Source organism: Dermochelys coriacea, chromosome 1 (genome assembly GCF_009764565.3).
Source record: "Dermochelys coriacea isolate rDerCor1 chromosome 1, rDerCor1.pri.v4, whole genome shotgun sequence".
In the NCBI taxonomy this organism is placed as follows: domain Eukaryota; kingdom Metazoa; phylum Chordata; order Testudines; family Dermochelyidae; genus Dermochelys; species Dermochelys coriacea.
In genome coordinates, this window is record NC_050068.2 from 300,531,825 (window position 1) to 300,676,003 (window position 144,179).

Sequence of the window (144,179 nt, forward strand, 5' to 3'; positions counted from 1 at the left end):
AATGAAAAGTGGTGCATTCTGCCCCCTGGGCAAGAGTAGCATGAGTCCCTCTTCTGCCATGCAAGAACAAGTGCTTTATTTTTCAATGGATTCTGTCAGAAGTACAATGTGGAGCTGAAATGTCTTTGTTGTGTCAGTGTTCTCTAGACTCTGTCTGGGTAAGGTAAGGTGTATGTCATGGCTGCATGCCACAACAGCAGGGATAATTGTGCTAATACATTCTAGCTGTGTGAATATCAGGAATAAATTCTCCTAACAGCCCAAATTCATCATGAAATCCAGAGGCTGAATTTGATGCAGTTGGTTTTTGGCATAAACATTTAAATTGTGGTTGTGTAACTCAATTTAGGAGAATGTGGGTCTTTGTCCCTTTCTAGTGGCTGGTCCACATTAGAGCTTAATGAGTTTGCTATAGCTGCCAAGTAGGGTAAGGTAACCAGCTAGTGGGAAGCACATGCAATGTTATGTCAGCCCAAATGGGGTTAGTTTAACTTACAAATTTTGTCACTTGTGTACAAATAAATGAAACAATTATTCATGCAAATACAGCAGATTTCAGCAATTGGGCATGTCTAATGTGTGCACAACCTTCATTCTGATTTCTTTACCCCTTCTGAAAAAAGAAACTAGATTAAATGCCTTTGCAGGCAACAGGATGTCTGCTAATAAATGTTAGAAACTGACTTTGTCTCCCATGTTCCCCATTCTATTTTCTCTTTCCCTCTCCATGTTTTGTGCTCTACTTTGTCTCCATTATCCCTTTCCCCTTGAATCAACAATGATTGCATTTAGAATGTTTCTACTTGTCTAGGTGCATGTATCAATGCTGTAAGTGTTTCCCCCATTGCACAAACAGGAAATATCTTGCAAACCAATGAAATCTTTCAAAATGGTAGAAACATTTTCAGTGCAATCATGGTACTTCCTTTCCTCCTTCCACTCTCTGGACCCAATCTTAGCCCCACTTGCATTCACAGCTATAAGATAAGAGTGGTGTCTAGGGACAAAACACCCCTTTGAGGCTGCCACATAACATTTTGTATGCACTTTTGCAAGGACTTTTCACATCTGTTGAAGTTTAGATTAATTATTTTATTCTCCTAGCACTCCTGTGAAGAAGGTAAGTAGTGTTCCTGTTTGGGAAAACTAAGCCCATGGTTATACAAACAATCTGAGGCACAGCCCAGGTCTCTAAGCTCTGTGCTGTGTCCTATTCACAGTATCATTCTTGCTTTCTTCATTGCACTCAAGTTCCCACATAAACCCAAGCCAGTTGCCTGTTACATGGTATGTCTGATGGATTTTTGCATTGGTACAAGATGTGTGTACATGGTATGAAACCTTTTAAAATATAATGCAGAGAACATCAAGGCTCCCAAAATATTCCACTATGGCCATAGGAGGAAAGACAGGCATGGTGTCTGAATTTCATTGCATTGAAGATAATGCAAACTTTTTCTCTCAGACACAAATCTCTACTGAAGAAGAAACTGATAGTGATTTTCACATCTCTGGATTGTTAGTGAGCCAGTCACATCATCTGAGAGAGGGAGGGGCACTGCAGAAAGAATGTGGAAAAACAGGCAATCATCATAAATTTGTCCTGAAACCTCACATTGCCCAAATCACATAGGTATTGAGATACCAAAGAGAGTAAAGCTGAAAGACATGGCTATCTTAATGTGTTTATGGAATGCAGGAATCATGCAGATACACATCATTTATGCCTATAATTGTTTCCAGTAGGTGGCTGCCTGTCACCTCACAGGATTTAAGTACTGTAAAATAAGAGCTGTCATGCCTCATAAGAACAACAGAGGCTATTCAAATGCATCCGATGAAGTGAGCTGTAGCTCACGAAAGCTTATGCTCTAATAAATTTGGTAGTCTCTAAGGTGCCACAAGTACTCCTTTTCTTTTTGCGAATACAGACTAACACGGCTGCTATTCTGAAACCTGTAAATCTGATTACCTGTGATCTGGATGGGGAAAATTCAGAGGTCCACAGAAATACTATTCTACCTAGCAGTAATTTTATTCTTGGGTACACAAAGCAAAACAAAACATCCCCTAGTGACTACATTTATTTAAAAAACAAAGTATTGTATTCCCAAGGTAAATAAACAAAGAAATTAGTCTTTGAAAAACCTATTAGTCATCTAGTTCATCCTTCTGCAAATGCAGGTTTGTTCATAAGAATGGCTATACTCTGTCAGACCAAAGGTCCATCCAGCCCAGTATCGTGTCTACCGCCAGTGCCCAATGCCAGCTGCCCCAGTGGGAGTGAACCTAACAGGTAATGATCAAGTGATTTCTCTCCTGCCATCCATATCCACGCTATGACAGAGGCTAAGGACACCATTTCTTACCCATCCTGGCTAATAGCCATTAATGGACTTAAGCTCCATGAATTTATTCAGTTCTCTTTTAAACCCTGTTATAGTCCTAGCCTTCACAACCTCCTCAAGCAAGGAGTTCCACAGGTTGACTATGCACTGAGTGAAGAACTTCCTTTTATTTGTTTTAAACCTGCTACCCATTAATTTCATTTGGTGGCTCCTAGTTCTTACATTATGGGAATAAGTAAATAACTTTTTTCCTTATTCACTTTCTCCACACCACTCATGATTTTATATACCTCTATCATATCTCCCCTTCAGTCTCCTCTTTTCCAAGCTGAAAAGTCCTAGTCTCTTTAATCTCTCCTCATATGGGACCTGTTCCAAACCCCTAATCATTTTAGTTGCTCTTTTCTGAACCTTTTCTAATGCCAGTATATCTTTTCTGAGATAAGGGGACCACACCTGTACGCAGTATTCAAGAGATGGGTGTACCATGGATTTATATAAGGGTCATAAGCTATTTTCTGTCTTATTCTCTATCCCTTTTTTTTTTTTTTTTTAAATGATTCCTAACATCCTGTTTTGCTTTTTTGACTGCCACTGCACACTGTGTGGATGTCTTCAGAGAGCTTGGAGTCATTGTGGATAGTTCTTTCTCCCGATTAGTTGTAGCTAAATTAGCCCCCATCATATTGTATGTATAGTTGGGGTTATTTTTTCCAATGTGCATTACTTTACAGTACATTTCATTTGCCATTTTGTGAGAACTTTTTGAAGTTCTTCACAGTCTGCTTTGGTCTTAACTATCTTGAGCAGTTTAGTATCGTCTGCAAACTTTGCCACCTTACTGTTTTACCCCTTTCTCCTGATCATTTATGAATAAGTTGAATAGGATTGGTCCTAGGACTGACTCTTGGGGAACGCCACTAGTTACCCCTTTCCATTCTGAAAATTTACCATTCATTCCTACTCTTTGTTCCATGTCTTTTAACCAGTTCTCAGTCCATGAAAGAATCTTCCCTCTTATCCCATGACAACTTAATTTACGTAAGAGCCTTTGGTGAGGGACCTTGTCAAAGGCTTTCTGGAAATTTAAGTACACTATGTCCAATGGATCCCCCTTGTCCACATGTTTGTTGACCCCCCTCAAAGAACTCTAATTGATTAGTAAGACATGATCTCCCTTTAGATCTTCCTTATAGAATAGGTTTGAAGATTTGTTCTGATTCAAATTATAGTAAACATGTGTAACCCTTCTGCCAGGTGGAGCCGGCAGCAACCTGGGGGGTTGCAACCTAGGGGGTCCTCTTCAACAATACAACAGAGAACCTGCTTAAGTCCCCACCCAGTAACCTGAGGAAATTACACACCCTCTCTGGGTGCCTCTGAGAAGCAATACTTCCCTACTTGCAAGCACAGTGTAGAAAAGAAACTTTTAATGGAAAGAGGGAAGTCACCTGACATTAGGGAAAATGTCACCAGCAGGATTCATAAATATAAAACTGAGCAGGATGCCCACCCCTGAGTGTGTAGGGCAGTGTCTTCTGCCTCATGTTCTTGAGTTCTACAACCAAGAGTTCCTTTTCTGGGCCCCTTCTCTGCTCCCTCACCATACCTCACTCAGTGGTTGTCCTTGGTCAGTGGGGACCCAGGGTTCAGAGCTGCATCTATGTGAGTTCATGTCCCACCAGGGGAAGAAGGCACGTTGCTTGCTCTGCCATTTGAACACCTGCTCTGGTGGGGTGGCCAGCCAGTCGCTGTTACTCTCTGCTAAATGCCCTGCTTGCTGCTCCTGCCAGCTGTCTGTTGTTCTCCTTCTGCTGCCACCCACATCTCTGCTGTGACCTCTGCAGGTCAGTCTCTTGAGGTTCCACACAACTCTTAGTGATTGTCAGTCCTTAGTGATTTTCAGCTCTTAGCAGGCTGGGGAGAAATGCTGTCCCAACAGGACAAGTGATTTCAGCTCTTCCTGAGCACTTACAATAACAATACTCCTAATATACCCTATTTAGCTCTATCTTTGAACAGTGGGGATGAACAGGTTAAACCCTTAGGAAGAGTCTATACCTTCTGGCAGGGACACCTGTCCCTACCCCCCTTACTTTCAGAGGTGTCTGGCATTTGAGCCCCTGGCTTAGCAAGTCCCTTTCAACTGAGGGTGATCCCTCAATCGGGATAGGCTCAGCACAGTTCTGCTCCCCTTTACTCATACAATAAAGATAACAACATTACTAACAACAGTCCACTACCCTTGCATTCAGTACTAAAGTGATTTGTAACCCAACACCAGCCAAAGTTGATCACTTGGAGCTACACAGCTCCTGTCTGCTGGATACCTATGCAGAGTGTGTTTGCTCTTGAAGTCTCACCCCTCCCCAACTAGCTGTCGGGGAGAATTCATTCAGATCCTGCTTACACATGCAAACAATGACACTTCCACCACTTTTCTTGGTAGACTGTTCTTCTTTTGGAAGGTGCTTTCATTGAGAAATCCATTGAAATTAGGCTTTTCCTGATAGTCACTGTCAAGGTTCCTTCCCCACTCTGAACTCTAGGGTACAGATGTGGGGACCTGCATGAAAGACCCCCTAAGCTTATTCTTACCTGCTTAGGTTAAAAAATTTCCCCGAAGGTACAAACTTTGCCTTGTTCTTGAACCGTATGCTGCCACCACCAAGCGTTTTAAACAAAGAATAGGGAAAGAGCCCAGTTGGAGACATCTTCCCCAAAAATATCCCCCAAGTCCTACACCCCCTTTTCTGGGGAAGGCTTGATAAGAATCCTCACCAATTTGTACAGGTGAACACAAACACAAACCCTTGGATCTAAAGAACAATGAAAAATCAATCAGGTTCTTAAAAGAATAACTTTAATTAAAGAAAAGGTAAAAGAATCACCTCTGTAAGATCAGGATGGTAAATACCTTACAGGGTAATCAGATTCAAAACATAGAGGAACCTTAAATTATAAAAAGACACGCAAACAGGAATATATATTGCATCCAGCACAGCTTATTTTACCAGCCATTAAACAAAAGAAAATCTAACACATTTTCTAGCTAGATTACTTACTTACTAACTTTACAGGGGTTATAAGACTGCATTCTTGATCTGTTCCCAGCAAAAGCATCACATAGACAGACCAAACCCTTTGTTCCCCCCCTCCAGATTTGAAAGAATCTTGTCCCCTCATTGGCCATTTTGGGTCAGGTGCCAGCAGGGTTACCTTAGCTTCTTAACTCTTTACAGGGAAAGGGTTTTGCCTCTGGCCAGGAGGGATTTTATAGCACTGGATACAGAAAGGTGGTTACTCTTCCCTTTATATTTATGACAGTTACTGAGAATTTTCTTTTGCTTGACTTACTTAATGAACCATTACCCTCCACTTACCTTCCCCCCCCCCCCAAAAAAAAAAAGCTTAAGGAAAAATGTCTTCAAAGTACAGTTTGTTTGAATTAATAACTAAAAGAATCATAAGATTGTGTGCAGTATAGTTGTAGTCATGTCAGTCCCAGGATATTAGAGAGACAAGGTGGGTGAGGTAATATCTTTTACTGGACCAATTTCAGTTGGTAAAGAAGAGGTCTGTGTAGGTTTGAAAGCTTGTCTCTCTCACCAAAAGAAGTTGGTCCAGTAAAAGAGATTACCGCACCCACATTGTCTCATTATAAGATTGTCCTTTGTAGACTTATTTCCATACATGAAACAACTAGCAAACCTTTTAATGAATACAACATACTAGGAAAATGTTTAGCTTCTTGTAAATATTGCTGTGTCTCAGGGAGCAAAGCCTCCCTGTTTTCCACAAATGATTTGTAAAGTTTCATGAAGCAAAACTGGAGCATAAACCAGCCACTAGAAATCTGATTGTGTCAAAGGGCAGAGCCTGAAATTTTTGAGGAACATACAGATGTAGCATCAAATAGATAGGAATCAGGTACTTATACCATATAGGATTCTCGCATGTCCATTTTATAACAAATGTCAATCTTACTAGATCAGAGGTTTTCAGACTGTGGTGTGAGCACCCATAGGGGGGCAGGAGGAACATTCAGAGGTATGTGGGGGGGAGGGGGTGTGACTGGCGACACCAGGCAGCTTGTGCCAGCCCCCAGGGAGGGAGGGCCACCACTACCCCCGACTCACTTCAGCAGGCCACCCAGCCTGTGGGTCAGTGTCAACATCCACCCTTGCTGCTCTGATTTTTGCTCCCGGCAGCCCTGCACCCAGAGCTGGCTCTGCCCCCAGAGACCATTACACATGCCTTCCCTCACTCTGAAATCCCCAGAGGGGATGGGCAGAGGATAGATATTGGCCCTGCCCTAGCCGTGCAGCCTGGCTGCAAGGTAGAAGCAGCTCACTGCTGAGGAAGCCTTGCTTGTGCCATTGGTAAGTAACTGTGTATTTGAAATTTACAAGTGTAGGTAAGGTAATTAAAGTTGTGTTAAGGTCTCTGTTTAGGTTTATGAGTAGACTATCCAGCTTACTTTTGCATGTGTCTATTTTATGTCCAGGTTAGAGGAATGCAACCAAACATTGTAACTCAAAGTTGGCAAACTGTCTCACTAGATTAGTAATGCATCAGGGCCCTGCAGTTCATTTTGCCTTGTAGTTATACCCTTGTGTATCATGCTAAGTAATTTTGCTCCTTTGTTGTTTACTTCCTTCAAGAATTTGCAGAATATTGCACTCCTTTAGACATGTTTAGGTCTTTTAATATTTCTTCCACCTGCAAATAGTTTCTGTTGCTCTTCTCTGATCTCCTTCCAACTTGTTAATATCTTTCTGTCACTGGGGTGTCCCAAAATGAGTGCATTATTCCATTCTGAACAGAGCTGGATTATTTCCTCTTTGCTTTGAGACACAATGCTCTACGGATGCAAGCCAAAATTCCATTGGTCTTTTTTTTGCAGCCTTTTTCACATAAGCTCGTGTCTGATTTGCTGTCTGCTATCATCACTAGGTTTCTTTCAGCACTGCAGCTTTCCAGAGTAAATTCTCTCTTTGCATAGGTGAGTTTTAGCTTACTTCTCACTAGAGTGATTAACTTGCTTTCCTTTTATTTTCATTTTTTTATTCTATGTGCATATTTGTGAGCTCTCTAGAATCTAGATTTCCAGTCCTATTGACTTCACATGTAATCTATAAAATCTGTGGTAAATTAGGAAGCAATAAAACCAGACTATTAAAGAGATAATTTAAGAAAACTTCAAAATATTTCTTCTCTGGCCTTAGATACTCATATCAATTCCTATTCTTTTTACAGTTTATTTGCTGAGTAGAGGACATGCATAGAGTTATTCAAAGTCAGAAAAAATTAGTGCATCACAAAGAAAAAATACTGTTTTTTAATCACAGTATATTCTTCCGACCCCCTAATCCTCTTGAGTATGAGTGATTTTGGTCAATGAACTTTTAGTTGTCTAGAGTTACTTCAGTTAATTGGCAGAGGTTAGTGGTTAAGATGCCCTACAAGCTTCTTTAGTTAATCAGTGTATTAGTCATTAAGGTGCTTTCATATGTCTCCAGCAATTATAATTATATGCATACAGTACTGTTCCCTTCTGGCAGTATAATTACACTAGTTTTGAAAAGGCAATTTTGTGGATCAAAAAGTCTATATATATGGAAGTGTGTGTGTGTGTGTGTGTGTGTGTGTGTGTGTGTGTGTGTACACACACAGAGGATTCCCTTTTGTCATTGACCTTCCATTCTAGATGGTGACAACTAGTTGGCCTGACAGTCTTTTCAGGATTAAACTCTACCCTGTATGAGCAGGATGTCAGAAGGGAATGAATGCATTCAAACAGGGCTGGTTCCTGGGGTGGGCTGTAAATAACATATACTGAACCCAGGTGTGTTTTGTGGAGGAGTTAGGGCAACGGTGAATGGAGATTTCCCATTGCACAGGAGGAGGAAGGAATCTGTATATGACCCATCCAGGCTGGGTGAAGATAAAGTGGTAGACAAATCACAATTCCCCAGTGTAATAATGGTCTGACAAACAGGATTGCTGGCAAGAAACTGATGTTTATTTCCCGGTCCCAGTTCACAGATGTGGGCCAGGAATGTAAAATTGGGCTGTCAAGCGATTAAAAAAAGTAATTGTGATTGATTGCACAATTAATGGTGCTGTTAAACAATAATAGAATACCATTTATTTAAATATTTGTGGATGTTTTCTACATTTTCAAATATATTGATTTCAATTACAACACAGAATACAAAGTGTACAGTGCTCACTGTATTTATTTTTGATTACAAATATTTGCATTGTAAAAAACAAAAGAAATAGCATCTTTCAATTCACTTAATAAAAGTACTGTAGTTCAATCTCTTTATCATGAAAGTTGAACTTCCAAATATAGAATTATGTACACTTTTTTTTTTTTTGAATGCAGGTTTTTTTTGTAATACTTTGGAGCCTACAAGTCCACTCAATCCAACTTCTTGTTCAGCCAATCACTCAGACAAACAAGTTAGTTTACATTTGCAGGAGATAATGCTGCCCTCTTCTTATTTACAATGTCACCTGAAAGTGAGAACAGATATTTACATGCCAGATGCGCTAAAGATTCTTGTGTCCTTTCATGCTTCGACCACCATTCCGGAGGATGTGTTCATACAGATGATGGGGTCTGCTCGATAACAATCAAAAGCAGTGCAGACCGATACATGTTCATTTTCATCGTCCGAGTTAGATTCCACCAGCAGAAGATTGATGTTCTTTTTAGGTGGTTCGGATTCTGTAGTTTCTGCATCTGAGTGCTGCTCTTTTAAGACTTCTGAAAGCATACTCCACATCTTGTCCCTCTCAGATTTTGGAAGGCCCTTCAGATTCTTAAACCTTGGGTCGAGTGCTGTAGCTCTCTTTTGAAATCTCACATTGGTACCTTCTTTGCGTTTTGTCTAATCTGCAGTGAAACGAACATGTGCTGGGTCATCATCCATGACTGCTATAACATGAAATATATGGCAGAATGTGGGTAAAACAGAGCAGGAGACATACAATTCAGTATATGAGTTCAGTCATAAATTTAATGAAGGCAATTTTTTTAACAATTTTTTTTTTAACATCAGCATGGAAGCATGTCCTCTGGAATGGTGGCCCAAGTATGAAGGGGCATATGAATATTTAGCATGGGGTAGGCAAACTATGGCCTGCGCGGGCTTGATCCGGCCTGCAAGCTGTTTTAAGCCAGCCCTTGAGCTCCTGCTGCAGAGCTGGGTCTGGGGCTTTCCCCGCTCTGGCACTGCAGCCGGGGAGCAGGGTTGGGGGCCGCTCCATGCGGCTCCTGGAAGCAGCAGCATAGCCCCCCTCTGGCTCCTACACACTCCAATGGGCCCCTCCAGTGGGAGCTGCAGGGGTGGTGCCTGCGGACGGGACAGTGTGCAGAGCTGCCTGGACGTTCTTCCACATAGGAACTGGAGAAGGGACATGCCACTGCTTCCAGGAGCCACTTGAGGTAAGTGCCAATTGGAGCCTGCACCCCTGAGCCTCTCCCTATGCCCCAAATCCCCTGCCCCAGCCCTGATCCCCCTCCGTCCTCCAAACCCCTTGATCCCAGCCCAGAGCACCCTCCTACACCCCAAACTCCTCATCTCCAGTCCCACCCCACTTCTCCACCCCAGCCCAGAGCCCCTGAACGCCTCATTTCTGGCCCCACCCTGAAGTCTGCACCCTCAAGCAGGGCCCTCACTCACCACCCTGCACCCAACCCCAATTTTGTGAGCATTCATGGCCTGCCATACAATTTCCATTTCCAGATGTGGCCCTCGGGCCAAAAAGTTTGCCCACCCCTGATTTAGCACATCTGGCACATAAATAAATAACTTGCAATGCTGGCTACAAAGGTACCATGCGAATGCCTGTTCTCAATTTCAGGTGTCATTGTAAATAAGAAGCAGGCAGTATTATCTCCTGTAAATGTAAACAAACTTGTTTGTATCAGCGACTGGGTGAACAAGAAGTAGGACCAAGTGGACTTGTAGGCTCTAAAGTTTTTTACATTATTTTGTTTTTTAGTGCTGTTGTATAACAAAATTCAACATTTGTAAGTTGCACTTTCATGATAAAGAGATTGCACTAAAGTACTTGTATGAGGTGAATTGAAAAATGCTATTTCTTTTGTCATTTTACTGTGCAAATATTTATAATGAATAATATAAAGTGAGTGTACACTTTGTATTCTGTGTTGTAATATATTTGAAAATGTAGAAAAACATCCAAAATATTTAATACATTTCTGTTGGTATTCTATTGTTTAACAGTGTGATTAAAACTGCGATCAATCACAATCATTTTTTAAAATTGGGATTAATTTTTTTGAGTTAGTCACATGAGTTAACTACAATTAATCAACAGTCCTCATATAAAAGGTTAATACCCCTATCACCTGAGAGGGGTCAATATCCACTGACTTCAGTAATGTTACACCCAAGGAGGCTCAAGGTATTATCGCCCTAGAGGACTTAGTCAGCACTCAGCAGCTCACACACAACAGCATGTGGCCCTGCTGCACAACCAGCAAACATTAGCTTTGTATTTTATTTTCCATCTGCTTGTGGGCTGGGGCCCTGTGGAAGTTCTGTTGGGAGTGCTGCTGCCCACCCTGTACTGCCCCTATAAGAGAGTAATTCAGTGTCTCTCTTGGGGTTGTGTCCCAGCAAAAAGAAACTATTCAGTTTAATGCAGCCCAAATTTAAATAGTAGTAGAGTCTCAGGGCTGGTTTGCTTCCATGAAGCTCTCACTGGATCTGTTTACTACCTGGGATCTCCTCCTGTGTGCTGGAGATACTTCCAAACTGCCCAAAGGCCCATCTGGCTGCTCAGAGATTGCACATTTCCCTCAGCCAGTGCTCCCCTTGCTAAAGGACAGCAGCTGTACCCAATTCCAGCTGAGATGCTTCTGGCTTCCCAGTTCCTGCACTGACTTTTTTCTTACTTTCCAGGAACATAGATATCTGTAACTTGGGAGCCCTGTGCTGCTACAGTATTGTGTCAAGCCATTGGGAGTTTGGGGACCTTTTAATGAGGAGTACAGCACCTTCTAGGATTGAACCCTGTCCTAGGGTGTGCTTCCTCCCCCCCCCCCCCCCCGCCACGCATATTGAGTTTAATTAGGCCAGGTGGCTCAATCAGCCAATTAAGATGCAAGGGTAAGATTTAGGCTGGAGGGCAATAATTAGAAGGAAGCTCATCTGTGAGGGAACAGGCAAGGCTTCCAAAAAGCTAGGAGACAGGCAACAGGCGATAGAATGCAATTTTTCTCCCTGCTGTCTCCCTGGGGGGTTCAGGAACACATGAGGAAGGGTTTACCTAGTAGGCCAGAGAGAGAGAGAGAGAGAGATTAGGAAGGTTAGTGAAGGAGAAGCAGGTAAGAGAGCAATAAAGTTGGTGAGGACCCAGACTGTGCTTGCTACAAGGTCCTGGACTGGACCCCAGGGTAGAGGATAAGTCTGGGTTCCCATACCATCCACTGCAGAGTGCTGTTGCTTAGTACAGTGAATGGGAAGATTGCCTGAAACATTGTGGAAGTGATATAGTCATGGCAGCAGGTGCGAGGACTGCCTGACATTGTGCAGGCAGACTTTGAAAGACCTCCCTTCCTGGAAGGGGTAATCACAGTGTGACCTGGATAGAGGGCTGAGTCATGAAGTGGCCATGTGGCTCTACTTCTGCTCATTGAGTTGCAGTAACAGTGGAAGAGAAGAAAGTAAGTGCTGAACTAGGTGTAGCTAATCCCCAGAATTGCTAAAAAGGGGTGCCTTCCAGTGTTGAGTAAAGTGCCTTCTTACAAACCCTTAAGGTAAAACTTGCTATCTGCCCAAATTCCATTTCCCCCTCAATATGCCTGAAAAGAAACGATTTCCAAAATAGCTCTGTCTTATTGCTTTATCAAGCAACAGTTGAGAGCTGAAATGCTCCTCCTCTGGCCTGTTAAATCTTGCTCCCTAACCAAAGAAGCATATAGCCACGCTGGAGATGCGATTGATGATGTGTATGTTAACTTGTTCCAGCAATCAGTCCACGTGTTAAAAAGGGGAAAAAAGCCCCTTCTTAATATCCACTAAACATCAAACATTTTCATTTTTATGACTCAAGTTGTTTTTAACCTGCTTTAAAACATAACTCGTTGTAGAGGCAGTGAAGACTGATTGTCAGGTGATGGGAATATTGATTTTTGTCATCTGTAGCCAGATCAGGTGATTGAATGAGGAAATAAAGTTGAATGTTTACACCAGTTCCTTAGTATTGCAGCATATCCTGGCTATATTTGGTTTTGTGCAATTTAGCAATGGCAGTATTTTATCTGTAATGAAGGTGCTGAGTGCTTTACAATTTTTCATAAAAAAATTCTACTGTCATTATGATTGAGGGGATTGAGAAATAGGCAGACACTATGTAGGAGCTATAAGAGCTGAAACATACACATGCATATAACACCCTGGCATTTGCACTTACATTTAAAAAGTCAACTGCTCCTTAGTTGCTGTTCCTTTCTGGAGCTCTGGAAAACTTTATGAAACAAAAATATTTTGATGTGACATTACCAACATCATTTTCACATACAATCTTTTTTAGTCTGTACTCTCAGTTTCATTGCAAGTTTCAGCAACTGCCTGGGGATAAGGGAATCAGAGAAAAATACTTTCTGTGTTTTCACAGCCAGCAAGGTGGAAGATCACATGGTTGGGATTAATGGTTCAGTAGTGTAGGAATGGATAAACTGGAATAGCATGCCCTGAAGCTAAAACCACACACATTTTGGACAGTTATGAGAGACATGCAAAAGGTTCAGATTATTTGGATTGAATGATCACCCAAAAATTTGAAATCAGATCTCCTGAGTCTGCAGAATGGGTCAGAAAATCTCATATAAGCAGGCTCGCTCACCAGATGTTTTATATGTCCTGCATTTACTCCTGCACACTTTTTTTTTTTTTATATATAAAGTAACGGACATCTCCACACTTCGAAAAATGTTTGTTTTGAGGTTATGATTAGGTTTTGGGTCAGCTGCTATTTTTTGCAAACTGGTTCACCAATCGCTAGGGTTATTAGTGACTCAGTTGTGATATTCTATGCCTGGGGAGCACCCTGTTACCCTCATATTCCTCATTTACATGTAATTGTGATATTGAATATAAAGCATGCCATGTGAGGTATCATGGGAAAGGTTATGATCTGCTGAAAGCCATTGTTCCATCTAAATAGGTGTATCATTTAATGCATGTAAAAATTATAAGAACTGTGTTGTACGATTTTCACTAAAATATGCTGTGGGTTTGGGAAGCGCCCAGATACTAGCTGCCCAGAGACAATGACAAGGGAAGAGGCACCCAATGTCCTTGGGTGGATGCTGAACAGACATCACCAGTCATAGTCCAGCAGAGGAGTTACAATTCAATGGTTCACTCACAGGAGACACTCTTGCTTCACCTTGTGACTCAGCGATGCCCACCAGAAATGCCTGGACTTGTGTTCTCCAGACACATGGACTAAGGGTATAATACAGAACACAGTGGCCTCATGATTGGCCTCTTCTCCTCTTCCCCCCCGCCCCCACCTATGCTGCAAGCAATAAGGACACTCAGAAGACTCCAACAGAGAAGACTGGCCCAAGTTTCAAGGGTGAAACCTGTGTACTATGAACTGCGATATCCAGTGAGGTGAGAAACTGCTTAATCTAGATGTTGCCCAGTCTAATAGGGTTGAGAGTTTAGACTGAGTGCTTGTATTTTCTTTTCTTTTGGTAGACCACAAAGTCAGAGTGGCTATCACTTATAATCACTTAAAATCTATCTTTTTGTAATCAATAAAATTGTTTTATGATTTATATTTACCACTGAGTTTGCTTGAAGTGTTTGGTAAATCTGCTCAGGTTTACATATCCTGGTGCATATTCACTTTCTATCGATGAAGTGATGAACCAGTTAATAAACTTGCACTGCTCATCTTGAACAGTGCAACATGGAATACTCCTGAGCTATAAGGCTGGGAGCTGCGGATATTTGGCTAGTGCCTTTCTCTGTGTAATTCATGAGTGGCTCAGGGAGCGTTCGTGCAATGTAGCTGAGTGTGGGGCTCCAAATGCGGCTGTGCTTGAGTGATAACCGGAGCTGGAGGGCTTTTCTGCTTATCACTAGCAAAGCATTGGTTTCAGAAGAGCAGCCGTGTTAGTCTGTATCCACAAAAAGAAAAGGAATACTTGTGGCACCTTAGAGACTAACACATTTATTTGAGCATAAGCTTTCATGAGCTACAGCTCACTTCATCGGATGCATTCAGTGGAAAATACAGTGGAGAGATTTATATACATAGAGAACATGAAACAATGGGTGTTACCATACGCACTGTAACCAGAGTGATCACTTAAGGCAAGCTATTACCAGCAGGAGAGTGGGGAGGGGGACCCTTTTGTAGTGATAATCAAGTGGGCCATTTCCAGCAGTTGACAAGAATGTCTGAGGAACGGTGGGGGTGGGGGATAAACATGGGGAAATAGTTTTACTTTGTATAATGACCCATCCACTCCCAATCTCTATTCAAGCCTAAGTTAATTGTATCCAGTTTGCAAATTAATTCCAATTCAGCAGTCTCTCATTGGAGTCTGTTTTTGAAGCTTTTTTGTTGAAGAATTGCCACTTTTAGGTCTGTAATTGAGTGACCAAAGAGATTGAAGTGTTCTCCGACTGGTTTTTGAATGTTATAATTCTTGACGTCTGATTTGTCTCCATTTATTCTTTTACGTAGAGACTGTTCAGTTTGACCAATTACATGGTAGAAGGGCATTGCTGGCATATGATGGCATATATCACATTGGAAGATGTGCAGGTGAATGAGCCTCTGATAGTATGGCTGATGTGATTAGGCCCTATGATGGTGTCCCCTGAATAGATATGTGGACAGAGTTGGCAACGGGCTTTGTTGCAAGGATAGGTTTCTGGGTGAGTGGTTCTGTTGTGTGTTGTGTGGTTGCTGGTGAGTATTTGCTTCAGGTTGGGGGGCTGTCTGTAAGCAAGGACTGGCCTGTCTCCCAAGACCTGTGAGAGTGATGGGTCGTCCTTCAGGAGAAGTTGTAGATGCTTGATGATGCGTTGGGGAGAGTTAAGGGTGCACAATGGTCCCAGTCCCAGGCTGCACCCCGGGGATCCCATCACAATAGTATCCCTGTTTTCAGATGGGGTGATGTAGTGTTCAGTAACTGGGTAGTATTCTTTTAAATAGTCTGATCCCTGTAGTAGCTCTGTGTTCAGAAACTTACCAGAGCAGCGGTGTGCATATGTAGCTAGGCCTTGCATGTTATGTATATAATTATGGAACATGATTATTTGTACACCACTATTAATCAGGTGGCTTCTTCCTATTATGTTATGGCAAGAACAAAACAAAAGACACAACGGATGACCATCCTCTTGATCTCCTTACAGAGGAGACTAATTATAGATGCCTTGGGCCACTAGAAACATGTGCTATGGGAATTCCCAATGTACAGTCTACAGTGGGATTAGTTTTAATTTAAAAATAAAGCTATTTCTAGTCCTTCTGCTTGATCAGTTCACATCCTAAAAGCTTGACAAGATAGACGGATTGAGACATGACCATGAGGAAGGTATGAACTGTGAACTTCCCTGTTCATCTCAGTGAGGTGTTAATGATATTTTAAATTCCAGCACTGTGGACTATCTTACCAATTATGTTGAAAGCAGAAACAGCTAGCTAATGAACTTTATCCAGTGGGGTTAGATGCATGTGAAAGAACATTCCATGGGAATAAAATTGCAAGTTCGAGATTGAAATGCTTTATTGAGTATTTGAGGCCCAAACTTTCAGAGCTGCATTGTATAATTTATATGTGCAATTACTGCAGCTATAACTGCACATCATGCCAATTATGACCATGGAATTTTGAAAATGTAGGATTCTTAAAAATTCTTAACATAGGATTCTAGAAGAGGAAGAGAATTAATTAAATGATGAAGTTGGCTAGGCAGAGGTCTGAGAGAGCAAATCATCAGGTATTAGATGAGCTCTTGGGCAAACCTGAAAAGGTAGTTGATAGTTCAAAGACATCAGGGAGCAGTTTTTTAAAAGAAAAGTCTGTGTGCAATAAACCAGTGGTTCTCACCCAGGGGTATGCATACCTGGGGAGAGGGGGGTATGCAGAGGTCTTCCTGTGGATACATCAACTCATTTAGATATTTGCCTAGTTTTACAACAGGGTGGGTCCTTGCCAGAGTCACCACTCACTTTACAAGATGTGCATGGAAGGAGAGGAGCTCCTGCAGAGTCCTGACACCTTCATTGTCTGGATTTACTACATTTTTGACTATGCAGCTAAATTAGCCTCAGTTGTATTTGCAATGCAGGCTACTTTTGCTCCAAAAATTATTAAAAACTATGTGGTGGTGGTGATGGGGAGAAATTCAGAGGCTCCTCACACAATTATTCCATGGGCAGGGAATTTGCCATTTTTTGTGCTTGCTAAGGTTTGCACACATTTGTAGGTGCTACCAAAAATAAAAAGTAATAAATCAAAAAACATTTTTACCAGAGCACACATGGGTAATTCTTATTAAGGGCTACTTCAGCTTTCAATCACCACCAATTTGGGTGCTAATGTGGTTTTTTTAATAAGGTCAGGAAGTATTTTTTTATAATGAAAGAAATCGTTTTTTTAAACTCTCCCAATACTCCATAACAGGTGAACCCTTTTTTTTTTTTTGTGCAATTTGTAAGGAGGGGAAATTCTTTTGGGACAGAGACTAAGGAGGCAGGAAAATGTCAGGTTGAATAATGAAAGTTATAATGGCTGAAAATGGGGATGTTGAAAGGCTAGAATTGAAATGCTTATGCAATAGTAATTATTGTTGCTACCACTCCGCTATACTGCAAAATAATACCAATTATAATATATGGAATTTGTATGTTTAGGTACCAGTAACAGCCAGTGATTTAATTTACAATAGCTGAATTTTAGGATCAGTACAAGATATCCACAGAGAAATATTTCACATATACAACTGTCTGCTGAAAAATTGAAACCACAGAACAGAAGGCATTTTATAACTTCACCACTGGATGGAGACAGCACGTTAAATTTGTGAAAAAGAGCTTATTACCAAAGGAACTGTTACGAAATCTTTTAGCATAAGGGATTTCTTGGAGAGAATAGAACATACTGCAGCAACAAGCAGTGAAATGCCTACTAGACTTTTATGTGAAAAATTCATTCATGGTGACTTTTTATATCATGTGTTCAAGTTATTTATATACTGAGAAGAGATGGGATTAGTAAAAACCTTCCCTCTCTGTACAAACACAGAAATCTATGGTTACACAAAGCAAAAAAAGCAATGAAAGACAAGGGGAAAGGTGGTAGAGCCCTTCCTTATTCTTCCATGGTGTAAAAATGGGGTCTGATGTATTTGCCTTTTGTGATCATGGAAGAAGTCCCCAGACCTGAAAAAGAGCTGTTTGAAAGCCTGTCTCTGTCTCCAACAGAAGTTGGTCCAATAAAAGATATGACCTCACCAACCTTGTCTCTCTAATATCCTGGGACTAATGTGGCTACAACAACACTGCAGCCAAGAACTTCCCAGTCAGCTGAGGATTTCAGGCTGAGCTGGAACTGACACTGCAGTTCTGGCTTCTGTGGCCAGCTGGTGCTCATGGCAGCCTGAGATGCAGAGGCTGGACTGCAGGTCAGGCTGCCACCAACAGTGGCTGCTGCAGCATTTGCTTTCTGCTGGGCTGCTTTACTGCTTGTACTGTCGGTGTGGAGTGGGGACCTGCAGCCCATGAAGGCAGTTTCTACCTTCTCCCTTTGTTCTTTATATAGTGCTGCACTGGAAAGGAGCAATGGTGAGCATCCAGCTGCAGTCTTGCCCTCCTCTACGGATGCTGAGATCCTGAGGACAGTCAGCCGGCAGCTGTGGGAAGAGGTGGCTAGACTGAGGCAGGGACAGTCTCCAGAGAAAGCAACTGGGGTCACTGCCTGGGATGCAGCAGGGAGAGAGCTGGGCCTGTGGAGGTAGCTGGGAAAGAGTCTCTGCCATCAGTCAAAAGTGAAAGGGAGAAAATTCCCACCACCTGTGTCTGTATTTCTGGTACATTTCAGGGTGTGTGTTAAGGTCTGTGGTGTCTTCAGTGGTACTTTAAAAAAAAAAAAAAAAAAAAAAGCAACTGACCTGATTGTCATTTCTCCCGTCTCTAAGTCACAGAAAATGCCTGTTGCAGCTGTTACTATGTGTTATATGCAGTAAATACATTTTTAGACCATTTTAAAATGTCATATTGGTATGCACAGTGAAAAGTCCTTTGGGGGAAAAAGTTCAATGGCGCATGCATGACAATTGTTTGCCAATCACACACCTCTTGATTATTTTGTTCCCCAGATCCATTATGGACTAATTGCTTTAAAATGTCTTCATTTGTCTTAAAGCGAGGTCTTGGAAATCTTTCCACTGATTTCAGCAGGTATGTGATAAGCTCTCTACTGCACAAATTGTTCCTTAAAACAAGGCCAAATTCTGATTGCCTTACTGCTCCATGACTATTCTCATTGACTTCAGAGGGACCACTTCCATGAGTGCATTTGGCAAATGGCATTTGGCCTTAAGGATAATATCTGCTTTGCTATCATAACGCCTGTGGTAGAGGTATATATTTTAAGTCTAAATGGCTTATAATGATCAAACTGATTGTTCAATATGTAAAAACTATAAAAGCAAAATTGTGCTTCAGAGTGCAGCGCTAGAGCTAAACAAATCTCAGCTAGATCAATTTATGGAGATCAAGTGCAAGCTTTTAATATCAGTTTAAAACTATTGAGTTTCCATCAAGCTTGAGTGATGGATTTTGAACACCTCAAAGATCAGTGATGTTCAGATCTAGAATTTTGGTTTGCCCCATTATATTGTTAGGGCTATCGGTGGATTTTGGTTCGAGGTTGGCATTTGGAACACTCCCAAAGTTCAGCAGTATTCATACATGGAATTTTGGCTTAGAATCCTCACTACCCAAAACTTTATGCAAACTCGTGTTCTCTTGAACCTTTGCGTAGGTTCCCTCAAACGTTCCCAAATTTATTTTTACCTGGTTTGGAAGCTTAGTAGGAAAACTTCAGACTGCTGTATTCAGATTCTCTATGGAAAATGTCATCCTAAAGAAGATTATGAAATCTTGAAAACCTGAGTTGAAAATATAAACAGACATGAATTTCCGGGTGAGAAGCAGGTGGCAGTATTGAAGGACTACAATCCAAAGCTGTTTTTTGGGTCACTGAAAGTGCACATACTTCCTTTAAAATAAAAGGGTTAAAATTAACAGAAGTCTTAAGCTGTATGTAGGGCTAATTATATAGTATGATAAATTACTTCTATATGGCTAATAACGAAACACCTCCACCCAAATTTCTGCATAGCTTTGCATCTCCCCATGTGGCTAGCTGGTGCTTGTGTGTTTCAGTTATTATATAAGGCTCTGTTTACATTAAGGAAATGTTCACTAGTGTAAATATGTTGTAGTTAAACTTGTGCAAACCACAAATGCTGACGTGCTGTTCTGGTACATGTACTGTCCTGAGTATGCAGGCAAGGTGCCTTTGTGGCATGCTTATACCTGTGCCCTAATTAATTACTTACACATTGCATCTTACAGTGGTAACAAATTCTTTCTCCCACCTCCAGCTGACCAGAAAAATGCTTCTCCATCTCAAATGTGGACCTAGCTACTTGTGATCCTCACTTTTGTTACGTCCAGGATAGATAGCTGCAACTGTACCGAAGGTGAATCCATGTGGAAACAACTGTACAACATGAAGAAGCTTGGCTTCTAAGCAATAAAGATAGATGAGTGGCCATGACACAGTTTCAGCATTATTTGCCCCATTTGATGCAAGATCTAGGTTTGAATTTTTAAGACCCCTGTTGGGGGGTAAGGCCTAAGTTTAGTGCTCGATTGTGCCTTCTAGGTACAGGCTGTGGTAAGGGTCAGTGAGGAGATGTGCCACTTCAGAGACACAGCATTTTCCCTAAGGGAGCATATTGTTACAAGCCCCAACAGCGTACTAACATGCTGCAAAATAAAATCAAACATCCCCAGACTGGAGTTTCAGTCCCTGCTCTGTAAAACAAACAGTAACAATAAACTCCTGCAGTATCTTCAGTTACAAATAAAAAGAAACAGAAAAGAGCTTAATTTAACACAAGAACTGCCATACTGGGGCAGACCAATGGTCTATCTAGCACAGAATCCAATCTTCTGACAGTAGCTGGTGCCAGATGCTTCTGTTCATTCCCTCTAAACAGGGAAATATATTGTGTGATACATTTCCCCCATTGTCCAATCTCAGCTTCTAGCAATCAGAGGTTTAGGGACATCTAGAGCAGGGGGTTGCATCCCTGACCATCTTGGGTTAAAGCTATTGATGGACCTATTGTCTATGAACTTCAGTCTTTTTTGAACCCAGTTATACTTTTTGGCCATCACAACATTCCCCGGCAACTAGTTCCACAGGTTAACTGTGCGTTGTGTGAAGAAGTTTGTTTTTAAACCTGCTGCTTATCGGTTTCATTGGGTGACCTCTGGGTCTTATGTTATGTGAAGGGGAAATAATGCTTCCTTGTTCACTTTCTCTACACCATTTATGATTTTATAGACCTCTATCATATCTCCTCTTAGTTGTCTCTCTTGGTAAGCTGAACAGTTCTAGTCTTTTAAATCTCTTCTAATATGGAAGCTGTTCCATACCCCAAATCATATTTGTTGCCCTTCTCTGTACTTTTTTCTAATTCTAATGACTTTTCTGAGATGGGAGATCAGAACCACATGCAGTATTCAAGCTGTGGGTGTACCATGGATTTAGATAGTGGCAGTCTGATATTTTTACTTATCCTGTTCCTAATACTTTGTTAGCTTTTTTGACTGTCCCTGCACATTGAGCAGATATTTTGAGAGAGCTATTCACAATGACTGAAAAATATTTATTGAGTAGTAATAGATAATTTAGACCTCATCATTTTTGTATGTCTAGTTGGGTTTATGCCTTCCAATGTGTATTAAGTTGCATTTATCAACACTGAATTTCATCTGCCATTTTAGAGACTAACAAATTTATTTGAGCATAAGCTTTCATGAGCTACAGCTCACTTCATCGGATACATTCAGTGGAAAATACAGTGGGGAGATTTATATACATAGAGAACATGAAACAATGGGTGTTACCATACACACTGTAATGAGAGTGATCACTTAAGGTGAGCTATTACAAGCAGGAGAGCGGGGTTGGGGATTGGGGGGACCTTTTGCAGTGATAATCAAGGTGAGCCATTTCCAACAGTTGACAAGAACGTCTGAAGAACAGTGGGGGGTGGGGAATAAACATGGGGAAATAGTTTTACTTTGTGTAATGACCCATCCACTCCCAGTCTCTATTCAAGCCTAAGTTAATTGTATCCAGTTTGCAAATTAATTCCAATTCAGCAGTCTCTCGTTGGAGTCTGTTTTTGAAGTTTTTTTGTTGAAGAATTGCCACTTTTAGGTCTGTAATTGAGTGACCAAAGAGATTGAAGTGTTCTCCGACTGTTTTTTGAATGTTATAATTCTTGATGTCTGATTTGTGTCCATTTGTTCTTTTACATAGAGACTGTTCAGTTTGACCAATTACATGGTAGAAGGGCATTGCTGGCATATGATGGCATATAGCACATTGGTAGACGTGCAGGTGCATAAGCCTCTGGATACAATTAACTTAGGCTTGAATAAAGACTGGGAGTGGATGGGTCATTACACAAAGTAAAACTATTTCCCCATGTTTATTTCCTCCCTCCACTGTTCCTCAGACGTTCTTGTCAACTGCTGGAAATAGCCCACCTTGATTATCGCTACAAAAGGTTCTTTCCCCCCCGCTCTCCTGCTGGTAATAGCTCACCTTAAGTGATCACTCTCGTTACAGTATGTATGGTAACACCCATTGTTTCATGTTCTCTATGTATATAAATCTCCCCACTGTGTTTTCCACTGAATGCATCCGATGAAGTGAGCTGTAGCTCACGAAAGCTTATGCTCAAATAAATTTGTTAGTCTCTAAGATGCCACAAGTACTCCTTTTCTTCTTGCGAATACAGACTAACACAGCTACTACTCTGAAATCTGCCATTTTGTTGCCCTGACATCCAGTTTTGTGAGATACCTTTGTACCTTCTCAGTGAGCTTTGAATTTAACTATCTTGAGTAATTTTGTATCATCTGTAAATTTTGCCATCTCATTGTTCACCCTTTTTTCAAATGAGTTATGAGTATGTTGAACTGAACTGGCCCCAGTACAGATCCTTGGGAGGGCCCCGCTAGTGACCTCTGTCAGAAACTGTGATGGGTATAGTCAGGCCTAGTGGTTGGAGCAGTGCCAGTTGGGGCTAGATATCAGAGCAGTAGCATTTGGGCCTAATGGTTGGAGCCAGGGGTCAGACCTGGAAGCAGGAGACTGGAGTGAGAGCAGGGCTGCAGGAGGACCAGGAACAGGGCAGGTACAAGAGCAGGGCTGGAATATGTTAAGGCTTGAGGAATCTGTTGCCATTATCAGACGGGAGAGAGTTCCAAGCCCTGAAGTGATGTTGAGAAGACTTAGCTGCTGTTTCACTTGTGAGGCTTATATACCTGCCCTGAGAGTCACCAGACCGGTTCCTGATTTTGTGGATTGGCTGGAACCTAGCACAGGAGTGACTCATCACCTTAAAACCTCTTTTTTCCACTGTGAAAACTGACCATTTATTCCTATCCTTTGTTTCCCATCCCTTAACCAGTTACTGATCCATGAGAGGACCTTCTCTCTTTTCCCATGACAGCTTACTTTTCTTCTGAGCCTTTTGATGAGGGACCTTGTCAAAAGTTTTCTGAATGTCCAAGTACATTATATCTACTGGATCACTCTTGTCCACATTTTTGTTTGACCCCCTTAAAGAATTCTAATAGATTGGTGAGGGATGATTTCCCTTTACAAAAGCAGTGTTGACTCTTCAACAATGTGTCCTGTTCATCTATGTATTTGAAATTCTGTTTTTTACTAGAGTTTCAAACCATTTGCTTGGTACTGAAGTTGAGCTTACTAGCCTGCAAGTGCCAGGGTTGCTTCTGGAGCCTTTAAAGTAAACCAGCATTACATTAGCTATCTGTCAGTCACCAGGAACAGACGGTGATTTAGGCAATAGGTTATATACTACAGTTCTGCAGTTTCATATTTGAGTTCCTTCAGAACTCTTGAGCCAATACCATCTGTTCCTGATGCTTTATTACCGCTTAATTTATCAATTTGTCCCAAAATAAACCTGATTATAAAAAAAGTTAAAGGCAGAATAAATCTTGGAGCTCCTGGGCATGCAGCCTTCCATTCATGAAGTGCAGCTTACTGTCCCCTGTGTGGACAGCTTGCTCTATTGTCTGGTGTATAGGAGGTAAGCCCTGGGCCTGCCTTTTCCTTGTATCCCTGGAGAAGCTGGAAGGAAGCAGGGTGGCTCATGCAAGGGTGGAATATATCTTGCATCTTCCCACCCATTAGGCAGCCACGGAGCATCTGGCCTTTTGACAGTGTCTATCCAAACATTTCTGCTAAATGGGATAGTGTGGTCAACAGGACTAGGGGGGAAGTAATGGGAGCAGGATGTTTTCAGCAGAGGGCCCTCAACTCTGGAACCCCACAAGAGATGAGAGCAGACTAAGTGGGCACCTGAAAGTCTTCAAGACCAACTTCTTTGTGTAGACCTTCCTCAAATAACCAGTAATGACAGCTGTTCCAAGGAGTAGGACAACTGTCTCTTATGGACAAGTTATATGATTCTTAATTATGTGTGTGGCTTCTAGATACTATAGTGCTCAGTGTGCCTGAAATGTTTAGACAGATACATACATACATTCATTCATTCATAGAAGTATTCTTATTTGTTTCTGGTATCACTGAAATGTGCTAGGTGCTGCACAAAATCAGAAGGAGAGCTTACTTTTTTTTAAAAAAAAAACCTTTTGTTTCTGTTATGGGGAGGACAATTATCAGTCCTCATGTCCTAAATCAAGTGTTCCTATCTGCTAAGTTTAAAATTAATCCAAACCAGATAACTGGAGATGACTGAACAAATACAAAGAAATGTGATTAAAGAAAAGATTTCCCAAAATACCCTATTAAAAATTTGAGTATGCAGATGTAATGCCTTTGTGAAATGTATTTCCATTCATCTCAAACTCCTTTTTATTGTATTGGGCTTCTCGTATGTCCTCCTGCAAAATGGATTCTTAAATGAGCACACTAACTCAACTCCCATTTCGCTAATCTTTCTGTTTAGAGAAGGGACTGGAGGTGTTGGCTCTGATTTCGAGGAAGTTAGCACCCTGTTGAGGCTTGCAATATAAATGGCATCAATAAACTCCTGCAGAGTCTCTAGTTCCAATTAAAATAGTAAATAGTTTAAATCTAATGATAGTTTGTTTTAGTATGGCTGATATTGCGATTCTATCATGCAGTATGTACTATGACTCTCTCTCTCTCTCTCTCTCTCTCTAAATAAAACCACTTTCCTCTCAAGGGCTGTTACATCTTAATAGGTCACAGATGTGCAAAAAAAAAAATCTAATAAGAGATGGAAAAAACAATTAGATTGAGTTCATTCCCCCAGCAAGGAGAGGGTATAGTCCCCGAGAGAGAATGTATCTGATATTAAATTGATACTGTAAAACATACAGGAGATGAATTCCTGTGTGAAGATCTAGAATGCAGGATTATTTGCCCTTGTTATTTCTATACAGAATCTAATACCACTGGATTCAGGAGCTAGTTGGACAGTGGGTCCAAGTTTGGGAAAATTCCCTGCTGTTTTTTACACTAATAGTGTTTATTTCACTATTACCCCTTTTGTTTGTTTAATTTGCCTGTTGTCTCTCATCACATGCTAAGAGCCTAAGCAGCATCTGCCTTTTTCAATTGTGCGAACAGTGCCTAGCACAATGGAGCCCTGATCCCTTACTGAGGCCTGTAGGCACTACTGTGATATTGTGATGCCTGGTGGCTGAGGTGGGCTAGGGGCAGTCCCAAGCAGTAATCAAGTGTGAGCAGGTGGTCGGATAGCTGGCAGTCCATCTGAGAGGAAGACCAGGGCAATGGTGGGACTCACATCTTTCATAGGTCAATAGCCAGAAGATCCAATCCAAGGGGCCAGGACAGTGGGTTGAGGAGGTGAAGTGGGTGAGGCTGCAAGGTACTGTCAGGTGAGGAAGCAGGGAAATAAGGTACTGTCAGGTGAGGAAGCAAGGCACTCTAGGCAATGGTCTGTTCCTCAAACAGCTTCCTCTTCCTGTTGCAGATTTATAATCCAAACACCTAGTAAGAAAGTAGTCTGTCCATCCAATCAGGGACCTGGGGTGTGGCTTCTGTAGGCCTTTAGCAGTATGGCTGTTAATCAGAGTTGATGGTGTGGTGCAGCAGCTAAGGATGTGGCATGAGAGTCTAGTAGGTTTGGGTTCAATATGGGGATCCTGAGAGAGAGAGAGAGAACAATAATTTCTATTTTATGAATTTTGAAAATCATTTGGAAAGTTTATGGGCTGTTGTAATGTAGACTTCAGTAGTCCCTTTCCAGGGTCTTGTGTGTCACTCCCTCTGGCTTCTTCTGCAAAGCCAGTGGTGACGCAACTTTCGAAAGCCATTAGTATCCATGCTCCATTTATGGTATTGCTTTTTCCAGTGTTAAAGCTCTACTCCAAAAATCTTTCTAGAAAGAAGAGTAATATAAGTTGAGTGTGAAGAAGTCTAAGGCCAAAGTTTTAGACAGTTTCAGTATTTGCGAACACAAATTTTGTGCACGTGTTTACCAAATCACCACATACAAACAGATGGTTTGTGTGTCTGCAAAGTGGATAGTCAGGTGCCTACCTACCTTGTTTTGTGCCTGCATGTATCCATTTGCACATGCAAATATGGTAATTGCACATGCAAGCTACTTGTGTACATTTGAGGTTAAAGGTCATTTTTGAAAATGGGCAAAAAATTTCAGTAAGGAACGATTCTATTCGGAAGGGTTAAGGTTTCATTTTCTACAAACCAAGGCCAGAACACAAAGGTACAAGACAAAAGCTACATAGAGCCAAAATCAGCCTTTGAGTAAGCTGCCATAACCACTGAAGTCATTGGGCTGACAAGTCTGAATTTGGAATCCGTTAGGAACATAGGGATTGATGTTGTATGCTGCAAGGCAGTATACTTTTTCCGCCTTTCTTTAAAAGGTGGTGGTATTGTAGGGCACTTTCATTTCTGCGTAACTACTGTATTGCCTGCCAATGGAACTGTAACTTTGTGCAGTACACATTGGTACAGTTTAAATGCATTGTTTGCTGATGCATTTGAAAACCATTTACAATAACAGAGTGAGTCCCACCTGTCTTATTCTAGAACCGTATGAAACTACAAGTGTTATATAAACAATGTAGTTGTAGCAAATAAAGCTTTAGATTTTTATATGCTGTGCTTTTGTTTATTTTTCTAAAGCTGTGGAATGGTGCTTTCAGATGCATTAGCCTAATAGTAAAATTACTTTGTGAGACAAAAGTTTTTGATAGATACTAACTGCAAAACACAAAAATGTAAATTGCATCCAGTGTCAAAGACCTGAGCAGCTCATGACAGTCAACAAAGTGAATTCCATCCTGACTGAACTTCAATTGCATGTCTGATGTTACCAAGACAATTTTATTCTCTTGGGTTCCAAGAAACAGAAGCTGCCAAATTAGGTGTCACTTTCTATTGAGGTCAGGAAGTGAACCTCTACCTTTGAATGGACAGTGTAAGAAGAACTCATTTTCCCAGCCTTCCAGGTGACAAGTTTCTTGTTCATTAGTTTTCCATTGGCTGATGCAATGTCCCAACATAACAAAAACAATGTAAAATTGCCACTGATGACTGTGACTTGAAGTTTGAAATCTTTGTGGTTTTTCTTCAGGCTGCTTCTTTCATTCTGACAAACAACATTTGAGATGCTGTGTCAGAAACATCAAAACCCACCTTCATCTATCTGTTAAACTCCTTCAATTTGACATTGTAATAACCCCTATTTGATTCATATCCCAAGTTGTAAATCTTTTTTTAGTGCACTGATTTTTAATATTTCGTTGTCAATTGAACAGAAAGCATTAACACTCAGTTTTTTTTCCTAATGAAAACAAGCCTGAGTTAGAGCAATGCAGATAATTGCAAAATCAGCCTACTGTATTCTCCAAATAGAGGTACAAATTGAATGAAGTATGTTCTGTCTGAAATTAATTTTTATATATGAATTTGCCTTCTCTTTGCCACTAATTCTTGTCAATTTTGTAGGGAATTAATAAGGGACTTTGAAAGGGTATACATACCCATTTCTCCCTTGAAATATTTATCAAATCAGTGTTGTTAAAATGACAGTCAAGAAAAAAAATACTGAAAGTCTGTTCTTGCCAAAAGCAGATTTAAAAATAAACAAGAAAATCAAACCATCTCTTTGGCAGTACTATGATTTACCAAATGTACTTTCCCTCCCAGTGCTAGAATTTGTTGAGGTAAATCCCATTGTACATAACTGTGCAGATTAGAGAACTTTCTAAAAGGGACTGATCTGCATAAGTAACATAATATGAATAGTTTTTGCACAGGCTGAAATTGAAAATTTAAATAACAGATACTTCTTAAAAAGAATTTTTCCTTGATCAGCATTGCTTTTGGTGCCTCTAACAGTCTCTCTTGTTTTTTTAATTGGAAAAGAGGTGGAGAAATGGTAAAAGTTCACTTTAGAGACTAGTGGAGAGGACTAAATAAGGACTTCCCTTGGTAGTGTATATAACAACTATGGAGATTGTATTGCTGCCTCTATCAAAAATTTGGGCTATGATAAATTACACATAATATACTTAGACAAAGTACTAGAAGAAAAAGACTGGGTTATTAGTTTAAATTACAAAGGACCTATAATACAATTTAGTAGCCACCTACATATAAAAAACCATAAGTAACTATAATATAATGTATAGTTACATAGGATAAATATTATTGGTGCTGTGTACATAATACACTATACATTAGCTCACATACTGCTCTCATTCATACCCATGCAATCCAATTGATTTCAATAACACTTGAGATGCTGAGGAGTACTTGTGGCACCTTAGAGATTAACAAATTTATTTGAGCATAAGCTTTCATGAGCTACAGCTCACTTCATCGGATGCATTCAGTGGAAAATACAGTGGGGAGATTTATATACATAGAGAACATAGGTGTTACCATACACACTGTAATGAGAGTGATCACTTAAGGTGAGCTATTACCAGCAGGAGAGCGGGGGAGACGGGAAAATCTTTTGTAGCGATAATCCAGGTGTGCCATTTCCAGCAGTTGACAAGAACGTCTGAGGAACAGTGGGGGGTTGGGGGAATAAACATGGGGAAATAGTTTTATTTTGTACAATGACCCATCCACTACCTGTCTTTATTCAAGCCTAAGTTAATTGTATCCAGTTTGCAAATTAATTCCAATTCAGCAGTCTCTCATTGGAGTCTGTTTTTGAAGCTTTTTTGTTGAAGAATTGCCACTTTTAGGTCTGTAATTGAGTGACCAAAGAGATTGAAGTGTTCTCCGACTGGTTTTTGAATGTTATAATTCTTGATGTCTGATTTGTGTCCATTCATTCTTTTACGTAGAGACTGTCCAGTTTGACCAATGTACATGGCAGAGGGGCATTGCTGGCACATGATGACATACATCACATCGGTAGATGTGCAGGTGAATGAGCCTCTGATAGTTTTCAGAGTAGCAGCCGTGTTAGTCTGGATTCGCAAAAAGAAAAGGAGTACTTGTGGCACCTTTAGATAGTGTGGCTGATGTGATTAGGCCCTATGATGGTGTCCCCTGAATAGATATGTGGACAGAGTTGGCAACGGGCTTTGTTGCAAGGATAGGTTCCTGGGTTAGTGGTTCTGTTGTGTGTTGTGTGATTGCTGGTGAGTATTTGCTTCAGGTTGGGGGGCTGTCTGTAAGCAACGACTGGCCTGTCTCCCAAGATCTGAGAGAGTGATGGGTCATCCTTCAGGGTAGGTTGTAGATCCTTGATGATGAGTTGGAGAGGTTTTAGTTGGGGGCTGAAGGTGATGGCTAGTGGCGTTTTGTTGTTTTCTTTGTTGGGCCTGTCCTGTAGTAGATGACTTCTGGGTACTCTTCTGGCTCTGTCAATCTGTTTTTTCACTTCAGCAGGTGGGTACTGTAGTTGTAAGAATGCTTGATAGAGATCTTGTAGGTGTTTGTATCTGTCTGAGGGGTTGGAGCAAATGCATTTGTATCGTACAGCTTGGCTGTAGACAATGGATCATGTGGTGTGGTCTGGATGAACACTGGAGGCATGTAGGTAGGAATAGCAGTCAGTAGGATTCCGGTATAGGGTGGTGGTTATGTGACCATCGCTTATTAGCACTGTAGTGTCCAGGAAGTGGATCTCTTGTGTAGATTGGTCCAGGCTGAGGTTGATGGTGGGATGGAAATTGTTGAAATCATGGTAGAATTCCTCAAGGGCTTCTTTTCCATGGATCCAGATGATGAAGATATCATCAATGTAGCGCAAGTAGAGTAGGGGCATTAGGGGACGAGAGCTGAGGAAGCGTTGTTCTAAGTCAGCCATAAAAATGTTGGCATACTGTGGGGCCATGTGGGTACCCATCGCAGTGCCGCTGATTTGAAGGTATACATTGTCCCCAAATGTGAAATAGTTATGGGTGAGGACAAAGTTCAGCCACCAGGTTTGCTGTGACGTTATTGGGGATACTGTTCCTGATGGCTTGTAGTCCATCTTTGTGTGGAATGTTGGTGTAGAAGGCTTCTACATCCATAGTGGCCAGGATGGTGTTTTCAGGAAGATCACCGATGGATTGTAGTTTCCTCAGGAAGTCAGTGGTGTCTCGAAGATAGCTGGGAGTGCTGGTAGCGTAGGGCCTGAGGAGGGAGTCTACATAGCCAGACAATCCTGCTGTCAGGGTGCCAATGCCTGAGATGATGGGGCGTCCAGGATTTCCAGGTTTATGGATCTTGGGTAGCAGATAGAATACCTCAGGTCGGGGTTCCAGGGCTGTGTCTGTGTGGATTTGTTCTTGTGCTTTTTCAGGGAGTTTCTTGAGCAAATGCTGTAGTTTCTTTTGGTATCAGTGGGATCAGAGGGTAATGGCTTGTAGAAAGTGGTGTTGGAGAGCTGTCTAGCAGCCTCTTGTTCATATTCCGACCTGTTCATGATGACGACAGCACCTCCTTTGTTAGCCTTTTTGATTATGATGTCAGAGTTGTTTCTGAGGCTGTGGATGGCATTGTGTTCTGCATGGCTGAGGTTATGGGGCAAGTGATGCTGCTTTTCCACAATTTCAGCCCATGCACGTCAGCAGAAGCGCTCTATGTAGAAGTCCAGTCCGTTGTTTTGACCTTCAGGAGGCGTCCACCCAGAATCCTTCTTTTTGTAGTCTTGGTAGGAAGGTCTCTGTGGGTTAGTATGTTCTTCAGAGGTGTGTTGGAAATATTCTTTGAGTTGGAGACGTCAAAAATAGGATTCTAGGTCACCACAGAACTGTATCATGTTTGTGGGGCTGGAGGGGCAGAAGGAGAGGCCCTGAGATAGGACAGATTCTTCTGCTGGGCTAAGAGTATAGTTGGATAGATTAACAATATTGCTGGGTGGGTTAAGTTGACATTGTCAAACTGGACAGTCTCTACGTAAAAGAATAATTGGACACAAATCAGGCGCCAAGAATTATAACATTCAAAAACCAGTCGGAGAACACTTCAATCTCTTTGGTCACTCGATTACAGACCTAAAAGTGGCAATTCTTCAACAAAAAAACTTCAAAAACAGACTCCAATGAGAGACCGCTGAATTGGAATTAATTTGCAAACTGGATACAATTAACTTAGGCTTGAATAAAGACAAGTAGTGGATGGGTCATTGTACAAAATAAAACTATTTCCCCATGTTTATTCCCCCCAACCCCCCACTGTTCCTCAGACGTTCTTGTCAACTGCTGGAAATGGCACACCTGGATTATCGCTACAAAAGATTTTCCCGCCTCCCCCGCTCTCCTGCTGGTAATAGCTCACCTTAAGTGATCACTCTCATTACAGTGTGTATGGTAACACCCATTGTTTCATGTTCTCCATGTATATAAATCTCCCCACTGTATTTTCCACTGAATGCATCCGATGAAGTGAGCTGTAGCTCACGAAAGCTTATGCTCAAATAAATGTGTTAGTCTCTAAGGTGCCACAAGTACTCCTTTTCTTTTTGCGAATACAGACTAACACGGCTGTTACTCTGAAACTTGAGATGCTGTTTCAGAAACATCAAAACTCTCCTTCATCTTTCTGTTCAGCTTCTTCAATTTGACATTACAATAACCCTTCTTGGATTCATGTCCCAAGGTTGTACATCTTTTGTAGTGCACTGATTTGACTTCAGTGGGGGAACTGACAGAATTTGGTGCAGTGTATTCTGTACCGTAAACTGCCTTTAATATTTGGCCTGTTACTATAATTACTAATGATGTCCTTTTACCTGATGTAATACCAGTTCACTCCTTAGTGCAAAATATCTTAGACTCAAAAGACAAAATATGCCAAAAAGCTGTCTCTTATAGGGTTGTTGAGGAAGATTTTGCAAAAATTACACAAAATGAAGTAAAACAGAATTATAAGTAGGGTCCCATCCTGCCGTACACTCTTGATTCAGTCAAAACTGCCAGAGAAGTGAGAATTCCCCATGAGAATTTTCCCTGAGCAATAATGTGCATTTGGGACATGTTACAAATTCAGGGGCAACTCCTCATGAAGTGTAAATTGCTCTAGCTCTGTTGAAGTCAGTGACAATGTACATCAGTTGAGGATCTGACACCCCTTTCAACAGCAAGACTTTTTTTTGTCCAGATCAGGAAGTAATTTGAATGTAACGTGCAGCAACTGCAGTATTCAATGGACTAAAGGTGGAGACAGAACTGGAATTAAAAAGGGAATGTGAAATGAACAGCTGCAGTCTTGATATTCCATAAGAATCACGTACAGTTATGCACAACCAGTAAAAAACACTATTGTGGTAATATACCTTTCAAAATGATATAATTAGCATACATTTTTAAATTTAATAGCAAAACAGGATTAGGATTTACTTATTCAGGAATCATAGAGAAAAGAGACAACAGCATGTGTACTATGCGGAAATATGGTACCCAGGCAAGGGTGATACAAAAAAGTACTAAATGTAGAGGAGCTAAACTACTGGAGTATTAAATGGAGGATTTTATTGGTACAAATGCATAATACTGTATGTGTAGGCCAGATATGATAGTGTGGTTTTATTGGCATGAGGTTGGGATGGTGGCATTACTTATGCAGCTCAACTCAGATGAAGCCAATAAAATCTTTACACCACACCGTGCTACCACATATTCTTCATATTTTGAATACTGAATGCAAAAGAAACCTAGAAGTGTTTAACCAATCGTATGGCACTTTTTTTTGTATCCTCTCTCCTGTCAAGCCAGGTGCCTCTGTTACTATTATGGGTATGTCTGCACAGCATTTTGGTTTGAGCAGGAGTACACCTCCCCGCCTGGGTTGACAGACTCAATCTAGTGGGGCTCATGATAGCACTCTAAAAATAGCTGTGCAGTCAGTGCTTTTGAAGGCGTGGGTTGGGCTGGAGCTTGAGGTTGGAAGGCCAATGTTGGGATTTCCTCTGAGACCTCTTCCATTTGGCTTATCTAGAACACTGTGTCTAGTTCTGGGAGAACACTTCATTCAGTTCTCTGGGATCCAAAATACTCAGTTCGACTCCAGGTTTTGTCACTCAGGTTCCTTTATTTGGAGCACTGCAAAGCTAGTCTGAGTTGATCAAACTCAACCATAGGTGGTGCGTATAGAGTGTACCACACATCCAAAGTTACATAGACAACCTCTTCCTTTAAATACATTTACACAATCCATTGCATTTTCTATGCATTACACCACACATTTTTTGGATTGGGTAATTTGCAGGAACCAATCCCTGTACAGCATGCTCTGTACATGTACTGTTTCTGTGGAATCAGATCTTTACATTCCAGGTTTATTTTGTCGATAGTGTGTCGCATCAAGGTTTTGCTGCTTAATTTAGCTAGCACAGATATCCTGACTCCAGCATACTGTTTGTGAAGCCCCTATTTACAATTTAACTTTCCATTCATCTTTCCAATTATGCCCACTAAAAAATGAGGCAAGTTGCGTATGTCAAGCCAGGCCTACACCCATGAGCTGGGAATGAAGTGAGCTGTAGCTCACGAAAGCTTATGCTCTAATAAATTTGTTAGTCTCTCTAAGGTGCCACAAGTACTCCTTTTCTTCTTGTGAATACAGACTAACACGCCTGCTACTCTGAAACCTTGCTCTTCTTAGGCTCTCCAGCCTATCTTGCCACCCAGACAAACTGGATTTAGTGATACTGGTCACTATACAAATACCACATCACATTAGGTTACTCCCAACCCCAAAGGGTCAGTCACTTACCCCAGGTCAATGGATACTCTCGATCTCACACCAAAGACAGCACAGGCAGCCAGTTTCTCTAGTAAACTAACTAAAGATTTATTAGCGAAGAAAAATAAATGAGGGTTATTGAGAAATTAAAGCGGGTAAAATACATTAGCAGGTGAGTCTAAGTTTGTAAATCCAAAGTGATAATAGAGATGTAGTTTTCCAAAAGTCTTTTCAGGGTTACCCAAAATAACTCTGGGATTCTCAGTCTTGCATCTAGAAGTGTCCAAATAGTTCAGAGACACAGAATCGATTCCTGGATCCATTCTTACAGCATCCTTCCATGGAAGGCAATTTAGCAAGTATTTTTATTTACAGCATGGGCTCTTCCATTGTCAAACACAACAACCCATGCTTTGCAGTTAGCAATCTTTTACATTTCCAAGGCTCCAATCTTGGTGTGATGGGTAAACACAATGTGATAGCCAGAAACAATCCTTCATTATTTGAGCATAAGCTTTCGTGAGCTACAGCTCACTTCATCAGATGTATTCAATGCATTTCCACTGAATGCATCTGATGAAGTGAGCTGTAGCTCACGAAAGCTTATGCCCAAATAAATTTGTTAGTCTCTAAGGTGCCACGAGTACTCCTTTTCTTTTTGCGAATACAGACTAACAAGGCTGTTACTTTGAAACCAATCCTTCATTAGTTTTTCTTGAAGTTTACACACCCAGTACATTCACATCTTCACACTAATAAACACTTTAATCTAGTGTTATCTAATTAGCAGGTATACATAATGTAATGTGATAGTAAACAGCAGGTTATGGGTAAGTGAAGACAACATTAACATTTCTTTGATATTCACCCGCAAGTGATCTGAGCTGGCCTGTCAGCATCACAGAAACCACTTTAAAGTATCTTGGAAATTTCCAGATAAGCAAATTTTTTGTCATATTGGGAAGCTGGGAATCTTCCATTCAAATAGAATAAAGCTCCTGTTTCTAAGTCTGGAGGATTAAAAGATACTGAGCCTTAAATGACTTGGTGTGTACATTTTCGCAACTTGGATCTCAGGCAACAATTTTTCAGTTGGAAATTCCACATTTAAAGGGAAGAAGGAAATATTTCTCTGGTGGGTTGATTTGAAAAAAGAGGCAGCAGTTTGAATCTGCTCCAGGGGTTGAAATATTAGGGAAAGTCCTGGGTTGGGAGATAGATTACTTGGCAGAAGGCAGGTGAGGTAGACCAAAATGCATGATAAATGAATATAGACCACTTACGTGGAAGTGATGTACATACTGCAAAGCTATGTGAGAGAGGAATTTCTCATTATCTTTTGACCCCTCATCAGTAAGAAACGAAGAAGATGATAAAAGACTGTGAGGGATGTGTCCTCCCCATCATCAGAATGGATGCACCTGTGGAAGTTAAAGAAACTATTGTCAAAACAACACAATAGGAAAGAGTTCTAACTCATAAGAGCAGTGGCTGCACTACCATCATTGCAGATATTTAAGAATAAGTTTAGGTAACAAGACATCAGTGAGACTGATGTAGGGAGAAATTCAGTAAAATGCATGGGTTGTACTAGATGACCCAAACTGTCTCTTCTGACCTTTCTTTTATGGTAACATACTGAATAACAGTAACATATAATCAACTAGTAAAACTTTATGATTACTATCTGTGGACAGAATTCTTCTTTGAGGCCTGCATGGGAGATTTTGACATAATACTCCATTCTGCCTCATACGATGAACTCCCAACAGTGTTTAGTTCTACCATACAGCTCCAATAGAAGAATTATGCCCCAAATGATCTGAGAAGTGATTTCTGGTTTGCCATAAGTCAATAATTTTGGCTTGGTTCAGACCTTGGTCTAAGATATTAAAATATATATTTTCAGAGACTATAGAAATGCACCAAGTTTATTTCCTGTTGAACTCTCATTTACATATCATTTCAAAAAATATAGCTATGTGTATTATATATATGTCATGCTCAATTAAGGCCAATAGGCATGTTGAGATTTTTTTTTCAGCAGCTACATTGAAATCTTATGAATTTGTTTGATCCCAGTGCTGACCCATGTTTTATATGTAATATTTCTGCAAAAAAATTGGTACTAAACCATTTGTTTTGTGACCTTTTAACAATAATCTGGTCCCCAAAGTTCTTAACAGCTGGGCCTGCTGGTGCATATCAGAATGAAAGAATAGTTTTAGAAATAATGTCCGTCGCTTTTCCTGGCTGATAGCTATTTCTAAGTAGGAGTTGGGATAATGATCCCAATTTTGTAATCATCTCCTGCTGACACAGTGTGAACAATTTGATTCATCTGATCTTTGGATTTTTGATCATTAAGTTACTCAGAAATGTACTAACAACTGAACTGTCATTGCTAATTATGGACATTTGTGTTTGGCTATGCTGTCAATTATATGTAATTTTCTCTTTTTTGCATGACCCTCTTACATTAATGCATGTAACCATCTACTGCAGGTGATGTAGTAAGATTTAATTTAAATTATATTTCATTTTCTATCATGTAGGACTTTTGTCCCAGTCATAAATTCTTTCACAAACAAGGTTTAGTGAATCTAGGAATGGATTGATCATTTTCAGTCCTTTCTAACCACACACACTCTGACTGCATTGTGAATAATTTCATTTTGGTTTTGAAGACCTAAGTTTGAATCGCCTAGAGGCACAAAATAGGGGCATGAAAAAAGACATGGTTTGCTAGTTCACTCCCGTATACAAGAAAATATTTTGGGCTAGATTGTGTCCTGCTTCTGTACTCCCCATCACACAATTCAAACACAGTTGATGTCCTTGCACTCACCTGAACACAAGAACAGCGTAAGGCTAATGTGCGGCTATAATAGCCACCTTTAGGAGGGAAGAGCGGTGGAAGCATCCAGGAGCTCTCCTGGAGGTGGTGCAACTCTACATCATCTTCACTTGACTTGTACTCACTTGAAAATTAATGTTGTGTTAGAACCCAATGTTGAATAGTTGTTTTAACTAATATAATGTTAAATATGACTAAGGGCTTGTCTTCACTAGACTTTTGTATCTCATAGTAGTTGATTACCAGTTATCTTGAGGTAGTTAATGCATTTGTGAAGTCTAGTGTGGACACTCCCCATATGTTTCATCCAGGCTACATTTGTTTCTTCTTTATGCTGGGATAAGCATAGGATAAAGAACAAATAGTTTATAATCTGGATAAAATGGAGAAACGTCTAGTGAAAATAAGCTCTTAACCGTCAGTGTAGACAAAAACCATAGTGTTTTAACATCATGTCAGCTGGTCGTGAACCATAGGTTTGTCCCTGTCCACACTGACTGTAAGGTCATGTTTAACATTGTGTTAATTAACATGGCTCCTGGAGGTTGTGTTCTAACACCACTACCACCTATAAGGCACTGTCCAGCATTTTGTATTGACTGGAATTCATGCTATTCTGTTCCATACTCATCTTTATAGGTTCTTATACTGTGCTCTTCACCTTAGTATCTGAACGCCTACCATGTCAACTGCTTGGAAGGGAGTTACACTTGCACTGATTTATAGAGATGTCTTCAGAACTTTACAATTACATTGGTGCAAATCTTGTCCAGTATTCCTTTACCACATGCTAAAAGTCTATTAAAAACTACCAAAAACAGAATTGGAAGTGGTTGGAAAATGTCTCCCCCACTACAAAAAAGTCAATTTTCATCAAAAAAACAAAAAACAATGCTTTTGTTTTTGACTGGAAAATTTTTGAAAGCAAAGTTTTTTCAGTTTTGGGGTTTTCATTTAGAAGTTAAAATTGTCAATAGAAAGCAGGCAGTTTTTTGTTTAGTCAAAGCCCCAATTTTCTGTTTTTATTTTTAAAAAAGAAATAAAGAGAAGTTCCAATGCAAATTTTTCAGTCGGCTCTACAGTGAAGCAAAAGAATTGTCATTGAATCAATCAGCAGATTGCTTATGATTGCAATAGTCTGTTATCAAGTCAATACTTGATAAGTGAAATAATTGCACAGGCCCAATCTGGCAAAGAGTTTGATGCCTTGATTACTAGCCTGCAGATGCTCTGCTGGGCTCTGTGGCCTCAAAGTATGTGGGGTTGTAAAGTCCCCCTCTCTTGCTCCCTCTCAAAGGAGCTGTCTTTAGACCTGATTTTGATCTCACGTTGGTTTATAATGTTATAATGATAATATAGGCCTTATTCTCTTTATACACTGTATGAACACTTGTGCCTGTGCATAGAGAGGGTAAAACATCACTACCAGTATTAGTGAAGGATTCTAGTTTGTAGCATTTTACATCTGCTTTTCACAGAGTGTAAATCTTTGAAGATTCAGGTTCACCGGCTCAGCTCCTCCAGTCCAGTTCAGTGGAAGAGAGGAGGAGGGCAAGGGTAACTCAGGCCTGATGTATGCTCCCTGGATTCTTGTGCCAACTACGGGTCCATCCAGTGTCGGGCATAAGTTTGTACAACCTAAGAGATGCTCTAACTTAAACCAATTGTCAAGGGCTCTTTTGGTAGCCAAAGAATTACAGGGCCTAGGGACAACTTGTCCATTTTTCCTGCCCACATTTCCAGCCCCAGGAAAAGTGGGACAGGCATGACCTGTTGTGTTGTGTCTCTGCCATCTGTGGGTTCCCTTACATAGAGGAAATACCTACATGGCCCTTTAAGATGGGTTTTAGTGCTTTGTGTTGCAGAATGGTGCATAGCCACTGTAGCAGGGCCAAAGATTGGACCCAGTGACTTTAGAGGAATTACTCCTGATTTACACAAGTATATCTGAGATCAGAATCAGGGCTTCTAAGTCTGTCAAATTATCCTTGCCGGCATGAGGTGTGGGACTATGTTCTGAGCATGTAGCTGGTTCTTTTCCAGCAAACTTAATGTCAATCAATTGCAAAATAGGAAAGAAGCCTAAATGGCCATGGACCTTTGCTACTGAGCTGTTTCCTAGCTGACCATTTTGTTCCAAAGGACGGCCTTGGAAAGCTGTAAGGGGGGGTCACACAATATAGAAAAAATATGACAACTGGGAGTAGTAGCAGTATGGCCTGCCCATAACTCCAAGGTATTTTTATACATAATGGAGATTTATTCATCAGAAGGTGGGAGAATATAACCGATAGCTGTGGTTCTGCTGTTAGTCATTGTATTAATTATTCCAAGCTGACATGTTTATGAATGTGTATTATGCTAGGTGACTTTTTATTTAATTGTGTTTTCTCTAAATCTATTTACTATAAATTAGTCACCACAACATGTGAAGCACTAGAAACAAAGTTGATTACTTGAGCTTCAACATAATATAACCAAATATTTCTGAGGGGCTGTTCACACTTCAAGCATACAACAGAATTGCTCCTTGTCTGCATTAGTTCTCACATGCTGTGGAGCACCCTACTTAGGATTGTGTGGGACCTTCAAACTTTGTAGTCTTGCACTTCTACAGGTGCTTCTCCATTAGAACTAAAATAAATTGGAAATACAAACAAAGACCTTGGATAAAAAAGTTCTGTCTGAGACTACTGAATTTCACTGAAATCATAGAAGGATTTATGGGGAATAGATTGCTCGTTTCTTTACCACACTTTTATTTAATTAGCCCAGCAATAAGTTTAATAAGTGTACTTTATACATAAAAGTAACATTTCCCTGGTCATTTCCGCAAACTGACCACAACATAAACTTTCTGGCAACTTTAATATACAGCACTTAGATTTCTTGAGTGCTTTGTCTAATTAGCATGCAGAGGACTGACAAACTGACATGACTTCCATTAATCAGTTCTGATATTCTACACTGAACTTTCTTTTACCTTGTGTATTAATTCAGCACTAAGGTACTGTCAGGAAATTGTGGAGAATTCCTTTGGGATTGCACATTTGCTGGAAACTGAAATGTAGGAAGATAATCATGTGAATTTCTGGCACTCTTCCCCTTCATGATGGGACTTCTGGAACAATTAAAGCTTGACAGTTCAGCTGCACTGTTTCACTCACTTTTGCTTAAAAATAAAATACAGGGAATTGAACCTATCACACAGAATCTTGTTTTCTGAACTTTAAGTTGCATTTGTAAACAGCTCATTCTTTTGTTCCCTTGATTGGCTCCTATGGTCATGACAGATTTATCTAAATCCATTAATTGTTTGTTTCTTTAGAAGAGTATACAGTAGAATTAGTAACCTGTAGGAAGAGCGGGGAATATTACCAGTCATGTTTATTGAGAATGCACTTGTCTTTTCATTTTCATGCTGCAAGGTGTGAATGCTCAGATTAAAACATATTTGCTTAAGGCTGGAATTTTCAAAAGAGTTTAAGGAACTAAGCACCCAAATTCAACAGGAGTTGCATGACTAAAGTCTTTTGAAAATCCCAACCTGTACTCAAACTGCAGTAAGTGCTGGTATGTGAAAAAATCCATGTTGTTTTTACTTGTAGATGACCAGTGTCATGGAGGGGCAATTTCAATGCACTCTCTTTGCAGCCATCAGGGTGTGTTTATGTCTTACCTCAAATATGAGGACACACGTGCGTGGGCGTGTGTGCACACACACACCACCTCCTGATTAAGAGAAACGTAAGCATTTGCTATTGAAAACACTATCCTACTTTTGTAGATCAATAGACTGTTCTTATATTTCCAAACTTAACCTTCTGTCCTCTCTTCAGACAGAAATCCTTTCCACACAGTAATTTAGTTATACAATTAAATTATAGTAGCACATCAATGTATAAATTGCTTGCACAGAACACTGGAATTTGGACAAACCTTGTGTAACCCTTCTGCCAGGTAACCTTGGAACAACAAGGTCTGGGTTCAATATTTAGGGGTTCCTCTTAACAATATAAAACAGAACCGGCTTGAGACCCCACCCAGTAATCTGGGAAAACAAAACTCCCCCCCAGGTGTCTCTAAGAGGCAATACTTCCTCACTTGCAAGAACTGAGTCTGTGTATAACAAAAGATGACTTGTATTAAAAGGGAAAGGGAGCCAAGCATTAATTTGGGAAAACCCCACAACCACATGGAAAAACATGGGATTATAAGCAAACCCAACCCCACAGCATGTTGGACAGTGTTATTTTCCTCAGTTTCCCACCTTGCTGTGGGAAAGTCTGACAAATGAATGTCTAACACATCACTCCCCTCTCTCTCCACCGCACCCCATTCACAATTGGCTGTCTTTGATTAGTGAAGACCCAGCATTCAGCTGTGTGGTTGCAGGGGTACACCTCCCACCCCATAAAGTGTGTGTGGGGGCATTGGGCAATGCCACTGTGTTCCTCTGCAACTGGCTGGTCGCCACTGCCTCCACTGCTCTGGGATGCTCACTGCCACTTCTGCGATCCCATATTCTGAGGTTCTACTGCCTAACCCAAGTCTTGAATGATTTCACTCTTAGTGATTTCACTGGGTAGCAGGGGACCTCACTGCCAGTACAGCCTCTGCATTGCCTTTCATTTCACCACTGTCCCTGCACTAGGTCTAAAACCTAGTGCCTAGACATGCTTATCAGTAATTCAGGTCTGCTAATCACTGAATAGAAACAATGATTCTCCATTAAGCCTAATCAGCTCTGTCTTTAAACACTGGAAAGAGGAGATCAAATGGGGTCTAGAACTCTTTAGGCAGGGCCCATACCCCTCATTTCCTCCAGAAGGGGTTTGGCATCCCTACCCCCTGCTTAGCAAGTGAGGTTCAATTTAGGGTGACTCCCTCAATCAGACCAGGCAAAGTACAGTTCTGCTGCCCTTTACTCATACAATAAGGATAAAACATTTCATTATCCCTGTACTAAAGTAATTTGTAACCCAACAACAGCCAAAGGTGATCATTTTGGCAAAGCAGTGGCATAATGCTGCATATCTAGGCAGAGTAGGTGTGTCTGTGCAAATACCATCTGTTTCTGAAGTCTTTTCTCCTAGCTCATCACTTGATGTCAGGGAGAGCTCATTCAGACCCTGCTTACAACTGATTGCAAATGATAAACACTACGTTGCTGTACTGAACACTTCAGAAATAGAATATGGAAGACTGAAACAAGGAAAACCAACAGAAAAGAAATAAGTGTACAGGGCTTCATAATATAGGTGCATGTGTAGGTCTGTAATCCTTAAAATGAGGATTATAATATTAAAATTCTAGGTTTAAACTTAAAATCCCTTAAAGAACTACTAACCATTTTTCTGCCAAAGAAATTTGATCTCAAGTGTGCAAACCACTCCTTGTTTATGCTGTAAAATGACAAGAAGGCCTGTATCTTTAAAACAAGAATTTTTTTTATTGTAAACACTCCCAGGAAAATTTTCAGGTTGTTTGAACCCATGTATGAATCTTGGTGGTTTGCAGGATAAGCTCCCAGAATTACAATACTGTTAGATATTATCACTTTATAGGTGAATTGAATTTATTTGTTCCTTAAAATTTCCCTGTTTACATATATGCTACTATAGTTAAGTTGTCAAGAAGAAAAAGAAACCTAGGATGAACTATTTAGCAATTCAGAATCCAGATGTTTCCAAATTTTTTAAGACTCTTTGTGGTTTTCATAACCTAAATTATTAAAGCCTTTCAGATTAAATTAATGGCAAACTAAGATAAGAAAGCAGTTGTATGCCCAGTGATGAAAAACCTTTAACAATAAGAAAAGGAGTATTTGTGGCACCTTAGAGACTAACAAATATATTTGAGCATAAGTTTTCGTGAGCTATAGTTCACTTCATCGGATGCGCTCACAAAAGCTTATGCTCAAATCAATTTGTTAGTCTCTAAGGTGCCACAAGTACTCCTTTTCTTTTTGCGAATACAGACTAACATGGTTGCGACTCTGAAAACTTTTTAACAATGTTTGTTAATGTTTAACAATAAATTTGGGGGATTATTAGCTAAGGCGTGTGCAATGCAAGTTTAATCACAAACATAAAGTTAATTGGCTGCAATAGTTCAATCATTTTCACATTTTAGAAACTTTGCATAAAATGATAGTTGTAAATATAACAGGTTCATAAGTTACATTTTTTAGGGAAAATTGCAGGCAGTTTGGACTCATACCAGAATTTTGTTCTTTTGTAAATTGTCATGAATATCTTCATTTGCATGCTGGAGGATTAGGATTAGGACTGTGTAGAGGGAATATTATGAATATCTTTAACACACTCCCCTTTTTCTGTACCACAGCCTACTTCTCTGGTTAAGCACACATCAGGGCACAGCCTTTTCAAGACTTTAAAAAAATTGTTACAGCGTTAAACTTTCAAGAAATTGCCTGGCAGTTTAAGGAATGACATTTAATATGTACAAACATCCACAACCAGCATTTGGAATTCTTGGAATAATGTTCTTAAACAACTATTATGCAGTAACTCCATGGGTGTTTTCCACACAGGTTTTCCCCACTTTCTTGCTATTATGTAATTTTCCGTGCAAAGTATACCTTATCATACAATACACATACATATACCCAACTCTCTGATCTTCTCAAAGAGATGACTTCTTAGTCTGCAGTGTGGTATCAGAAATGCATGTTTGTCATCTCGACTCCTCAAAGCCGAGAATGGCAGCCCCATAGTTGTCTTCCAAACTCCTCAGAATCTCCTCAGCAAAAGTAATCTGAAGATCCATGCAACTACTAGCAATTCCAATCTTGGAGTCAAAAGCTATCTGTCTCCTTAGCATTCAGTGAGGTAGGGAGCCTTGTAACCTGGATCCAATGTGGCACAGGCTCTGAGACACAGGAGAGACATCTTAGGGCAGGCCAACACTTAAAACGCTGCATCACTGCAGCTGCGCCGCTATAGCACTTAAGTGAAGATGCTCCTATGCTGAGGGGAGAGCTTGCTCATCAGTGTAGTTAGTCCATCTCCCCAAGAGGCGGTAACCATGTCAATAGGAAAAACCCTCCCATCAATATAGCATTGTCTACATGGGGGATTAGGTCTCTGTTAATTACGTCACTCAGGTGTGGATTTTTCACACCCCTGAGTGATGTAGTTATACTGATATAGGTCTCTAGTGTAGGCCTGGCCCTAGTCCTGCATTACGCAGCTGCTCAAACTCCTCCCATTTATAACTTTTTTATCACTAAGCTCTGATTGGCTCAGCTCTCAGATGATCGGTGTGCTAAACCAGTCATTCTCAACCAGGGGTATGCGTATCCCTGGTGGTATGCAGAAGTCTTCCAGGGATGTACATCAGCTCATCTAGATATTTGCCTAGTTTTACAACAGGCTACATCAAAAGCACTAGCAAAGTCAATACAAACAAAAATGTCATACAGACAATGACTTGTTTATATTGCTCTATATACTAACACTGAAATGTAAGTACAATATTTATATTCCAACTGATTTATTTTATAATTATATGGTAAAAATGAGAAAGTAAGCCATTTTTCAGTAATAGTGTGTTGTGACACCTTTGTATTTTTGTCTGATTTTGTAAGCAAGTAGTTTTTAAGTGAGGTGAAACTTGGGGGCATGCAAGACAAATCAGACTCTTGAAAGGGGTACAGTAGTCTAGAGAGTTTGAGAGCCACTGCGCTAGACTGCTTGCCCTAATGGAAACCTTCTGTTCAGCTTCAGAGACAGTTACTGAGCATGTCCAGTAACTACCACCCCTTCCCCTCCATTCTAGATGCCTTTGGGCCCTTCTAACCCAAGACCCAAATCTTGAAAGGTACTTGGGTGTGTTGCACCACTCAGCATTACAATACCTAACTCCTAGGCTGTATACCACTTAGTGGAATACTCAGCCCTGAGCTAGGTGACCAGGCTCCCAATGTAATGCATGGGGAAAGTAAGGCACCTGAGAAAGGGATTTTCACAAGCCAGCAATCTCAGCAGGGAGCCATATAAAATAGGCAGGATTGAAATGTAGAAGGAAGAAGTTTAGGCATCTAAGTGGCTTGTGAGCCAGATATCATCCTCCCTCCGCTCAGGCTCCTGGCTCTCTCCTGGAGTTTGACACCTAACCCAGGCCAGGCATTTTAGGCAGCCCATTCCCTAGCAGCTGAAACCATCTCTTTCTCTCTCTCAATCTCTTGCTCACACTCACTACCACTCTTCTGCTCACCCCAAGTTTTCCCTATGTCTCTGGCTGTCTTTTGGGGGGGTGCTGTGCTGCCCCGCCCCCATGGTCTGCATCCGTCTCTCCTGCTGCAGGGTCTGGCATGCACAGAGCAAAGTTACAGGATCAGGCTCTGTTGGTGAGCTAGTACTTCCTTCACCTAGCTTGAAAATCCCACTTCGGGGCTTTGGCTTGCGCTAGGGCTCGGAGCTGCTCTTGGCTGTAGGGTGGGGTTAGAGCTTAGGTGGTTTGGTGAATGGCAATAAACATAAACTAAGGTGCATAGGTAGGGGTGAAAGTAAGTTGAGTGACTTATAAACTAGGTATAAACTGGCCACCAGGAAGTTTAGACTTGAAATCAGATGAAGGTTTTTAACCATCAGAGGAGTGAAGTTTTGGAATAGCCTTCCAAGGGAAGCAGTGGGGGCAAAAGATCTATCTGGTTTTAAGATTCTACTTGATAAGTTTATGGAGGAGACGGTATGATGGGATAATGGGATTTTGGTAAGTAATTGATCTTTAAATATTCAGGGTAAATAGGCCAAATCCCCTGAGATGGGATATTAGATGGATGGGATCTGAGTTACCCAGGAAAGAATTTTCTGTAGTATCTGGCTGGTGAATCTTGCCCATGTGCTCAGGGTTTAGCTGATTGCCATATTTGGGGTCAGGAAGGAATTTTCCTCCAGGGCAGATTGGAGAGGCCCTGGAGGTTTTTCGCTTTCCTCTGTAGCATGGGGCATGGGTGACTTGAGGGAGGCTTCTCTTTAAACCATGACTTAAGGACTTCAATAGCTCAGACATAGGTGAGGTTTTTTTATAGGAGTGGGTGGGTGAGATTCTGTGGCCTGCGCTGTGCAGGAGGTCGGACTAGATGATCAGAATGGTCCCTTCTGACCTTAATATCTATGACTTATCAGTAAGCTGGTGCAAGCTCTGGCCCCCGGAAGGGGCGGGGCCTAGGGTGGAAGGGGTGGGGCTGAGGGGGTCAGAGCCAGCCCAAGCCCACCCTTTAAGGTAAGTCCCCCCCCCCGTTGTCCTCCCCCACCGGGGTAGCAGTAGCAGCCCGAGGCTCCGGGAAATATTTAAAGGGCCTGGGACTCCCCTGCTTCTACCGCCCCGGTCCTTTAATTAGCTGCCAGAGCCCTGGAGTAGCAGTGGCAGGGCTCCAGCAGCTATTTAAAAGGCTGGGGTGGTAGAAGCAGGGGAGCCCTGGGCCCTTTAAATAGCTGTCGGAGCCCCGCAGCTGCTATCCCAGGGCTCCAGCAGCGGGACTCTGGAATTAATTTAAAGGGCCTGGGGTTCTAGCCACTGCTGGGAGCCCCAGGCAATTTAAATTGCCCCCTGGCGACAGGGCCGGCTCTAGGATTTTTGCTTCCCCAAGCAAAAACATTTTTGTCTGCCCCCGCTTTTTTTTTGTGCCCATTGGCTCCGCCCCAACTCTGCCCCTTCCCAACCCCTTCCCCAAATCCCTGGCCCCACCTCCTCCCCCGGTTGTGCCACATTTCCCCCCCCCCATTGCTTCCTGCAGCTCCCCCCTGCCCCACAGCCCCCGCCCTAGCTCACCTTTGCTCTGCCTGCTCTCCTGAACACACCGCCACTCCGCTTCTCCCCTCTCCCTCTTAGACGAGGGAGAGGCAGCGTGTTCAGGGGAGCAGGCGGAGCAGAGGTGAGCGGGGGGGTAGAGTGCAGGAAGTAACCGGGTGGGAGTAGAGGAACCGCTCCCGGCCCTAGCTCACCTCCGCTCCACCGCTGCCTCCCCCGAGCGTGCCGCCGCTCGGCTTCTCCTCCTTCCCAGGCTTGCCGCGTGAAACAACTGTTTGGTGCATGGCAAGCCTGGGAGGGGGGAGAAGCAGAGTGGCGGCAGCGCGCTCAGAAGAGCAGGCGGAGGCGGAGTGGAGGCAAGCTGGGGCAGCAGGGGCACATTTCTAGGGGCGGCATGGCCGGTGCCGGAATGCCACCCCTAGAAATGTGCTGCCCCAAGCACCTGCTTGTTTTGCTGGTGCCTAGAACTGGCCCTCCCTGGGGAAGCTGGGCTGCCTCAATATGGTGTACCGGCTCTTGTTGGTAGCTACACCGTACCAGGGCATACTGGCTTACTTTCACCTCTGCGCATAGGGGACTTAGGCACTTGTGGAATTAGGCAGCAGCTGGGCAGTGGTTTTGAAAATGTCATTGGTGCCTAAATGGTGAACTTTGGTGCCTAAAGAACCAAATAGGCATCTAGACCTTTGAGGATCTGGGCCTCAGTGCCCTGTCCTGCTCTGTGCAGACACACAAAGGATTCAATAAAGAAATCTGTCTCTTTCCCACGGCTTCTCTCACCCCTTGGGACAAAAAGTAAGTAAGTCAACTGCTGCAGTACCAGACATGGGTTACATTAGCAATGATGCTTACCTTCCTATCTTTTCAAACATGTTGTTGAAAATCTAAGTCCAGAGAAGTGACATTTACAGGTGACAGGAATAATTACAGGAATAATTCTGTGATCTTTAGTCATGCAGATGTCTGTGGGAGTGTAGACGATAGTTCCAGATCACGTGGGAGTTATGTCTTAATAAGGACAAGGCCTTTCATATGCTTAACCAATAGAAGCTTCTCACTTTGGATGGTGCTGTTTCCAGCTTTCATAACAACACATGAATTCCTTGGATGTTGATAGCAGTTGCCCTGTTGAACCAAATATCCAGAAGGTCTCTGGGTTAGGAGCATATCCTATGTCTCACTTACACCTTTAACTCTTTCATATTAGGTACTCACACCAACTTTGGGAAAACAAAAAGCACTCTTCCCATCACTGTTATAAGGCAGAAAAATGATTATAGTCCCCCTGATGTATATCAGTCATCAGAACATTTCTCCCTGTTTTTTTGTAAACTCCTAAGTATTGCACAGAAATAGTTTTAACAGGTGTCCTATTTGTGGAGAAATTTAAAATATAAGAATGTAACAATTTTTTTTTTTGGGTAGAAGCAGCAAAAATAAAGTAGATTATGTTGGATTTGTATAAACCATTGTATGCACAAAGATCCTGGTAGAAAGCAGGGAATATTTGCTTGAACTATGTAGTCTTCTATTCTCTCAAGAAATATTTTGTTTGAAATTTTCAGTATTTTTCTGTTGCATGTAGGGAACAATAGGTGAACCCTCCTGTGGCTAATTTAAATGCCTTGAATACCAAGATAATTATGGTAAATGTGTGTAGCCTAGTGGATAAAGTATATGCTTTATCTTCCACAAAGTATCCTGAATGTAAGAAAAACAGTTCAGCCGAACTCTATAAAATAATACCTTCAGAACAACCATGCTGGCAAATGGTTAATCATTTAGGCCCCAATCCTGCAGTGAGCTCCATGCAGGGACCATTGAAGTTGTGTTAGCAATGCTGGGAGCCCATCAGTAGAAGAGGTTTCAGCTGCTGATTTTCTTTTTTCTGTCACCATGTCATCTAGCTGCTGGGAGTAGTAATCAAGAGTGCTGAAAAGTGTGTCAGCAGGCAAAATTTCATCTACACTAAACTCCTACTGTTACTAACACCAGTTCAGTTGAACTGCTGTTGATAGGGATGTGAAAATGTATATATTATTTCCCAGCCACACATAGGACCATTGGCATCAGTAATATTACTCATGTCAGTAAAGACTGTTCACATGAGTAAGATTGAGAAATAAATTGGCCAAACTGAATGAGACAGAGATCAAGATTTTGATAAATTATAACCTTGTGTTTGATGTACCAGTGAATGTTAGAGTGAAGGTGTAGTGTATTCTATAATCACTTTGTAATGGTTTGTGATTTTTGGATGGAGGTGCTATCCAAGTGTCCGTAGTAGTTTATTATTAGGGCAGACTTGGCCTGACTTGTAAGATTATAGTGTCAGTGGTTTCAATCTTATTGTGAAGTTGGCTATGAGACTTGATTTATTTTCTCTCTGCCTTGAGGAGGTATATGCTCATCTCACAGTCAGCATGCTCACCAGTTAACAGAACGCTGCCAGAACGTTCAACTGTGTCCACTAATTTTCGGTGGCTCCATTTTTGGGTGCCCAACTACTGACACCGTAGATCTGCTTCTCAGAGGTTTGGAGTAACCACAGCTCCCAGTGACTTAAACTGGAGTTTTGGGTGCTCAGCACTTTTGAAAATTAGGCTCAAGGTAGGTAGCCAAAACTGGGGGCATTCAAAGTCAGAGGCCAGAAAGACTTTAATGCTAATGGGGACTTTGGCAATCTGAGGATACAAATGTATATATTGTTTGCACCTGGACATTCCAAACTTGGTAACGGTGCCAATGTGGAAAGATAGATTTGCAGAACAGCTAGTGATGGGGAGAGGAGATATCGCAATCTTTCCGTGGGGATTAAGGGACTGCAAATAGGCATTTGGCTTGATAACATGTCAGTAGTTTAAACATGGAAAAAAAGGGAACCTTAAGATTGGCCAGGATTTAATTGTACTAATTACATAATGTTAACCCTCTGTTGGAAAGTTTGAGGCAAAGCTCTTCAGCTTCTTAGTTATTTTTGGTCATAGAAAATATCATAATTGAGTACTGAACAACTAGTTCAATTGAATCAGAGATTAAAGGTGACCCTCATGGAGAGGGAGAGAGAGAGAGCGCAATCTATTTCTTTTTAGGTTGATTTTGATTTAGGTTTGAGTATTTGGAAATATAAATCATCATTTTATCACGTTTTGTTCACCAGTAATTAACCCCTACCTCCCCCAGCTGTTTTCCGAAAGAATATGCTCTGCAGGTAGCTCCAATGACCTGGGTGACAGCATGTAGCCTTGTATAAGTAAGCCTCCAAGACCTCGACCCTGCAGCTGACAGCGTGCCATGTTAGAGGACTTTCCCTTCACCCTCTCCTGTGGTTTTTGTCATGCAGACAGAAAGCATAAGACAGAAGACCGAAGTGCAGGCAATGTGATGCTTATTGGGGTTAGTTTCAAGCAAGCGTATCCATAGCTCTACAATCCGGCAGACTGTTTCACAGTGTTTATTCGTAGCTCTGATGCCACAGAGCTTTTACCCCATGTCCCCTTTCCCAGCTCTGACACTGCAGAGCCATTACCCAGTGTCTCCTTTCCCAGTTCTGACACCACAGAGCCTTTGCCTGTGTCCCTATTCCCAGTTTCCCCCTCCTCTTTCTCAGTAGCCCCAAATTTACCTGCAGTGCATGACCCTAGTCCCACCCTTTGCAATTTATGGTTATATTCCCATTTTGAAGGTTTGGGAGTCTGGAGTCTTCATCAAATCTCTTTTATATCCCACAGGAGGGGTAAGGAGTTAGGTTCTGTGCTGACCAAGACCAGGCCTGCCTTTGGCTTTTAGTGTGTCTTGTGCCTCCCCCACATCCCCTCTTGCCCCTCCTAACTGGTTGCTTGACCATGGCTTGAGAGAAGAGCCAGGCAGCCTTCCAGTGTATGCTCAGATATTACACTCCCACCCTACCCCGTAACACTTTTAACTCCATCTTTTATCTCTTTTCCTCCCATCTGCTTGTGGACACCTGATGTCTTTGTTCACACACATTAGTAAGGATATAAGAGTATCGAAAAGTCAAACTCAAAATTCTATCTCAGGCTAACAAACAGGCCTATATACGAACATGCAGATGACCTGTTGTGCACATGTGGAGCCTTGCTGACTTCATGGGAGCTCTATAAGAACCTAAGGGTCTGCTCACACTGTATAAATGACAGGAACAGGACCTAACTGAGTAAAACTCCCTCTTCTCTGTATTTGTAGGAATGCTGAATGTCTCTGAGCAAATAAAATATTTAACTTCACAAATTACCATCCATAAAAATGCATTATGTGGTGTATGTTCCCCTTGATGCCTGTGCTAATTTTTATTATTGGCTAGGATTTCTGCTTTCATTTTTATTTATTTTATATCTCTGAATTGTAAATCCAAAATGTGATTTCTTAATGAAATAGTACTGGTTTATGGTAGCATTTTATCACTGCAGCAAATTTATGGGAGGCACCATTGAATTGGGTGTAAATTTAGTAATTTACTGATGTGGTAAATAAAGGACCTCCTGAAATTGTTTACATTCTTCAATAAGTGCACAGACCTAATTGCACTAATGTATATTGTATTAGACATTACGTAAAGCCAGAATACTGGAAAAGAAACCCTACAATTAAGCTTTATGTAATCTAATTTTCCTTCACATTTTGCAATGTTGAAGAAAGTTGTGCAAGTCTCGAGAGATTGAACTTCTCTCCAAAGCTTTTTGAGCATAAATCAATGTAGTCAGGCCCACCTCCATAATTTTCTACAAAATGGGAAAACTGAGAGGTCTTTGAAAAGGACAAAAGTTGATCTCTGCTGGAGATTTAATTGTGTGTGTTTAGCCAACCTCTTTGTTAACATGTATGGCTTAAGGAATAGAATGGCTATCCTCCATTAGTTTAGCCACAGAGTTAAATAGGTCTTTTTTTATTACATTGAATTCAAATACATAGATTAAAAACAAGATACCAATTCAACCTGAAAATAGATTTTTCTCCCCATATACTTAAGTAAATTTTAAGTGCCAGTCATATAGGATAGTTATACCAGAAAAAGGATACAATATTTGTTATAAGTGAATTTACTGTTCATGAAAGCTCCTAGTCTGACAATGCTTTAGACTGCTTACAAACAGGCACAGTGTGCCAGAAACCAGACATACAGAGAGGGATATGAGGGTGACATTCTGTATGGTCATTTAATTCCTGATACCTCTGTTGAGATTGTCAGCAAGGGTGCTGTTTCATATAAAAAAGAGAGAGAGCGAGCTGTGTATATGTAGATTGAGGTGAGGACCACCATCTACTGGTGCACAAGACTATGTAACATTGATCGTACAAATTCATGGACAATAAAGTTACTAAAGACAAGGTGAATGAGGTAATATCTTCTATGGACCACCTTCTGTTCGTGAGAGAGACAAACTTTTGAGATACACAGAACTCTTGTTCAGGTCTGGGAAAAGTACTCCCAGCATCAGGGTAAAATGCAAAGTGGAACAGCTTGTTTACCATTAGTTAGCAAATATTGTAAGGGACCATTCAAGGGCCACTCTACCTTACGCTAAACAAGGTGTACCACCTTGCATTTTGCCCTGATGCAGGGAGTACCTTTCCCAGACCTGAAGAAGAATCTGTGTGGCTTGAAAACTTGTCTCTCTAACCAACAGAAGTTGGTCCAATATAAGGTATTACCTTACCCACCTTATCTCTCTAATATCCTGGGACTGACACTGCTACAACTACACTGCATACAATAAAGTTACTGTCATTGTGCACTGAAAATGGCTTCCAGATCACACAGCTCTTAACAGATGCTAGTTGTGTAAGTGTTTTCTGTGACATGGACACCCCTTTTCTAAGGACAGAATAGAGATTCATGTATCGTAGTCAGAAAGAACTAGCAATAACTACCAAAAATGGCAGCATTTTCAAAATTTGGTGTTTAGTAATTCTCCTTCTCTAACCTGTTCGTTAACATTGTCACAGGTCTTCAGACAGTTGAACTATTCTATATTATAATGCACTTGTCTCTTTAATTCTTCCATGCTGCTCAGACAGATTCACTGAGGAAATTCAGTTCAGAGAAGCAGGGAGGTACACCAGGAAAAGCTGTGGCTGACCAGGGTTGGTGCCAAAGATGGGGAAATTGCTATTACTCCTAGCAATATTGAACTGTTCCTTCAGAAAAATGATGGGTTCAGTTAGAAAGGGGTATAAGGTTAGATTCTGATTTACACTAAAGCCTCTTTACACCATTCTAGTAACATAAAGGAACCTTAAAGTAGGAATAAATTACATTTATAGCCATTTTAGGTAAACTTATACTGCCAAAGCAATATTAAGGGGCCTTAGTGTAAATCAGAATCTGGCCCAAAAAATTGGAATAGGAGAGAGTGTATTTTCAGACTTTCCAGCTCTGTGTTTGCTTCTGGGCTACAGATTTTTTACTTTTTTCAGAGAAAAATGTGTTTACTGATGTTGGACTCAGTATTCATTGTAAAGTATGAAGTGACTGATTTGTGTAGACTAAGCCCAGGCACTAAATGTTTCAGCCATCTTTTGTTTCTTTGGTTTCTCCCATAATCTAGATTCTCCCAGATATTCTTCCAAAATATAATTAAAAGCAAATCTATCTTTCTTGCTCTCTTTTTTAAAAAAATAAATGTTCATATTTCTCATTTCATCCTATTCCAGCTGGAAATTTCCTTGGAGAACATGTGGGAGCTACCTTTGAATTTTTCAAGTTGTTCCCTAAGGTCGGAGTAAAAATACTTTTCCCAGGGAAAAAATAGTAATACATTCTTTTAGATCCCTGACTTTCCAGTGGTATGTCCTTGAGTAATTATCAAGAATTGGTGAAAATGGCTTAGCTTTCCAGATCTCCATTTAACCATTTTGGAATTAAGTAATAAGTTTGGGGTACAATTAGCAGGCAGTGCCATCCTCCATCTTCTTAGGACTTTCAGCATGAAAAAGGAAAGAGACACTACTGGAAATATGGAATGAAAGTATAATTATTTGTTGGATTTAAACATGGTGCACTTGATCAACCACTGATCAACCAGGAACGCAGGCAGTTATTTGTGCTCCACACTGGAGTTTTGTACAGCATAACTTTAAAAGAGGAAGACAGACACTTCTGATGGTTTGGCCCTGAATTTATGTAAATATATGAACAATTATGCAAATTTGCAACATTATTTTGGGAAGAAGACATTGGCAGGCATTTGTTTCAGCATTATAAAGCTTCAAATCATTAATAGCCTTGTAACTGAGAAGAGCAGTGTGAGGGCAGTAGAGGTGGTGAGAAGAGGATTAGCCATGTCCATGCTGGAAGACTGAAGAAAGCTATCCCTTTTTGAATTCCTTCCAGCAGCTGGTATACTCTGTAGACTCATTCAGTTAGCATGAGCTCATCCTGGATATCTACTTCTGGCTGTTTAGGATCCATGGTTCCCAGAAATAGCACTACTCATTCTCTTGCCCCCTGCAGACAGACACAGGAGATGTACTTTGCTGTCCCTAATCTGGGTTTCTGACGTCTCTGCCAGGGGTTTTAAGTACTTGCTTGTTACAAGGCTTGCCAAATTAATAGTTTTGGCTTATCTTTCTGATTACACTAAAGTGACAACAATCCTAATTTTTTCTCAGAGGGCGGATCGCCTATTTCATAGGAGGGCCTCAAGTGGTTAGAATTTTTGCTGCAGTGGCAGCAGCCCAAAGTAGAGTTGTGATTTAAGGGCAATACCTTGAAAAAACAACCAGAGAATCTGACTTGATCTTTCTTTCAGCATACTGGAAGAGCCCACAGACTAACAGGAGGCACGTAAAGCTTGGAAGCGGTCCAAAAAGTTTGAGCAGACTGTTCTGGTTTTTACACAGACATTCATCTGCCTTAAAGCATCAAGACCCAACCTGTCTTTGCCTTTTTAAATAGCATTCCTTCTCAGAAGCTGAGTTGTCTCTCTGAATTGCCATTGGCATGTTCAGGCACTAATGCTGCAGAATAATGTCCTTAATAAATAATTTCTGGATGGAGGACAAAAGCAGAATGACATTGGATACACTGAAGAATGTGACAGCGGTTTGCATTACTTTGGAAGTCAGTTGCCCTTGGATTTATAAATACTTATTGGGAAACAAGCAGGTTCTATGAACAGTGCATCTATCAAGAAAACAACTTTACAAAAGATTTAAAATTTAAACATAGAATGTGTATGTGCGTCATATGCATAAAGTCCTGACAGAGTGTCATTTGCAGAAATGATGTGTTTTGTGGAGTGGAATAACATTAGATCATGGTGTAATAGTGTCATACACTGGCTGAACTTTCAGGCAAAGGACATAAATAAGATGCCTTGTTTAGTATAGGCTGCAGCATCCTTATTGTGGTCAATTGATAAAGCTGTGGTTGAAAGAGGTAGGTATTGTCACAACCACTGCAGTGGGAGATGACAGAAGGAGGAAAACAGACCAAGTGAAAAGCTAAATATGTTGGCTGATGTGCAACTCTTGTTTTGCATTATTTTTAATGCGCTAAGCCTCTTAAATAAGGGTCAGGGCAAAAGAATTTTTATTTTATTTTTCTGTTCTCTCTGGAAAGTTATACTAGTTTTTGCTAGAAAGGAAATTATAGGAAAAAAACTAAGGCATTACCTCTCAGACTGGTGGGACTATATTGAACCTGACGCTGGTTGCATTTGCAATAGCATAAGGCTCTAATTCAGCAAAAAGCAAAAAACTTAAGCATGTTTAAGTGTGTCCCTATTCAGCAAAGTAGATAAGCATGTGCCTACGTTCCTTCAACTATTGGCTTAGGACTTTGTTGTATGTAAGTGCTTTGCTGAATCAGGTTCTGCATTAGGAGCAACTCTATTGAAGTCATACTGAATTGAAGTTATACTGGTGTAAATGAGATCAAACTCTGGCCAAGAGAATGGAATTCAGCTCTAGAGAAAAATTAAACTTTATCATCTTTCCTCACACCATTGTCATTACATATGTAGTTCTTTTCCATTTGAACAAAAAAACTTCAAAAACAGACTCCAACGAGAGACTGTTGAATTGGAATTAATTTGCAAACTGGATACAATTAATTTAGGCTTGAATAGAGACTGGGAATGGATGAGTCATTACACAAAGTAAAACTATTTCCCCATGTTTCAGAGTAGCAGCCGTGTTAGTCTGTATTCGCAAAAAGAAAAGGAGTACTTGTAGCACCTTAGAGACTAACAAATTTATTAGAGCATAAGCTTTCGTGAGCTACAGCTCACTTCATCGGATGCATCGGATTCTATTTCCCCATGTTATTTCTCCCCTCCACCCCACCCCCCACTGTTCCTCAAATGTTCTTGTTAACTGCTGGAAATAGCCTACCTTGCTTGTCACCATGAAAGGTTTTCCTCCTTTCCCTGCCCCGCTGCTGGTGATGGCTCATCTTAAGTGATCACTCTCCTTATAGTGTGTATGATAAAAACCCATTGTTTCATGTTCTCTGTGTGTGTATATTAATCTTCCACTGTATTTTCCACCAAATGCATCCGATGAAGTGAGCTGTATCTCATGAAAGCTTATGCTCAAATAAATTTGTTAGTCTCTAAGGTGCCACAAGTACTTCTTTTCTTTTTGCAAATACAGACTAACACGGCTGCTACTCTGAAACTTGTGTGATACTGCAATAGATGACCAGTACATGCTCTCTTATTTCTACACAGGAAACATTTTATAGCCTGCTGTGTATATGTTTTGACTTCCTTAAAAGAAGAGAAAACGATGGCTATATCAAGAGACAAACTGAACCTGGCATCTGCTTCACAGTATACTTTGCAGTGAGAGCTCTGTTTTATATGGCATCTTTGTATCATATTCTCACTGTTCAACAAGAAAATGACAAAATTTAATAAAATGTTATAGAGGAAAATGTGCTCAAATGAGATGTTTTCCTTCCTTACTGAAGACAATGAGGGATCATGCTCAATTCTGGAGTTCGGTTGCAAAACATTGTACAACACAGTGGTTTATTATGGAGCTGTTGTCATGACTCCATTGTTAATGTTGCAATAAGATTCTTTGTAAAGCTGTTCTTTGCCCTCCTCTAGCTTTGACTTGGGAAAATGGTTAGGAAAAGTGACAGTTTTATTCTGGAAGGAAAGACAGATTTTTTTCTGCAAAGTTTGAAGAAAATTATTGAAATTAATTTTGTGTTAAAGGTTGTTAAAAGTTACTTTGATTTGAAATTTACTCGAGTCTAACATTTGTTTGTAAATAATGTCAATATTACTCCTTCCAACTTTCTATATAGTTAAATCTATTTGAAAGCTAGTGGAGAGATGATATTTGAAGAAATTAGCTTGTAATTTATAAAGGGAATAAAATATGTAGTCTATTGTCCATAAGTGTAGTTGGGGTAGAAATGGTGGAGTCTCTGCTCTGTATATGAAGGGTAGGAGGCAATATATTGGTGCGTCTGGTCCACAAGGGATGGGCGAGTAGTGGTTCGAGACTGTGTAGTCCATATTGGAATAGTATATGATATAAAATGGTATTTTGGGGGTAACTGGATTTATAGACTGAAGCTTGACAGGGATATGGGGCTGATGGGAAAACAGTTGTGTTGCCCTGTGAAGAAATGAAGAATCACCCCCAAAGGTGGAGGAGGAGCATCCAAGTATCCCGAAGGCTGGGAGGAAGTAGCCACCACTCCCAGGAGGAAATGTAGGTAGTGGTGGTTGGTGAATCTCTTCTGAGGGGGATGAAGGCACCCATCTATCACCCTGACATGGCATCCCGGGAGATATGCTGCCTGCCCGGGGCCTGTATCTGAGATGATGAGGAATTGTCGAGGATCATCTGGCCCTCTGACTACTGCCCCATGCTACTCATCTATGTGGGCACTAGTGATACTGTGACGTATGACCCTCAGCAGATCAGAAGTAACTACAGGGCTCTGGGAGTATGGGTTCAGAGCACAGGTGGTGGTCTCTTCCGGTCAAGGGTAGGGGCCCAGGCAGACACAGATGCATCCTGGAGGTGAATGCCTGGCTGTGAAGATGGTGTCACCACAAGGGCTTCAGCTTCCTTGACCACAGGATGTTGTCCCAGGAAGGACTGCTAAGCAGAGATGGGGTCCACCTATCAAGGAAGGGGAAGAGCATATTTGGATACAGACTAGCTAACCTAGTGAGGAGGGCTTTAAACTAGGTTTGAAGGGGGAAGGTGACCAAAGCCCACAGGTAAGTCAAAAACATGGAGACCTGGGAGAAGGGTCAGAATTTGGGGGGAGCATGGGCTGTTATAACAGGGATAAAGGAGAGACAAGTCAGAACTGAAATCAAATCAGTATCTTAGATGTCTGAATACTAATGCTAAAAGTATGGGAAATAAGCAGAAAGAGCTCACAATGCTAGTAAATAAACATAACTGGCATCAGAGACTTGGTGGGATAATATGCATGATTGGAATATTGGTATAGAAAGGTACAGCTTGCTCAGGAAGGACAGGCTGGGGAAAAAAGGGAGGTGTTGCTTAAAATATTAAAAATGTATACACTTGGACTGAGGTTGAGATGGAAATGGAAGAGAGACTTGTTGAAAATCTCTGGGTAAGGATAAAAGGGGTAAAAAAACAAGGGTGATGTCATGGTAGGGGTCTACTACAGACCACCTAACCAGGAAGAAGAGGTGGATGAGGCTTTTTTTAAAGCAACTAACAAAATCATCCAAAGCACATGACTTGGTGGTGATGGGGACTTCAACTACCCAGACATCTGTTGGGAAAATAACACAGCAGGGCACAGATTATCCAAGAAAAGCGGCAAAGAGTCCTGTGGCACCTTATAGACTAACAGACGTATCGGAGCATAAGCTTTTGTGGGTGAATACCCACTTCATCGGATGCACAAAGTGGGTATTCACCCATGAAAGCTTATGCTCCAATACGTCTGTTAGTCTATAAGGTGCCACAGGACTCTTTGCCGCTTTTACAGCTCCAGACTAACATGGCTACCCTTCTGATATTTATTATCCAAGAAGTTATTGGAATGTATTGAAGACAATTTTTTATTTCAGAAGGTAGAGAAAGCTACTAGAGGAGAGGCTGTTCTAGATTTGATTTTGACAAATGGGGGGAACTGGTTGAAAGTGGAAGGCAGCTTGGGTGAAAGTGATCATGAAATGGTAGAATTCATGATTTCAAGGAATGGTAGGAGGGAGAACAGCAAAATAAAGACAATGGATTTCTAGAAGGCCGACTTTAGCAAACTCGGGGAGTTAATAGGTAAGATATCTACCTTCCCATCTTAGATTAAGTTGCTTAGTGTTTAAGGAATAGCATAGCAATGTGGTCTTTTAGGAACAGTGAAAGCAAAGCCAGATGCTTCTAACTAGCAAATATAGCCACAAACACTAAGATGGGAAGCAAGTCTAAGGGGAAAAACAATTGAAGACAGTTGGTAGTTTTTCAAAGAGGCATTATTAAGGGAACAAGAGCAAACTATCCCACTGCATAGAAAAGCAGGAAGAATGACAAGAGACCATCCTGACTTAACCAGGAGATCTTCAATGACCTGAAACTGCACAAAAGAGTCTTACAAAAAGTGGAAACTAGGTCAAATTACGAAGGATGAATATAAACAACGCAAGTATGTAGGGACAAAATTAGAAAGGCGAAGGCACAAAACGAGATCAAACTAGCTAGAGACATAAAGGGAAACAAGAAAGCATTCTACAAATACATTAGAAGCAAGAAGCAGACCAAGGACAGGGTAGGCCTGTTACTCAATGTGGGGGGGGGGACGACAATAACAGAAAATGTGGAAATGGCAGAGGTGCTTAATGACTTCTTTGTTTCATTTTTCACCAAGAAGGTTGGTAGTCATTAGAGTCTAACATAGTGAATGTCAGTGAAAATGAGGTAGGATCAGAGGCTAAAATAGGGAAACAACAAGTGAAAAATTACTTAGACAAGTTAGATGTCTTCAAGTCACCAGGGCCTGATGAAATGCATCCTAGAATACTCAACGAGCTGACTGAGGAAATATCTGAGCCATTAGCGATTATCTTTGAAAAGTCATGGAAGATGGGAGAGATTCCAGAAGACTAGAAAAGGGCAAATATAGTACCCATATATAAAAAGGGAAATAAAGATAACCTGGGGAATTACAGACTGGACAGCTAACTTCTGTACCCAGAAAGATAATGGAGCAAATAATAAAGCAATCAATTTGCAAACATCTAGACAATAATAAGGTGATAGTAACAGTCAGCATGGATTTGTCAAGAACAAGTTGAGTCAAACCAACTTGATTTCTTTCTTTGACAGGGTAACAAGCCTTGTGAATAGTGGGGAAGCAGCAGATGTGGTATATCTTGGCTTTAGTAAAGCTTTTGAAACTGTCTCACATGACCTTCTCATAAACAAACTAGGGAAATGCAACCTTGATGGAGCTACTATAAGGTGGGTGCATAACTGGTTGAAAAACTGTTCCCAGAGAGTAGTTATCAGTGGTTCACAGTCAAGCTGGAAGGGCATAATGAATGGGGTACCGCAGGGATTAGTTCTGGGTCCAGTTCTGTTTAATGTCTTCATCAATGATTTAGATAATGGAATAGAGAGTACACTTATAAAGTTTGCAAATGATACTAAGGTGGGAGGGGTTACAAGTGCTTTGGTGGATAGGATTATAATTCAAAATGATCTGGACAAACTGGAGAAATGGTCTGAAGTAAATAGGATGAAATTCAATAAGGACAAATGCAAAGTACTCCACTTAGGAAGGAGCAATCAGTTGCACACATACAAAATGGGAAATGACTGTCTAGGAAGGGATTTGGGGGTCATAGTAAACCACAAGCTAAATATGAGTCAACAGTGTAACACTGTTGCAAAAAAAGCAAACCATCGTTCTGGGATGTATTAGCAGGAATATTGTGAACAAGACACGAGAAGTAATTCTTCTGCTCTACTCGGATCTGACACAATACTCCAGTTGAGGCCTAATCAGTTCCAGGTGCCACATTTCTTGAAAGATGTGGACAAATTGGAGAAAGTCCAGAGAAGAGCAACAAAAATGATTAAAGGTTTAGAAAACATGACCTATGAGGGAAGATTGAAAAATTGGGTTTGTTTAGTCTGGAAAAAAGAAGTCTGAGAGGGACATAACAGTTTTCAAGTACATAAAAGGTTGCTACAAGGAGGAGGGAGAAAAATGGTTGTTAACTTCTGAGGATAGGACAAGAAGCAATGGGTTTAAATTGCAGCATGGGAGGTTTAGGTTGGACATTAGGAAAAACTTCCAAATTGTCAGGGTGGTTAAGCACGGGAATAAATTGCCTAGGGAGGTTGTTGAATCTCCACCATTGGAGATTTTTAAGAGCAGGTTAGACAAACACTTGTCATGGATGGTCTAGATAATACTTAGTCCTGCCGTGAGTGCATGGGACTAGACTAAATGACCTCTCCATGGTCCCTTCCAGTCCTATGATTCAAGATTGTTTTTTGGAATGTGACATCTTATACACATTTTAAATATTGTATGAAATATGAGGATATCTATCTTCCCTTAATTGTTCATTTCCATACTTTTAAATGACTAGGGTTTATTTTTTAAATGTTGTATTCCTTGGTATACGTTACAATTTCAATATTAACTAACAACGAGAACTGAAAGGTAAGATGTCTGTCTACAGTGAATGTTATAGGTAAAGATGATAGTAAAGGAATTAGTAGAGAAGCCTGGAAGAGATGTATTATAAAATTAAATCTGAGTTGTAATAAGGGTTCTGGCAAGTAATGAAATTGTACATTAATTCCTGAATTTAAGTGAATCTTTTGGTTTACTGGTCACCAGTGCTGCTATCATAGAATGAAGGAATACAGTATGCACATTTCTTTACGCAATAATAAATTACTTGACCAGCATGGTTTTGCACAAGGTGCAGCGGCTTAGAATTCAGTCTGCTTGAGAACACTGGTGAACATGTCTTGTCTGGAGGAGATAAAAGCTTGAACAAGCTTCTCAAAAATCAGACATGGATAATCGTTTCTAGAATCTGCCAATGTTTTTCAAAGGGTAATAAGTATTCTTAGTAATTTGCCAAACATGCTGTTTAAATCACATTTTGGAGTCAAACTTGTACTAAGGTTTTTAGCTAATGAACCAGTTTGATGTGTACTGTACATCACTCACAAAACAAAATTTATCTTGAGCTGATGGGGAGAAATAATCATAAGCACCTTGGTTTTTTGAGAGTTTAACTGGTGAAAATGAATGTTAATCCATGCCTGTCTTTGACACAGGCACAACATATTTTGGATTTGTTTAACTGACATTTTGTGTACTATTACCATGGAGGGAAATATGCACTGTCATAATGACAAATGACCTGGAGCAAAGATGGCAAATGAAGGCTAAATAATATCAAATGCAAAACTTAATGATGTGGCATCTGATTCAGCCACCTTTATGGAAGAGCAGAAGTTACTCACTTAAAAACAGGTTTAAGAGTAGCACCCGTGTTAGTCTATATTCGTAAAAAGAAAAAGGAGGACTTGTGGCACCTTAGAGACTAACAAATTTATTTGAGCGTGAGCTGCAGCTTAAAAACATACTTCATCATCCACGTAAGATAGATATGTTAAATGCCTAATTACTTTGTACATTTGTACTTTCCATAGTATGGTCAATAGTGTCAAATGCCACACTAAAATCAGCTAAAATGAGCAACGAAGGAGAAATGGGAATGGCATTTTCAAGATAGTCATTTAAAATTGGGATGAGATCTATCTTGGTGCCATGACATGAATGAAAATATGACTTAATGTCTCGCATAATGAGACTGTTAATAAATGCCCTTGCAGCTATGGAACCACTATCCATTTCAAAGCTTTGTACTTAAATGGCAAGTTGGAAATAGGTTAGTAATTTTGAAGGACCCCAGGGTCCAAGGAACGTTTCCTAAGCCAAGGAAAGATAGCTTCCACAGTTCACACATAAGGGAACTATTGCCTTTATTCAGAGAAGCATAAAGAAAGTTATTCAAGACTAATGTGACTGAGACAAACAAGAAAAAGGTGAATTGTCACAGGATAGGTGGTGTAGAAGCAAGTGAGCTTAAAATGACTGATTATGTAATGCCTGGTTGAGACAGTGCTAGAGAATTTCTAATACAAACAAGTCAACCAATAATTCATCATCAGGGTAAAAACAATAATTCACAGAATACACTCCTTTTAGCATAAAACATTCATTTCCTCTCACAAATCTATACGAATAGGATATCACTTGGTTTATTAGTTTTGTCTCAGGGCCTGGTAATGTCTCAAAGGCTCTCTCAAGATGAAGGTCCAATAACGCAAGAACTGGAAGAAGAATTGTTTTGAGACGAGTGTAGTGTGTGTAAAAGTGTCTTTTTTTAAAAAAAATATAGGAAACAGTTATGAATAAAGTCGCAGAGTGCTTTGCTATAACTCTTTTTGGGACATCCTTGAGCATTGGTGACGGCAACCACTATTCTTGTTTAAAAAATTTTCATCTCCATTCTAGTTTGGGAGCAGAGACAATGCCATGTGACTTAAGTGAACAACCATATCAAATTAATGAATAGCAAATATTGTAGTTGAATCAAACAATTATCAATAACTCACCTACTGACAAATCCATCCGAAATTTTTGTCAGATAACTATGTAAGAGTAAAGAAAACTAAAATCAGTTCACAAATTATTTACAAACCAGTTGATTGATATTATTACTAGTTTTACCTGCTCTGATTGCATCAGTCATGGCTATTGACTGTTTGAATTTGAAAGAAACTGGGAGTTAATACTAAACAGAACCCAGCATTCACAGATTCATTTTTGGGGGGAGAGGAGGAAAAAGGGGAATAAAATTGGAATCTGCTTTTGAACCAAGTATTAGAAATAAAAATGGTTAGATAATTCAGTGAAAACAAGAAAATGATAACTCAGATAACCCCTCTACTTTGCATTTGTCAATCTGCTAGATAATCTCTTCAGAGTAATTTTCTTAGCAAAAAGATCAAAGCAAATTGCTGCTAGAAAATACATAGTGTGCCATCAATTTTTAAACAAAATCCTCTAAGGATTTCAGTAGGGTTTATGGTGAGGATTTTTACAAGGAGAACCCATGCAATAAACAATTAAGTTTTCTGTGAAAAAACCCAGGAGAGCCCTATAATGACAAAGATGTTGTTTCTGCTTTGAAAAAAACATCATGGCATTCTATACACCCCCAGTTCCAATATAAAGCATGTCCTTATAGTATTATGGCCAGAAGATCATGAAAATTCTTTTCACCATTTTCATTATCTTCAGGGATAATCTGTTTGTAATTTCAGATTAGCCCCGAATGCTTTTGTCAAATTTGATAATTTTCAGGAAAAAAGACATCAGCTTTGTAGTTTCTTGAGGAAAAAAATACCCTGGCTGAGGCTTTCTGGAAAAGAAATGTCCAAGTCGGACACTATCTAGCAACAGGATAGAACTAACAGATGAGTTGTATGTATCCTTTTTAAAAAAAAATGGCTTATCTAAGAGGTATAATAGCCATGTCTGCATTGATCTTTCAGTAATGCTTTATGAATGGTGTTATGAAGAAATTGAGTATCGCCCTCACAGTTAGTTTATAACAAAGTTATAATCTTTCATGATAGTAGTTGATGGTTTTTGACAGCCATGCTATGATGACAATAAGTTCCAGTACCCAAGAAGATGGAGAACAAGGTTCTCTCTCCTTTTGCATTACTCTGGCAATTCAAAGGTAATAAAAATGGCAGAAGTCCCCAGTGGCCATAGGGTAGGCATACGTCACCCATCTCCTGTGCCATTCCCCATCCTAGCCCTGATGTCAGGGGCATGTCACGAGTTGAGTGTGTGGGGGGGGGGGGAGGGGGAGAAGAGGGAGGGGCATAGTGGCAATGTGCTGCACTCTGGCAATTCCTGGCTGGTGTACACCCTTGAAGAGCTTTGCCAACTGGTGTAGGTTAAAGCAGCTGTAGCAGGTGATTGTTCCTCTTGTGTTATCTCATAATACAAGAACTAGAAGTCATCAAATGAAATTAATAGGCAGCAGGTTTAAAACAAAATAACACACAACTCGCAGTCAGTCTGTGGAACTCTTTGGCAGAGGATGTTGTGAAGGCCAAGACTATAACAGGGTTCAAAAAAGAACTAGATAAATTCATGGAGGACAGGTCCACCAATGGCTATTAGCCAAGATGGGTAGGGATGGGGTCCCTAGTCTCTGTTTGCCAAAAGCTGGGAATGGGTGATAGGGGATGGATCACTTGATGATTACCTGTTCTGTTCATTCCTTCTGGGGCACCTGTCATTGGCCATTGTCAGAAGTCAGTATACTGGGCTAGATGGACCTTTGGTCTGACCAAGTATGGCCATTCTTATGTTCTCTGATGGTTAAGTGAGTGCTATAGCCAGATCACAATGGAGGTGTGGTGCAAAGCAGCCACACTGCCTTAGCGGATCTTTCCCCACAATCTATTATTCTTGTAATAAAGGTAGTTACTGGAAACAACAACACCTTGCTTGCAAGTGATCTGTTGTTTAACAAGGCCATCATAGCTTGATTATAATATCTGAAGTGAAAGATTGTTGGGTAAAGTAGATCTTGAGCATGCTGTAGGATTTGTATCCTAAGCTTGTATATGAAAGTAAATTCTCTAAAACCTGAGAGACCTGTGCGAGATGTGTTAGCAGAGGAAGGATGACAGAACATCTATAATTATGTGTCTGGCAAATGATGGAAAATGCCTGTTTTTTTGTGAGACAGTGGTGTTAGAAGCTAGTTGGTTTAGAAAAGTACAAATATATCAGGGGTCGGCAACCTGCGGCACGTGTGCCAAAGGCAGCACGCGAGCTAATTTTTAGTGGCACTCTGCTGCCAGCCAGGGTCCTGGCTACCGGCCCCACTCAGCCCACTGCCGGCCTGGATGGACGGAACCCCGGGCTGACCGTGGGCTGAGCGGGGCCGGTGGCCGGGACTCCGGCTGGCAGGGGCCGGCGGACGAAATCCCAGACTGGCAGTGGGTTGAGCGGCTCAGCACACTGCCAGTCTGGGGTTTCGTCTGCCGCCCACGCTGCTGGTCTGGGGTTCTATCTGCCGGCCCCTGCCAACCTGGGTCCTGGCCGCTGGCCCCACTTAGCCTGCTGCTAGCCTGGGGTTCTGTCCATCCAGGCCGGCAGTGGGATGAATGGGGCTGGTGGCCGGGACTCCAGACTGGCAGCATGGGTGGCAGACAGAACCCCAGACTGGCAGTGTGCTGAGTCGCTCATCCCACTGCCGGTCTGGGGTTCCGGCTGCCGGCCCCTGCCAGCACCGCTCAGCCGGCTGCCAATCTGGGGTTCCATCGGGGGGGCCCCGTAAATGTAAAATTTATTACTGGCACGCAAAACCTTAATGAAGACTTGGCACACCACTTCTCAAAGGTTGCAGACCCCTGAAATATATTCTCTTTATTTATGGAGAGTTAGGTCAAGAAAGATATTATTTTCAATTGGAAAAAGCAGCTCTGTTAAAAGTGAAACGCTTTGTGAAATCATGTTGATTTTTGTCAAAATTTGGTTTGGTGAAAAAGGGAAGAAATTTCTGGCAATGCTGAAATGTCCCATTTCAACATTTGCTAAGTGAAACTCTGTTTTTTTTGGTTTTAAAATTACTTTTCATTTCCAATTTTTGTTATTTTATAACATAATATAAATGTTTTATTCCATCTAAACCCATTTTTTCTTTCAAAATTTTCCTTCCCAGAGAATTTGACATGTTCAGATTTTGTTCAGATTAAGAACAAAGCCAGATTTTGAAAAAATTAAAATCTTTTGTGAAACAGAATTTCTATCATCTGCCTAGCTCTATTATAAGTTTATACCTATGATCTGTGTGTCTTAATACTTAATACTGCTACTTTCCACTTAATAGTACCTTTAATCCAAAGTTCTCAAATTCTTTACAAAATTTAATCTCACAATGTTAGTCAAAGTGTCAAGTCAAGCACCTCTGATTTGTTTCATGCCTCCCCTTCTGCATGTTAAATCACTCTTAAATCTCTCCATTAAAACCTCCCTCTAGTGTGATGCCTACAAATCACTCCAATCTGACACTGGTGAGACAAGTGCGGAGCTGTGCTGGTCTTCTTCTGTTAAACTCTATTCCTCCCCAGCTCCATTTGTAAGTTTTGTCACGTATTGTATCTTAGCTGTCATGGAGATTGTGACTTCTCAGGGGCAGGGACTGCTTTTTGTGTTACACATCTGCACAGTTATCAGTACAGCTGGGCCCTGGTCATTGAGTGGTGTTCCTTGGTGCTACCATAAAATAATTAATTATAATAACCAGAGTACTAAACTGTATTGTTCCAAAACACAGTTCTCTATTGCTTCAGTTAAAGAAAAACCTCCTTTTAGCAGCCTAAAGCAGTAGCATCAAGAAAGCAATCCACATAATTACATTACACCATCTCTGTGCAACGGCTATTAGTCTTATTAGACAGGTATGTAATTTGAGGCACACAGAGACTGGTGATTTTAGCCAGAATCTCTGCTGTTCTAAAGTAGACTCAAAGTAGAACCCTGGCTCCCAGTCACCTGCACTAGCCACTTGACAGACTGTTCCCTCATGCACACATCCTCCTGAGTATTCAAGGAACATGGAAAATGCCATTGTTTTAATTGGCCCAATGAGGGTGGGGTTTTCTAAAAGGGCTAAGGTAGTTAGGTTTCCAACTCTCATTGAAAGTAACTTAGGGCCCAATGCCCACTGATCTTGTGTGCTTTTGTATTATCCCATCCAGCATCTTTTCTGAACAAATATATTTATTACAACTAATTCATACAAGCTGACCTATTCATTTCCAAATTTTGATGTCAACTTAATTCCGTAAAGTGGCTTATCAGTGAGATTTCGGGCTGAGCCATTTCAGCGTGGAAGGATTCATTTCAGTTTCATAAAAGGTAGTTTAAAGAACAATGAGGCAGGTGCACTGCGTCTGTACTTGCTATCAGTAGTTAGAGTTAGAGTTGTTGATTCAGCACCTTAAACAGAGAGAAACACAGAAGTAACTGATAGATTATTACTTGAAGAACTTGTCATTAGCAGGAACACTCAGCAGAGTATAAGTTCAACTTTGTAGACAGAAAGAAAGATGTTTCACAGCAGGGAGTGGTTGCCATGTTTCTATCCATATGAGGAAATCAGAAGCTGTAGCTCTGCCAGGTCTAGTGCATAACTCCAACAAGCCCTAGATTGCTCCATAGATGCTTTGTTACCTTCTCCCAGTTTTAAAAATGTCTGATTATTATAGTGTATAAAAATGATAATGTGATTTTTTTTGGACAGTCTAAATCTTGTCCTTTTCCTGTAGAAACCTCTGCTCCTTTACTTGTTGGGATATTATCATAGCTAATAATGTGATTGGCAGTTGGTATGTCTTGGCATATCCTTTTCTTTGTAGATGCAGTTTAATGTCAGAAAGTATTCCTGTCTCATTAGTGCAGTTCACAGACAAATCATGGGGAAGGGATGAATTTTTAAGTACCTCCTTCTTCTGAAACAGTTCTGGAGGGTTTTACTTGGGCCAATTATACATTGTGCATATACCTGACATCCCTGTAGACCTGTAACAATTCTTGCTGACACCACCTTCCTCCTCTGAAGTGATAAAGTCACAGTTAGCCTCTAACTCTCAAAGTTTCTGGGGGAGACTCCTGTGTTATTTCAATGGAGGGTGTAATCACACAGGACAGGCTTCTGCTGGAATGGTGCCATAGAACAAAAGAATAGCCATACCGGGCCAGACCAATGGTCCATATAGTCCAGCATGCTGTCTTTCAATAGTGGCCACTGCCAGATGCTTCAGAGGAAGTGAACAGAACAGGGCAACTGAGTGCTCCAGCCTCTGTGGTCCAGTCCCAGCTTTGAGCAGTCAGTTTTAGGCACACCGAGAGGATGGGGTTGCATCCCAGATGACCTGGGCTAATAGCCATTGATGGACCTGTCATCCATGAACTTATTGAATTCTTTTTTGAACCTAGTTATCCTTTTGTCCTTCATATCATCCCCTGGCAACGAGTTCCACTGGTTGACTGGGGATTATGTGAAGAAGTTGTCTCTCTTGTTTATTTTAAACCTGCTGCTTATTAATTTCATTGAGTGATCCCTGGTTCTTGTGGTTATACGAAGGGGTAAATAACGCATTAACTGTCTCCACGCTTTTCATGATTTTATAGACCTCTATCATATCCCCTTTCAGTGATCTCTTTTCTAAGCTGAACAGTCCCAGTCTTTTTAATCTCTCCTGAGATGGAAGCTATTCCATATCCCTCATCATTGCTGTTGCCCTTCTCTGTACTTTTTCCATTTCTAATGTATCTTTTTTGAGATGGGTGACCAGAACTGTATACAGTATTCAAGGTGTACCATGGCTACATAGTGGCATTATGATATTTTCTGTCTTGCATCCCATATCAGCTTTTCCATGATTTTTGCTCTGGATCGATGTGATGCTAACTGACTTGAAGTTTCCTCGGTTGTTCCATTTTTCCTTTTTAAAATTAGCAGCAGATTAGCTTTTTTCAGTTCTCTGGAATGTCCTCTATGTTCAAAAATTTGTTAAAAATCAGCACTAATAATTCAGAGAGCTATTTGGCCAATTCTCTTAATACTTTTAGGTTCAAGTAATCCATTCCTACAGATTTACGAAATGTTTTAGTCGCAGTTTAACACCTTCCCTAGCTACTACTGGAATAGAGAGTATTTCATTATCACTGCAGCAATATTATCCTGCTTCTTTCTCAATACAGAATAGAAATATGTATTGAATACTTCTGCCTTTTCTACATCATGAGTCATAATTTCATCATCCTTATCTTATCTTGAACCTATATGATTGCTAAGATTTTGTTTAACAAATTCCTCCTTATTGTATTTCACACTATTGGCCATAGGCTAAACCTCACCAGCAGGTTAAATTAACACAGTAACATCCCAGGAGTTTCCTTTTGGATTTCTGGGCTGAAATAAACCTGAAACTCCATGCAAAACTCCAAGTGATGTTTAATCAAAACTTGCCAGTATCCTCATCCCTCTCAAAATGATTTGTGACAGAGGGATGGACCATTAATGAAGGGACAAGATAGGCCAGACAGTTAGGAATGCCCTGACAATACTGAATGTTGATTGCAGGCACTTTTGCCCCTGGAAAACAGTTATAACTAAACTGAGAGGGAAGCCTTGGATTGGTTGGAGGAAGAGGGAACAATACTGGAATGGGGGAAACCTAGGCTGACTGGACCCAGACAAAACCAGGCAAGATTCTTTTGATTTCAAACCTATTGCAAAACTCCCTGAAATTAAATGAAAAGTTTATTGACTTACCAGTTTATTGCTGTTCCCAGCCCACCTTCACATTCTAAAACTCTCAAACAGTCAAACTATTGATATGGATTAAACTTCTTTTGGATGAAATGATAAGTATTTTTTCTATCTTCTCTGTGAATGATGAGTACTGTAGAATACCAGGAGGGGAGGTGTTTTGGAATGAAATTTCTCTGCCTAAGGTAACCAGTGTAGCCCATTTATCAACATAAGAAGTAGTTCAGTGCTCTGTTGAATCAGGGTACAGCATTGAAATATGAAATAATGTGCAAAGGAGACAAAATACTACATTACCAAACCATCTTTCACAACTGGAACCATGAAGGTACGTTATTAATTACATTAATGAAGAAATCCTGTTATGCAGTTCTAGTTAACTGTAGCTCTCCACTCCTATCCCTGCAGTACTTTCTCTAAGTCACAAATACTTTGATTACAGAATGCTTCATTGTCTACATGCTATTCTCTGAATGAGTTTGGATCCAAACAAATAGCACTCAGTAAATGAGCTTTTTTTCTTTCTCTTATTTTTTTGGTACATGAAACCTGGCCATTAAAATCTTGAAATTTGAATAAAAAGCACAACACTGTTGCCTTGACAGGTTTCAGAGTAGCAGCCGTGTTAGTCTGTATTCGCAAAAAGAAAAGGAGTAGTTGTGGCACCTTAGAGACTAACAAATTTATTAGAGCATAAGCTTTCGTGAGCTACAGCTCACTTCATCAGATGCATTGAAATCCATTTTTTTTTCTCTCCAGATGACTTCTCTTTTTATAATCTGTGGGCATTCTATAGGATCAATAGTCATAATAAATGAGTTTAAAACCAAACCAAACAAACCTGATTGGTTTCCGTTAGATGTTTATTAAATAGTCCAGAGAAAATCTGAGGTACCTGTAAACAATAGCATTGAATAGTATGCCAATATATGCTTATACACTGACTGGATGTTCTTGTAATATTAAGATAAATTAATAATATTCACATTCAAAGGATGAAATCCTGGCCTGATATAAGAGGATGCAGCACTATTACTACCAAATAATAATAAAAACATACCAGCCGTTTCTCTGTAACACCATTCCCCGTAGCTGTCCCTGTGTAATCTACAAAGCGTAATGTTGCAAATGGCAAGTCCCGTCCTTGACTTTAGGGAGAATATGGGACATATGCTCGACTGGTGTAAATTGCCACTGAAGTCAATGGAGCTATGACAATTTACACCCCTCCATTTTTACAGAATGTATCAGTCCAAATGTGCTATCTGGAAAGTGTGAAGAAATGCTTGTCATTTTACACACGCTGGTGTTAGTATTTATGGAACAGTCAGCTGACTTGTAAGTGTTTTGCAGTTGGATCCTCACTACTCATTATACATTATAGAAGTGTGCAGATAATTAGTAGCACAAAGTATTGACATTGCCATTCTTTCTATGCCAAATACTCTGTATTAAATTATGTTAAATCTTCATGTGTTTTGTATTTGATTCTTAATTTTGTGTGTCTCCTGTTCTTGTATTCTGGGGAAAGGTAAATGGTCTTTAAATCAATCCTTCTTACATATCCTTCCCATATCTCCTCTTCCTCTTTACATTTCTTGATTAAATAATACAAATGTCCTTAAAAGCGAGCTTCTAAAATATCTAAGGTTGCTAGGATAACAGAAAGACACAGCTGGGGATACCCAGAAAAAATACAGATAAAAGAGAATAGAAAAAGCTTTAAAAATTAATAAAAAAATTTTTATAAAGAATATTGATTAATCTGGGTAGATTTCTGGAATTCATATTAATTCAGCATGTTGCTATGCTAGTCATGATAGATGATCATAATTAATTTACAAAAATAGTGTGTTAAATTCTGAGAGCTCCTGAAATAGCTGGTAAGACTTTCTAGACATGGGATAAGCTTCTAGAAACATTTAGCTTACCTGAGTGTGCAATGAGGCTCCAGTGTTTCCATTTAAAATAATGTCAGTATAGGAAGCCTGGCTTACAAATAGCAGCACATCTTTTTGCAGGCTGACATTGGTTGATACAATCAATGCTATAATATGCTGGATACATCCTTCTCCAGTTATTCACCAGAGTTTTGGAACAACCAAACTGAGTATCCGCCAGAGAAGCCATCCCAGGTCTTAGACTAAGCCCAGTGAATGATGGGTCAGGACTTTGGGAGTTTTAGTTAGTGCTGTATGGAAACCCATGCAGTGCACACATGCTCAGTATAGCTCATAGTGTATGTACCCCACTCTCTTGAATTATCTAATACTTGGAACAAATAACCAGAAATCCCTATTTGTGAATGCTTTAGAGCAGTATTTCTGGTAGGAATAGCATTCAAAATGACAGTTCACTTCAGTGCAGAATATAATTCTCAAAACACCTGTTTATTCACAGCTGCCACGGGCAGTTCCTGTGTCAAATATATTATAATCCGGTGATTGTATTTTAAAATGTTTCTGGTGAAGAAAAACTGCTAGATTGACAACACTGGCGTCTGAAACCTTTTATTTATCCACAGAGTAGATACTTTACAGACAGTGGCAGTGCAAGCTTTCACACATTACCACAACAATGTATTTTGGCTCTGACTTGCGAGGATTGCACTTGCACATACCCACTTGCACACTGAATTTAATCTGTTTTTAACAGAGCTGGTTGAAAATCACAATTTCTGATCTGCAGAAAATTCCAGTGATTCAAAATTTGTTTTCATCCGGAATTGGGACAAAAAAATTGAAATTCTTAATTTTGATTCCAAACACTTTGCATTGACATTTATAATGAAATTGGTACATTTCAATGTTGCTGAATTGAAATGTTTAATTTTGGTTTGTTGAACTGAATCCAAACGTTGGCTTTATTCAGGATAAATCTGTGTCTTCCTTAGTGCTTCATAGTTGTAGTTTGGGTCTCATGCCTCCTCTTCTATGGGCTAGGCTCCCCAGGCAGACTACATATCCCATTGTAGACATGTGGCTCCCATGATGCACCACTTCCGTTGAACCAGAAGAGGAGACTGTGACATATCATGGGCAATGTAGTCCAGCTCAGGAGCCTCGCCCACAGAGAAGAAGAGAGGTGTGAGCCACTCAAAGTACAATTCCCATGAGGTACTACAGCAGCTCAGGTGGACACAGATAAATGTAGAACTGTCTAGGAACAAGATGTGTTGATTCAGTTTGACGAGCTCAAAATTCTGAGACTGTTCAATGCAAAACAAAATATTTAATTTAGGTTTTCTCAATGGATAATTGAATTTTTTTTAGCAAATTTAAAATTTTCCACAGGAAAATTAAAATGTTGTGGAAACTGTATTTTCTGTCAAAGTAATTTAGAAGGAAAATTCCCAACCAGCTCTAATTTTAAATTATTTTACTTATACTGCAAATAGTGATACCATCTGTTGGTAATTCTGACAAAATTTACACACATGGCAGAGGATAAGGGAGAAAACATACTAAAGACAAATGAATCTCTAATCAGATATACTAATCTAGTAACATCACAATACTGTATGCTTATCTACACAATGTTTCAGTAGCTGAGGTATAATAAGAATTTAGAGAATTTATATCAGTGTGCAGAACTGCTTTAACTACCCTATAAATGTGTTCTCCTTCCTTGGTGATTTGATTGGGCTCATTAGCATTATTTTATTGAGCTCTTGTCACTGCATACATGTAGAGTTGGAAACCATGTTGTGTTTCTAACACCTACTGTGTCAGGATCATCAACCAGTGCCGATGTATTCCTCCCCCCACCCCCCGCAATGCTATTGCATTCATAAAAATCAGTTCTATTTGTGACTATTGTTTTTCCTTTGTTTATGGATGAATGCTGTTTCAAGTTTATAAAACAAAGATGAACTTAACCTTCATGAAAGATACCAGATTAACAGCTCTATAGGCTGCTCAACCCTGGAATAGGTATAAGTTAAGTAGTGGCAATTCAAATTTTCTGGCACTGACATCTCAACAACAACAGGGCTAATGCTGTAAACAAGGAAAACAAAACTTAAACTTAGCATGAATAGTCTTTCATATATTTTACATGAATCGGCTTTGATTGTATATGAACCCCTATACTGTTCACTCTGAATATTGCAGCAAACAAGTTTGCTGACAGGCATGTTCATGGAAATGGACAACTTGAAGTGAATATTGCAGAATATTAATAGAAAGTGAGTTTCAAATTTTCAGTCCTGAGTAGTTCCATTGGACATCTGATTTTGACCCCAACTCAACATAGCACTGGGGCACAGATTCACAAAGGTATTCAGGTCTCCATCTGCCTCTTTAGGCCCCTAAATCCAACATTCAGGCACCACTGAAAATTTCATCTGCTCATCTGGTACCTAACTCCACAGGCTTCTAAGTTTCCACCAGTCAGCATCTGCAAAACCACCCACAGCTAATGATCTGCTTGGAGCCCTAGCTCAAGCCAAAGCCCTTGCAACCCCGAAACAGGATTCCCCACCAAAATGGGAAAATGCCAATCTCGCCAGTGGGCCCTGATTCTGTAGGTGTGCCCTGAGCACAACTGCATGATTGGGTCCTGCTGCCAAACACCCTTATGACCTGATACTTGTCAGACTGCACAACCAAAGGACCAGATGCAGGTCCTCAATAAGTGTGTGTGGGGAGAATGGGGGCAGCACAGCATCTGCACAAAGAACAGTTGTGGAGTGATTGGGCTAGGAGTTTTTCAACAAAGAATGGACATAAATGTTTCCTGGTATTCAGGGCACTCACCTGAGGTGGGAGACCTGGGACCAAGTCTCTGCTTTGGGTGTGCACCCTAACCACTGGACTGTTGGCTATTCTAGGGTAAGGTCTCTCTTTCTCTCTCTTGCAGTCTCTCTACTTTTTCACAAGACAGGCTGGCCTGGCTTAGGTGCCTAACTCCAGGAGAGGGTTCACAGCTGATGATCCCAAGCAAAGGGAAGTGCCTATCTCTGGCCCAGATCAAAGGGAGTTAGGCGCCTAAATACCTTTAAAGATCTGGGCTTTAAGCCCCAACTTTTTCCTCTGCATTTCACTCTTGGCTAGCTTAGGTGGCTCCCCATGCAACTTGCTGGCTTCTTTGGATCCCTTTCTTAAGCATCTAACTCTCCCATGCACTATATGGGGAGGATGGGCCCTTAGCTTGGGACTAAGGATTCTACTAGGCATTGGGACACCTAGGAATTAGGCGTTGCAACACGGAGCTTGCTACTCTTAAATTCCTCTGTGAATCTGGGTCTTAAGCCAGATGCAGATGCTAAAGTCCCTTAAAGTCAATAGGGTTTGGGCATATGCCTAAAATTAAGCATGTGGTTAAGTGCTTTGATTTATAGTGGTGCATTGGCGAACTGGACCTATATGAATGCTCATCCATGCAGCGACTAATGAAAAGAGCTGGATTTTTGTGTGTGTGTGAATCTTGAAAGCTTGTACTGTGCTGCTCATGAACAGCATACAGACCAAAAATTGATTTAGAAATTATATGTGTAATACATACTATAGTCTATACATGCTTAAGTGAAAGTTAATATTTCTGGGGACTCAGGGTAGGATTTTCAAAGAGAAGTCTATGAGAATTGTGTTCCTAAGACACTTACACACTTTTGACTATTTCACTCTGAGTGTTTATCTAAAGATGAAACTTCAGTAAAGTTAGCTTCAGAAAACTCTGTCCCACTTTCCAATATATCAGGAAAAATAAGTTTAAAAAAAGGATTTGAGGTAATTGTTAAAAATAAAGTTGATTCAGAGCACCAGATTGTCTTTAGTTTGCTATCAAAGTCTTGCAGTTGAAAATTTTCCATTACCTGTCATCAAGAGAAAAAGAAATAAGGATCCTATAAATTCTGTTGCACTAGAAAAATGGCAACTACTGTTTATCAAACTTATTTTTATCTAAAGTGCAGTTCTCCTTGCTGTCATGCTACTGTAATAAGGTCGTAATGCTTGAAAGAGGAAGTTCTCATACTGTCTCTAATCTCTGCTTTTTAGCTGACAAAATAACTTTTCCTTTTAAAAAAAGAAAAGGAGTACTTGTGGCACCTTAGAGACTAACACATTTATTTGAGCATAAGCTTTCATGAGCTACAGCTCACTTCATCGGATGCATTGAAGTGAGCTGTAGCTCACAAACGCTTATGCTCTAATAAATTTGTTAGTCTTTAAGGTGCCACAAGTACTCCTTTTCTTTTTCCTTTTAAGTAAGTCTAATAAGATTTTGTTAAACATTTCAGTGTTTAATACTTCCGTAGCTGTGCTATTGCCAAAATATCATGGTTAATCAGTTGAAAGAAAGGGCTTCATTTTATTAGTGATATGGGGACATATGTTTATAAAGAATAAGTCCTATTAACTTGAGATCAGTGGTTATTTTATTATCATCTACCTGAATCCACCCTAAAATATCTACTTTTCACTGCAGGGTAGTGCCTTTCTTTGTAAGTACTTCTAACTAAATTTTGTAAAACCTGGTGCTGTTTTGTGGTTTGCAATACTTACAGTAAAGTAATCCTTGCCCTACTTCTAGGACTATCAGGGGAATGCTAGGCAAGACCTAGAATTTTGCCAGGGATTGCAATCCTGTCTGAAACAGATCCATTGAAGGAAACGTCTGCAAGCAGATCCTGGTCATGGTTTCCTGATTCCCCTCCCTTGGTGTTCCTGGTGTCTGTTAGTAAAATGAGGATGGTGATGCCTACCTCAGAGGACTGTTGTGAGGTGTAATTCATTAATGTTTGAGATTCTTGGCTGTAAGGTTCTAGAGAAGTATAAACTATTCTATTAGGGGTCAGTTACTAACACCCTTTTTGCTGCTTGGTTGTACCTTACTTTGACAGTTGTCTAATTGATTTTAATGGGACTCCTTGTGAAGCAAGGTATTACTCATTGTAAGTAAGAGGGGTGGAGTCAGGCTCTCTCTCTCTCTCTTTTTTTTTTTTTTTTGGTCATTTTCTTTCATTATTTCACTGTCCTGCAGACGGTTTTTGTTAATATGAATTCATTTCTACTCCACTTGCAGTTTGAACCTACATTTCCTCAGCACATTTCAAAAGGAGGCAAAAATACATGTGCTTTATGCCTTAAGGACATACAGTATATTATAAACCATTCAAAATAACGTATCTTAAAGGTGATGGCTCACAGAATACACTAAAATATAGGACTTTATATTTTGTGGATGTGCACAAACAAATCTCATTAAATCTAAGGGAGATACAAGAGCATATAGGGAGGAGGCTAGATCCTTGGGGATGTAGTAAAGATGTATCAATTCCTGCTTGTATAAAATGTCAAAGCCATCTGGGTCTGATCTTGCATATTTGTTAATTGGGGGAAAAACCTTGTGCTAGTTAAGCTGCTGGTGAATTGAAAAGCGGTGAGACAAGACTTCATTTGTGATCTTACATTTAATTAAAGTATAGAAGTAAAACATATGTGATCTTTAATAAATGTGCATGTAGAGACCTAATTTTATAGCTGTAACAAGATATCTATAACTGAGATCAAGATGTTATGCAGAGTAGCAGTTCTCAGGAAACATATCAAGAGGTTACATAGGACAGCAGATCTAGTTAATCGGCATAACTGGACAATCCATATACATTCTTTATGTTCATCCACAAAATATTAGAAGTTTGTGTGTTCTAAACATGAACTAAAATTTATGATAATTCCATAAGCATTCCCTGTAAATGAGCAAACTTTTCATCCCAACCATGGATTGGATTATTTTGGTTGTCACTGACACTTTAATGCAGGGCTGAAGAGTTTTGCTATTAGCTGTACTCTTTCCCTGGGGGATGGATCAGGCATGACAATGCTATTCTATCTTTCATTCTTTCAGTAAAATAGAATGTGTATCACTGTCCCAGCCAATTAATTAACAATTCATTTAAATCTTACACATGCTTAGTAGTATCACATTTAGACCAATGTAATTTAATAGGTATCTTCCCAAGGACTGAGCAGAAAAAGAAATGTATCCTGAGAGAGACCTCTGAATGTCTTGAATTTGATTCAACTCTTTTCCCTGATGGTGAGACTCCATGGCATTTTAATTGCCTAATAAATGTCAGACTTTACAAAAAACAGCTTCTCTTCCTCACTATGGATAGGACCATGACCAGCCCCTATGTGGCCATGTAATGGAGGAAGGGAATAAGGAGCTTCTCTCTCTCCTTGAATGGCCTTGGGGTCAGCCAGCATTGCAGACCCTGTGCTTAGAGGAGTGCCAGGGGTTGCTGTTGAGTTGCTCTTCACAAGGAACAACCTGTACATATGGGGATAGGAAGGGGTAAGGAGTAGGCCGAGCTATGCCTTGTTCCTCCCCCATGTGCCATCAGGTAGAGGTGGCCAGCCATGCAAGGGGTATATACTTCATGTCATCTAGGGGTGTTACAGATTATTCTGCCCCTGGACTAATTTTGAGATTACTCATTTAATCTAATGTATGCAAAGCTTGGTATTTCACCATTCAAGAAATGGCACCTTTATTTAGCTTCTCCTTGGATCTAATCATCATCATCGGCGATCCCATGATTCAATGATCATCTCTATCACAGATTTACGTATAGGTCCTCAGATGACTCAGGAGTCTGATCTTGGAACCACAGATCTGCCTGCAGTAGGTACAAACATTTCCTGGAGGGCCATCTGCCTGCTGGGAGAAAGTTCTTTCTTTTTCCTTCCTTTTCTCTCTCTCTTTTCAGCTTTGAGGGAAAAGCACTTCTCCTCTAAGTGGGCCACAAACCATTGAGGTTGGTTGGTGGCTGGCTCCTCCCAGCTTGTGTTGTCCAAATCAGTTTTCTTGAAACACACTTTCAGTGTATCTTTGTAGCATTTCCTCTGACCACCATCTCTGAGCATGGATAAGCTTGAAAGTAGAGGACTTGTTTTGGGAGGTGAGAGTCTAGCATCCGCCCACAATGTCCAGCCCAGCGGAGTTGGTGCATGAGGATCATTGCTTCAATATTGGTGACATTGGCTTCAATGAGGATGCTGAGGATAGTGCAGCAATCTTCCCACCTGATGCGAAGGATCTCCAAATGCATCATTGGTGGTACTTCTCAAGACTCTTGAGGTGCTGTGTATAGGTCACCCAGGTTTCGCATCCATGAAGGAGTGTAGGAATAAAAATTGTCTTATAGACTTGGATCTTGGTGTCCTGCCGTAAGGCATGGTCCATGAAAATGTGTCAGAGCAATTTCCCAAAGGAAGCACTTGCATACTGGATCATGTGCTGGCTCTTAATATCAATTTTTGTGATTTGAGAAAGTTGGCTATCAAGGTAGCAGAAATGCTTGACTGTCTCCAAAGTCTGTCCCTTGGTGGTGATTTATGGTAGGTCATATGCAAAGTCTGAGACAGGCTGATGGAGCACTTAAGTCTTCTCAATATTGAGTGAGCCTGGTCCAAGAACTTTGCAATTGTTGTATGTATTTGATTCCTTTAACCAATTTTAACTCTCACCTTTCTTTCTTTTTATAAATAAACCTTTAGATATTAGATACTAAAGGATGGGCAATAGCATAATTATTAGGTAAGATCTGAGTTATATATTGACCTGGGTATGTGGCTGGTCCTTTGGGATCAGAAGAACCCTTTGGTTGATTAAATTGGTTTTAAATAACCATCGTTAAGTTTAGTGTTTTTGGTGGTGATACAAGGACTGGAATACTTAAGGAGGCTGCATTTCTGACTTCTTTTTGTTAGCCAGTGTGGTCAGATAGACCAAAGCAGCAACAAAAGTAAACTTCTATCTTATGGGAGAATAATCTCCAGTTTTGGGGTGTGTCTGTCCTATTTCTCAGCAGTTTGTCCTGAATTTGGTGATCCACTGAGGCATCATAACAGATGCATTCTTGGCTACCTCACTGAAGCTGTTTTCATTTATTTTTCCCTCTGTTTCTTCTAAGCTTAAATTATTTTAATGTGCCACCACCTCTTATTGAACTGCTTGTAGTTGATGAGCAGGATATTTCTTACTCAGCCAAATTCTCTTTGAAGACTTAATGGACTAGATTCTGCTCTGAAGTCACTAGATTATATTACTCATTAATTATACTGGAGTTACATTTGGCCCATGGCAATTGCATGTTGATTTATTACATTTTTTGTATCTTTAAATGTCCAAAGCTGGTCACAACATTGTCTAGATATGACTAAAATGTTTGAAGCTGCTCTTATGGTTTGAATTTCAGACTGTGAATTTAATCGAGCAGTTGAGTTGGCTGTGTGTGTTTTCTTGTTCTCTTGACTTTTTGAGTTTACTGCATGCATTCAAGAGTCAGCATAAGCCGTCTGGACTGATTTTGCTCAAGGTAAGTAGCTCAGTTTTGTGTCTTCTTCCTGAAACAGTCAGGACAAAAATTGTAGTATATTATTTTTCCAGGGTCAGGATCCTGCAGTTTCCTTAGTAAACTTTTGCAAAGGTTATTGGGGGCATGTTTGTGGTCCAGTGAAACAAATGACTATCAATATGTTTTGGTAAAATTCAGTAATGTATTGGTTACACAATAACAATGAGGAGGGATCCTTTTTTAATTTTTAAAAGGATTATGGGAGAATTGAACAATGATGGGGAGATGCTTGTAATAGCAGCATCAAACAATATATTTTAATTCTGTCTCTTCTACCTCTTCTCCTTGCCTATAACTACCAAAAAGAAAATTGCAAAGATGCAGGCTGTACTGCTTCTACTTCAAAATTTCATGACAAAGAGAATTTGGGTGAAAGGGTTCATTTTTTTTCTTTATGCTTTAAAGTGAGAAAAATAGTAATTGCCCCAAAAATGCACAGCAGAGCAAATCTTCTTGATAATGAAATTGCCATAGTGTGGTTGAAATTTTCATGAACAAATGCTTCTGCACTTGAACATCTCCAGAAGAGTTACTGATAGACTTTTGGGCATGTTTTTGATGTAGGTCTACTAGAAAACTTTAATTCCTCTGACTCCTATTTACATCCATTCTTCTATGTTTTTATAGATGCTTGTTTTCTTCTTTTCTCTTTGAGATTTGAATAATAATCCTTAAAATACGGTAATTATTATTCATTAATATTATGGCAGAGCCTTGGAGCACAGTAGAGTGCCTCTAGTGGAGGATCTGAGAGAGCTTTACAAACATGAATTAATTAAGCATCACAATGCCCCCAGTGAGGGAGGCATCGTTATTATCTTTGCTATACAGATAATAAAGTGGTTTTGACTTGACAATACTCACACAGCAATTTAATGCTAGAGCTGGGATTAGAAATGAATGCCAGACTGCTAGTCCTGTGCTCTAACCAATCTATTGCTCTGCCGCTCTTTTTAAAAATAGGTGTGATGCTTAATTTGTTAAATATTGTAGTCAAGACATGGGAAGTAAATCTCATGAAGCAATCAGGTTGCTAGTAGCTGTCCATGACTACTTTGTAATGTGTTAATTCACATGTGATGTTTTGGGGTAATAGCTACTTAAAAAGGGATATATTCTCTTCTCAGTATGTGTGTGTGAATCTCATTAATAATAATGGGAGTTATGTGCCTGCAGGAGAAAGAGAGGAGAATATATCTATCATGTCAATGACCCATGAAGTAAGAAGAAATTATATAATGTACTATAAATGCTTTGGAGGAGTCATTACAGACCATTAGGTAAATAATGTGTTTTTAAAAAGTCCCTACATAAATAATATATTAAAAAACTCAGATGAAGTCATTGTGTTGTCATTGAATTAATGCCTTTTTAAGACATAGGCCTGCATATAGATATCCAGACAAATATGGCAGGAAAAGGTACGGAGAGAAGAATTTATTATACTTTGCTGGACAGTCCACTAGGACCCAGGAGATTGTTGGGACTTGCACATAGTCAATAGCAATACTGTAATGACTAAAGATGGCAGTAGCTGATGGTGGTTGACACCCACCCTAAAAAAACCCAAAGCAGTCTGAATGTGGACTTGTAGGTTTCCTGAAAGAAACAAGAATTAGACTATACCAAATCCCTCGTACAGAGAGACAACTCATTATTTGGAGCTGGCCAAAATTCCATTTTTAGTTGTAGTCTGTGGTCTAAAATATATATTTAAGGCCATAGACAACCTGCAATCCATGGTGGGATTTCCACTAATAACAATAGAAGATTTGCACAAACATCAAAGATGGAGTAGGCCCTTTATGTAGTAACTAAGGCCATGATCCTCCCATTGATTTCAATGGAAGTTAGGTGCCTAAATACCTTTGAGGATTTGGGCGTAAACTCTTCATTCAGGTTATATATATATATATATATATATATATATATATATATATATATATATATACCAAAAAGAAAATTGCAAAGATGCAGGCTGTACTGCTTCTACTTCAAAATTTCATGACAAAGAGAATTTATATATATATATATATATATATATATATATATATATATATGTATTGTTCACATTCTTATTGTCTCATTCAGCATCGCTCAGTGGAAAAATATACTCTATTTTACGCTCACTGCTATTTTTGGCTTCTGTTTCTCTTGCCTTATCTTCCTTTCCTTATTTCTTTTCTTCATCCCTTTCTTTGGAAGTTTCCTTTCTTCCCTCTGAATTTCCTCACATACAGTAACTCTTAATTCCCACTGCCTTCACCCAATTTGTCTGCTGAAATTACAGAATGGGATTTCCATTCAGCTAGGGAAAAAGCAAAAATCACAGGCTTTTCTCTCTTCAGCATAAGCCAAGTTTGTACACCCAAGCAAGGCAGTCTTTGTCAAGCAAGGGCTCACATCAACAGCAGCCTGCTCCTTTGCCTCCCCCTACCCTGCCCAGGAAAAAGTCCAGAATGCATCCCAAATCCTTCTCCTCTAGGAAAAGCCCATGGGCCACAGGAAAGGGAGCTATCTTAAAAAAGAGGAACCAGAAGAACAGGATACATTTTTGCCCCAGATATGTTTGAAGTTATGACCGGAGAGCTAGCTAGAAAAATAAGAGGAACGATCCAAGAGCAAAGGAAAGTCTCTCTTCCTTTAGGTAATATCAAACTTGGCCTTACTACAGCACAAGTCCTTTGATAAAGTAATTTTTGGATGAGTAAGAGGCCCCATCCAAAGGCAAACATTTCTAATCACTTTGCTCACCTATAAACCCAAGGAAAGTTAATTCTGGTCAGGTTAACAATTTATTTGGCTTCTAGAAGTTTAACGATGTCATTAAAATTATGATTAAATGTAATTTTGTATGAATGTTAAATGAAAATTTTAGTTAAATAAAGGTGAGAAATCAAAGCAAGTGTTATGGATGTGGTATAATTTATCCATTATTTCAGGATGAGGTGAGTAGTGCTCATGAGGATTAATAATTGCAGATGTGAATGATGTGAATGTCTGAGTATGGAAAAGGGTCACAGATTCACAATTCTAAAAATTCTAAATAAGGCTATTAATGCAGATATGGACTATGATTAAATTATGTCTCCTCTTGCAGAGATAAGAGGGAGCTGTTCTTGCTCGCTGCATAATAGTACGTCTCCACAGAAACAAATGAGAATTGTTCCAACTCAAGAACTAAAAGGGTTTGATATTCATAATATCCCTGGGCAAATCATTTTGTCTGGCTGCAGCATCACTGGATGTGCAACTTGGAAAACAGCAGTAATGTACCTAGCATGTGACAGGTTCTTGCATGCCTGTTATATGCCCTGATCTTTTACAACTGGGAATACTGTGAGATGTAGTCCGGAGGGGCAGATGGGAGCTATAGCCATGAGGAACATGACTATGAGCAAGCAAGTGATTTACAGAAAACATTATATAAATTTCCTGTCTCTCAGGCAGGGACCAGCAGGCTGAGAAGCGTCTACTGGGAGCAGGAGATGCTGGAGAAGGGACTCCATGGTCAGGAAGAAGGGATTGAGCCTCTGACCCCACTCCTATCCCTGCCTTCTTGAGTTGTCCCTAGTAATTAGTTGACCCCCATTCCTTTTTTGGCCCCCATTCCTGCCTCTTTCCTTTTGTTTGTGTAGGGAGGCTTCTTCGGTAGAGACCTGCTTGGGCCTAATAAAGCTTGACCCAAACCCGACTCGACCACAGCTGACCTGAACCCAAGAGTGTCATAGCTGAACCCAAGAGTGTCATTTTCGTAGCTGACCTGACCTGAACTCAACACTTGTAGTTGAGTCTTGGCAGGTTTGGGTTGGCTGCAAGGTCAGGCATGCATAGGGAAGAGCCAGAGCTAGCAGAGCAGCATGGCCGGGAGCTGCAAACAGATTCACATGCTTTAGCCCTTCACAAAGCTGTCTTAATCTTCTTCCCCACAGCCACCTCAAGGAGCCTGGGGCTGCCCACAGCTCCCCAGTTTCCCAGACAGCCCCATCACTGTGCAGGCATGCCTCCTCCTCCCCTTTGCTGCCATCTCCTGCCTGACTCTGCTGTGGGGCTCCAGGGGCTGGGGCAGGGTTGGTGAGGTCACGGGCCCTGATGGTGGCAGGTACCCAGCTGCAGAGACCCTCAAACACCTCCTTCTCAGACTTCCTGAAGTGTTGCAGCAAGGACACCTTCTGTGCTGGCACCATGAAGTACTCCATGCCAGGCAGCTGGAGTGGAGTGTGGGGCAAGGGTGCTCAATGTGATGTCTTGGCTGGCTGTGCTAGGCCACTCTGCTCTCAGCTCAGCGACACCACATGTGTGTATCTCAAGGCAGGAAAAAGCTGGTGTGAGCGCAATGCTCCCTCCCCCGACTGCACCTTCTCTGTCAGCCACTGGCCCATGTAAACAAAGGACTACTTGCCATGGCCTTGTACTGCCACACTACCCCCAGGGTCACTTGGGACTGTCCAAGGTCCGCTTGGAGACTCGGGGCTAATTTTAAAGCCCAACCCAAGTATGTCAAGTCATTTTCATACTTGACCCAAACCTGACACTTGTAGTCGAGACAGGTTGCAAGGCAACACTCTTTTGGGGCCCTCCTGGACATTTGTTGAGTCAGAAAGAGAAGGGAAATAGGAGGGTAGGGCAACTTTGGTGTAGAATAAATATGAAATCAAAGAATTAGAGTCAGCTTAAGGTTGATTAAGGAAATATATGTGTTGTAAAGATAGACTGTGACTAGCAAGTAGAAGGAAGGCATTGAAAATAAGTTGTATGGCCAGAGGGAATGGAGTAGGGAAGATGTCTTATTCAAAAAATTAATGAGATAAGAGAAAGTTTCTAAAAAGGAGGTATCTGACTGATAGGGGTAACTGCAGATTGTTTTGAATAAAACAAAAATAATCCATTTTACAAGGATCCAGTATGGATATTCCCACTCCCCATACTAGTGTTATCTTAAAAGTAAAGACTTTGTGAACCCAGGTGCCATGGAAAAACTGTTGCTTAGCAAGAAGGCAGGGAATAGATAGGGAGGAAAGGCCTTGGGGAGAAACGAGGTTGTAAATCTTATTTGGATTAAGACTGGAAATAAGGATGAAATGTCTCAAATTGGTTTTTAGCTGAAGTTGGTAATTGCTGTTTGACATTGCTTGTTTGTTAAAGGATATAAAAAGTAAACTCTTAAAGGTTCATTGCTAATACATGCCTGACCATACTGGAGCTGACCAATATGGGTCTAAGCACCCCTGAGTTTAGCCTGTTTGTAAGTATCTTTATGAATGCTTATAAATGTTTTGTTACTGTGTGGCTGTGGTAAATTGTTTATTAGTTAGGCTTTTTAGGCATGTTTAGAGCAATTGTATAAATACCATTTGGCCTTTAGATTTAATAAAGGAATTTATGGTTAAATTAGTATTGTGGTAATACCCTGCATAAATAATAATAATTCCAACACTTGGTGTATGGCATAAAGTGAAATTGCATTAACTGCCAATTCAGATTTCGGCAACCAGTTCTCCTGGCAACTAGGAATCTTTTGTGCACCTCATTTTCTAAGGAACTTTCAAAAAATCTTAAGGCTGTTTTTAGTGACACTTCCCCCTGGGCCTAATTTCTCAAAAGTGATTAGTGGATTTTGAAGGTATTAGTTTTTTAGTGCCAATGTTGACACACTTTAGAGGAGCCTCAGCAATTTGAAAATCAGACAAATGTCTCAAGCTAGGAACAAAAAAATGGAAGGACTCAAAGTCACTAATCACTTGAAAATCTTGAGATTAGCTTTTAGTTATGTGAACCTTATATGCAAGTAACCGCAAAACCTTACCATCCCTTTTACTGTGGATTTACATTGTCTTCTCAGTGTACTAAAGTACCCTGCCAAGCTGGTGAGATCCAATTCCCCTTGAAGTCACTGGAAATCTTTCCATTGACCAACCACTAAACTGTGCCTGGTTTGCTTGTAGATACCAAGAAGGGAGATGAGGGTGCAAGGATTTTTCTTCTTCCCCACCCATACACTTACCCCTCTGTACAGCCCCCAAAAATGTGGCAGAGAAAAGAGAGGCATGAAGTGACTTGTTCAAGGTCGCATAGCAGAAGAATAGCAGAGCTAAGGATAGAACCTGTCTCATGACTCCCAGGCTGAAACTGTGATGCCCAATCTACTACTTCACACTGTCTCTGCAGTGCCTGAAGATCTAACTTCATGAAAATAATCCCCAGCAAGAAAGTTTTCTTGTGACTTTTCTGAAGAGGGAAAAGTTTAGTGCTCCTAGAAACATTTTTGGGAACTATTTTATCTGGGCCAATCACTGTGAAATCTAGATGCTGATATCTTCCTTAAAATGCTTCATTGAGATTCAGAATAATTGTATCCAGGATATCCCTTATCTCTAGGGCAGAAGCTATATATCTATTTAGATCTTCAAAAGCAAGACTTTTTGCAGCACAAAAATATAAAATAGTGGAAATGGTTTATTTCTCATTAGTTACCACAGTAGTCACGAATAATAGGAGAAGGGGCAGTTTTCCAGGTATTGCCTATATCTCCTGATGATATAGAGTGGTATTTCCTGTTTACTTGGAACAAACTTAAGTGTCTGAAGTGTGTAAAAATGTCTGCAAGCAGCCAATTTTAACATCTGGAGAGCTATGACATTTATAATACAACCATTTATTTCTAACATGGTTGGCATTCAGCAGGCTTCAGTCTGTTTGAGTTTAGATAAACATTATTGCAATAATGTTTGGAACTTTTGGAAAATAATACTTAGGCCCCACTTTCAACAAATTGGGATGCAGGCCACTTATTATGCACACATTTCTGACTTAGTTAGCATGATGTTTGATTTTATTGTGATGTAAAAGAGAGTTTCTTAATAAAAGAAATGTGTAGGATTAAATTTGATCAACACATCTGTGCCAGTATTCTAAATGTTGGTATAGCACTGCAGTACAATGAAACAATTAACAATAGTAATGCAATAAATTTACTTAAGCTGTAAGCAAACATTTACTGCTGCATTTTTCAACACATTCATCTGCTCTGGCAAAATAGCTAATTAGTTCAATAAATTAAAGGGAGAAGAAAAATAAAAATATTGCTGGCTAATTAACACATCCATGTTTTTCAAAAGTTAAAGCCCAGTGCTGTGCCTGTTGAAGTTTTGCCAATAACTTCAGCAGTCCAGGAGCAAACCTTTAAAAGATGGATTTCTATTTTTTGTGCTCTTGGGATATATTCTGTTAATGTAGCACACATATTTTATAACCATTGCATCTCATTTTAGACTGGAATTAACCATGTTGGCCATGTGAGAATCATCACATATATGGAAGGCTGGTAATGACTTCCTAAAATGCGTGTTATGCCCTCATCATTCTGCATTAATAGACCTCCTATAAGAAAGTTGCTTCAGAAGCACATAAAATATTTATGTACCATTCAGGAAGTTTTTTAAAATTAAAATTGACATGATAAGAGCAGGCAAGAAAGACTAGAAGTGTGTCAGCATGTGTTGGGGGAAGGGGAACAAGAGGAAAGAGTCAGGAATCTGAGATATAAAAGAATTAAGTTAAACAACTCGGGGGAAAAACTTAATAAAGAGAATGGATCCTCAATGTACAGATTTTCAGGCTATAATTTCATTTGTTAGCTTTGTTTCCAACAACAAACTACTCACGCTTCTGCCCTATGTGTTTTGATATCAGCAGAATTTATTGGAATAACAGCAGAAGAGAGCAGCAGGCAGGAGAAGTCTAGATTGAAAGCAGCTTCTACATAGAATTAACAGACCTGCAAGTAGCATTCCTTGCCATATGCAAAAATAGCATCAGGAAGTCTTTCACCTAAGAAACAACAGCTGATTGATTTAAAAATAATTTGTTTTTAAAATTAATACTAATTTATAAAAGAGCATCTAAAACATTAGGTCAAAATTTTTAATGGAGGGATTTTAATGGACAGATTTGAGTCTGAAAATGCACATTCCTGGTCCTGGTGCTAGCAAATCTCCACATCTGCGTATTCCATTTTTGCAGTTGTGTATGCTGATGGGGATCTGTGCATGCAAACAATAGTCAGGTGCACAGGGATCTGCTTTACATATGCAAATACAGTTTTTTGTGGGCATTTGTGTCCTTTCTTAGTAATCTTGTACTGATTAGCTTGTGGAATGGGAAAGTGATCTAGCTGGTGAAGAGGATTTACAGTCCCACTCGTAGAAACATATTGGAAGTTAGATAGTTTTGGAGCAGCTTTCAGCTAGTTAGGTGTCAGCTTTCATCCAAGCTATTCGATAAGATGTTTCACAGATAAAATGACAACATTGATATTAAATTTTGTTAATGTTTAGATAAACTGCATGACAGATGAATGTCTGACAGCCAACAAGCTTTTGAAAGGCTGGTTATTGTGTCCTGGTAAGCTTTTTAAAGTACAAATTAACCAGTCATAAAATTTCTTATATAAAAAGTAGAGATTAAAAAACTAACAAAATCTTCCAGCCAAATTTATGAATTTGCATTTTTCTGATTAGTTCTCAGCAGCATTACAGAGTCAAGATACCCTGTGTCACATCTTCAAGAATCCAAGGTACAAATTTAATAATTGCAGTAATGGATCAAACCAGAAAAGCCATTTAAGTAGGTTTTGGTAATACATGCAAGTTTATCCCTAATCAGACCATACATTAGTCAGCATGAATAGAAAACCATGATCTTTATCCATTGACATCCTAGCTTTCAGAGGGATAACTTAAGATGAAGCCAACAGAATTGTGATTAACTATCTCAGTTTCGGTGAATGTTACACCAAATATTTTCCTGCCTTCCCTTCTCCTGCCACAACCACAACAAATGAATCAGACCTTTTTTAACCAACCTCCTCCATCTTCCCAACATATTGCAATATTGCTCCAGTCTCTTGACCAAGGGATCATTGAAGGGAGACAGTTTTGAAAGACAGTCTCCAGGGCAATCCACTAAGTCCATCTTACCAATGTAGTTGCTCTCCCAAATCCCAACCTTTCCTAGTCATACTGGGAAGAAATTAATGTAATGTAATGTAAAATTAATGAAATGGTAAGCAAAATTAAAAATACAGCCACTTGGTGAAGTGCCACATCCAATGGTTATTAAGTTACCGAAGTGTGTGTGACACCTGACCTGACTTGACCTACTTGATATGATGACAAGAACTGTAGCTAGTAAAATGTGCTGTAGATTCAGCTTATCTACTTTTTTCCTGGCACCTGTCTGAGACTAATGCACTATAAAGCTCAGGTTGATGGCACAAGTGCTCAGATATCCATGAAACAAAGACATTACTTCTTGTAAAACGGATATTTGTATACATTCAACCTGACATAAGTAACAGTAAATCAGTCCCCAAATGAATTACCAAAGATAATAAATGTACTTGGCCACTGCCTGCCAGAATTGCAAGATGCAGGAGGTCAGAGATGGAGAAAAAAAATTTCCAGCAGATTTGCCCACCCAAATCAGAATTAGATTCCAGAGAAAGTGCTTATTTTCCCATCTGGATTGAAGGCAGCAATCAAAATGCAGCCCGTGTTCTCTCACAGACAACTAGTTGAAAATGACTTATACTGACATGGGATGACTCTTCTGATAACATGGGATAAGCTCAGCCAACTAGGGATACAATAGAAATACCATGTGATTTGTCCCATATGACCTATCCTATTGAAGCCAGTATGAACTCTAAATATATTGGCCTAAATTTTCAAAAGTAACTAGTGATATTGGTTGCCTCAAAATTCCTTGGTCATTCCTACTGCACTACCATAAAAAGCATGATAGCGTATGTAGATCCCATATGAAAATTGTAACAATTATCTTTTGACCCCACACCACTGTAGGGAAATCACTACATAGTTATAAAGGACCAGGGCACAGGCAAATCACTACATAGTTATAAAGGACCAGGGCATAGGCTGTCTGTACTAGCAGTCCTGTGAGCCACCAGGGGTTGGAGGAATCACAAGGTTAGGTCACATAAATAAGAGTCAGGATCAGAGTCAGGTCAGGGTCAAAAACCAGAAGCAGTACTGGGCTAGAATCATGGTCAAAGTCAGGCTGGAGTCAGAGAAAAGGCAAAATCTGTCATTGTAGCAGGCCAAGATCTGTCTGGCTAAGGTTGCTAGTCTGTCACCAGAGGTCATGGAAGTCAGGGCTTCCGTGACTTTGTGGGACCTCCATGACTCATGCAGAAGGTGGTGCGGCTGGCCCAAGGGCCACCTGATTAGCTTGGGCAGCCCCTGGGCTGGCAGTCTTGGGCCACTGTGCCCCTTCTTCCCCCCAGAAGCAGCAGGAGTTTGGATGTGGGAGGGGGCTCAGGCCTGGGGCAGGGGGTTGCAGTGTGGGAGTGGGTGAGAGCTCTGGCAGCGCTTATCTCGGGGGCTCCCCAAAAGTGGCAACATGTTCCTCAGCTCATAGGCGGAGGTGCAGCCAGGGGGGGCTCTGCATGCTGCCCCTACCCCATTGTCTGGTCACGCCTCCGCCTAGGAGCCAAGGACATGTTGCTGCTTCTGGGGAGCCAGGTAGGGAGCTTACCAGCCCCCACCCCCACAGCAGCAACAGGGCTCTTGAGCTGTGTGCCATAGGCCACCCCCCAGACCAACCCCCCGAACACCCACGGTTCCCTGGGCCGCCCCACAGCACCCAAGATTTAGTCAGGGATATATAGGACAAGTCATAGACAGGTCACAAACCGTGAATTTTTGTTTACTGCCCGGGACCGGTCCATGACTTTTACTAAAAATACCTGCAACTAAAATGTAGCCTTATGTATGGCTACCCAGATAACTTCCTGGGACAACCCATGGACTTAAGTAGGTGCACTTGGTCAATCAAAGGGCCACCGGGGATTGTCATTTTGGGTTTCATGGGAAGCACTTCCTGCAGTGTCTACTCCTCATAGTACTCCCTGGCTGTATCTATATGTGGCCTTCTGGTGGTACTGTGAAAATAGCAGCAAACTCAGGTTTTACAGGCCTAAATTCTAAGCCCCATGTCCTTATAATTTTTTTGAAAAAATATAACATAATTCAGCAAACTATTCTGAGTTACCCTTCATGTGTAGGGATATATAGGCACCAAAGTTGCATCCATAAAATAAATGTGAGGAAATGAACAATTACAAACATAAATAGGGACTTGCACATTCAGGTAGTGTTTTTGCACATACAAATGCAATTTTTACATGTTCAGTTACCTGGTTTTGCCTCCAATTACACATTTTGTTAGCACAACTTAGACCTCTATGTTTGAAAAATGTCCCTTAATGTATGTTATCTTAGTCTCTGCTAACTTTAACTTTACTCAGGAATTCCACTGATGAGGCTAAAGTTAATCATGTGGGCATATGTTTGTGGGATCAAGCCTAATTGATTTAATTTAGTACCATTTTTGTCAAATCTAATGATAGAACCTTTTTTCTATGTCCCCCATAGAATACAAACTAATAATTAATTTAGTCAGCCACTAGGTGTCATTTGTTTTTCATACAAATATAGCAGAATGCAAATTTCTTATCTGTTAAAGGGTACTGGTTATAAAATACAAGGATCCTTATGCTGCTTCTTCTTCATATGTAAATGTAGAGCAACAATTATAATTTTACATTTAGATGGTTAAGCCAGATAATTGCATCTGGAATAGCAGAGTGTATTGTTGTGATGTCTCCTTCGTATTTGTGAATTGGTGATTGAGTTATTATATGTTCAATGGTCTGTTCTTGGTGACCACAGTTGCACATTGAGAGCCTTTAATTTTCCATTTTTGCAGCAAATATCTGCATCTGCCATGGTTTGTGCAGATACCCTTTAGGGTTGCCCATGAACTTTGTGGAAGATCGAAGCCAGGGATCTTCTGCATCGGGTCTTTCACAAGGTGTTTAGTTGTGACTTCTTGAGAACTCCATTCAGCTTTCCCATCTTCATCATGGTTGAAGTTGCATTGTTGAAGTTTAAATGCCTGGGTCCAAAAGGGCTTAAGTGACTTCAAGTGGTGGTGAGGGACATTGCTAAGGTCCTGGTGGAATGGAGAAGTTAATTTTCCATGATCCTCTGGAATTCCCAAAGCGTTGTGGCATGGCAGTAAATGGATAGGGGAGCAATGTGCCATAGCACAAATTTCCTCTGGAACCTGACCTTGACATGCGTTACAAGGGCCAAAACTTGGTCTTAACAACTGTGTTTAGGCTGGAATCCTGCTTGTTCTTTGGGGATCACTGACTCAATGAGAGGACCGATTATCCGGAGAGATTATCCAGGAGTTTGTAGGCAGTGCACAGGAGTGATATCGGCCTATAACTTCCCAGGTCATTGGTTGGCTTGCCCAATTTGAGTATGGAAATTACTATCAGCTCCCGCCAGGTTTTTGGGTTGCATCCAGAATCCATGGTTTTGGTGTACAGTGTCACCAGCCATTGGAGTCCCCTAGGGCTTAGTTGATGAAGAAATTCCAAGGGGATACTATCTCTGCTGGCTACTTTCCCTTTCTTCAATGCAGCTATTATACATGATATGTAAGCAGAGTCAGGATGAGCTCTACCATGACATCTGGTGGTGAGTTGTGGTGGGTTGTGGAAAAGAACTTCAGGGGCTGATCTCATTTGCATAGGTACACCCACCCTGCCTAGACGGTCACTTTGGCTGCTGTAAGAGCCCCAGTTTCTCTGTTATTGGGGCAGAAATTTTATTATCTTTATTATCTTTATTTATATTTATAAACTTTATTATCCTGATTATGTGAATCAAGGACAGTGGAACTGTACTTGGCCTTTTGTTATGATGGAGGGACTCGCCATCAACTAAGCAGCACTCGCTAGGCAAGGGTCATGGGTTCCAAAACCCAGTGAATTGAGAGAGGCTGGGGATAAGTATTAGTACCTGGTGGTGAGGGCCTGAAAAACCAATTGCACACTCTCCACTGTGGAATATCGGAGCTAATTTTGATTCTATTAGGAGTCTAGTTACAGACTGCTGAGCTGAATTCACATTGGGCCAATGGTGCACCAGCACTGAGGCTCTTCTACTACAAGCTGAAATTGCTAAAGAGCTAAAATTATTAAGAGTTGAAATCACTGAGTGCTGTGTTAAGTGGGGGGGGGGGGGGGCTGAAGATCTATTGTGGGATGGCTGGCAGAGCAGGGCGGAGCGGAGCAGTTCGTGGGATGACTGGAGCGGCTCACAGGATGGCCGGTGGAGCGGAGCAGAGTGGAGTGGTGAGTGGAGCAGTTTGTGGGATGGCTGGAGCAGCTCACGGGACAGATGGTGGAGCGGAGCAGAGTGGCTGGCGAAGTGAGCGATTTGTGGAGCGGCTGGCAGAGCAGAGCGGAGCCCCGTGGAGAGGCGGGGCAGTCGTCTTTGGACCACGTAAGGTACTCCTTAACCCTCCCACCATTTTCACCCAGGCTGGGAGGTAAAACTCTGCAGATAAACTTTTGAACTCTGGGGCTGCACTGACCAGGGACAGAGACTTTTGGGTTGTTGGACTTTGGGTGACTTTTGGGTTGCTGGACTCAAGAATCAAAGGGAAAGGACACAGCCCAATTTGCTGTTGGTGGTGGTTCCTCAACATAATTTGAACAAGGACTTTCAAAAGCTCTTGTCATGTTTCAAGATGATGATCAAATTATTCAACAACACAAATATTAGCTCTTTTACAGCATCTCTGTTGCAGAATATGTATAAATATGAGTGGATTAGGGTGAGAAAGTATACATTTTTAAAATTTATTTTGGGAAATATCATGGCCCATCTGAGTCCATGGGTGTCTCACAAGGTGAGCTTTACTAATTTTCAGTGGTTTTATTAATATCTAACTCACTATGGCTGGCCTGGATCTTGCAATCCACAAAATAAATCAAATCTCTCACTGGCATAAACAAACAGTGCAGTCAGAATCAGGCTGTGACCAAGCCTGGCTGTTTAGACTAAGACAGAGGGAGACTCCTTCCTTCCCTTTCCTGGCTTCAGCCAGAATACCATCTGATAGAAGCAGTCAGCCATTTTTACCTGGCCTCCTGAGCCCTGATTGGCCTCTGGAAGCTCCCGACCGTTCTAGCCACTGGAGGACTAAGTCTTGCAGGTTCCATGAGCAGCTGACCCTGGGAGGCAGCCCCTGGAGGTCCAAACTTTCTGCCATTCTTTTCTTAAAGAGCTGCTTCCCAGAGCCAGTGCACCAAGGCAGCAGGGTCTTCGGCAGGGGGTATCAAATGCCTGGCATACCCAGTCATCAGAACAAATATTTATTTTAGGTTTTATACATTATTTATATTTTATGCTCTTCAGAGCTGTGGCATAAGAGCTTGATCAATTGCATTTAAAAATACACAAGAAAAGTACTATATAATAATAATTAATAATGCAAAAATCTCCATGCAATCTCTCGGCCAATAACTGGACAGACTGTAATAGTAACCCTTCATTAAGGGTCAAGAAGCAGTACCAATTTTTCAAGCTTTTCTGTACAACCATTTAACTAAAATTAAATATAATAAAAATATAATCAGTGAAGCATAACAATTCATATACTGTATATTCTGTAATCTCTGATCACAGCAGGGATGATAATTGTCTAGTTGCCTTTTAAAATAATATGCTTTTTAAATTAGAAAGACAGGTTTTATGATAATGTGAGCAGATATTTTCCCAAACATCATACCTTTTTAAGCTATAAACAACTGACTGTGCTAACATTCTGCTAAAGATTAACATAGTAAACTCCTAATATATTATTTTCTCGGTTGATCATATCTTGCTCTTGTGTGGAATCAAATATTAATGAGCCTCCTTTGACCCACAAAATCACCTTCACTCTAATCTTTGACAAACTGTTATGCTGTCCTCATAAATGTGTACTAAGAAGTTTAAATCTCTGCAATACTTATAAATTGTAACTAACAATTGCTTTTCTTTTCTTTTCTTTTCTTGATCAGATTCTTTAATACAAAATCCAAAACAAGTGCTATGTTTTTACTTGTGCAAAACATATAGGTATGATTGCCAGAGGATATTGTGAAGGCCAACACTATAACGGGGTTAAAAAAAGAACTAGGTAAGTTCATGGAGGATAGGCCCATCAATGGCTATTAGTCAGGATGGGCAGGGATGATGTCCCTGGCCTCTGTTTTCTAGAAGCTGGGAATGGGTGACAGAGGATGAATCACTTGATGATTACTTGTTTTGTTCATTCCCTCTGGGGCATCTGGCATTGGCCACTGTCAGAAGACAGGATACTGGGCTACATGGACCTTTGGTCTGACCCAGTATGGCCATTCTTATGATATAGAAAGTATTTTTTCAAGGAGTCCCATTATGCTACACAAGGATTAAAACCTAAATAACAGAAAGTCTGAATCTTTTCTCATGGAAAAATTCTGCAAGAAGTGCGATGAAGCTCACATCATTGAGCTTCCTGTATTCTTGCCACAAGAAGAAAGAATTTGTAGTCTAATGGTGAGGGGTGGCTGTGGGTTGGAGAAACTAAAGAGACTAGATAGTGTGAGAAAAAGAGCAAGAATCTGGAGAATCCCAGAATTGCCGTGTCAAAAGATGGTCCCTTCCTGGGTTTCCCCCCCACTCGTTTAGGCATGTTGCTACTGAACCCATCCCTTTGTGCCTGCATCTTCTGCTCTTGCCTTGTAGGGGGATAGAGGGCATTAAGGAGGAGATAATACAGTTCAGAGCAACTTTAACTCCTTGCAGATAACTGCTCAGAAATTTGGCAGTCTCTCAAAAGGGCAAGTCACAAACAGTGTCTGCTCCCTGGTTCTATTCCCTAGTCATGATGTCCAAAACATGCAATAGTCGAATACAGAGGCTTCTGCAGGGTCATGTAGAGCAGGTTACCCACATCTGTTGATTTATGAATGTTTCGCCATTAGTAGATGCTGTTTAATATCCTCCTCAGTTGCTGTTGGAGTAGAAAGTATTTGACACTTTTACATGACATGAACTCCTCATCTAGTTTCCTCCCTGTTGTCCATAACCCTATTGGTGATAGAGTTTTCACTGATGTCTTTAACTTCCCTAATCAGTTTCCTACATCTCTTAATTTCTAATCTATTTTCATTACCATCAACTTCCTCTGTTTTCCCATTTGTTTTATATTGATTTTTATTGCTGCTTTCACATGCTCTCTTAACCAGAATGTTATTGTTTTTATTATGCTGAAGTAGCATTTAAAAAAAAACTTGAGTAATTGTTGCTTTTTAGGCATAGAGTTAAATATTCCTAACAATTCTTGATTTTTGTTCATCCATCTCTGTTTACATTTTTTGATCTCAATCAGCTTTGCTTATAATCATTTTTAGCTTTGGAAATCAACCCTTCTAAAGCATCAATTGTGTGTGCATGCGCGCATGTGTGTGGACTGTATTCTCAGGGCATCGTGATCATTTGAACTAATTTTTAATTCAGCAATCAATTAATCATTTTCTATCAGAATGAGATCTAATATTCAATTAATCCATATTGAATGAGACACTTTAGTGTTTGAAAATGATGATTTATAATTTCTAGAAATTCCAGGGACATTTTACTACTGTAAGCATGAAACCTCCAGCATATGCCACCCTGCACCAGGTTTGAAATCTCTCATAATAATGCAGTTTTTCTTTCTTCACATTATAGTCTGATTTGGTGATCAGTTAGAGATTGCTCTGAGAACCCCATCTTGTGCTGTAGCAGTATGATCAGTATTCTGTAAGCATTCAGAATCCCATGCTATAAGTTGCCAATAACTTGGAAACAAGAATTGAATCTTTGATTGTTGAATGCCAACCCTTCCTTATTTACCCATTTAATCCTCCCTAATTAGGTCATAGCCAGTGATATTAAGACTTCAGTCATGTGACTTCTCCCATCAGGTTTCAGCAGTACCAACTATGTCCATTGTTTTCTCATATGTGAGCATTGCCAATTCATCCTAACATTGGTATATATGAAATTAAAGAATTTATTCCTTTCCCCTCTCTTAACACAAATTCATTATGTTCATGCTGCTTTGAGTCAGAGTTACACATTTAGTATCTATCCTGTGTTGACCACTTAACACTCTTCCTGTTTTGTAATTAGTTTAATGCCGTCCTAACTAGTCTACCTAGGGTGTCACCAAGAGGCACTTAGCAGCGCACAGAATCAGGCCCCAGATGCCCAACCCAGCTTTCATTTAGTTTTAGGAATTTAGGAATTTTGCCATCAGCTTGAATGGGAGCAGAAATTGGCCTGAAATGTTTCACTTTTTAAAGCTGCAGTTAAAACAATGCATTTTTCATTGGCCTTACAAAACGGAGAAAATATTTCCCAGCGCACCTTATGAGGAAGAGAGGTTTGACTAATTCTCCAAAGGACTGGTCAAGATCCCTGGTTCCCCAGATACAGATTTTTTTTTTGCTTTGTTTTTATTAAATTCAGCTCATTTTTGGAACAGTCTAAATCCTGTATCTGCCAAGAAATATAGAAAAAGACATTTAATTGTGTCATTATGGAAATACAATAGGTTCATGTTGACCAAACAGATTCAGACAGGTGAGAAGACTATGAGATTCCAACTTTGAACTCTCTCACTTCATGTAGTTTCTTTTCTAACACTTCCCCATTTCTTCTTTTAAGCAGGATATGTCAGGATAAGCCATTCACCCTGAAAAAAAAAGTATGATCAATTCTACCATCTCATATGTCTTTATTTCTTATGTTCTCTCTTAACCTTATATCAGTTAATTGTAATTGCATCTAAATACCTTTGAAAATCTGGCCCGAAGTGACTTAGATGTTTAAATTCTATTTTCAAAATTGATTTAGGCACTTTGGAGTTTGTCTCACTGAAAGTTAATGAGACTCAGGCTCCAAGTGTCTAAACCACTTTTGAAAATTTTACCTCTGATCACCACACATGCTAATTTACATTATTGTTTACTATGATCCTTTTTTCAACCTATTCTTTTTTAAAATTCTTAGAAAAATAAACTACTGAATGTGCTGTAGCTAAATCTAGATCCTGAATAATGAGCAAAGTTTGCAAAGTGGTATTGTAATTAGCTGTATTGGATTAAATTAGTTGATTTAAATTCTTAGAAATATTGAGCATAAAATTCCTAATAACTATAACACTATTGGCGTCAACCAAGTACTGTAGTGATGAAAAATATCGTTTTGAGATTTAAGAAAATTCATTCCTCTGCAGTTTTGAAATGGAACAGTGATTTTCTTTCAATTAATACAGATATCACACATTATCATCATCATCCCCATACACCACATTTTTACTTTATTTTAACTGAATGTCTTATGTAATCTTTTTTTATTGAATAAAACAGGATGAGATTATTTTTACCATCTAGACAAGCTCGACTATTATGAAATTAATCTCTCAAGTGGCAGATAGACAGTAAATGTACATATGAAAGAAATACTGTAGTTAATTTTAACAATTTTTAAGGCAAGTCAAGTTTTTGATAACACAAAGGAGAGAAACATTTTTACTCAGAGTGCTAGGTTAGCACATTTTTATCTTCAGAGTATAGGCCATTGACTAAGAGGTCATCAGTCTCGTATAGTATTTACAGTCAATATGTTGAAGGAATTAAAAACAATCCATTTTAGAGAGGTTTTATGTGTAGATGACCTAAATACAGGACTTTTATTTCTTCCAGGATACCAAATACTGCTTCCAAGGCTCTTGGCTGTCATGAGCACAAAAATACTACAGTGGGTAAAAGATTATATTAGTCATATAAGTTATTATATTGTAACTTGCAACAACTCAACAGACTTTATGCATATTGTATGTTGTGTGTCTATTGTCAGTACTGTACTGTATTGTGAACAATTTTATGAACACAAGTGCATTCCATGGGGTTATCCATGTTTTTGAACAAAAATTATCTGCAGCAGAAATTTTAAAACTCTGTAGTTAGAGAGGACTTATTCTCTTCATGTATAGAGAAATGTTACAAAATTATTACACTATTAGTTCCAGTAGAATACAGCACAAGTGCTATACAGGGTCTGAGCCAAAGCCACTGAGATCCACTCCAGTGTGCTTTGGATCAGGTCCCAAAAAGTGGCTAGTGAGTGACTGAATTGCCCTGGAGACAGTTGTAAAAACAGAGGTACCTTTGAACATTACACACCAACAGAATGAAAGGGAAAGCATTTTATTCTAGTTTAACCACAAGTCATTGTTATCCAGGAATTACTGGAAGAATTGTGATTATCTGTGTTATGCTGGAGGTCAAACTAGATGATAACAAGGCTTCCTTCTTGCCTTAACATTTATGAATCTTACTCTCCCTTCTAGAAAGAACTGCAAGCCCTCTGGTTTTATTGGCATCAACACATTGCAGAATTGGCCCTTAGTATGTCTGCCTTCAATTTTGAATTTTGCACTATGATGGAAGATATGTCTTCACAGGAGTTTCCTCTTAGAAAATGTCCCATTGGTATTTTCATCAGCATGAAAAATCTATTTTGGTTGCAGATATGGCTTCAGTGAATCTATGGGTGACACTGCACCCCATATTTGTCATAGTGGTATCATTGTGATATGATTGACATAGTTATGATGCATCTTGAACAAGATATGGCATGTAAGGTATCTATTCAAAAGTTATGATTTGCTGAATATGATTATCCTATTTGTCTGCATGTATCATTTTTGTATATGAAATTATGAATATTGACATGTATCTGTGTTTCAAATGTGGTTACACCTGGGTGACACCTACTAGGCAAGATACTTCCAGTCTAGACAGCTGGTTGTGAAGGGCCTATTTAAAGTAATGGTCCATTAAGGGAAACAACAGGTCTTAGGAGAAGCTTATCCCCAACCTGGTGAGCCTTCCTGAGATCACTACAGACAACCTATAGATAATGGCTGCTATGCTTCAGCAAGGCATGCAAGGGAATGTGACCAGACCACATGACACTAAATTCCATTTTGGTACCTGTATTTTTCCACAAACTGGGCTGGGAACTTAGCTTGGAACAAAGGGTTCCCGCCATATGGAAACATTATATAAGGTGGGGAGTGATATCATCTCTTGGCCTCACTCCCCACATAAGAGAACTCCTGGAAACACCTGAGGAACAAAGACTGAGGTGTGGAAAATGCCTGGGACCAGGCTAAAGGTGGACTTCTTGTATCATCAGTCAGGATGAAAGACAGACAGGATATGAATCAGCAATCTAGTATATTAGGCTTAGTTTGCATTTTTTGTTTATTTGCTAGGTAATCTCTTTTGATCTGTTTGCTATCATTTATAATCACTTAAAATCTATCTTTCTGTAGTTAATAAACTTGTTTTATGTTAACCAGTGTGTTTTGAAAGAAGTTGGGAAAATCTCAGCTCTGTAAACAAAGGCTTTTTACATCTTTCCCAGATCGAGGGGGAAGCAAATTAATTAATGAGCTTGCATTGTAAGGATTCATGTGCAGTGCAACATGGTATAATTCTGAGTTTATGCTTCAGTAGGGGTGCAAGGCTGGGGAGCTGGGAAATTGGCTGGTGTCTCCTATGTGTCCATAAGTGGCTGAGGTAAAGTACTCAGGTAACTTAGTTGGGTGTGTGGCACTACCTGTTGTCATGTTGGCTGATAACAGGACCTGGAGAGGCTGGCTGAATCACCAGCAGAGCAGTATGAGAGAGACATATGCAGCTGAATTGTTAAGGGTACAGCGGTTCCAGCAGCTCCTAGACTGAACCCCGGGGGTGACAACCCATCACAATATGATTTCATTACATTAAAGAGAATTTCACAGGAATCTTGGAGATTACCCAAACTGGGCATTAATACACATTTTTAGTAGCCAAAATGTCATGAACTTTTGTAAAAATTGTATTTGTAGCAAACATTTTGTGAAGTGTAAAAAGCAAATATATATTTCATACATCTCCCCTATGATCTTTCCCAGTTCATGAGATACGTACTGAAAATACCAGATAGTGGCATACGAGAATTGGTATATGTGGTGTCCTGGTTTCCATGTTGCATCATGCTTTACTCATCTTTCTGACTCCTTCTACAGTTTTAACAAGGGAATTTTTATCCCAAAGGTTGATCTTCTGTTGGGGAATCTTGCTATTGCAAATAGGCTCCAGTACCTCTAGTTGCACCTAAAGGAGGCTGTGTGATTTCTTTTCCCTGGCTAGCTTCTTGATAACCAATATGGAGGATAAGGAGTACAGTTGTGCGACTGGTTGGTGAATCTAACCATCAGTTTGGGGAGAATCTTCTCTTCTATTTTCAGCCTGCCCTGACCTTGGCATTTTCAGTGTGGGCTGCCCTAGGCGCCTTGGGTCACAGGCTGAAACTGGCTTCCGCTGAATCTGGCTTCCACTGAACCCTACGATAGAACTACCACAGACTTCGGTGAGAGCAGGATTTGGCTTTGTCTGTTAGTAGGAAAACAAGGGAATTGATGACTTCTTGGTTTTTTTCCCCTTCACTTCTGTTAAAAATAAGTCTTTGATAAATCCACATATTTGATGTACAGTAATTTTTAATCAGACCCCATAATTATTTTTAAGTCGTTAGCAATAGCCTCCATTATATTTTTCTGCATAATAAACATTTATTGTGCAGCTGCAGTATGTGGCTGTTTCTTTGAGAAAACGGCTTTTAAAGTTACAAAATGTCAAAATTTACTAAATGCATTTCTTTGTCTTGTAGTTTTGCTCATGGTAAAGTACTTACTCTCTCCCTTACCCAGACCATATGTGGCAGAAAACATTGTCTGCCTTAAGTGCAGCAGTTTTTCATTGTTTTTGATTTCCACTCATCTTTTTAGTTAGCAGAAATATTGGTAGTGTGCAGTGGAAAGAGGACCCAAACCAAAAGCTTTTTGTAGATGTCAACTAAAATTAATGTTGCAGTGAGAACATGTGATCTGTTTGATTATAATCCCAGACTGTCAGAAATGCTTGAGTAAAAAACCAGTGTCATTCATCCCCCAAAACATGAATTCTGGAGAATTAATAGATTTTTTATGAGATAGCATCTACACTAAGTTTAATCATAACAAGTTCATAGAACAGTAATTCCAACTGAAAGGTTTAGCTTTCACCTTTTTCTCTATGCGAGATTAGAAAAGTATATTTAAATCTGATTATATATGCAAACATTTCTGGAAGAGTACCCTGTATCATATCTCAGTCACACCATTCTCCTTGTACAGCACATGGAATTCTAAAGACAGATCAAAGAGCAACAAAAGATGTAAGAATTTAGGAATTTATGGAGGATTAAAATTTCCTCAGAGGTCGATTAAGCTATAAATGGTAACGTAAGGGACAAAAGAGCCAATAAAAAGTGTTAGAAATGTGCTGAGTTATCTTAGTGTATGTTAATATACCCGAGTGGGAATATATTAAATGATTTGTAACTTTTTCAGTCTTTATTATAAGTCTATGTAGAGAGTCAGAATAATATGATGGACTAAATGCTGTTTCTTTATGACTCAGATTACAGATTTATCACTGATGGTTAATCAGTGTTAGTGATGACTTGGTAATATGGGAACTTAGCAAATAACGAAGTATAGGAATGAAGGCTGAATAGTAAACTCCTACTGAACCAGAACAATATTACAAAAGATGCTACATAAAGAGGGTAACTGGGATCAGCCATTTACCTTATGGATAACATTCTATCATGGACTTCTGATTATTCATAGGGGAGTGCTTTCACTGACCCAGCAGGGTTAAATAAGGATCACAAGGAAGTGACGGTATATTTCTTACATGGCCATAGCATTAAACTTCTACCCACTCATGGGACCAGGCAGACTCTTACCTGCATGGTTCTAGACTAATATATTTTTGGAGTGCTTTTAAGGCTGTATCTGATAATCACAAAATATAGACTCCAAAAGGACTGTGATGTTTAACAACCACAAGTTCACCTGAGCAAAGTGGTCTATGAGCTGGTAAAACTCAAATGTCGCTGATCCAGATGACAATCATTTCAGCTATGATCAGACAAAGCCAGCATGTGTCATATAGATGTAGCTAATTATCCTGCCAGAAGGTGAGACCCCCACTGACCTCATACCATCTTCTCAATCATCTATAATGATAATAAAGAAATGACTGGCTGTTTCAGAAAATCAGCAAGATTTCTTCACAAGAACAGCAAATACTTCCCTACTGTATAACATGGAAGTATTTCCAAGCTTACTAATGCTCAGATTAAAAACTGGAATGCAGCTGCTAAATTAGGGCTAGATTGAGCCCACATGAAGTCCAGGAAATTTGATTTAGTTCACTGGAGAGGGAGTAATTTACATCACCCCATTTGGAAATACAGTTTACTGCACCCTTGCACTTGGTCAACTTTGCTGGTCAACACATAGGAAGGAAAGTCAGTGCTCTGGCACCACCCATTCCGCATCCTTCCTCACACACTGACAGGGAGAAATATCAGGCCTACAGTAGAGCTGTTTGAAATGTTTTCATTCAAAATATTCAAATAAATAAAATTGGATTTTTCAAACAGGTCCTGCATGAAGCCACTGTTCTTCCTGTACTACACATGGCCTAGGTAGACCTAACATTGCTGTGCATGGGATGGGGTAGGGAGGCTTTACTCACCCCTACTTCCCTGCATAGCCACATTAGGGCTAGTGAAAATCTAGCCCTAAATAAAATAAATAATCAAAGGGATATACTATAGAATGTCAGTTTCTACAGTTTCTGAGATGAGAAGGCTCTTGAAGTGGTAAATTTTTAAATTAAAGTATTATGGAACAGTTTACTTATCAAGTTCTTTTCCTGTTATTGAGGTTCAAGTGGGAATAGATGGGTTTCCACAGTAGCATTAGAGAATCCTTCTTTCAAAAGAATTCCTAAACTGTGTCTTCATGCGCCAACCAGCCTGTCTAAAAAACAGAATTTTAGTTCCAGTAGCAATGTATCAAGAGACTAAGTGTACAATTTTCAAAAATGCCTATGTGATTGAGGAGCCTAAATTCCATTTTCAAAAGCGATTTATGAATAATGTAATTTTTGAAAATGGGTCAGGCTCCTAAGTCACTTAGGCATTTGTTAACACTTTAACCCAGATGTTCACCACATCGCAATCTGTCAAATTTGCTTCATTGAATTGATCATGAGCCTCCACTTGTCTGCAAGAAAAATTACAGATCCTAATTGTTGCACCCACACTTTGCACTCTGTCCTGGCTTTTCCCCATATTTATCAAGGTTACCCGCACGTGACCTGATTGCAGGATTGGGGTATGCATGTGTAGCCTATAAGGCTAGCCTGCTGGCTTGCCTATATATCTTTTCTTATGGGTTTGATAATTTGTTTTATTGTAGTAGGTTTATCAATTTATATTAGAGCATTTTGGCTGTAACGCAACATACCAGCCACATCCTCGATGTTGAGCTGAGGCAAGTTAGCGTATATATACTCGAGACCTTTAGCCTATATAGGTGATGATGAGCTAAAGAATAGATTATGTTTGTGACCTTTAACATAGATAAGTGAGCAATTTAAAGCAAGTTGGTGTAGGCAGGGCCACCCAAGTTCATTCCCCTTTTTAGACTTAAGTGGTACACTACAAACATGGAAATAACTGGTTAGGCCAGAAATAACAGAGGTGAGAATGAGCTAATGGTCACAATGAATATGTCATTAATACACACAAACATGCCAGCCTATAGAGTAAGTGTACCCTGATATTTCTGTAGGTGAAGAAGTTAAGTCTGGACATGCAAGGAGGGCACCTAGTGTTCAGGTTCTATAAGAAGGGCAATCCATCATGTTGGATAAGTTCATTCATTGTTCAATTAGTTCATTATTTAGTTTTTCATAGTTAATTCTTAAGTAAATTCTAAGTTAGCTTCTATAGTCTTTCTATAGCTTTAGCTCTAGCTTCTACTAAGTTATTCACCTCCCACTCAAGATTTGAGAAACCTGAATCATTGGATTCTTTTGGCATGCCAGAGGCGAGGCTGGTCCTTTGTCTCTTACTACCAGCTTATCCAGAAAAGGTGTGAGTATGTTAATCAAGAAACCTTTATAATATATAATACCACATGTACTGCTACAATGATAATACTGTTTTTGTAATGGATTGATTATTCAATTACTATTTGATTACTAGTCCATTACTATTCCATTTATCTGAATAAAAGTTTTTAAGGCTGCATTTTGTTCTCAGTATACATATCCTTGTCATAAATCCTTAGGGTCCTTGCAAATTCTGTGTCGCCTGATTCTGGGACAAGAATCTTATTATCTTCTGATCAGATTAATTGGTGAGTATATAACCCAAATTATCTAAACAATTTTATTAACCTAAAATCAGGCAACAGCATGTATACTTTAGAAATTTTAACATTTAAGTGGGCAATTATGTGGTACCGCCAAAATGTAGAGGCCCCAGTGTGTGTTAGGGATACTAATTTTAAATACTTGAGCATGAACAGACATTAGATTATTTAAAGGACACACACAGATGTTTGCACATGCACATTTGATTGATGGGGTTTGAAAATTTCCCCCAAATATTTTAGGACTATTCTATTTCTCTGTGTATTCTTCAGTGCTTTGCAGTAGATTGGTATAAACCAGTCTGAAAGATATGATTTGACGTAAATTGGTTGTTTGGTGGTGGTATGTGGTTAGGCACAGATAATATTTGTCAGATTGTGAAGTACTTTGAGTCAGCAAAGCCCTCTGACAGCTGCTGAGCTATCTGAGATAACTTTAAAAGAAAATGATCATCACAAATACATTTCTGATGTGGGGCTTAAAATCTGCCTCCATTATACAAAGCTAGGAGAGAAGTTTATCTTTATCTTAGCACCTGGGAACCTCCAGAGCTAAACAATTCAAAGGAAAATCACAGTATTCCATGATTTGTATCAAATTTGTGGATTGAAAATAAAATGATCTCCTCCACGACATGGCCACACATCTGAAGAGAACGTTTAACACACCAAAGTTTAGTTTCATATGTTACCGTATGTAGGGCTTAACTGTGGCTTTTCCACAAGCCCAAAGTAAGGAGCTTCACATTGTTGATTGCCCTTTGAGCAGCCTGGGAGAGAGATTGTGTTTCAGGGCATCACACTCTCTTTCTTGGTTCCCCTAGTGTTTCAAAAAGGTGCTAAGCTCTGACGGGTCTTTACATAGCTCTGTATACATTCCCCAACATACTGGTGCAGCTATGGTACATTGAAGCAGATTTAGCCAAGGCCCCTCTCAGCCCTCACCCCATTCCATACCCATCCATCTGCTCCAGGGAGGATCTAACTGCCCTGGTCATCCTTCATACCGTCCCGCACTGCTACCCATGATGCAGCCAGCCAGAACAGGAACATGAGGAGGTGCCTTGTGCCCGCTGCTTCACTGCTGTCTTTCTTGCATAATCACAGGTTTCAGAGTAGCAGCCGTGTTAGTCTGTATTCGCAAAAAGAAAAGGAGTACTTGTGGCACCTTAGAGACTAACAAATTTATTAGAGCATAAGCTTTCGTGAGCTACAGCTCACTTCATCGGATGCATCCGATGAAGTGAGCTGTAGCTCACGAAAGCTTATGCTCTAATAAATTTGTTAGTCTCTAAGGTGCCACAAGTACTCCTTTTCTTTTTGCTGTCTTTCTATATTTCATTCTCTTTCAATTTGTTTTTCTAGGCACAGAGACATGAATCTGAAAGAAGTGCCCTGTAAAGATAGGTTGGGAAAAAAAAGTTATTCCATAGGTATTATTCCATTATTAATGTACAATAGCTTATTACTAATTACTCAGGAACCTGTGTACCATTCAGTGCATATAGTAATTCCCATTAACTTTTGTGCTCTGAAGAGACATTACAGACATTAAGATTTAAATATTTATTCCCTTTCCCCTTTTTTTCATGGGATTATAAATATAATAGGGACTATTGAATTACAAGTGATCCTGCATTTCTTGTGCAATGGCCTTTTTCAGAATCAGAACTTTTTGTGAATTTTGTTGTTTGTTTTTACAATGTTCTGTTTTCTTGTCAACACTGGAAAAAAAGTGATTTTTTTTTCAATTGTTAGTTTTTCAGTTTATATTTTTTACACCCCTTTTCTCCTTTCTCCCTTTTTCAGTACTGAAAAGGAAACAGAGGAAAAAGAGGGGAAACAATGCAGAAAGTAGACAAAAACTGAAGAAAAATATCCCAAACAGCAAAATTTGAGGAAAAAAAATGAAACCTCACAATTTTATATATACATTTTCCTAAAAGAGCTAAGTGCAAGCTCATTCCTTCTCAAAACCTGCAGAATGAAAATGACTTTGACATGTTCAAACTTTTTCTGCAAAATGTTTTCCCTTTCCTGACCAGCCCTGCTTCCAACTCCTTTGGGCTTCCATGAGAACGGTGGAGACTGCCTGGGTCTGAACACTTGTGAAAATTTTGTCCCTTCATCTAGATGCCTCAATGAGAGCTCTTTTGAAAATCTGGCCCAATTGTGGGTGCTGAGGTCGTTTGAAAAACTGCCCCTTTTTGATTTTTTTTTTCAGCAGAAGAAATGCCATCACAAGTCGGTGCAAATTAGGGGCTTGATCCTGCTCCATTGAAGTCAGTGGCAGTTTTGTCATTGACTTCAATGGGAGCCAAAATAAATCCTAATAGGATCTGAAGAGGGGAGTGTGTGGAAGGATGGGGACTGATGGATGAATCAACAATCTCTCTTCTTCCATTCTCCCCTTTAAAATCTCAGCAGTAGCAGACTGCTCTATGCCTAGCCCATTTCATTCTGTTGACATCTCTTGAGAGACAGCTTTTTAAAAATTAAAATAGCTAAATTAGCTATTAAAAGCAAAAATTATTAATACAGGAATAAGGCATAAAACATAAGAGTCTCCTTCTAGCACCTCAGAGCAATCTTTAAAGATTACTTTACTATTCACCATAAATATTTATACAGTAATATAGATGGCCCCAATTGTTGGTGACAAAAATAATAAGATAACATATATTTTTGTCCTGAAACTTCTAAAATGTAGGGATCCAGTAATGGAGGAAGGTTAGATCCTGCTCATCCATTCTCCTTAGGGGTGTCTCGCCCTGGTGGTCACTAGGAACCTAAGCCAAAGCCCATTGAAGACAATGAGGATCAGGACTCAGCAGAACTGCTTCTTTGGAGTCCAAGGTGTTCATTCGGAAACCCAGCAGGGCAAATTCTTCACACAGCAAAACTCAGATGCACAATCAGCTGTTTCCCAAATAGATAAAAAGGACTCAAATGTAACATTTCAATCATGCTTTCTGTGGAATCAACTCATTTCTCTCCAGTGGTGTATTTTGCCTGTAAAATTGACAAATAACAGGTAATGCACCTCAAGGGGATTTCGGCCCAATGGAAGGGTAAAAACTACTTGAGGCAAGGGAGCTAGTAGTCTTCTGAAAAATCAAAACCACAGTGTCCTTTTATTTTCAAAGAGATTTAATTTGTTCATGCATTATGCAACAGATATAAAATTCCTTTTGTGTCTTGTTGACATTTCTATAAGCTCATTTCTATATTTTGTTTGTAAATAAAGCATTTTTAACAAAGAAACATGATGTATATCTTTTTCCCCTTGAATGGCTCATTACTTTGTTGTATCTAGACAAATATTTTAGGCCTGAAATCAGTGAGAATTTTGCCATTGAATTCAGTGAGAGCAGGATTAGGCCCTCGTAGAGAACTATTAATTGAGTCAATTAATATGTATGATCCTTTCTGAGTTTGTTCAGTTCCCTCAAACTTGCTTTTGAGGCTGACTTTACGAATGTAACAAAGACCTGCATATCTCTGCATACAACACAACAAATGGTAATTCCATCAAATTTTCCTTTTTAGCTGCCAGCTCAAGACAAAGCCCTTTTGATATAAGGTTACCGAGGCTGACATTATCGCATCATTTATAAACACAACCCAAACATACTGGATGTATCTTTAAAAAAGAAAACATTACACAGTTTTAACATGGAATTGAAAAGTAACCACCTTCCTGTTTTATCTGTCTGCCAGAAAGTATGATCCAACTTAAATTCACTAGAGGGAATTTGGTGATGTGTGTCATTGCCCTGAGGCCTGTTTTCACATACAGTAGCACTTTGAAACTAAATATTTTTGTACTGCACTTCATAAGCAAAGTGCCTGAGGAGATTTGCTTTTAATAGAGACAATAGGAATGTTCCAATTTTTCTCCATGAAAAAGAAAATACATCTTCTGGGCTTATGAATAATTTTGGAGCTCCACTATTAAACAAATATTTCCTGTTTTGTGGCCTGGCAAATCCTTTAAATACTCATAGTACTGCCATATTACTCTATATACTCCTCCCACATTCCCCAATCAATTAAGGATTTTGCTTTCTTTTGTGATAATTGAACAAGGTTCAATGTGATTACATCAGCATAGACAAAAGCATATAGTTTTATGTAGAGTAAATAAAAACGACATTGATTTGATTAGAAGGGCACAATTTTAAACTGGTACAAACTGTCTTGTGAACGACTCAATAGTCTTTTCTTGTCTGATTACTACATGAAAGAAATCATGGGTGAACTGCCCCTTGAGGCATCCAAGGCTTAGGCCAGGTCCACACTACACACCTATGTCAGCATAACTACGTCGCTCGGGGTGTGAAAAATGCATACCAGCCTTAACCCCCGCATGGAGACAGGGCTATGTTAATGGAAGGGCTTCTCCCATTGATATAGCTGCTACCTCTCAGGGTGGTGGAGTACCCACACCAATGGGAGAAACTCTCCTGTCAGAATAAGTAGCGTCTTCACTAAGTGCTACAGTGGCACAGCTGCACCAGTGCAGCTGCATTGCTGCAGCACTGTAAGTGTAGACAAGCCCTAAGTCTAACATTTAGGTGCCACTGGCATTCACAAAACCCCACTCAGCTGCCTGGAGATGCCTGAATTCCATAGGTACAGAAGTTTTCACCACTAAAGTCCCTAAGGCATCTACATTTCTGCTGGTTGCTATAAGCACATCTGCCTTAGGCCTGATGTTGTCAAGCTGCTCGCCCCCTAACTCACACCAGGATTCACAAACTAAGAATTGTCCCACCTATATCTTCCACAGCACCCAGTTCAGTAAGTGTGCTCCAAAAAGGCCTAACCTCACAGAAAAAGTGGTGCCAGCCCACCAATACCTAATAGTCCAGTGGTTGGAGCACTCATTTGGGAGGTGTCAGATCCCTGTTCAAATCCCTTCTATTCCTCTGGTGGATTGGGGACTTGAGCTGGGGGGGTCTCCCACATCCTAGTTGAGTACCCTAGTCATTGGACTGAAAGCTATGAAGGCAGTTCTCCCTTTCAGGCAAGCTGACTACACTTACTGCATCGGGCCCCACAGGACAATTTAGATGGCGGAACTCCTATCTTCTCTTGGTTCATACATTGCTTGGATTTAGGCATCCAGACAGCTGGCATGGGGCTGCAGTGCAGATGCCCAGAGGCAGAAATGTAGGTGCCTCCAGGAAATTTTTACCACAAAATATTTAGGTGCCTACATGTTTTGGCCGAATCTCATTCTGGACTGATTCTGGGATTTAGACACCTAAATTAACAATTTGGAACCTAATTCCTTTTCTGAATCTAGCCCGTAACTCTTCACATTCACTGTACAGGGAGCCAGTGTGCCTAACTCGGGGTTGTGAATTCCACTAGGCAGCAGGGCACATAAAAGTTGTGTGTATATGCGCACTGCACTGCCTAAGTTTCTCCTTGTGAGTCTAGCCCTAAGTGAATAGCTTTGTAACTACAGTTCACTCTGATAATATCTAGTACAGGTATTAATTCAGGAGGAGACGGGGTTCTCAGTCTTCTCCTAATATACTCGAACATACTTGGGCAGACTGTGATACCTTTACTCACTGTGAATAATACATCACATTGCAGGTATTCACCACTCGGTGGAACTTCTTGTGGAGTAATTTTTAGTTTCTTTAAGAGTATCACACTCTGTCCCTGTATGAGGTCACATCTCTTCCTGGGATTTGGTTTTACTGGTAGCTCAGTTACTAACAGTACATAAATTTCAGCTTCAGGTCACTAAGCCTGACTGTGGCCTGTGTAAGGTTTCCTGCTGGACCCTCTTATCTCCTTCCCCCCCCGCCTTATATCCTGCCTCAGTGAGACAACAGAATTTACACAACAGCTTTATGCTGGGTTTTAACTCTTGCTAAAAAGTTGGTCAACAGAATAACCCTGCACCCCCTATGAAAGTCATAGATCCTGACACCTTTTAACAGGCCAACTACTTACCTCTGTGGAATATTTATAACTTTCAGTGTACTGCTTTCTTTTCTTTTTCTCTTGGATGTTTTGACTTATTTCCTTGAACCCTTTTCTGTCAGTTGGCATTTCATTTCCAATGTTACTTTCCTGTCCTTTGCAGTTTTTGAGTTTCAGATCCTGTGTCTTCTTTTGATGTAAGGAATAATAATAGGTTGTTAGTAGAATATTGTTTTAGGTTTATTAATATGTATGATGCTTTTTGTTACTTTTTTCAGTTTCTTGAAATTTACTTTTGTAGCTATGTTTTGGCAGGCAATAGATGAGGACTGTCTAGTTACCTAGTCTTTAAACTAGAAACAAAGAAGGGATAAAAAGCTGAATGCTGAAAATTCAAGTGTGGAATCACAAAATGTGAAAGAGAGACACGGAAATAAAACCTATTACTGTAAATGTCTGGGGATCATGTCTAGGGATATGGGAATAAAATGTTAAAACTATACAAAGGTTTGAGACACTAAGGTGTGAAAGATGGTAGTAGTTAGATATTAGGGGAAGATGGTTTGTAATCACAATGATGGAGAAGGCTTCAAAATCTGGCATTAGGAGATGTAGAAGAGAGTACCAGAGGCAGAGGTTTTATCCTCTGAGAAAATAGAGATTAAGGGACTTATATTGGCAGGATCACGGAAATGTGGTGAATCTGTCTCATCAATAGAAGGATTATGAGGCTAACAGGTAGGCTTTATATCCCATGACAGGAGATAGAACTCAAAAATGAAACAACATATGCTGTGATGAGGAAAATATATGTTCAAGACAGTAAGATTTAGATCATGATCTTAACCTCACCTGTAGTGAGTAGGTAAACCTATAAATTATTTTATGATATAAACAAATGATAGATGTATTGCATGTAATTGCTTCTGAAAATAATATGCCAAGAATACTTAAACTGAAATAGAAAATAGAAAGATCCCTTTGATAAGCTGAGCAAAATATCATAAATCCTATAGAATTAGTTAAACCATAGTATGATTAATTACAGGTTGTGCCAAAGTAGACTTACAATGTTTTTAGATGTAAAAGAAACTTCAACAAGGATTAAGAATCAAGAACTAAATGACATTATATTGTAGGGTGACCAGATAGCAAGTGTAAAAAATCGGGATGGGGGTGAGGGGCAAAGGTGCCTATATAAGAAAAGTCCCCCAAAATTGGGACTTTCCCTATAAAATCAGGACATCTGGTCCCCCTATTATAGTCACATTCCTAGAGTTAAAGATGAAAAAGAACAAAGAACTGGTTATAGAAAACATGTGGTACCCAAAATAGTTAATAGGCTCAAGTCTCTCTCAGTTGCTCTGATGTGAATTAACAATAACTCAGTTAATGCAGTTGTCACTCATAACACCTACAAGCCTTACATTTCTAACCATTATGAAGAACCGTCCTGTTTTTAGTGGAGGGAAATTAATAAATTCTGACCTGCATTATAGTTAAAATATCTATTGATGTAATAGGAGGAAGAGCTAAATAATAGCAAACATTGCTAAAATGATTCAGGACTGTTTATGGCCAATGCACTCTAATATTGAACAATACACTATCAGCAGGAAAATAATAAACCCAATTACGACCAGAAAATTTCTTGAAAAGAGCAGGAAGAGTTTGCAAAAGAGCTTGCAGTCAGTTCCATATTCTTTAAAAAATGTGTATGCTACAATGGATATATTGGAGATGTTTGGTTAGTAAAGACCAATGTAAGTCTAAGAAATATATAATATTCTCTTGTAAGATGTGAGTTGGAATATTGAGTTTTGTTATGGCCATCTTTCCACAGAAGTTATAGGCTTTGAAAAGTTTAAGGGTAATTATATTTCACAGTATTAAAAATTAAGGACATAAGCTAAAGTCTATAATCAGTTCAGAAAACGAGATTTGAAAAGATGTAATTAAAATGTTCAATTGTAAATTACAGTTTTAGGAGGAATAGGATACCAACAAAGCTATAAATTTGAACACCCAAATGTCTTTAGCATTATACTCAAATTTCACTCCTTATTACTCAATTGCTTCCTTCCAAGGGAGATTTCTCTGGCGGCCTCACCTTAGGAACTAAGTTGCAATAGATAATGTCTGCTTGCAATCAGGACAATATTTTAAGTTAATTTTAAGTAGTTTCATTTTTGTAGCTATTCAAACCTGCCATAGTAACTGGGATGATTTATGATGGGATGATTTTCAATATCTATTAAGTACATTAATTTGTAAAACAAATGATGCATCTCTTACAGTTTTGCATCATTTCATCAGCTGGGTGATAAAAGTTGTACCATGTTAAACTGGCAAATCTAACTGTACCATGTTAAACTGGCAAATCTAAACTTTACCTACATTAATATAAATTAGATGACTTTTGTCCTTGCCTGGAGTGACAATGTCATCTCCCGGAGCTTACATCTGTCATTGCTATCAGTTAATTAGAACATAGGAAAGCTTTAAATGCCCTCACTCTAATCTATCATTCTGGACTTCTTCCAATATTAACACATCTGTCAATCATTTCATCCCCTCAAGCAATGTTTATGAAAAACCTGTGATAAGTATATTTTCCATAGGGGTAAACTACAGGAGGTAGAAAACCCCTTGTGTGTGTCAAAATTTGGGCTTTATCACAAAAAAAATCACACTTCCTCAAACTCCTCCTAATCACTGAAATGATATAATCTTCCTGACAGAGAAGCAGTTTGAAAGACACTGTGCTAGCACTTGAGTTGCAGCAATTGCTATGGATTTTGATAAAAATATAGTAAATGCACAATTCCTTAGCTGGCAGCCTGCTTGGATAATTTTGAAAGTATGTGTAGATGAATTAATAGAGCAATGTTATTCTATAACATGTAAAAGGAAATAACATTTTGAGTTTTTGGTGTGAGCCCAAAATCAGGCTTGTTAAAGACAATAAAAAGGTTCTGGTCAGTGAAGTTTAAAAAGCAAAGCTGTGAGCGTCCTGCTATTTGGAAAGAGACAAGAGCAAACAGCACATCTTTCAGCAGCATTTTTTTTTTCACTCTTGACTTGCTATGGTTTATATTCCTTCCTCTAGGGAAGTCAGGTGCTTTCGGCTCACTAGTCTGATAAAGCAGCAGGATTGTCACAGGCGTGCTGGAACAATTTTTACAGTGGTGAGAGCCATTGAACCAAACTGTAAACCCTGTATATTATGGAATCCACTTAAAGCCAGGGAGTCCGACAGCACCCTCCTCCCCCAGCACCCCTAGTTCCAGCACCTATGGGTTGTCATGGTGAAATATAGAGGAGTGATCTGGCACCAACATAGGGTTACTAGCTGCCTGGGAAAAGGCAGTTGCCATGCAAGTTTCATGGCACAAAACTCCAAATTTATTTTGTCAATTGTATGTTTTAAATTATATATACACACATAAACAAACTACTGACTTGGACAGAGTAAGATTGCACCATGCTTCTGTGTCATTTGTGGTAGTATGTACTGCCTCTTCTGTGACACTAAGAACTATCAACCAGCCCAACATTGCTACTTCTATTCAGTATGCTTCAAATCCTCTTTTGTGATACTTCAGAAAATGATGTTGTCCAAGATGAAGAAGCAGGGCATGTCAATTTACCTGCAGACCACCAAAATTATATGGCTTTCTATCCTTTGTTTCTATATAATTTGATATTTTTAAACAATGTGGGTCAATAGGATGGGCTCAGCTTTAATATTACTTCTATACATTACTTTGATATTTTTCATCAGTACAGAAATCCTCTCTCATAAAGCCTGATGTAACTTGTAAAAATAATTCTGGATCAGATTCTGCCATTCTTACTCACAATGAGTACCTAACTCTTTGAGCACATCTCAAGGTGAATAAGGGGCAGCAGACTCTGTATATTTTGCACCAGGTCAAATGCTCTATATTCAGCATGAAATTACCTTATCAAAATCATTTTATCCACTGTTTGCTTTAATACACTAAAGAAGGACTTCAGATATTGAGTAAATAGAAAAAGCAAAAGAGAGGTTAGTTTATGATTGCTGCCATTAGACTCTAAACATTTTTACAGATGGTGTTGCTCTTCCCCAGGAATGCCACAGCCAGCATTTTCTGCAAAAGATCCATTAGAATTGGACACTTTATAATTCTACTATTTATACATAGTAAAAAAAGTTTGAGTAGCAGCCATGTTAGTCTGTATTCGCAAAAAGAAAAGGAGGACTTGTGGCACCTTAGAGATTAACAAATTTATTTGAGCATAAGCTTTCATGAGCTACAGCTCACTTCATCGGATGCATTCAGTGGAAAAAAAATGCATCCGATGAAGTGATCTGTAGCTCACAAACTCACAAAAGTTTATGCTCAAATAAATTTGTTAGTCTCTAAGGTGCCACAAGTACTCCTGTTCTTTTATTAAAAAAGTGGTTTTCAGCACATAATCTTTCTGATTGCTGTGCTAAGCCAAATAAGTGCCATTTCCCTTTCAGTGACACATTTCATACTGACGATTGAACAGCCATATAAACTCTTGAGAGGAAATAATATAAAAGGGTGTGAAGAATTGTTTAAAGGGAGTATAACAAGAAACTATGGTCTGAAATGAGGGAGAGAAAACTTAAACTAGTCATATATTTCCTAATAATATCTATTATCATACAATTTTGACCTAATAATTAAATCAATAAGGCAATTGAATAGCTTGCCAAGGAAGGGCATTCGGACACCAAAAAGAAATACTCAAAAGTAGATAAACCATTTGTGGGGTTAGTGGACTGGACAATTTTGCTCGTTTGTACACCACATAACCCAGGAGGTCCTTTAAAAAACATCATCTGTGTTTCTATCAATAAATAAGGATAAAGTATCTTTCTGTTCCAGAGGCAGGTTCTGTATATCCATGTGTGGTTAAATCTTCTTTAGAACATCTGACTGGCATTGCACTAACCACAGGGAGAGCTCTGGAGTCAGTTTTCTGAACCTGATTGAGCTGTCTTGGTGTCTAGGATCCCGTGTGCATGTATTTTAACACAGTTAAATTCTTGAAAACTTGTTCCTGTACTAGGTTCTTGTAATGAGGTTAGCCAAGGTTCATTTCTCTCTTGTGTGGCGGGGACCCCCACCACCTCACTAAGTTTGGGAGGAGGTCTAGCAGGTAATTAGTCCAGCCACAGTAGTCTTCCTCCACAGCCTTTGTGAGGGCGGAAACAACACAGTTAGTCATCAGCCCAGGCCCTGGGTCAGGGTGGGGCAATGGTGAGTCAGGGGTTCAGTGAGTCAGGCAGGTATATAACAGTATATAATAATATATATATACTCAATAACAGTATATAAAAGTGACCCCAGGCCCTAGGTCCAAAGGCCTGGGAGAAGGGTGGTGGGGGGACACAGGCCCTTCCACTCCACTGTGTCCCAGCCCGGGGCCCTAGCAGCAGCAGAAGTCCCGCTGCTTGTGGGGATCCTGGTCACAACACACTGACATGCGTTCTGGCAGTGTCACAGTGGTATATTTCAGTGGCTTTTCTGGTTAAAACTGTAATTCAGATGAAGGTCATTAAATGTCAGTTTCCAAAGGTTGCCACTAAAAATCACTTTGAAAATTAAATTGCATAATGTAAAACAAAATAAATCATAGACTCGTAGAAATGTAGGGCTGGAAGGGACTCTGAGAGGTCAGCTAGTCCAGCCTCTTGTTCTGAAGCATGAAAAGAATACCTAGACCATCCCTGACAAGTGTTTGTTCAACCTGTTCTTAAAATCGTCCAATGAGGGGGATTTGATAACCTCTCTTGAAAGCCTATTTGAGTGCTAAATCATCCTTACAGCTACAAAGTTTTTCCTAATATTTAACCTAAATCAACCTTGCTGCCAATTAAGCCCATTACTTCTTGTCCTACCTTCGGTGGGCATGGAGAACAATTGATCACTGTCCTCTTTAACATATTTGAAGACTGTTGTTGTCAGGTCCCCCCTCAGTTGTCTTTTCTCAAGACAAAACATTCAGGTTTTATAAACTTTTATCATTTTTGTTGCTCTCCCCTACAATTTATCCACATCTTTCCTAAAGTGTGGCACCGAGAACTGAACCCAGTACTCCAGCTGAGACCTCACCAGTGCTGACAAGACCAGGACAGTTATCTCCTGTGTCTCACATACCACACAGTTGTTAATAAACTACAGAAATAACTTAGCCCTTTTTGCAACTGCATCACATTATTGCCTAATGTTTGTGATCCACTGTAACCTCCAGATCCTTTTCAGCAGTGCTATCACCTAGTCATTTCCACCCCCCGCCCATTTTGAAGTTGTGCATTGGATAAGTGTAGTACTTTTCACTTGTTTTTACTGAATTTCATCTTGTTCATTTCAGCCCAATTCTTCAATTTGTCAAGGTCATTTTGAATTTAATACAGTCTTCCAAAGTGCTAGCAACACCTTCTGGCTTGGTGTCATTTGCAAATTTTATAAGTATACTCTACATTCCATTATCCAAGTCATTGATAAAAAAAGTTAAATAGTACCAGATCTGGGACAGATCATTGCAGGTACCCACTAGATATGTCGTCCCAGTTTGATAGCAAACCAATTATAACTATTCTTTGAGTCAGAGTAGCAGTCTGTATTCGCAAAAAGAAAAGGAGTACTTGTGGCATCTTAGAGACTAACAAATTTATTTGAGCATAAGCTTTCATGAGCTACAGTGAAGTGAGCTGAGGAGTACTTGTGGCACCTTAGAGACTAACAAATTTATTAGAGCATAAGCTTTCGTGAGCTACAGCTCACTTCATCGGATGCATTTGGTGGAAAAAACAGAGGAGAGATTTATATACACACACAGAGAACATGAAACAATGGGTTTATCATACACACTGTAAGGAGAGGTTTCAGAGTAGCAGCCGTGTTAGTCTGTATTCGCAAAAAGAAAAGGAGTACTTGTGGCACCTTAGAGACTAACAAATTTGTTAGTCTCTAAGGTGCCACAAGTACTCCTTTTCTTTTTACTGTAAGGAGAGTGATCACTTAAGATAAGCCATCACCAGCAGCAGGGGGGGAAGGAGGAAAACCTTTCATGGTGACAAGCAAGGTAGGCTAATTCCAGCAGTTAACAAGAATATCAGAGGAACAGTGGGGGGTGGGGTGGGGGGGGGAGAAATACCATGGGGAAATAGTTTTACTTTGTGTAATGACTCATCCATTCCCAGTCTCTATTAAAGCCTAAGTTAATTGTATCCAGTTTGCAAATTAATTCCAATTCAGCAGTCTCTCGTTGGAGTCTGTTTTTGAAGCTTTTTTGTTGAAGGATAGCCACTCTCAGGTCTGTAATCGAGTGACCAGAGAGATTGAAGTGTTCTCCAACTGGTTTTTGACACATTCAAAAAAAATTTGTTAGTCTCTAAGGTGCCACAAGTACTCCTTTTCTTTTTGCGAATACAGACTAACACGGCTGCTACTCTGAAATCTGATATTCTTGTTAACTGCCTACCTTGCTTGTCACCATGAAAGGTTTTCCTCCTTTCCCCCCGCTGCTGCTGGTGATGGCTTATCTTAAGTGATCACTCTCCTTACAGTGTGTATGATAAACCCATTGTTTCATGTTCTCTGTGTGTGTATATAAATCTCTCCTCTGTTTTTTCCACCAAATGCATCCGATGAAGTGAGCTGTAGCTCACGAAAACTTATGCTCTAATAAATTTGTTAGTCTCTAAGGTGCCACAAGTACTCCTTTTCTTTTTGCGAATACAGATTAACACGGCTGCTACTCTGAAACCAGTGAAGTGAGCTGTAGCTCACGAAAGCTTATGCTCAAATAAATCTGTTAGTCTCTAAGGTGCCACAAGTACTCCTATTCTTTGAGTGTGGTCTTTCAACTAGTTTTGCACCTACCTTATACTTTCATCTTCTAGACACATTTTTTCTAATTTGCTTATGAAAATGTCATGTGGGATTGTGTCAAAAGACTTACTAAAAAAGGATATATTACATCTATAGATTCCATTCATCCGCTGGGCCTGTAACCTGACAAAGAAGGAAATTAGGTTAGTTTGCCATGATTTGATCTTGACAAATCCATGTTTGCTATTACTTATCACCCTATTATCCTCTAGGTACTTACAATTTATCATTTAGTAATTTGTTTCAGTATCTTTCCAGGTATCGAAGTGAGGCTAACTTATCTATAATTCCCTGGGTCCTCTTTGTTCCCCCTTTTAAAGATAAGTACTAGCTTTGCGCTTCTTGTATCTTCTGTGAACTCACCCCATCTCCATGAATTCTCCAAGATAACCATTAAGGGGTCTAAGATTGCTTCAACTACTTCCTTAAGTACCCTAAGGTGAATTTCAACAGGTCTTGCTGACCTGAATACATCTAACTTATCTAAATATTCTTTAACCTGTTCTTCCCTGTTCTGGCTTATGTTCCTTCTTCCTTGTTGTTAAAATTTATTGTGTTAGGTATCTCATCACATTCAACATTTTTAGTGAAGACTGAAGCAAAATAAACATCAACTATCTCAGCCTTCTTGATGTCATCAGTTATTAGCTCACCTTCCCCACTAAGTAGAGGGCCTACAATCCCTTCTTCTTTCTCTTGCTCCTAATGTATTTATAGAACCTTTTCTTATTGCTTTTTATACCCCGTGCTATGTATAACGCATTTTGTGCCTTAGCCTTTCTGATTTTGTCCCTACATGCTTTTGCTATTTGTTTTTGTACTCATCCTTAGCACTTTGTCCATATTTTCATTTTCATTGTAGGGTTGTTTTTTGATTTTCAAGTCATAAAAGAGCTCCTGATGGAGACATATTGGCCTCTTACTATTCCTATCTTTTCTTCTCATTGGGATAATTGGCTATTGTGCCTTTAATATTGTCTCCTTGAGAAATTGCCAGCTCTTCTGAACTCCTTTTCCCCTTAGATTTAGATTCTCCTAGAATCCCCGTTGGATTCACCTTCTCTGAGTTTGTTAAGTACATATTTTTTAAGTATTGTCCTTAATCTCCTGCTCTCACTCCTTTCTTTTCTTAGAATCATGAAATCTGTCATTTCATTATCACTTTCACCCAAATTGCCTCCAGCCTTCAGATTCACAACCAATTCCTCCCTGTTAGTCAGAATCAAGTTTAAAGTGTCTGTCACCCTGATTATTTCCTTCACCTTCTGAAACAAACATTTATGGCCAATACATTCTAAGAAGTTATTGGATATTTTGTGTTTTGCCATATTATTATTTCAGCAGATGTTGGATTGTTAAAATCCCCATTACTATTCCGTCTTGTGTTTTGGATACTTCTGAAATTTGTTCTAGAAATGCCTCATCCACCTCCTCCTTTTGATTTGATGGTCTAGTTGAGAGGTCTGCCTCTAAACTTCTTCTGGACCTCAGAACAAGTGTATGTATTCTTGATGTACAATGCAGCACCTCCTCCCTTTTTTCTCTGCTTGTCCTTCCTGAACAGCCTATACCCCTTTCTTCTAATATTCCACTCATGAGATTTATCCCATCAAGTCTCAATTATACCAATTAAGTAATAATTTAGCTTATGAACTAATAATTTCACTTCTTCCTATTTATTCCCTGTACCCCTTGCATTTGTGTATAGAAATCTAAGATGTTGAGCAGATTTCCCCCATTGTTATCCCTCTTGTTGCTCCTATGAGTCTATTGCAATTTTCCACCCTTCTCCCCAACATCTAGCACTCTGTTAATTTCACTTTTTAATACCTACCTTTGGGCTTTTGTTACTTGCCCCCGTTGAACCTAGTGTAAAACCTTCCTCACTAGGTTGGTGGGTTGGTATCCAAAATGCTCTTTCCCTTCTTGGTCAGGGAGACCCCATCTCTTCACAACAGTCCTCCTTTCCAGAACAGCATACCATGGTTGAGGAAGTCAAATTCCTCCCATCAACACCATCCGTGCAGCTACTCATTCATCTCCAGGATTTGTGTGTCGCTGCCTGGGTGCTTAGTTGGGGATTAGTCCTGCTTTGAGCAGGGGGTTGGACTAGATGACCTCCTGAGGTCGCTTCCAACCCTGATATTCTATGATTCTATGATTCCTCTCAACTGGGAGGATGGATGAGAACCACCTGTGCCCGACTCCTTCATTCCCTCTCCCAGAGCCCTGTAGTTAATGTTAATTGACTCAGTGTCATAGCTTGCAGAATCATTAATGCCCATGTAGATGAGTAGCATGGGGTAGTGGTCAGTGAGACAGGTGAGCCTTGGCAGCCTTTATGTAACGTCTCAGATGAGAATGTATTTTTGTATAAAGGTAATTTTTATTACATTTTAAATGTCATCAATGCATGCAAGAAACCTACCATAGCAATTTCATTGTGTAACTGAACTAATCCCTACTTTGTGTTTTATATCGTCATTACCTAATACAAATTTTCACACAATCAATAAGCATTAGCTTAGCAAATTTCTGATCATCATCAACATATTCATGTAGTCATATTCATGTAGACATAAAGGGGAGGGAAGTACTTCTTATCCATAAAATGTAGATTTAGTGTGCAGGAAAACAAACAAAAAAATTAAGACCTTTTGAATAGTATTTTAAATCCAAGCAAGGCCACAATACATAATAAATGGTTAGCTGTGCCATTCGATCATGCCAACTGCACACAGTGTTAATGACACCCTGATATGACTGTAACTAGTGTAATTTAAACACCTCAGCTAAAAAATAAATATTTTTAAAAGTTATGGCTGTACGAAATATTTTTCACTTAACTAATATAAATAAGTGCACTTTCTTTGCAGAAGTGCTGGTAAGAGACTGGTCTTTATTTCCTGGCTCAAACATCAAACATGGCTTAGGGTTACTAAAGGTTAATGTCACATGACAGGGATCAAAATTCATTCAGTTGTGTTACTTTTATAACCTTTCTGAGTTCTCTGTGATATAAGTATTATGATTTACTTAGGCTCAAAGGTGAGCTCTAGCAAATCCTGTAGCACATTTGCTCTTTGGGCAGTGAAGCAAAATAACTTAACTTTGGCATAAGGTGTAAAGAAGGCTTTTCTATATTTACAACAGACACTAGGGCCCTAAATGACAACAGCTGTATGACTCAAAGCATGGCAAATTTTACTGGTCTCATAGTCCAGATAGATCACCATGTGGTAGCCTTAATAATCTATGTTACACAAGAGTTTAGCTTCACTTCACATATGATTTATGCAGTGTTCTATAAATGTAAGTACAAGTGTAGTCATGTATACTGAGGTGCTCTGCATGCTTGTACTTTGTACTTAGTACTTGTACCTAGGTGCATTTTAAAGGAACTCAAAGGATAACTAATTTTTTATCTATAAGTAGTTTTTCAAAATAAGTTTTTGAAACTATCACATCCCTGCCAGCTGGCCCCCAGAACCCAATGTCTTGGCTTCGGAGTTACAGGGCCTGAATCTCATCTTCCAGGGCTATTTTCTGTTGGCCCTGCTGTTGCACCAACCCTGCCCCCTTCATTTCTGTTGTCCTGGACAAATCCTTTTGCCAAGGAGGAACGGTTTTCAGGATATGTTTATAATTATGCTGTTATTGAAGAAAAATGCCATTTCATGCAATGAGATGTCTGTACATAATATCATTTTATATCATGGAAAGGAAATGTATACATTTATTTACATTTAGAAGAGACTGTTTTCATTGATATTCCATGGTTACTTGTGTATATGAATAAAATGTTATTGTTGCTCTTTTTCTTCATCTTCCACTATGTGGTTATAATATTTAGGTAGTCATCCATATACAGATCAGACAATTTCAGAGAATATGCTAATTGAAAGTACTTGCACTTATAAATACATAAGTACTATTTCCACAGCATACTTGTACTTCTGTAGTGGTGTGGTTGGCACTTAAGTCCCTTTTATCTGTACTTATTGCAACACTGGGTTTTTCACTGCTATATCTGAGCAAGTCATCAAAATTGTCTGGAACAGGAGAAACTGCAGCAGTAGATTTCCTTGAAAGCAAATGTCTTGTTATTAGAAGAGAGGCTAAAATATGTGTTGGTAGTTGTGATTTGATTACCATTTCTCTGATTAGCCAGTATTTTCAGGCATTCATTACTTTGCTGTAAAATATAAGTTGTTCATCTGAAACTTGTCATTAAGTCTCTTCCACTTGTGATTTAATAATGGCCCATGAAAACTTTTAAAAATGATGCTAATAGTTTCATTAGGCCATTTAATGTACCCTTTAACAAAAATTTTATTCAATAATTTCACTTTTAGCATGTACATTATTGGAAGAGTAATTGTACAGCCTCATGATTAGAACACAATTTCGTTAAATGGACTTATTATCAGATACTGTGAAAATTCATAGTAAAACTCCAGTAATTTCACAATAATTCTTGCAGCTGTGAAAGGACTGTGACTGTACATGCAGAACAAAGGGAGATGCATGGCTGACTCTTTAGATATGGAATTTATCCTCCTGAGTTTGGAGACTGGAACCTTATATCTGCACCCTTCAAAATTTGTGCAGAGAGAGAAAGAAATAACTTCATATTTAAATCCTCAGATCTGAATCTTCCCCAATGGCTTTTTGTTCTGAGTTAGAGCTAAATCTGGAAAGGATCAATTTTCTGTTTCTGATGCAACTTAGATACTATTCTAACACGTTAACTAGACTGACTAGAGCCGATTGTGAATTTTTTGACAAAGTGGTTTTTCATCAGAAAATGCTGATTTGTTGAAACTGAAATATACCAGTTTCAATAAAACTTTCATTGGGAAAGGTTTATCTGGACCAAAATTGAATTTTTGGTCAAAATGAGAGAAGCCCCCCCATGACAGTCGATACTAATATGTTCACCACTTTTACAAGACTATGGTAAATTTAGTACAAAGCATGCCTTGTGAGGTATCGTTTGCAAAGTGATAATCTGCTAAACATTATTATCCCATTGAAATACGTGTAGCAACACTATATGTGAAGTTATAAGATTCTACTATATGATTGTTATTGAAATATGTTGTAATTCCGGATAATACCCACAAACCACTTTTCAGAGACAAAGACACATTGCCCCAGCCAGGTGTTAATGGGCTATCAACTGCTTCAGCAGCCATTCCCCAGCAAGGGGAAGAGGTAAACAAAAATTTACATTTAATCACAGAGACAGCTTAAACTTTATGATCACAAGAGACTGCTTGTTGCCTGCACCCCAGCTGGGGGTAATCCTTGAAGAAGAGAGAGGAATATAAGGTCATGTCTACACTACCTGCTGGATTGGCGGGTAGTGATCGATCTATCAGGGATCGATTTATTGCGTTTAGTGTAGACACGATAAATCGATCTCCGATCGCTCTGCTGACGACTCCGGAACTCCACCAGGGCGAGAGGTGGAAGCGGAGTCGACGGGAGCGGCGGCCGTCGATCCCGCACTGCGAGGACGCGAAGTAAGTGATTCTAAGTCGATCTAAGATACGTCGACTTCAGCTACGCTATTCTCGTAGCTGAAGTTGCGTATCTTAGATCGATCCCCCCCCCCAGTGTAGACCAGGCCTAAGAATAAGAGACAGTGATCTCCACCTCACCTCTCCTCCTCCCATCTCTCTGCCCATGACATCAATGAATATCTGAAGGACACTGAACTAAGGGGGAAGGGTCCCAGGCTAAAAAGGGACACAGCCTGTGAAATTTACTGCAGTGTATGGTGAGGAAAACCTTTGCTTTAAATTCTGTTTGTTTGTTAAATTAGCTGTTAGCTTGCATTTACTCTTTTATTTTCTGGACTTTTATGCATCACTACTTGTAATAACTTAAAATCTATCTTTCTGTGGTTAATAAACTTATTTTACCATTTCATCTTAACCAGTGCGTGTTTGGATTAAAGTATGTGGGAAGGTCGATTTGGAATAACAAGGCTGGTGCATTATCATTTTCCTTTGGTGAAATGATGGACTTTCTCTGAGCTTGTACTGTTTAGAAGGATACCGAGCAATACAATACACATTTCTGGGGAACAAGGGTGAGACTAGGGATTTGTTGGTCTTCCCCTGTATGTAATTAATGAGTGGCTGGCCATAGCATTCATGTATTTGGCTGAGGGTGATTTTACATGTTAGGGGCTATCTATGAACTGGCCAGAAGTGGCTGTTTATATAGTTAAGCAGTGTAAAAGGCATCCCAGGTTAGAGATTTGAGGGGACACAGCTATTCAACAATACAGATTGTACCCTGGGGAATGTCACCTCCACCTCCAAGAATAGCCAATAGCTTAATGGTTAGGGCACTCACGTGGGAGACCCAGGTTCAAGTACTGTATGTCTGATTTGGAGGCTGGGGAGAGGCTTCTGAATCTCTCCTGTTTGACTTGTTCCAGTTTATATGAATAAGTAAATGTTAATTGTGCCAGAGAGAACAGCAGACCAAAAGAGAGACACTAACTCTATAGCTCACATGGGAGGTGGAAGATCCAGGTTCAAGTCTTACCCTGTGCTAATGAATATTTAATTATTCATAAGTGGAATATCTGTGACAGGAAAGACTGAGAGAGATCCTCCTGAGATTAGCTATTAGTCTGGTGATTAGGACAGTCTCCTGGATTGAGGAAGACTTGTACAAGTACCTGGTCAGCCCAACTCAGAGCAGGGACTTGATCCTTGACACTTTTGAGATGAGTGTCTTGATCACCAGGCTATTGGCTATTCTGGAGTCTCTGTCACTTTGTTTTTTCATGGAAAAACTCTGAAAGGTCTTGGCTTCATCTTGATGTGCAAAGGGAAAGAAAATTGAAAGCTTGTAAAGTTTTGTGGGATGGGAGAACTGTTTCTTGGCCAGCTCTAACAGTGACCTCAATAATGCTATGGGAGAAAAGCTTTCCAAATGAAGGACTGCATGAGAGTCAGGTGTGCTGACTAGTTAATATAAGAGAATGAGAGATAGCTATGAAGGGTTTGCATTAGAGCATGATAATTGTGAAGCTGGGGTATGTATTCCTTTTCAGTATGGGTTAGAGATGGAAATGAGTTCCTTCTGGAGTTCTGAAGTTATCTACAGATGTAAAGGGGGCATAGTGTAACTAAGAATCAGATGCTTTGTATTTAAAATAATATGTTTGGGGTATTTATTAACCACTTTGCACATATGTATACACAAATATACAGTGTTTGTATTTGTGTATTGTAGGTATGGCAAGTAGCACTACATATTATTAAGGTTGTCTGACAAATCCCATTGTAAGAACCAATTTTCAGGTGCTTATAACTTTGTGAAACTTTAACCACTTGGGCTGAAATTTTCTGGCTGTACTGAATGAGGCAGAGGTCCCGTGGAAAAAATAGTATGTGATTATCTAATCAAAGACTGTTTCATAATGCATTCGAGGGGCGGGAGGTGTATTAAGGTTACTTAGGAAACTTTAATTCAAGCATTTCCTAACTTCTTTGAGTGTTTAATTTGCAACTTTAATAACGTTCTTCTAACATGTTTTTTTTTCCTGTGTAGTGTATATATTTTTGTAATGTGCTTTCAGATCTTTAGATGGAAAAATGGAAAATGTTGTTGGTGCTCTGTAATTAATACTCTGTGTGAACCAGACTAGGTACAAATGACAATTGTTCATCTTAAAAAATTTCAACTTAAATATTCTGTAATGTTTTGTTATCTAAAATTACACTTTAATGAGTCATTATGATGCCCTCTGATGACTAAACCGTCAAAGCTGTTGCCATTACATTCACAAAGCTAAACTGAATTAAGATTGTCTTCAGGCTAAACATGGTGAGAAGTTCTACAGAGACTGGCTGAAAGAAGCCACAAAGTATAGCCCAAAGACTTAGCAATAGAAACAGTGGGCTAATTCTACAATGAAAGCAACTAACATTTCTTAAATGAACAGTGTAAAATTATTCATAGGGTTAAAACACAAGTACCTGTATATACAGTCTTTCACTCCAATTCACGACTTCACTGTAAGATTCACAATAGTGACACATTATGCTAACACATTTTGGTATTATTTGTTGAACACTTAGGCTGCTGAATTTGTATGAGGTGAAACATACATAGTGAACAGTCTGGGAGAGCTGCCAACAACAAATTGCAGTAATCCAACCTTGTTGTTATAAAGGCATGAATCAAAAGCTCAGCATCTTGCTGAGACAGCAATAATCTTAACCTTGTTACACTCCTGAGATGGTAATATGAAGTCTCATCAATATGGTCGATATGGGTCTCTAAGGAAAGCTGAGGGTCAAAAATGACTGGAATTTATCATGAAGAACATTGCTTTCTAGGACGTCCAGCACCAGAACTGTGAATGCCTATTCAATCCTCACTGAAATAAGAGATATATTGCAGGTTGCCTATGGAAATACAGCGGGATGAGGCTGGCAGCAAAAAATGAAATAAAAAAAGGTCAAAAGAAATGAAAGTCTGATACCTAAATTTTCATGTATGGTTGTCAGATTTCAAGATTGCCTGTTAGCCGTTTACTGATCAAGTGAGGCATATTGGTGAATTTTATGTGTTGTGAGAGTAAAAGTTTCCAGAATGGCTATATATTTTTCTTAGTGATAAACTCTCACTTAAAAGTTGTTTTTTGTTTTTTAAAGGACAGACCATGATACAGTCAAATCAGATGGACCCAGGACATTTTCAGTGATGGCAGTAATAGCCAGATCAAGATAAATAGCTTCCTAATTTACAAAGCTTTGTGTTCACCAGTATGCTTCCAGGAAGTGCCACCTTATAGAAAAATAATGATTGCAGCTGTTTATATTAGCAGCTAAGAAATCTATGTAATATAAGAATTAGGGAGAGTAATATTTGAATGTTTTCTTCATAGCTATGCCTTGCAGTCGTGAGTCTGTAGAAACTTGGGGAAAATGATATCTACAGCACTAAACTGCAGAGAAAGAATATATGACATTGTCAATATATGTAAAACAAACTTGGATAGTGTGATAGGCTTTGTACAGTGGCAGAAGGGGGTAGAATTGGATTTTAAAACTTATGGTAAAAATTTGGACTCAGCTGGATTTCCGTTACTGTATAGGTGCTTATCATTTCTTCCACAGGCAGAAGAATTTGTAATATATCTTAAGACTAATATATCTTTAGAAGTAGCTGAATTGGACTTCTCTTCTGCCCATTCAAACTTGAAGGAAATAAAGGATTGCTTTTAGAGCACTTTTCTTCCAAAATTCTGTGATATGCAATATGTTGATGAGACCTCCGTGATGTGGTATATGAAAACAATGACAACTCAATCACATTTTTCAAAATGGTTAACATATTGTTACATCTACTGCTAACACCAATGGCCTGCTCTGATATGAGGGCTGCCTCTGCCAAGCGATAGGAGATGTCTGACGTCTTGTAGGTCAGCTTCTTAGTGGAGGAGCAATCAGTGATGCAGAAGCTTGTATATTATAAGTGTAATTTGTTCGCTGCAAGAAAGTCCACGAACGTGGATTTCAGAATGTAACAGCGCAACACTGATCGTGATTGGTGAGTTTTTTTTTAAATTATATGAACATTATAATTATAAAAAATAACTACAATATAATATAAAACATTATAATTATACAGCTGGGCACTATCAATATTTAACCTGCAGCCAGTAGCTGCCCTTGAAGTTCACTGTAACCAGATTTCACCTGTATAAAAAATGTTAAGGGGGACCCCACACAGGCTGATTTGCCCCAGGCCCCACAACCCATAGGGATGGCCCCGGAGAGGTTGTTACTGGATTATAGATTGTTGTGTGAAACCATAAATCAAGTGTTTCTATTCAGTCCATGAATTTTGGTATCTAGCAAAGTTATGGATTTAAGCTCCCAGGCTCATCTTTTGAAAGTGTTGTGCAGGTTTCCTTTGAGGATAAGGTCTGACAGGTCAGATATAGAGGATCACTTTGTGAAAAGCGTTGACACACAAGTGATGTGGTGTTTTTGTCTTATATCATTTTCCTTAGTGAGTTCATTGGAGAGCATAGTGATTATCTGGTTTCATCCATATAGTTGTTACGGGGGCATTTAGTGCACTGGATGAGGTATACCACATATTATGATAGATATGTGTTGGATCCATGATTTTGAACAGTGTATTGTGGGGGAAGGGAGTTGAGCATTGTAGCAGTGGAGATGCATCTGCACGTTTTGCATCTATTGTTCTGGCAAGGTGTGGTGCTGCTTTGAGTTGGTGTGTACTGGTCTGTGGAGAGCTTGCTTCTGATGCTGAGTTTGGAGAGGTGGGGGAGTAGTCTGAAGGCCAGAAGAGAAGGATCAAGAAAGATTTCTTTCAGGATTGGGTCCCAGTTGAGTGTGCGTTGCAGTTGTTTTGTGATACCCAGTACGGGTTTCAGTGTGGGGTGGTAGATGACGAAAAGGGAAATGCGGTCAGAGGGGGGTTTATTTCTGTATTGAAGCAGGTTCTCTTGGGGTATTTGGATGGCCTGTTTCCTTGTTTCTCTAATATCCTGGGATTTACACAGCTACAACAACACTGCATACAAGAAAAAGAGCTTGGAAGATAATGTGTAACAGTGACACCTGCTGGCACCTGCCATAAAAAATATTGTCACTTATCAGCCATGCTGAAATTGATATTGAGGCTTTGCAGCTGGTCTATGTCTATTGTTGGAGATAAATTAATGTTGTGGACTCCAGTGTCATTAGTGTCATGTCTTTGTTTATACTATGTACAAGAGGCCTGTTATTCTTAAAGTGAGACAGAACCAGCCACACACAGGCAACTCCTAGAAAACCCAGGTCAGTCACACTGAGCCACTACCAGGAACAGCTGCTCACCTATCCTCCCAATTGCCAGAGAACTTTTCCCTCCTGGCTGAGCAATCACATGCCAGTCAGGAGCCAGAAGAGCAACAGCAGATTCACCCGTAGGTGGTTCATGACCCTGCCCCTCTTCTGTCCTACTTACTGCTCTGCTGATTCATTAAATATTTAGACTAAATATTTGTATTATTTGTGGATTAAGCAGGAAAACTGCTGATCTTCTGACATTTTGGCATACACTAGTAAGCTAGTAGGTTTTGGCTCATAAGTTCATATAGTAAATAATGAAGCACAGAAATTAGAGATAGATACTCCAATGCATGCCCCTTCCACTGAAAGATTGTTCAAAAGAGTATATCCACCTAAACTTTGTCCTGTCTAGTCTTTATTGACCCAAGCGATGTGGCTTCTGCCACTTCCTTTGGGCAACTATTCCACATTCTAATAGCTGTAATTGTTAGGAAATGTTTCCTGATCCTCTTCCAATATTTTCCTTTTCTTAATTTATTTCATTTCCCCCAAGATCATTACACCCCTTAGCATACTGGACAACTTATTTCTCTTTCATCTTAAAATACTTGTAGAAATGGATGCTAACCCCTTCTGCACATCATTACATTTAAAATTAAAATATTCCACTTTAATATTTTCTTTTTCTGAAAGTTCTGCTGTGTAAGAACTCAGGTCAACTAGGTCAATTCAGCTAGAGAAAACATGTTTAAGGCTCTGCAAAGCTAATGGGAAATTTAAAAGCTAACAGAAAAGTCAATCTGTATATCATCTTTTTTACTGAAAAGACCAGGCTAGTTATTCTATTTGATAAAACTACAGCACTTCATAGAAATTAAAAATAAATTAGTCACTTTTGATATTAAAGTGTAAAATAAAGGGATAGAACTCAATAATGAATGGCTTAAAAGATAAAGAAAGAATCCTTAAATCTAAATAGCACAATTAATTTTCTATTTAAAACCCAAAGGGATATAGTGATCGATATTTTTGGCTTCTCTGAGTGATAGCACAATACAGCCTTGACTTTTTTTGTCAGTACATTCGTTTATATATCATGATATAAATACTGCTTTTTTGCATGATAATTATTCCACTTTCTGTTTAAAAAAAAAAGAGAGAGATCGTAGTTCCTCCAAATAAAATAAATTATTAGTGCTCTGAATGCAGAAACTCTGAATCAGACGTGGACTGCTGAGACAGAAAAAATAATGATAAAAATTCCTTTTAAAAGGTTGTTAAACCTTTTCTTGAATGGGAGGAATCAAGTAGGGGATTTTATTCTGTTCAGAGTCTGGGAGGGAAGTATGCCACCAGCCATCATCCTCTCCTCTCCAGATAATTGTGATGTCTTCAGAAAATAGGGATTCATTCATTAATAGCTTCCTTCCATGAACCTTTTGAAATTGCAGTGGCTTCAGTAGTCATTCTGAAGAACCATAGTAGCTTGCTTGCCCATGTAAATTCAGTCATTTTTTATACTTACCTCTCTTCATTTTTCTCTATTTAACGGGGTGGGAGCCATATAGTATGATATTCATTAGCATGACTAAAATAAGAATGTGTCTGCATAAAAACTTATGGTAAATAAGTGTGTTTTATGATTTCCAAATGTTGTGCCTAACTCAGATACTATGGAGCTGGTTGGCGGTATAAAACCCCTAATATATAAATATTACCCTTATAATGATAGCACGGTGTGATGGGGTGTTCAGACCCCACACTGACTAAGAAGGGATTAATGAGAACTTGTGGGCTCAGTCAGCTTTGCCTCACTACAACTGAGAAGTATCAAGCCTGGAGGGAGGGGCTAAAAGTGGGAAAGTCCAACTTAGCAGTGGCTGATGGAGACAGAGAGTGGACTTCTCATGCTAATGCTTGGAAAGAAGGCCTGACTGGGACCAGGGCCTTTCCAGAGACGACTGAAGAAAGACAAGGATGGGGCCAGGATTGATGCAAAACCTGCCAGACATCAGACTTTTATACATGTTTTGTTTCCTGTGGCTAATATATTTTCCTTCTGGATTGGGATATTGAATGTGTTGCCCTTTCTGGGCCCTACCTAGGGTCAGAGTACGACCATGGTCGCCGACAGCCCCTTTTGCCCCTCAAAGAAGACAATAGCCCTCTCGTGTTTTGGCCCTACAGGAGCCCAAAGAGTAGTTTGCCATGAGACCTGAAGTGATGCGGTCACACAAAGGCTCTACTGGGTACAATATCTGCCATTTTTGTGTGAGTCATATATATCAGAATTGTGTGGGGACCTGTTCCATTTACTAAAACAATTGTTTATTTCATTCATTTGGGGAACATTGTAATTTGCTGGGTGATGCTGGTTCTATTTTTTTGTTCTGTCTTGTGGTTTGCTCATTTGCAGCTGATTCAGTTATATGCTGGATGCAAGCAACTCTTACATGCAAGTAACTCTTGCAGTCCTCATGCAAGTCCTCCTTCAACTATGTGCCAGTGTGGATCCCACTGAATGTATGCATGTGCCTCATTGTGTGAGATGAGAGTGTTTTGAATAGTTGTATGTTGGAGCTGTACACAACCCTTATGTTTCCTTGTGCTTCCTGATGAGGGTTTAAAGGGCGGCTGGGGAGGGGAGGCTGCAACCCTCCTTTGGTTTCTTCTTAGCACCTGTGGCAGAGAGAGAAAACTTGGCCACATTGATCCTAATAGCTCCCTACTCACTGAGGCAATTTTGGCTGTTGGACCTTTTGCATTTGGCCTCCAATCCATCTCCTGATTTGCTTGGACATATCCCAGAATTACAGGCAGATGCTCCACCCACATCCTCAGTCATTGCACCTGATGACCTGGATGATGGCTGGTTGAACACCACTGATAGAGACTGTTCTTGACTGGTACAAGAAATCTTCATAGTGAGCAGGAAGCTGTATACTAGGAAGACTTACTTCTCTAAATGGAAACTACCTATGAACAAGCAGTAATGGACTTAATCTGCAGCAAAGGGAGATTTAGGTTAGATATTAGGAAAAAAATTCTAACTATAAGGGTAGTTAAACTCTGGAGTAGGCTTCCAAGGGGGTTGTGGAATCCCCGCCATAGGAGGTTTTTAAGATCAGGTTGGACAAACACATCTCAGGGATGGTCTAAATATACTTGGTCCTGCCTCGGCACAGGAGGCTGAACTAGATGACCTGTCAAGGTCCCTTCCAACCCCACATTTCTATGATTCTATGACTGCCCAGAATAATTTGGACCCAGCTGAGGCTGTGATACCATAGATCTTTGACTACCTGCAGTTTTTGAAACTGGTACATGGTACTTTCCAAGTTCACCTTGCAGCAGTATTAGCATGTCACGCTCTGATATAGTTGTACTCCATTTTCTCCCATCCAACAGCATCAAGATTCCTCAAGGGCCTCCTGAGTACTTACCCACTTGTCAGAGAGCTGACTCCTAAATTGGATTCCTATCTTCCTAAAACTCATGAAGCCTCCATTCAAGCTGCCGCTGGATTGTTCAACAGATCACCTTACCCTTACAGGTCTGCGAGCTCCAAGTCTTTATGGCCAGACCTTCCTACAAAGTCCTTTCTCAGTGACTATGTGGTTCTGAGTCAGCACCCTATTGGCTGTGCCCTTATGAGGTTCTGGGTGGATTAATTAAGAGCACTAAATGTCCTGATTTGAGAACATTGTCCAAGGTAAAAGTTGACCTGAAAAGAACCTACCATTAAAATTAGTAAACTAATGCTCTCTGGACTCAGTAAAAAGGAGCTATCTTAATTAAACCCCTATCAAATTAGCAAATCTAGTTTGGTAGAGTTCAGCTTTAAAATTTAACTGCCACTTTGGCAAATTCATAAAATTGATTTGTATTCATGCTTGCATCCACAATGACTACATCTCAGAGAACCCCAGTTATTGTAGGATATGTAACCACTCTTTATATCCCTTTTTGTGTGTTTGTAAAAGCAGCTGCAGATGCTAAGAACGAGCAGGTTGCTCAATTAGTTCAACCTTTCAGAGCCGCCTTTTAAAATAAAAGGTGTTGATTTGTGTAATAACCTTATTCTAGTGTTATAGTTGGGGATAGTTTAAAATGGATTATTTCAAATTATTTCTATTTTAAAGGACTTGTATTATCAATAGCAGGCACATTGGATCAGATGGCCTCTCTGTTCTCTCTCACTCCTTAGGCTCTGCTCCACTAGACCAACCTGAAAAACACATGACAGGCCAATGATGAACCTTCAGTGACAACTTTTGAAAATTAAACGTCTTCCCCTCTCAGGAAAGCCCTTCAGGAGTCTGACCATCCGCTAACAGATCCAGGACCACCCCGATCTTCATTGGGCTGCCTGAACATCCATATCTTTCTCTTGGTTGATGTGATCTAATTTCATTCACTCTGAGATTTTCTTGTCCGTCTTTTCCAAAGTCCATCATTTAAGATATAGTGAATTAGATGGGAGATAAATCAAGTATCACTTGATGTGGGAGTGGCTGACTAACAGGCCTGCCAATCTAATGGGGCATGACCCTGTTGATAGGAAGGTAGAAGGATATAGTCTGTTTGGGATAAAGGATGGCAGGCAAATAATGGGAACAGAAGGACAAAAAATGCAGATAAGGTTCATGTAAGTAGTTGAACTTTTAGATGTTTAGCTAAATCAATGACCTAAACCTTTTAGATTAAGTCTTTGGTGTATTTCTTTTGTGAATTCCCTTTTTAATTATGGCCAATTGCAATGGGAAGGAACCTCAGTTACAAAGAACACACAAAATAATCTAATTAGTTTCTGTTAGCTTGTGAGGTAAGAAAAACTGAGTCCTAGAGCAGATAATGGATACTTAAATTGCAAGCATAAACCATTGAAGAGTGCCAAAATTGCCTTCATTAAACAGGTTCAAAACTCATTTAGGCTAATTGTCAAATGCAACAAATTCTAGGTCCCAAGATTACTCAGGAGGTAAGCCAGTTATGCTGTAAGTGCAGCCAATTAAAATATTTTATATACTGTACAAGCATAATTTCTTGTACATCCTTATTACATTTCCAACATGAAACCTCCATTTTCTCATGCTCCTATTAAATCTGGCCTACTGACTTCAACAGCACATTGGAAGTTCTGTCAATTGTAAGGGACAAATTAATTGGAACTGGTGCAAGAGGGCATATTTTACACCTCCCTGCACTAGCCTGGCCATTGCCCTAGAAGAACGATTCGCTCTGAAGGAGCATAAGAATTGTTGAAGCTGACTTTCTCTGGGTTTCTTCTGAGTAGAGGGCTTGTGGGAAGTATTTGGTGCCATCAGAACTACCACTGGTTCAATAGAATCCCCTTCCCAATCTAGCACTGCTCCGTTGGGTTACGTCACGAGAAAGCCCTGAGCTTTGGTTGGCTTTCTGCTTCAGTGCTGCCTTTCAGACTCCGACTCACAGGAATCTATGTTGGTGGAATTTGATAAAAATTAAGCCCAAAATCCTTTTTCTAGCAGGAGGTAGCTTTTTGCTGGCAATTGTAGTCCATGGAGACTGAATTACAAAAGAAACGTCATTAGGTGTCACTTCAGGCAGGAAAACCAGGATGTCACCTGTTTTTGGGAGCAATACTATACACCTTCCTACTTGAAAGACCTAATCCATGTGGAAACAACCTCCTTCTGAAAAAGTTTCTGCCCCCCTTGTTCCCTTCCTTTAAAGGTATCTCTACACTACGAAATTAGGTTGATATTATAGAAATCTATTTTATACAGTCGATTGCGAATGTCCACACTAAGTGCATTAAGTCGGCGGAGTGCGTCCTCACTACAGTGGCTAGCATCGACTTACGGAGCGGTGTACTGTGGGTAGCTATCCCACAGTTCCCACAGTCTCCATCGCCCATTGGAATTCTGGGTTAAGCTCCCAATGCCTGATGGGGCAAAAACATTGTCGGGCGTGGTTTTGGGTACATGTCATCAGTTGCCCCTCCCTCTGTGAAAGCAACAGCAGACAATCGTTTCACACCTTTTGTCTGTGCAGACGCCATACCACGGAAAGAGAGCAGCCGGCTCAGCTCATCGACACCGCTGCTGTTGTGTCGTGGGTGCTGCAGCAGATGGTGCAGTAGGACTGCTAACCATCGTCATCCACTGCTTCTGCTGCAACTCTGCTCTGCTGCTATTGTCTCAATAGCAAATTTCTCCATATTGTCTGTCATGGGCTCCCGGGTACATGTGTTCTTCCTCAGGAAATGTGTGCGATGCTAATTGTCTGCTAATTGCTTCCACTGCAACTCTGCTCTCATGAATCCACCTCGCAGGTCCTCTCATTGTTCTCTATAAATATCTATGCTCGTGGCATCCGTTTTTAGCCACCGCTTCTGCTGCAACTCTGCTCTCCTGCAGATGCCATATCACAGCAACCATGGAGCCCACTCAGATCACTGTGGCAGTTATGAGCATTGTAAACACCTCGCACATTATCCTTCAGTATGTGCAGAACCAGAACCTACAAAAGCAGGCGAGGAGGTGACGGCAGCGTGGTGACAAGAGTGATGAGGACATGGACACAGACTTCTCTCAAAGCAAGGGACCAGGCAATTTGGACATCTTGGTGGCAATGGGGCAGGCTCGTACCATGGAATGCTGATTTTGGGACTGGGAAACAAGCACAGACTGGTGGGACCGCATAGTGTTGCAGGTCTGGGATGATTCCCAGTGGCTGCAAAACTTTTGCATGTGTAAGAGCACTTTCATGAAACTTTGATTTGCTTTTTCCTGCCCTGAAGCACAAGAATACCAAGATGAGAGCAGCCCTCATAGTTCAGAAGCGAGTGGCGAAAGACCTCTGGACGTTTGCAATGCGAGACAGCTACCAGTCAGTCGGGAATCAATTTGGAGTGGGCAAATCTACCGTGGGGGCTGCTGTGATCCAAGTAGCCAGCGCAATCACTGAGCTGCTGCTATTGAGGGTAGTGACTCTGGGAAATGTGCAGGTCATGGTGGATGGCTTTGCTGCAATGGGATTCCCTAACTGTGTGGGGCGACAGATGGAATGCATATCCCTATCTCGGGACCGGACCATGTTGGCAGCCAATACATAAACCGCAAGGGGTACTTTTCAATGGTCATGCAAGCACTGGTGGATCATAAGGGGCGTTTCACCGACACCAATGTGGGATGGCCGGGAAAGGTACATGATGATCGCATCTTCAGGAACTCTGGTCTGTTTGAACAGCTGTAGGAAGGGACTTACTTCCCAGACCAGAAAATAACTGTTTCATAGATTCATAGATACTAAGGTCAGAAGGGACCATTCTGATCATCTAGTCCGACCTCCTGCACAGTGCAGGCCACAGAATCTCACCCACCCACTCCTATGAAAAACCTCACCTATGTCTGAGCTATTGAAGTCCTTAAATCACGGTTTAAAGACTTCAAGGAGCAGAGAAGCCTCCCTCAAGTCAACCATGCCCCATGCTACAGAGGAAGGCGAAAAACCTCCAGGGCCTCTCCAATCTGCCCTGGAGGAAAATTCCTTCCCGACCCCAAATATGGCAATCAGCTAAACCCTGAGCATATGGGCAAGATTCACCAGCCAGATACTACAGAAAATTCTTTCCTGGGTAACTCAGATCCCATCCATCTAATATCCCATCTCAGGGGATTTGGCCTATTTACCCTGAATATTTAAAGATCAATTACTTACCAAAATCCCATTATCCCATCTCCTCCATAAACTTATCAAGTAGAATCTTAAAACCAGATAGATCTTTTGCCCCCACTGCTTCCCTTGGAAGGCTATTCCAAAACTTCACTCCTCTGATGATTAAAAACCTTCGTCTGATTTCAAGTCTAAACTTCCTGGTGGCCAGTTTATACCCATTTGTTCTTGTGTCCACATTGGTGCTGAGATGAAATAATTCCTCTCCCTCTCCTGTATTTATCCCTCTGATATATTTATAGAGAGCAATCATATCTCCCCTCAACCTTCTTTTAGTTAGGCTAAACAAGCCAAGCTCCTTAAGTCTCCTTTCATAAGACAAGTTTTCCATTCCTCGGATCATCCTAGTAGCCCTTCTCTGTACCTGCTCCACTTTGAATTCATCCTTTTTAAACATGGGAGACCAGAACTGCACACAGTATTCTAGGTGAGGTCTCACCAGTGCCTTGTATAATGGTACTAAAACCTCCTTATCCCTACTGGAAATGCCTCTCCTGATGCATCCCAAAACCGCATTAGCTTTTTTTCACAGCCGTATCACATTGGCAGCTCATAGTCATCCTATGAACAACCAATACTCCAAGGTCCTTCTTCTCTTCGGTTACTTGTAATTGATGCGTCCCCAACTTATAACTAAAATTCTTGTTATTAATCCCTAAATGCATAACCTTACACTTCTCACTATTAAATTTCATCCTATTACTATTACTCCAGTTTACAAGGTCATCCAGATCCTCCTGTATAATATCCCAATCCTTCTCCGAATTGGCAATACCTCCCAGTTTTGTATCATCTGCAAACTTTATTAGCACACTCCCACTTTTTGTGCCAAGGTCAGTAATAAAAAGATTAAATAAGATTGGTCCCAAAACCGATCCCTGAGGAACTCCACTGGTAACCTCCCTCCAACCTGACAGTTCGCCTTTCAGTAGGACCCGTTGCAGTCTCCCCTTTAACCAATTCCTTATCCACCTTTTGATGTTCATATTGATCCCCATCTTCTCCAATTTAACTAATAATTCCCCATGTGGCATGGTATCAAATGCCTTACTGAAATCTAGGTAAATTAGATCCACTGCATTTCCTTTATCTAAAAAATCTGTTACCTTTTCAAAAAAGGAGATCTACCTTTTGTAAAACCATGTTGTATTTTGTCCCATTTACCATTGACTTCAATGTCCTTAACTAATTTCTCCTTCAAAATTTTTTCCAGGACCTTGCATACTACAGATGTCAAACTAACTGGCCTGTAGTTACCTGGATCACTTTTTTTTCCTTTCTTAAAAATAGGAACTATATTAGCAATTCTCCAATCATTCGGTACTACTCCTGAGTTTACAGATTCATTAAAAATTCTTGCTAATGGGCTTGCAATTTCAGGTGCCAATTCCTTTAATATTCTTGGATAAAGATTATCTGGGCCCCCCGATTTAGTCCCATTAAGCTGTTTCAGTTTCGCTTCTACCTCAGATATGGTAATATCTACCTCCATATCCTCATTCCCATTTGTCATGCTACCATTATCCCTAAGATCCTTTTTAGCCTTATTAAAGACTGAGGCAAAATATTTGTTTAGATATTGGGCCATGCCTAGATTATCTTTAACCTCCACTCCATCCTCAATGTTAAGCGGCCCCACTTCTGCTTTCTTAGTTTTCTTCTTATTTATATGGCTATAGAACCTTTTACTATTGGTTTTAATTCCCTTTGCAAGGTCCAACTCTACTCGACTTTTAGCCTGTCTCACTTTATCCCTACATGTTCTGACCTCAATTAGGTAGCTTTCCTTGCTGATCCCTCCCATCTTCCACTTCCTGTATGCTTTCTGCTTCTTCTTAATCACCTCTCTAAGATGCTTGCTCATCCAGCTTGGTCTACAACTCCTTCCTATGATTTTTTTCCCCTTTCTTGGGATACAGGCTTCCGATAGCTTCTGCAGCTTTGATTTAAAGTAATCCCAGGCCTCCTCTACTTTTAGATCCAGAAGTTCTTCAGTCCAATCCACTTCCCTAACTAATTTCCTTAATTTTTGAAAGTCAGCCCTTTTGAAATCAAAAACCCTAGTTGCAGATTTATTTTTGTTAATCCTTCCATTTAGTTTGAACTGAATTAGCTCACGATCACTTGAACCAAGATTATCCCCTACAACCATTTCTTCTATGAGGTCCTCACTACTCACTAAAATTAAATCTAAAATGGCATCCCCTCTAGTCGGTTCAGCAACTACTTGAAGAAGGAATCCATCAGCTATCGCATCTAGGAAAATCTGAGCCCTATTATTATTACTAGCACTGGTCCTCCAGTCTATATCTGGGAAGTTAAAGTCTCCCATGATCACGCAGTTTCCATTAGTATTTACTTTATTAAAGACATTAAAAAGGGCTCTATCCATATCCAGATTAGATCCCGGAGGTCTATAGCACACCCCAAGCACTATCGTAGGAGAGGCTTTACTAGTTTTCTTCCCCAATGTAATTTTTGCCCAGATGGACTCTGTCTTATCCATTGCATCGCTTCTTATTTCTTTACATTCTACCTCATCGTTGATATACAATGCTACTCCACCCCCTTTACCTTTGTTTCTGTCTTTCCTAAACAACACATACCCTTCAAAACCTGTAGTCCAGTCATGACTACTATTCCACCATGTTTCTGTTATCCCTATAATATCTGGTTTCACTTTCTGCACCAGTAGCTCTAGTTCCTCCATTTTGTTACCTAGGCTCCTCGCATTGGTGTACAAACATCTTAATTTTTGCTGTTTGGCCTCGCTCACATTTTGTACCCTATTAGGCACAGTCATTCTACAGCCAGTATAACCTATTAGACTAGTATCCACACCGCCCTCGCTCCTTATATACATTCTCCTACCCACGGCTGTATCCTTTCTTACTTCGTCGTCTTCCCTCTCAATGCTAAAATCTGGCATGGAGATTTCCTGGACATCTCCCAACCATCCCCTAATTCCTAGTTTAAAGCTCTCTTTATCAGTTGTGCCAGCCTTGATCCTAGAAGTCTATTTCCTTCCCTACTCAGATGAAGTCCATCCCGAGAGAACTGTCCTCTGTCTGTGAATGCCTCCCAGTGGCCATACATCCCAAAGCCCTCCTTATAGCACCACTGCCTAAGCCATCTGTTGACAGTCATAATCTTGTCACGCCTTTGTTGCCCTTCTCTAGGAACAGGAAGGATCCCGCTAAAGATCACCTGAGCCTCAATTTCCTTAAGCATCTTCCCCAGCCTAGCATAGTCTCCCTTAATACTTTCCAGCGAGAATCTAGCCGTATCATTTGTTCCCACATGAAGGATAATTAGGGGATTCTTTCCCGCTCCCTTTAGTATCCTTTTCAACCTCAGGTCTACATCCCGTATCTTAGCACCTGGAAGACAGCACACCCTTCTATTTTCTGGATCAGCTCTAGTTACAGGCCTGTCTATTCTTCTCAATAAAGAGTCCCCGATCACATAGACCTGCCTTTTCCTGGTGACGGTGCTATTCTCCAGTCTCTCCCCTGTTCCCCCTGGCTGCAAGTTCTTTCCATTCCTATTTTCCCTTATAATCCTCTTCAACCCATCCTGTATCCTCCTGGGGCTCATATTTGGTGTAGTCTCCCTTGACTATTCTGCTTTTCCTCTAGGACTAGCCTCTCTTCTCTTCTTCCTTACCCTTCCACCTTCAACAAGTACCTGCTGAGCCCCTTCTTCATTTTCCAACTCTGCAAACCTATTCCTAAGCTCTATTTCTCCTTCACTAGCCCATCTTTTCCTCTGCCTGGTTCTTTTAGTCACATGTTTCCACTGACCACTTTCCTCACCCAGTCTCCCCTCAAAATTCCCCAGCCCTGCTTCCATCTGTGAGTCTGAGCTTTTCCCTTCAAATACCTCATATCTTTGCTCCATCATCTGCTCAAACCCCTTCCTAAACTCAACGAGACTTTCCACCTGCATCTCCAAACCTCGGATCTTTTCCTCCATCAGCTCTATCAGACAGTATTTCATGCAGAAAAAACTCTTACCGGTTCCCCCCTCCAGGATCATGTACATACCACTGCTTCCACATCCAGTCATCCTCAATGTGTCTTCCATTACAGGAGTCACTCCCACAGCTGCCTCTATATCTGTCATCGCCTTCCCACCTGTTGGGGATGTTGAAATGCCTATAGTTATCCTTGGGGACCCAGCCTACCCCTTAATCCTTGGCTCATGAAGCCATACACAGGCAGCCTGGACAGTACTAAGGAGCTGTTCAACTATAGGCTGAGCAAGTGCAGAATGGTTGTAGAATGTGCACTTGGACATTTGAAAGCGTGCTGGCGCAGTTTACTGACTTGGTTAGACCTCAGTGTAACCAATATTCCCATTGTTATTGCTGCTTGCTGTGTGCTCCACAATATCTGTGAGAGTAAGGGGGAGACATTTATGGTGGGGTGGAAGGTTGAGGCAAATTGCCTGGCCACTGATTACGCACAGCCAGACACCAGGGCGATTAGAAGAGCACAGCAGGGTGCTCTGCACATCAAAGAAGCTTTGAAAACCAGTTTCATGGCCAGGCTATGGTGTGACAGTTCTGTTTGTTTCTCCTTGATGCAAACCCGCCCCCTTGGTTCACTCTACTTCCCTGTAATCCAACCGCCCTCCCCCCTTCAATCACCGCTTGCAGAGGCAATAAAGTCATTGTTGTTTCAGATTCATGCATTCTTTATTAATTCATCACACAAATAGGGGGATAACTGCCAAGGTAGCCCGGGAGGGGTGGGGGAGGAGGGAAGCACCAGATGGGGTGGTGGAGGAGGGGAGGAGGGCTGGACAAGGCCACATTGCATTTCAAAATTTATTGAAATTGGGTGGTGGTGGTCGGGGACTCTCTCCTCCGGGGGACTGAGTCATCTATCTGCCGCCCTGACCGGGAAAACCGAGAAGTCTGCTGCTTGCCAGGGGCTAAGATTCGTGATGTGACGGAGAGACTGCCGAGACTCATCAAGCCCTCGGATCGCTACCCCTTCCTGCTTCTCCACGTGGGCACCAATGATACTGCCAAGAATGACCTTGAGCGGATCACTGCGGACTACGTGGCTCTGGGAAGAAGGATAAAGGAGTTGGAGGCGCAAGTGGTGTTCTCGTCCATCCTCCCCGTGGAAGGAAAAGGCCTGGGTAGGGACCGTCGAATCGTGGAGGTCAACGAATGGCTACGCAGGTGGTGTCGGAGAGAAGGCTTTGGATTCTTTGACCATGGGATGGTGTTCCATGAAGGAGGAGTGCTGGGCAGAGACGGGCTCCATCTTACGAAGAGAGGGAAGAACATCTTTGCCAGCAGGCTGGCTAACCTAGTGAGGAGGGCTTTAAACTAGGTTCACCGGGGGAAGGAGACCAAAGCCCTGAGGTAAGTGGGAAAGCGGGATACCGGGAGGAAGCACAGGCAGGAAGGTCTGTGAGGGGAGGGCTCCTGCCTCATACTGGGAATGAGGGGCGATCAACAGGTTATCTCAAGTGCTTATATACAAATGCACAAAGCCTTGGAAACAAGCAGGGAGAACTGGAGGTCCTGGTGATGTCAAGGAATTATGACGTGATTGGAATAACAGAGACTTGGTGGGATAACTCACATGACTGGAGTACAGTCATGGATGGTTATAAACTGTTCAGGAAGGACAGGCAGGGCAGAAAAGGTGGGGGAGTAGCACTGTATGTAAGGGAGCAGTATGACTGCTCAGAGCTCCGGTACGAAACTGTGGAAAAACCTGAGTGTCTCTGGATTAAGTTTAGAAGTGTGTGCAACAAGAGTGATGTCATGGTGGGAGTCTGCTATAGACCACCGGACCAGGGGGATGAGGTGGATGAGGCTTTCTTCCGGCAACTCACGGAAGCTACTAGATCGCATGCCCTGATTCTCATGGGTGACTTTAATTTTCCTGATATCTGCTGGGAGAGCAATACAGCGGTGCATAGACAATCCAGGAAGTTTTTGGAAAGCGTAGGGGACAATTTCCTGGTGCAAGTGCTAGGGGAGCCAACTAGGGGGAGCGCTTTTCTTGACCTGCTGCTCACAAACCGGGTAGAATTAGTGGGGGAAGCAAAAGTGGATGGGAATCTGGGAGGCAGTGACCATGAGTTGGTTGAGTTCAGGATCCTGACGCAGGGAAGAAAGGTAAGCAGCAGGATACGGACCCTGGACTTCAGGAAAGCAGACTTTGACTCCCT

General features: G+C 40.2%; 1 long non-coding RNA gene across 1 annotated transcript; it reads left to right on the top strand.

The window, feature by feature from the left end:
- Positions 1–11,637: 11,637 nt before the first annotated feature.
- Positions 11,638–106,976, top strand: LOC122456279. Its single transcript, XR_006275089.1, has 4 exons — positions 11,638–11,718; positions 98,934–98,992; positions 105,476–105,544; positions 106,925–106,976. It is a non-coding gene; the product is annotated as an uncharacterized LOC122456279 (long non-coding RNA).
- Positions 106,977–144,179: the final 37,203 nt, after the last annotated feature.